Source organism: Dasypus novemcinctus, chromosome 3 (genome assembly GCF_030445035.2).
Source record: "Dasypus novemcinctus isolate mDasNov1 chromosome 3, mDasNov1.1.hap2, whole genome shotgun sequence".
Taxonomy (NCBI): domain Eukaryota; kingdom Metazoa; phylum Chordata; class Mammalia; order Cingulata; family Dasypodidae; genus Dasypus; species Dasypus novemcinctus.
Window position 1 is genome coordinate 41235084 of NC_080675.1, and position 143842 is coordinate 41378925.

Below are 143842 nucleotides of genomic sequence, written 5' to 3' on the forward strand. Positions count from 1 at the left end.
AGAGGCTATCGGTCATATGCTGTTATTGCTCCCAATTTACAGAGGAGAAAACTGACACAGATAGTAGGCGTAAAGCTGGCATGTGAATCTCCTTCCTCTCTCTCACCGCACCTGGTCGTACATGGAGCCTTCCCTGAATTCTCACTCCATGCCAAGATTTGTGCTAAGCCCCCTACTAATATTTTCTCACGCATGCTCCCAGGAACCTCGTGGGATAGGTATTGCTGTAATTCCCATTTTCAGTTGGGCGGATGGTCCCGACACAGTTAACACTCCCCAGGTCCCACAGCTGCTGGATGGGGAAGCTAGGATTCCATCTCAGGCAGTGCCTTGTACCTCGGAGACTCTCAATAAACATTTACTTGATCAGCTCCTGCGGTCCCCATCCAGGAAAAGTCCCTGGCCCCCGTTTCATCTTCCTCGGGAGCCTCCATGTAGAGTGTCAGATGGCGTGAAGCCCCTTCAACTGTTCGGATGCTGGGTTCCAAAGCTGGCCAGGCCCCAAATAGGGCGCTGAGTCCAGACTGTACCCAAACCCTTCCATGCTCCCTGCCCAAGGGCAAGACAAAAGTGGTTGCTGCTTTAGAGCAAAAAAAAAACCCCTTCTCTGGAGGGTGGGAAGTGGCCGGTTCCTCCCTGCGCCTGCCGGAAGCCACTCCTTCCGGTCATTCTCTCTCGGGTGGATACATTGTAGGAAGCAGCCACTGAGGCTGCGAGGAAGAAAAATACCCGCTTCCCATGCTCCCGATACAGGCAGTGGAAAGCGCCAGGCTTGAGTTTCCCGAGCCCTCTCCTGGGCCCCCTAAGAAACAGACTTTCTCGTGGGGTGACGCAGCCTCCGTGGCCCACAGGCCCAGAGGGTTTGAACCCAGAGAGCATTTGCGCTGAGGCTGGGAAGGCAGCAAGAGAGCGCCTGGCTTTGGGTACTGGCCAGGCCTGGGTTTGAATCTCGTCTCAGCCTCTTACAGGCTGGGTGATCAGTCAAGGCATTTAACATCTCTGAGCCTCAGTTTTCCCATTCGTAAAATGGGGGAGAATCTCTCCCTTATGGAATCTCACGGAATTGTGGTAAAATCGAAGAGAAGGTGTATAAAGCTGTTAAGACATAAGTGGCGGAAGGAATGGAATCAATGTTAAACGAATGGACGCCGACGGCCACGGTGCGCCAGGCACTGTGCTGGGCGAGGAAGATTCCAATGTGGGTGGCCAGGGGTCCTGAATTCCAGGACTCTCTGTACAGAGAAGCTGAGAAACAAATCGAGAGGGACAGGGATGGCGGTGAAGTGCTGGTGCAGACCACGTGTTGGGGAAAACAGGGAGGCTTCCAACGGGCCCTGCCCAGCCCCTTGCTGCAGGACCATTTCTGCATCCCGTGGGGGGGATGCAGCTATGACCACAGTCCAGCCCCTTCTCTCACAGAAACAAAACTCACAGGCATAAAAAGGTAAATAATAATACCTCGACAAGATAATCAACAATCACACGAGCAATAACACCAATAAGACAAGGTACGCAAAATAATAGTGAGGAGCGGGCCGCTTGACCACTTGAGAGGGACAGACAGACAGGGAAGACTCGTTCTTCCGACTTGCTGGTGAGGGCCTTCCCGGAAGGCCTGAGCTCCTCTGTCTTGTTTCAGGGAGATGGCAGCAAGGGGAAGGAACCAGCGCTGGAGTTTGCCTTCCGCGGCCCTAGAGATGCTCCAACCCAGTAATTTATGCCCCATCCCGGCTGCAATGGCCATGCCTCTGCCTCCTCTGCTTGGGCCTAGGGCTAAGCACCACCAGACCTGTCTCCATGGGACACTGAAGCCAAGGCGGGGCCCTACCTTGCCGGAGCACCCCATATCACACTTGTTAGGGGTGCTGGGGACACACGCAGAGGAGTATAGATACCCAGAAAATCAAGCCATCACTAAATAAATTTGAATAGGACCTGGCCTTGTGTCCCATATAGATCTCATATAGAGCCCTGGGGCTCCTCTTACCTGCCTCAGCCTCAATTGAGTCAGGTTCATCTTCTTGAGTTAAAAAACAAAAACTAAAACAAAACGGTTTCCGGAAGAGTTCGGGAGTAGTATGAAGCTGGCAAATCAGAAAATGGAGCCCTCTCCAAATTCCCTAGAGTAAGGCCCCAGCGGGCTCCCTGCTTTCCTGGAGGTGGGGGGCATTTTCCCGTGGTGCCCGTCACCTTCCCTTTGTGAAGGGAGTTTCTGTTACCAGCACGTTGTCTGCTGTGCGTGCAGAGCCCAGCCGAGTCCCCAAGCAGCGTGGTGTGTTGGCATTTGGGGGATGCAGCCTTTTGGCAGGTGTGCACACCCTTGGGCATGGGGGAGAAGCAGTCAGAGGGGGCAGTTCCTCAATCTTCCCCACGGCAGCTTCATTTTCCTTTGCAGCCTGGCCAGGATCTTGACATTGAACCCCACTGCTATGAGTTGAATTGTGCACAACCCCCCTCCACGATATGTTTCAGCCCTAACCCCCAGTACCTCAGAATAGATGGACTTAGTTAAGATGAGGCCAGACAAGATTAGGGTGGGCCCCAAGCCCACTTGACTGGTATCCTTATAAGAAGAGGGAAATTTGGATACGCACACAGAGGGGACAACACCAAGTGACAATGGAGGCAGAGATTGAAGTGCTGCAGCTGCAGGTCAAGGAATGCCGAGGATTGCTGGCAAACAACGAGAAGCTAGAAAGCGGCAAGGAAGGAGCCTTCCCTACAGACTGCAGACGGAGCATAGCTCTGTCGCCACTGTGGTTCAGACTTCCAGCCTCCAGAACTGTGTGACAAGAAATTCCTGTGATTTTAAACCTCCACGTTTGTGGGACTTTGTTAGAGGAACCCTAAGCAGCGAAGCCACAGCTGTCCCCTGAGAACCTGCAGTATCTCACAGAGTTCTCACTCTCCTCTCTGTTCCACTCCCTTCCTGACACTGCCCCCCTCCAAAGGTGGAATTTGCTGGTTCCAAAGAGCTTCTAGTCTGGGAAGTTGTTGGGAAAATCTGCAGCCAGAAGATTTAGCGCAGGACCCACTCAGACACATACGCTGTGTGCTCCTGAGAAAACTCCCCAAGCTTCCCCGAGCCTCAGTTTTATCCTTACCTCTGTCTCTTGGTTGCTGAAGACCAAGTGAGAGCACTTCATGCTGCACCTTGCTTTCGGGAAGCAATGTGCTTCTCCTGGGCCAGGGTGGCTCTCGCCCCTGCCCCTGCGGCTCTTCAGAGCATTAGCATCTCTCAAACTAGCCTCATCGACCATCTTTTGCCTTCCTCTCCAAGCTAGAGTTCTTTGGGACTCTGAGCCATTATGTTTTAACAACAGTGTCAGCAGGCATCTCTCCCCCATCCAATAAAAATTAACCCATAATAAGCAACAAAGAACCTCAGCATGATTATGTATCACGCGATATCCCACGCTCACATGACATTAAAAAGGATCTGTTTCTAAAGGTAGGGGTGTAAAGTTCAGATGAAATGCGGAGTCCACCTAGTAGCGTGGAGTGAGAAGCTCCCAGCAGGGCCTCGTTCTCTGTACTCACCACATTGACATCTGTGTCTACAGGGGCATCATTACCTGACCCCGCAGAGCCTGTCCTCAAACAGGTGTGTGTCTTTCCCCACAGGCACGTTTTTGTGTTACAGATCCCATCCCTCTTGGAGAAAGGGACCCTTTTGAAAGAAATCGGCGGAACTCCTTCAGTGGGCTGGAAGGGAGGCAGTAGAGGGAGGTGATTACAAGTGTGGACTCAGAAGTCAGAACACCTGGTGTTGGATCATTGCTTGTGGCAGGGGTGAGGGGGTGAGGGGAGTCTGGAGCAGGAAGTCCAAGGGGGGCTTCTGGGCCACCTCTTGCTAGGCCTCTGGGTAAAATCAGCAAACCCCCAAGCCTCAGGTTTGCTCATGCGTTCTTGACCCGTATTATAGCATTGCCCTGAGTTAGGGGAGGATCAGCCGAGATCTCTGCACACTGGGCAGGACTTACAGAGCAGGGGGAGTCTCAATAAACATTGGCCATTATGGTGGTGGTGGCAGGCTCTGGGGAGGGATGGGAAGGAAGACCATCCCCTTCACCCACGTGGCTCATTCTGTGTTTCTCTAAGGAGCCCTGGTCCTGGGGTGGTGAGCAGCGCCTGAGGCCAGGCAGGTCATCCGCAACCTCTGATCTATCCCTCCCAGCAGCCCCCTCACTGTCCCTTTGCATGTGTCGGCTCAGTCATCAGTGGCACTGGGTGGGTCCCCGCCCACCTGTCCTGGCAGAACCACCTTCTGTATCCAGCCCCTGCGGTTTAATTCCTGGCTCTGGGACTTTGGGGTCACCTCCTTCATATTTTCATTCCTAATCATCCTCCCTGCTTGGAATATGTGGGATTTCCTGTTCTCTAGCAGAACCCCAAACACCTCCCATCCCCTTGTTGGGATGGTGTTGATCATGTGTCCATGAATCACAGAAACCAGAGGCTGGTGTGGGGTGTCTGGCTAGGATTGTCTGCTCAGTCCTTTTCCAAAAAGTCCCTCTTATCTACTTCTCAGCTCTTAGCAACATGGGTGGGCTGCGAGTGCCCATCTTCAGGCCATGAAAGGTGACTCTACTAAGGCTGGTGAGCAGCTCTTCTCTATCTCCTGGGGACAAGCAGGGAGCGCGGGCTATAGTGTGTGGTGGAGTTTAAGAGAGGGTTATTTGGGCTGTAGTGGGGTAGATGTTCATCTTCCTGGGATGTTTTAAGGCAGAAAGGCCTACCCTGTCCTCTCTGCTTGAATGAAGCTCATCCTCCATGTGGGACTGGGCCCTACCTCTGAACTCCATTGAACGAATGGTTGGTCTTTACTATTCATCTTTTCCTTGGCCTTGACTGCTTTGGCCAGTCTTTCTCCAGGTACATGTTCTAGTTCTTTAACTCCCTTGAAGACAAGGACCATGTCCTTTTGGACAGCCACACATCACCTACCACTGTGCTGGGTACTTCTTAAGCGTCTACTGAGGGCTTCTAGGAAGGGTGCCCCTAAGAGAAAGCAGAACTTGAGAAGATGGATCACAGAACGGGTAGGTTTTGAAGAGGCTGTTAAGTTTGGGGTGTTGTCTAAGGAAGGTGGGTTCCACAGAGGGGCCAGGGGCAGTGGGGCTCAGTGCTACGATCAGCCAGGAAATTCTGGCAGCCTGGGCAGGAAGGGTTGGGGCCCAAAGAAGAAGTGTTGAAACAATGAAGACAATTTATTTACTTTAGAGTTTTGCTGAGAACAGGCTCCAGAATCCTCTGGATGACCTCGCTCTTCATACCAGTGTAGGGTTCAGGCTAGGTAGACCTTTGCTGACCTTCAGCTGGAGGGAAGGTGTGCCATGGAAGGGTGAATGGACTATGTCTTCAGAAGAGATGAGGACTGGGGTGGACAGAACCAAAGGATGAGCCACTGGCCAGAAGGGGCAGGGAAGACTGAGATGACAGTGGTCAAGGCGCTCAAAATGCCACTGACCACAGGGCTTCCTGGCAGCCTGGACATGTGACCAGGTCTTGGGTCCTTAAGGAGAAATTGAGCACAGCGGTTGACACATGGCAGGGGCCAGAGTCACTAGGGACTCTTATGGAATTATGATCAGGTGAGAACTTGGGCTGACCTCTTGGAGAGAGGACAAGAACAACAAGAGCAATAGAAATACTTGACATTTGTGTGGTGTTTCACAGTGTACCAAGGGCTTTCACATCTATCAGCTCATGAACCTTCCTGACCTTCTTGTCTCTCTCCTCCCATTCCTGGATAGAGAATTTGTCCTGGGATCTGCTGCCGGGTGCAGCTTTGGAGCAGAGTGAGAAGGAGGGATGAGGCTCCGAAAGGGTGTTCCTCCCTGCAGACCCGTCTCTTCTCCCATGACCGTGCCCCCTGCCTCCTTCCCAAAAGGTCCATGCCCGGCTTACCACCCTCCTCTTCCTCCTTAGGCAAGGGTGCTGCGCCCGCCTGCCATGTGAGGCAAAGGTCAGGGCACATCCTCCAGGCTGTCCTGGCTCTCAGGCGCCTTCTTGCCAAATGATGACACAGATGGCCTGAAAAATGTTCCACTATTTCCCCGAAGGCACACCAATCTTTCTAACCTAGAGATTCTGAATTTGGAAACTCTAACCAGGAAACTAAGAGAGTCAGAGGAAAGGTATACAGAAGCCCAGAAGACAAATGTTTTTGACAAGACAACAGGAGTAGGTATTGAGGAATGAGAATGTTTGACCACAGGGGAAGACGGCGCCTCGTGCAGAGACAGGACAAGGTGGGCCAGCATGAAACACGCTGAAGTTCGAGTGTAAGACGAGGAGAAGAAAAGTCAGCTGGACGCAGACGTGCTGATAAGATCTGGCAACATGGTAAGCCCATATAAATTTGATATCTATAATTTTGGACTAACAAGATTGACAGATGAGGCCATGGGATACATTAATATTTTCTTTAACCAGGTGACTCACCTAGAAATTTTAGGACATATGACTGTAGGTTAGATGATTCTTCCTATTAACAAAATGTGAGATTACGACACAGATCTATAAGATGCTGTCCTTTAGGAGTCATGCAAAGAAGATGATGGGAGCTGTGAATGTAACGATCAAGTATAATCAAAAAGTCTTAAGGGGGAGGCCTGGCGGTATAAAGGAAGAGTGGTGGTGAAAGTCACTTGTAGTCCACAATGATTCAATGCCATCTATTGAGTCAGTCAATTCCCATTTTCCCCATGAAAGTCAGTGGGGAAATGGGAAAAACTGTGGAACCAACTTCAACAGGACACGGATAGTGTATAAAGACTGAGTCCGGGTATGCGTGGTTAAGTTGCAGTGATAAGCAACCACAAAATCTTGGAGGCTTACAATAAACAAAGGTTTATTTTTCATTTATACTACATGTCCATTGCAACTTGGCTGCAGCTGCACTTAGTCATTTTCACTCCCAGGCTGATAGAGAGACATTGGGACTCTTTATTTGGGACATTGATGAAAAAGAGTCTGACACTGATCTTAAAATTTGTCTGGAACTGACACCTGTCACTTCTACTTACACTTCACCGGTCAACACAAGTCAAATGGCCCAGTCTAAAGACAATGGGGACAGGAAGTATATTTCTCCTTTAATGAAAAATAATAAAATCTACCACACAAAGAGTCCTTGAAGTCACTTCTGCTTTAGGGCCATATTGGGTCAAACCTCACTAATTCTTGTGAGATGCAGAGACCTCCGACGCCAGCTGGAGGACGACTGTCTTGGGATGGGATTATAAATGAATCACTAGAATACAAGCTCCACGAGGGAAGAGTCTTTACCTGTTTTGTTCACTGATGTATCCCAAGGGTCTAGAACAGCTGTTCCACATATACCTGTTGCTGAATGAATTATACATGAATTTAAGATGCAATATGACCCCTTCTGCCTCAGCCAAGGAGTATCCTCATTCCGCTCCTTCCATGACTTTGGGTCTGGAGAGGGACACACTCTCAAAGAACATGTATTTCAGGAGAGCTGGGGCCTCTTTTTCTGCTTTGGGATTCTCTATTTTGGATCCCTGTTTTAGTTTATCTCTGGGCTCAGCAAACTCTTCCCGTCAAGGGCAGGTAGTTAAATATTTTAGGCTTTTTAGGCCATGTGGTCTCTGTCAAAATTACTTAACTCTGTTATTGTAGTACAAAAGCAGCCATAAAAAAAATAGGTATACAAATGAACATGGCTGTGTCCCAATAAAACTTTATTGGCAGAAACAGTAAATGGGCCAGATTTGGCCTGTGGCCCATAGTGTGCTGACCTATAGGCTAGCCACGAAACTGGCTTCTCGGTCTCTTACTTTTCCCCATGGCCTTTGCAGGACCATTTTAGTGCCATACTTTTCACACTCTCATGTCCATAAAATGAAGCATCACAATATTGAAGTTTCCCGATCTCCCGGCATCTGCTTTAAGTGTGTGTGGCTTTGGCTTCTCTTAGTCCTCGGGAGCATGCCTATCCCCAAACATCCCCTGACCTCAGGAGGTTTTGAATCTTGCTGTGTGGGCCTGAATCCCAGGGACTCCACCCTACCAGGACCTTTATCTGCCATGTTTGTTGGACATGGTCCACATTCCCTGCTTGACATTCTCCAAGGATCCCCTGGAATATTCCAAGAGAAGAGAAGGGCGTGTGGCTGGCTGGGAGTGGGAGGAAAACCTTGCCTCTTCCTTCTACCTTCACAGTTCAGTTGGCCTGAGAAGTATGGAAACCTATTTTGCTAAAGATGTGGTTCAGGTATTTTCATTCCAGGGAACCTGATGCCTCAGACTCACAGCTTTTTTCTTCCGGCTGGAGTGCCTCTGGTAAAATGTGACAGTCTGGAGAGTATTAGCCGACCGCCCCCTCTTTCTGGGTCAGTACCAGGCTTATGTAATCAGAGGTCCAAAGAAGAGAGTCAGACAGTCGGCTCAGCCAGGCCAGCGACCTTCCCACGCAAGCTTCTATCTGGTTGTCCCAGTACTTTAGAGCAGGAAGACAGAAACCTTGTACCTCATGAACTTTCGCCCGTCTTGTTCCAAGTGGATGTTTGAACATCACGAGGACCCAAGCACGACCCTCTTGTACTAGCTATCAAAGCCAGAGCCTAGTACTCCATGGGCACACCACACGCTTCAACTAACTCACAGACGGCTGTCTACCACCGTCCCACCTCCGCCAAGATGAACACATCTGAGCCCCCATTCTGAGAGACGCAGGGAGTGCGGGGGGGGGGGCGGGGGAAAGGAGCAGGGAGCCTCCCCAAGCGGACAGTAATAGACTCGGCCTTGACTGGGGTTGTTAAGATAGCTACCGCCTCCCTTCTCCAGCTGGCGGGAGCAGTGACCCCTGGAGCTGGATCCGCTGGGGGAGGAAATGCTGGCCAGGGAGAACAGCTAAGAGGGAGGACCCTGGCCAGCTCCCACCTCCCAGCTGCCTCCCAGCCCAGAGGCTGCCCTGGAGAAAGATCTCTGTGAGATAGCAGAAAAGGTCCCTTGCTTTCCTGTGGCCTTGTTTCCTCAAGCTTAGGCTCTTCCAGGCTGCTTCTCGGGGGTAAGAGGTGTACAAGTGATGTGGGTGCAGGGCAGCTTGGAGTTCCTGGACTGAGGCTTACTTCCAGCTGGGTGGCGTGCAGAGCTCCCTCCTTCGCACCCTCCCCCCGACTTCCTGCAAGATGGGGAAGAGGCTTGCGCTGAAATGCAAGGCATTCCACACTTGGAGTGGGGGCCTTTTCACCAAAAGCAATGGGCACGGTAATGCTGCCTCTCACCTGGCCTCCTGGGTCTCTAGACACCTGGATAAGAATGTCCAGTCACAGCTGAGACTTAAGGGATCATGCCGGAGCTAATTCAAGGATTCCTGCCCTCCTTCTTCTGTACTGCATCCCTCAGCCACTGTGAAAGAAACTGGGTCTAAACTGCTTCTGAGAACACGGAAACTATCGGGAAGCAATTGCTGGGTGTGAGGTGCTCTGCTAGGACACGGGGAGAGTAGTGGACAAAATAGACACAGTCGATGCCCTCACGGAGATAAAAAGCAATTACGCGATTGCATGAGTCACTGGCCAAGGCCCCATACGTAACAGTAGCATAAGGCAGGGACCTAACGTTTCTGGTGGTTGGGAAAGACGTAATGAAGGGGTGACCTCTAAATAGAGATCTGAGGATAAGTAGGATGGCCTAGACAATACTGAGAGGCACACAGAGAAAAACCGACCCAGGAAATACTGCAGATGAAAGCAATGATAAAGCAAAAGACAGTGGGGTGTTTGGAGATAAAGAAAGTGGTGGTGCGTAGTGTGACTCCAGAGGGAGAGAGGCAGTAGCAAAACATGAGGCTGCAGGTGCAGGCAGGGGCTGGATTATGGAAGGGGGACAGGGAGGGAGGAAGAGAAAGGGACTGATGGCGGGCTGGGACATGGGAGCTGGGGGATTCTCTGTAAAGGGACGGCCCTTTACAGAGAAATGGGAACCACAGCCATTCTGAGATCTTAACTGGTGACTCCTGGAGAGCCATCTGCTTGCCAGCCTCCCAGGCTTTCTCAGTGTCAGTGGTCAGCGAATGCCTGTGGAAGGCAACTGGCTGGTCCCTCAGCCCAGCCTTGGTTGGTTTGAGATGACCCCAGAGTGGAGGAGTTGTCCTGGGAGGTCAGCATTGGGACCCAGGTTCAGGGCTGAGCTGCAGCTCTCCCAGGTAGGGCCTGATTAATTTGATGTTCTCTGCATCCATCCCCATCCCCTGCTTGCCCTCTGCAGGGTGGTGGTGAGAAGAATGCAGGGCAACCTGCTTCTGACCAACTCAACCCTTCCACGTGCATCTCCCAAGACCCTCCAGCAAGTTGTCCACTTACTTTAGTTCTTTCTTCATCCCATTCCATTCGACAGTTATTGAGCACTGACTGATTCTCTGGAGCTAGCACACAGTAGGTAACTTCACTGGGTCAGTCTCTGTACCCTGGTCCTGGAAGTCCCAGAGCTGGGGATAGTAAATTTGGTGCCAGCTCCAACATCAGACTGCTGGGGTTCAAATTCTTGGTTTACCTCCAATGAACTCAAGTGACCAGGGGCAAATGATTCCATCTCTTTGGAAACCTTAGTTTCCTCATCTGTAAAGTAGGCACGATAATAGAAGTACCTATGGCATAAGCTGTTGGTGGATTAAATGAGAGCACTCCAGTATAAAGCTTTGGCCGAGTAAGTGGTGGAGGAATATTAATTGCTATTGTTCATACACAACAACTGTTCACCTTGGGAAAAGGAAATTGTTAGTAAGGGATCTTTTGTGTGTGGTTTTTACTGAGAAGCTAATGTAATCATATTAAAGATACCAAATAGTAATCATATTAAAGATACCAAATAGCAACTATTTGAATTTTTAAAATATTCTCTTCCAGTATTTACTGTGAGATCATAAAACAACCTAGAAGTATAAGAAACTTTATGCTTTCTTATCTTTTGATCTACTCCAGCAAACCCACTACATAAAGATTCAGGAAATGGCCATGGGTGCAAACGCCCCCGCCCCCCCAATGCCCAAGCTGAGGGGTGAGAACCCCAAATCTGGATTCCTGTTCCATCCCTTAGGTCTTGTGTGATTGCGGGGATGTTTCTTAGCATCTCGGAACCTGTTTCTCCTCATTTGTTAAATGTGAATAATAACGTCCAAGGGAGAGGAGAAGAAGCAATGACGTGGCTAAGGGCTCAGCGCATAATAGAGGATTAGTGAATGCTAGTTCCCTGCCTGTCCTTCGGATTTAACAAGGGGTTCAGGGTTGTTGGTACCCAGGGTTGTTGCCACCAGGTTCACCCAAGTCCACCTCTAGCCTTCTCCCAGGAAGCCCGCTTACCCACCCATGAGGACCGGGTGATCTGCTCTGCCTTAAGATCAGGCATCTGCCCACCTCTGTTCGCTTTGCTGAACAGAGAGACCGGGAGCTTTCTCAGGGTTGCACGGCTGGCCTGGCCGGCCGTGGAGGGGAGCTGAGGGAGGGAGAAGGAGAGGAGATCCCTTTCCTGGGAGCCCTTGGAGGCGCCATCCTCCCATGGTCAGGGAGGGCTGACATCTGCTGGGGAGAGGGACTGTGGGCTGTGTGGGTGGGTGAGCCGGAGAGTGTGGAGTTCAGAAAGAGCTGATGGAAGGGCCAAGTGCAGTGAGGGAGAAGCTGTGATGAATCAGGGAGAAGCTCATTAAGACAGGCTGGTGAGAGCCACCTGGCTGAGTTACCTAAAGCCCCCTCCACTGCCCCTTCCTACCAAAAGGTCTTTCTCAAATACCAGGAGAGTGTTATGTTAATAACAAATAAATGCTTATATCTGTAGAACATTTTACAAACCACAGTGTTCTATTACTTCCATTTTCTTTCTTTTTTTAAAATTTATTCCTCCCCCCGCCCCATCCCCCATTTTCTGCTCTCTGTGTCCATTCGCTGTGTGTTCTTCTGTGTCTGCTTGTATTCTTGTCGGTGGCACCAGGAATCTGAGTCTCTTTTTGTTGTGTCATCTTACCATGTCAGCTCTCTATGTGTGTGGTGCCACTCCTGGGCGGGCTGTGCTTTTTTTGCATGAAGCAGTTCTTCTTGTGGGGCGCGCTACTTGCATGTGGTGCACCTCTACCCCGGGGACACCCCTGCGTGGCACAGCACTCCTTGAGTGCATCAGCACTACATGTGGGCCAGCTCATCACACAGGTCAGGAGGCCCTGGGTTTGAACCCTGGACCTCCTGTATGGTAGACAGATGCTCTATCAGTTGAGCCAAATCTGCTTCCCTATATCCGTTTTCTAATCTCAACTTTTCAAATAAGCAGAAGGGGAGGTAGGATTCCCATTTGACAGGTGAGGAAACTCAGGCCTAAAGGGGCTAAGAAACTTGACCAAGAACACACAGCTATTAACCTGGGACATCAAACCAGCCAAGTCTTCTGGTACCAAGATGTCCACAACAGGGGTTGTCCAGGCAACTAGTCGTTTGGCCAGTAGAGCAATTTAGAACTTCCCCTTTAAAATTTTAAAAAAATACGAGTACTATCTGGCCCTTAACCCTTTTCAGATTCATGAGCTTCCCTTCTGACTTGGGAATGAATCCCTATGTGGGGAAGCTCTCCTGGGTGACAATGCCCCTTGGAGGAAGAACAGAGATGTACACAGTACCCTGCAGCTGGAGGGATTTAGGATAGCCCTGCAGAGGATTTCCAGAGCCTCTTGTTAATAGTTGACTAAGTGAGGTTGCAAAATCATACTGTCTGAATATCAGCTGTCACCAATTGGATTAGAAGCTTCCTGTCCAGCTCGTCTATATGAAACCAACCAACAGTATGAACGTGGGGCCTTGGGAAGGCCACTTGACCTCTCTGGGCCTCAGTTTCCTCATCTGTAAATGAATGGAACTTGTCCTTCAGCAACTCCCACCCTCTACGCCAATGACCTTAATTTGACTTTCCCTGTGCAAACATTGGTGGTGGAGCAAACGTTTCCCAAATTCCTGGAAACCATTCCAACACTCCCATTATTAAATGCTCACCCAGGCCCTGTCCCTCAACTCCTGTGGTTTGTTCCTCATCTCTAAAATGCAGGGGTGGGTCTTTGGGGTCCTTCTAGTTCTAACATTCTCTCCAGAAGCCAGCACTAGGGCTGAGCTAGGACTAGTAAGAAAGGGCAGCTTAGAGACTTGCCTGAGTGGGATGGGTCCACACAAGTTCTGAACAAGGTGACCAGGTGGGTGAGCTGAGGGTCGTAGAAGCCAGTAGAGGGGAAGGGGTCGAGGGACAGGGCCTGGTGGGACAGGTTTAGGAGTTCGGGGATGGTCTAGCCTCTGAAGCCTTCCCTATCCTACAGGGCCATCTCAAAAGAGGTTCCTGGAGAGCAGGTGTAGCTCAGTGGTTGAGCATCTGCTTCCCATGTACGAGGTCCTGGGTTCAATCCCTGGTGCCTCCTAAAAATCAAATAGAAAACAAATAAATGAAAGAACCAACTCTCATTGGGGAGCAGGTGTAGCTCAGTGGTTGAGCACCTGCTTCCCATGTACGAGGTCCTGGGTTCAATCCCTGGTACCTCCTTAAAAAAAATGAGGGTCCTAAGGCCCCAGATTCAGACTGGAATCAGCCATGTGACCCCTACTTAGTGACAACGGACTCCTGGCCTTGTAGGCTGGCCCAGCAAGCTCTCTGCTAAGGCAGGCAGGGAGGCGAGAAAGGCTCCAGTGGGCCTTGCAGAGAAAGCCAGCACAACCGGCCCAGCACGGGGTTAACACTGAGCTCTCTAGGCAAACAGTATCTTTGCTATCTGGTGTTTGGACCTAGCAAGGGGGAAAGGCAGAGCCCATAGGCGGTCCATCAGTTGTATCCAGAGCAGTGGTTGCTCCGTTATCTCAGAGCAGGCCAATTAGTGGGGTGGTGGTGGGGGTGGTGGGGGTGGTGGGAGGAGGCAGGCAGGCCTGCAGACAATGGCCAAACTGCATCTACTCCAGGCTGCTTGGACTCTTTCCTATCAGGGCCACTGACTCTCTTTAATCAAGCTCCAAGGAGTCAGTTCCAATCCCACTGCTTTGGGAGACCTAGAAGCTCATTCCTTCTCTCTTGGACCAGGGTGAGGAGGGGAGGGGTCTTGTGGCTATGGCCTCCTGGCAGATGGTGGGGCCTGCGTTTCGGTTCTCACGACTCATTTCTGCCAAGCCCCTTCTCCCCTCTGTGACTCAGTGTCTGCATCTTTAAAAAAAGGGTCCTTTTGGTTGCCCCTCTCCCTCTGCCTCATGAGGGTATCACAGAGACACATGAGGTCATGTCTGTCACAGAGCTGTGGGTCCTTGGGGAGGCCCTAGGAAAAATACCAGCTGTTGTTAGTTAGTTATGGAGGTTTAGGCACAAGAGGAGCCTGCTGTGCTATTACTTATTAGGTCTGGACTGCCCTGCTGATCCTAGGTGGGCGGTGGTCACCCAGGTCCAGACAGAGCAAGGACCCATACATACTGTCCCTACCCCCCCCCTTTTCTCTTCTTTAGTACAACCTCAGAAACCTGGGATTCTCTGCCCCCTTGCAGTCAGCTGATGCCCCTTGCCCTGCAGCCAGGGTGGAGGTGAGGACATAGGTTTTTGTATCTCGGCCCCTGAATCTTCTTGGGAAATGACAAATGGTTGTCACCAGCCCCATAGGCTCTCACCTGCAAAAAAATGTTAGTGTGGGGCTGTTGGTCCTGAGAGTTGAGTACCCTCTGTGCGGCGAGAGTAAGAGGTGGGAGAGCTGGTGACAGGTCTTTCCTGTCAGCTGAAGACCAGTATCCTAAACTTGGAGTCCAAAGGCAGATTGCAGTACTGCTCCATGTCAGCCATGTTGACCTTTGGCAGGCATGAAAGCTCTCTGTGCCTCAGTTTCCACATCTGTAGCACAATAACGATGCCTTCTCTACAGCGTTGTTGTGAGAGTGGAACAATATCTGGAAGGTTAATGGTCTTGGGATATTTGACACACAGAAGATACTCAGGAAATGCTAAAGAAGGGAGGGAAGATAGAATGTGGGGTCCAGACAAGGGGACAGATTATCCCAGATGACTTTTTCTGACTTCAGGTGACCATGAACTGAAAACAGCTTGGGATGGAGGTCCAGCATAGACCAAATGACACAGCTGGCAGCACTGGTCCAGGGGCGGCTGGCCCAGCACAGCATTCTTTGGATAAACTTGTTTGGATTTAGGAAATAGAGCTTTTAGATTATGAGCAGTTTCCCAGAGGGAGTCTGCCTCAAAGCCTGGAAACAGTTCTCAGCTCTTTAATGCTTCAAACCCCAAAGGCCTTCTAAGTCGGGCGTGGGGAGAGAGGACGGGATCTGCAGTAGAACCCAAGGCTGGGCACGGAGACTTCACTGTTCCTGGGAGCTGCCTGTTACATCACCTGGACCACATTTCTTAAGCCTCATCCCTGGGCAAAGGGTGAGGCTGCAGATAGTAGGGCCAGGATCTTGCGTTGCCTGAGCCGCGCGACCTTGGGCATGTCATTGACCTCTCTGCACTTGCTCGTCTTTGCGTTGGGATAATCATTAAACCTCCTTTGGGGAGTGGGTGTGAGAATGCAATGAGGTGATGGCTGAGCTCACCATGTCCATTGTACAGGCCTGGGGGGAGGAAGGGGTAGTTGTCAGGCATCGAGGGCCAGGTAGGGCTACCAGCTTGGAGGGCGAGGCTAACCTGGGAGGAAGGTTCTCTGCTGAGCTCTCCTAATGACTCTTTGGTGCCACCTTAAGAGAAATTGCTTTGGAGCCTCAGCTGATCTGTAAACTGGATAAGTCATAACCCCCTAGAGTGAGAATTAATTAGTAAACGTGGCTGTCAAACATGCGTGATGTCATTATTAACTTAATGTGTTTGCTTTAAAGGGGAGGCAGGCTTGCTCCAGTCGACCACGTGTGAGCTGACAGCCAGCCAGCCAGGTTTGAGGGGAAATCCTGTAGATTGTTTCCACATGGGAGTTTACAACACAAATAATTGGTTGCAGTGATGGAAGGCCTTGGAGGCCGGGGAGGATGGGTGCTGCTGATGGATTTTGCAGTCCTTGGTGTAAAACGCACAGGCGTTCCTTAAGGGGAGGAGCTCTGGTTCCAGGGAGATGATGCTCCAGGGGCTTGGTCTTAGGTCCGCAGCTGGCAGGTAGGCCAACCCAGCTGCCCTTTGCGCTGTCCAGGGGGCTGCACGGCTAGAGGTGGGTGGGGTAGAAGTGGGGAGCGCTGTGCATGGGCCACAGGGCCTAGATAGGGGCCTCAGGCCATGTGCATGCGCTCAGCACGCACGTGCCTGAGAGCCCTTATCCACACTCTTCCATGCTGCTTTGGAAGATAGAAGACGTTCAGCTGACTTACTGCCCGCACCCAGGTACACTGATGTGCTGCTTGGACATCCTCAGCTGGGGTGGGTGGGGTAGAAGGCTGGTGCTGGAAGACTGGCGTGTTATGTACAACCCGAATTGATAAGCAATGTCTCTGCCCTGAATGCCCCTTTAGTGGGCTCTGTGGCTTCGGCCCCAACCACTGCTCATGGTTTCCATATGCTGGGTTCCCACGCTTCCTAATCCTTTCCTGCCAGGCAGTGGAGTGGCTAAGAATATGGGCTCTGGAACTAGGCTACTTGGATTTAAATATTGGCTCTACCACACATTAGCTGTGTGACTTTGGGTGATTTACTCAACCTCTCTTTGTCTCAGTTTCCTCATCTGTAACACGGGGATGATGATACCTTATAGGCTTAGTGTGTGGGTTGAATGAGTGAACACTTGTAAAGCTTTTAGACCGATGCCGAGCACATGGTAAATGCCAGACAGATGTGAGTTAAACAAACAAATCCTGTTGCCCTGAGCCAGTGGCAGAGAGTGGGCTGCTTTAGATGGCCCATATCTCCATGTGCTAGCCTTTCAGCACCCCTTCTAAGAGCAGAACAGTGGGCTTGTTATGCACTTGACATTCCATTTCGTGACTCCCCCTGACCTTCTGTAGCCCCACACAGAAACTGCTCTGCCCTGAGGCCACTATGGCTCTGTGAACCAATTTTCCTCACCTGGGTTCTCAAATCCCATTGGCTGCGTGTTCTTTGTTCATCAAGGAAGGTGAGCCCAGCCCCTACCTGCATAATCCTTGTATGTATCTGCTGCAAATGTTGTCTGTTGCCTTAAATCAAGGGGAGCACTGCTCTTGTGGTGTGAGGGACAGGTATGCAGCGGGGTGCTGCTGGGCTCCTCCTGAGTTCTGGTGAGTACCTTCAGATGCTTGTGGTTATCTGCTGCCCTGATTTTGTCTGGGGTTAGGCCAGCGTCCTTTGTACATCAATAAAGGACATTTATTGACCATCTGCTCATTACTATATGGTGACCCAACTCAATATTTTTCAGAAATAAAGGTAGAATGCTGTTGAAAGAGAGCCAGCTGGGAAATGGATTGTGGGTCAAGCAGTTGGGCTCCCATCTCCCATATAGGAGGTCTGGGGTTCGATGCCCAGGGCTTCCTGGTGAGGCAAGCTGGCCTGCATAACAAGCTGGCCCATGTGGAGTGCCGGTCCATGTGGAAGTGCCACCCCGTGCAAGAGTGCCTGCCAATGTGGAGAGCTGGCACAGCAAGATGACACAACAAGAGGTACAGAGGACAGACAATAAGAGATGTAGTAGAATGGGAGCTCAGGTGATGCAAGAGAATGATCGCCTCTCTCCCACTCCAGAAGGTCCCAGGATTGGTTCCTGGAGCTGCTTAATGAGAATACAAGCAGACACAGAAGAATACACAATGAATGGACACAGAGAGCAGACAATGGGGGGGTCGGCTGGGGGAGGGAAATAAATAAATCTTTAAAAAAAATAAAAGAGAGAGCTGGCAGATAAAAGCTGGTATAACCCGGAAGACAGATAAGTAACGGCAACTGCCTTCTCCCTGACACCTGAGTGGACCATGTACTTCGGTGTATGTGTGTGCTAATCAGGGGTCTGTAAAAGTGTCACACCTTTGAGTTCATAATATCACTTCTGGGACATGCTCCTAAGGAAACATTATAAAATTTGTTAAGTTCTTTCTGCACAAAGATGTTTGTTACACCATTATTTATAAAATAAAAAATTGGAAATAACTGAATTGCCTAGCATTTGGGAAAAGGTTATGTAAAACTATGATTTGACTAGATTTCAGTGGTTTTCAGACTTGCTTGTGTTTATGAATTGCTTGAGAAGCCTATTAAAATGAGGATTCCCAGCCTCCGCTAGTGGAGAGTCTGATTTACTGGGTCTGGGATGAGATCCAGAAATCTGCATTTTTAACATACCCAATATAATTCTGATGCAGATGGTCTGCAGTTCCCATTTGAGAAAATGGATCTATTTGATGGGATATTTTGCAGTAATTTATAATGATGTTTACAGAGAGATTAAAAGAACATGAAGGAATGCTTTATAAATTAAAAAATATGCAAAATTGTGCATATAATTCTGTATCCAATTATGAAATACAACTATGTAAAACAAAGCCAAAATATATTGAAAAATGTACACAGAGGCAGTCTGGGGTAGTAGGGTTATGGTGATTTTCTTTTTTCTACATTTCTGTATTTTCCGAAATTTCTCAAAGTGAGCATTATTTTTATAATAAAAATCTATAAACTCATACTTTTGAAACAGAAGTTGTCCTCAATAGAGCAAGTTAAAGGGTTTCCTACTGGGTATCCTCTTTCCTGGGATTCATATGCTGAGAGGTTTCATTTTATTTTCAAGCAGACTGAAGGGCCCGGAATCAAAGTGACGCTGGTTTCTTACCATCAGTCGGGCCAAATGTATGCCTTGAAAAGCCCTCCACCACCCTGCTTCTCCTGTAGGACATTCGCTAAACCTCTAGAGTCAGGGAAGGTGCATTCTGCCCCTCAGCCATTGGTAAGAGATGCCTAATTCATAGCCTGGACTGGCCCGGCTGATTGCTTTGTGTACCTGGTCCAGCTTAATGTGACTATCTTAAGGATTGTTTTAGACGATAGTGTAATTGGTAGAGGACAGTGAGGTTTTCTTTCAAGAAGCTGGACGTGGGGCACAGATGTAGCTCAGTGGCTGAGGACCATGTACCACTTGCCATGTACGAGGTCCTGGGTTCAATCCCCAGGACCTCCTAAAAAAAAAGCCAGAAGTAAGGAAAACAAAGTTGGTTTCTGAGAGATACATTACAAGGCAACAGAAGGAAGAATTTGGAGTTGTGCAAAGACACTTAGTCTTTAATGTTTTCAGTGGGCCCCTGACACGTAAGACTTAGCTCTTGGAACATATCAGACCTGCAGGAAAATAAACAAGTCAGAGGCAATGGGGGCTGTTTCCATTGAACTCTGATCTGGGACAGCCGCCGGTTCTGGCCCAGAGTTGCCATCTGTCTGGCCTACGGACAGATATGTCTCCTGGTAGCATAGACGGAAAACGCCAAGTTAGTGCTTCTAAGCAGATCCACTGTGGATTCCCTGACTTGCAGTCATGGGGCCCAGGGCAAGCTCAGTAACCCCTCCAAGCCTCCCCTGTGCAAAGGGGAATAAAATTCGAGGCCTGCCCATCTTGCATGCTGTTGTGAGATGAGGTGATGAAGGTATTTTGTAAATTGCCAAGGTTTTACTGTCCCGGTGAAGAGAGAACACTGCACATCCCTTCTCACTTCGTGGCAGGAGCTCCTGAGGCTATCTCTGAAGGCTGCAGCTTAAATCATCCTCCAAGAGCCTAGCACGATGGCACAGGATTATGTGGAACTTGAGACACCATTGGAGGAGCAAGGTGCCAGGGACCCTGGTTGGACACATGTTTGTTGATCAAATACTTTCCATAAGGCCCATTGCCAGAGTGGTTGAGGCCTCCGCATACTCTTAAGAGAGAAAACACTTTGCTATGAAAGTGACATATATTCCTTAGGGAAAGATTTATTTATTTGCTATAGAAAAACAAATAAAAGCCCTCCATTCTCTACCCCTCCATCTCCTTCCCATCACCCAAAGCCCCTCCCTCAAGTGAAGTATCTATTTCTGATGTTTTCTATGTATATCAAATATATATATATTTTTAAAAAAACAATTTGATTCGTACTGTTGGAAAACTTGTTTTTTTCTAACTTAATGTACTATCATGGACTTCTTTCTGTGTCAGTCCATATAGATTAATTTCAATATATTTTTTTGAAGCAATATACCATAAAACAGATATATTCTATGTTTTAAAACTATTTTCACATTAATGGACATGTAGATTATTTCCAGTTTTTAAAATATGAAAAGCAAGGGAAGTGGATTTGGCTCAACAGATACAGCATCGCCTACCACATGGGAAGTCCAGGGTTCAAACCCAGGGCCTTCTGATGCATGTGATGAGCTGGCCCATGAGCATTGCTGATGCACGCAAGGAGTGCTGTGCCATGCAGGGGTGTCCCCTGCAAAGGGGAGCCCCATGTGCAAGGAATGCACCCCGTAAGGAGAGCCACCCAGCACGAAAAAAGTGCAGCCTGCCCAGGAGTGGTGCCACACACACGGAGAGTTGACGCAGCAAGATGATGCAACAAAAAGAGACACAGATTCCTGGTGTCGCTGACAAGAATACAAGCAGACACAGAAGAACACATAGCAAATGACACAGAGAGCAGACAACTGGGAGGGGAGGGATTGGGGAAGGGGAGAGAAATAAAAAATAAATCTTAAAAAAGAAAGATAAACAAGATGCAGTGAATATCCTTGTTCATATATTTCTGAGCATTTGTGTGAATAGATACCTGTAGGATAAATTTCTAGACCAAAGGGGATAGCTATGCATTGAAATTTTTGATAGGTTTTGTCAGTTTTTCTCAAAGAAAAACAGATTGCCTCAATTTACATCCCCTCCAACAATTTATGAAAGTTCCCATTTCCCCACATCCTTGCCAGAATGAAGTATTTTGCCTTTTTTTTTTTTTTTTTTGCCATGCATTCTTTAAGACTTGGAGGAAAATATTGTTTTGAGACTGTGCTCCATCAATGTCTTCCCAGAGATATTTAAAAGCATGATTGTAAGGCCTTTTGGAGTGCCACATCTGGGTCCAAGACAGTCCAACTACAGGAAATTGTCAACAGATTTCCCAAGGAAGCCTCTGAGTGCCGGAAGTTTATTCAGAGGGGACCAGAGTTTTCTGCCTTACCCTGTACATTGCACCAACTCACCAGGAAACTGCATGTCTACCTTTCTTTTCCTGTGATGGGGTAAAAGAATGTTTGGGCATTCAACGAAACACAGTGTCTCGAAATAATTCTCTGGTTTTCTCTCTAGTTATCTCGTGGGTCACATCAATTTTTTTTTGTTCTCAAAATTCCCTGTAAATAGTACTTATAAGGGGCACTCCTGTGAAATGCTTAGAGTCAATCAACTCCCAATTGGGGGCCAGCTGGCTTTGGACATACCTGGCCTTGCCTAATATCCTTCAGCTCTCATCTCCATGAGCCACGGCCCATGCTCGTTGCTGCCTGAGCCAACAGGTCAACCGAGGGCCTCTTTAGGGCACCAGCAAGGCAGGGGTCCCGAAGCAAGGAGAGACATGCGCTTCAATAAAGTTATCCAGAATCTTGTGTTCTGAAACATCTAGAAAGAAGCAATTTTAATTTCAGCATGCATGCAAGTTTGGGGTTTTATTGTTTTGTATTGTTTTATTTTAAATTCTATTGCAGAGGGTCCCACAATCATTGTGTTCAGGATGCCTAAAGGTGTGACGTGGCTCCTCCAGTATCTTCCCCGCCCCCCAAAAAAGTGCTCAGAGGCTCTGGGATCTTCCAGTCCTCCGCTGCAGCCTCACCTGCTGGGATTCTAAAGGGGGCCTCATTTCAGTGACATTTTCAGAATACCCACCTGCAGGGTAGTGGTGGTGATTTTATTGGAATGCACTCAGCATAGTGTTGGTGCTCAAGCAATGTTAATTTCTTCCTCTCATTAGAACCTTCTAAAGTGAAGGATAAGCTGTTGTGTCTGGCCCCTCTAACGACCAAAGAAGAGGCACAATGCTTAGTTGGTCTCTTTGGATTTTGGAGACAACACATTCCACATTTGAGTGTGCTACTCTGGCCCATTTACCAGGTGACCAGAAAAGCTGCTCCTTGTGACTGGGGACCAGAACAAGAAGAGGCTCTGCATCAGGCCCAGGCTGCTGTGCAAGCTGCATTTCCACTGGAGCCATATGATCCAGCAGATCCAATGGTGCTGGAAGTGTCAGTGGGAAAGAGAGATGCTGTCTGGAGCCTTTGGCAGGCCCCTATAGGAGAATCACAATGCAGACCCTTAGGACTTTGGAGCAAAGCCCTGCCATCCTCTGCAGACAACTACTCCCCTTATGAGAAACAGCTTTTGGCCTGCTGCTGGGCCTTAGTGGAGACTGAATGCTTATTGGACCACTTCCACCATGGAAGCAGGAGTGATTTGTTTTACCTAGAATAGGCACATACTCTGGATATGGGTTTGCATTTCCTGCACTCAATGCTTCTTCCAAAACTACCATTCGTGGACTTACCGAATGTCTTATCTACTGCCACGGCATTCCACACAGCATTGCTTTTGATAAGCAAATGATGTGCGGGAACGGGCACATGCCCATGGAATTCACTGGTCTTACCATGTTCCCCCTCACCCTGAAGCAGCTGGATTGATAGAATGGTGGAATGACCTTTTGAAGACTCAATTACAGTGCTAACTAGGTGGCAATACCTTGCAGGGCTGGGGCAATGTTCTCCAGGAGGCTGTGTTTGCATTAAACCAGCATTCACTCTATGGTGCTGTTTCTCCCATAACCAGGATCCATGGGTCCAGGAATCAAGGGGTAGAAATGGGAGTGGCTCCACTCACTATTACCCCTAGTGGCCCACTAGGAAAAGCTTTGCTTCCTGTCCCTGCAACCCCAAACTCTGCTGGTCTACAGGTTTTAGTTCCAAAAGGAGGAATGCTGTCACCAGGGAACACAACAATGATTCCATTGAACTGGAACTTAAAACTGCCACCTGGCCATTTTGGGCTCCTCTTACCTCTGAAGTCAACAGTAAAAGCAGGGGATTACTATACTGGGTGGGATGATTGACCCTGATTATCAAGGTGAAATAGGACTGCATCTACATAATGGGGGTAAAGAAGTTTGCCTGGAATACAGGAGATCCTCTAGGGCATCTCCTAGTACTGCCATTTCCTATGATTAAAGTCAATGGAAAATTGCAACAACCCAGTCCAGGCAGGACTAACAATGGCCCAGAATCTTCAGGAATGAAAGTTTGGGTCACCCCATCAGGCAAAGAATCACGGCCAGCTGAAATGCTTGCTGAGGGTAATGGAAACATGGAATGGATAGTGGAAGAAGGTAGTGATAAATATGAACTTTGACCACGTGACCAGTTACAGAAATGAGGACTATAATGGTCATGAATCTTTCTTCCTTGTTTCATTATGATGATGATTGTGTGTGTACACAGAATGAAATTTGTCTTCTTCCCCAAACTTTTCCCTTATCATATAACAAGTTGTATCAGTTTCATGTCATAATATTTGAGGATGTCAAGTTTGAGAGTGAATATTACCCAAGAACTTGCACTCTATTCTGTATGGAATTAATGAGTTTCAGGTTGTATGCAGGAGAGTTGACCATTGTTAGGCGGAAATATATATATATGCATGTCTGTTATTGTTTTTACTTAGAGACTAAGTATTATTTAAGGTATTGTATAAGGTTGCTGAATTGACAAGGGGTGGACTGTGATGGTTAGGGTATTGTGTCAACTTGGCCAGGTAATTGTGCCCAGTTTGGTCAAGCAAGCACTGGGCTAACTGTAATACAAGGACATTTATGGACTTTAGTCACCATTGACTTTACTGCAGTGGTAAATCATAGATAGCTGATTACAATTACATCAATTAGGGAGATTGCCATCAGCAATGAGTGACACTTAACCCAATCAGTTGAATGCCTTAAAAGGGGAAGTGATTCCAGCATTGAGAGAGAATTTCCCAGCTTGTCTTTGGACAGCCAACATCTCCTAGAACTCATCAAGAACCTTCACTGGACTTTCAGTGGAGCCCATAGTTGCAGCCTGCCTGTGGAACCTGGACTTGTGCATCCCCACGGCTGCATGAGAGACTCTAATAAAATTGCATACTATTGACAGATATCTCTTATTGATTCTGTTTCCCTAGAGAACCCTAATACATATGGAATAATAGGGCAGCACTTGAAAGGCTTTACGAAGTCCTTTATTGCTTTAAATACATAGCACTAGAGAAATCAAAAGAAAGAAGTGTTACATTGGGATTTTGACATCTTTTCCTTAGGCTGGAGCATATAACCCTGCCCATCTTCTACAGATGCTCAGTGAGTCCATTTGAATTCAGTCAAATCATGCTTGTAATTTTTCCCTTTCTGGGTCAAATATGTATAATTCATGATAGGGTAAAACTTTACTCCTTCCTGGAGCTACTTAATTTCTACCATTTTCATTACCTATTGAAAAATTCTTTTCTCTCTTGGAGAGAATGTTCTAAGCATGGTGCCTCATTTTACCTTCCCAACCACACTAGGAATATTATTATTATTTAGCTGAAGAACGAGAGAGGTTCAACAGGTTCTTCCAAGGTCACACTGGCAACAAGTAGCAGAGTCACAATTTGAACCCAGGTCTGCCTGACTCCAAGCCTTGCTCTTGTTTCACTCACTGCCCCCAAGGCATCAGGCCTGCCAGAGTAAGCCCATTGCAGGATGCCAGCTCATTACTGAGTTTCAGATCCGAGGATAAACAGAAATGCCTGATACTGCACCCAAGAGGCTTACTGGAGCTTTGCTCGGCTACAAAATATCAGGTGGCCCTGATGCACCAATCCCTGCTACAGAGACCTGTGTCATCCAGGCCACAGAAGCTGGGCACAGAGAGACAAAGGGGCCTTTGTGGCAGTCATGGGTGATGCGAGTTTTGTAGCCTCCTCCAGGGCCCTGCTCTGCAATGTGTACTGATCGCCAGATCCTCCTACCGTGCATTTCTTAGGAGAAGGTCACACCCTAAATTAAATCCCACATAGCTCATTCAGCCATTCCAGATCCCATTCATTCATATGTTTGTTCATTCTCCCAATGACTGTTTATTGAGATTCCCCTTCCCCACCACCCAATTCTGGATGTTAGTGACAGAGTGGTAAAGAAAGAAGGCGCTGTCCTTGCTTTCCAGAAGCTTACAGGGTAGCAGGCAGGTAGATATCAAGTTAATAGCCAGAGCGCTGATGCATTAGTCACAGTTCTCTAAGTGTGACAAAGGAGAAGGTGCTGCAGAAATCTATAAGCAACACGTACACTTAGGTCTAAGGGGTGAATTGCAGTTGGCCAGGTAAAGAGATGGGGAAGAGCTTTTAATTTAATAAACACTTGGATGCCACTTTCCAGACACTACTTTAGTGCTTTACAAATGTAGAGGTTTTGTCCCCCTAGCATCCTTGTGGGCCGGATACTCTTATCATCCTCATTTTATAGATGAGGAAACTTAGCACAGAGAGGTTAGATAACTTGTTCAAGGTCACCGAGCTAGGAAACGGTGGGGCCAGGATCCCAACTCATCAGCCAGGGGGATGGGGCCACCAGGGGATGAGTGTTGTCAGGGGAGGGGGGGTGGTCCCAGCTTTGTACCCTGGGGCGCTCCCATGATCATGGTGCTCTGACAAGTAAACCGAAAACTGTAGTCAGGAGGGTAGCAGAGAGTCAGAGAGGAGTGCTGGGAGGTGAAAGGTGTTTCTAGAAGGAGGGAGTGATCTGCTGGTCGACTGCAATTGATAGGCTGGGAGGCTGAAGACTGAGAACTGACAAACGGATGTCATTGTGACCCTTGAAACAGAAGCAGGTACAGTGGCATGGTAGGGACAAAAGCCCAGGGGTAAAGAGTTCGAGAGAAAATGGGGGGAGAGGAGGTAGAGACTATGACAATAAATGACTATTTTGAGGAATTTTACTCCAAAAGGGAGTAGAAGAACTGGGTGGGATCTGAGGTGATATGGTGTATTAGTCAGCCAAAAGGGGTGATGGTGTAAAGTACCAGAAATCTGTTGGCTTTTATTAAGGGTATTTATTTGGGGTAGAAGCTTACACTTATTTGGAGTAGAAGCCTAAAGAGTCCAACTTAAGGTACCATAAGAGGTACTTTCTCACCCAGAGTCTGTTGCCATGTGTTAATGCAAGATGGCGGGCAATGTCTGCGAGGGTTTAGCCTTCCTCTTTCTTCTTAAGGTTCCATGGGCCCAGCTTCTTCTGATCTCAGCTGTAGGCTGTTATAAGGCTTGTCTCTCTTCCTCTGGGGCTTGTTTCTTTCCAGGCTTAGCTGCTCTAGTCTCTTCACAAAGTCAGCGGGAAACTATCAGTCTTATCTCTCTTTCCAGGGCCATGGGATCCTCTTGTGTATCTTCTCTGTGTATCTATTTTTCTGTTCTTGACTGAGCATCTGTTTATATAACCCACCAAGGTGGTGGGGATTCAACACTGCATGCTCTAATGATGTGGTCAAATCGAAGACCTAATCTTTTTTAAAGATTAATTTTATTAAATTTATCCTCTTCCCCCTTGTTGTTTGCGCTTGCTGTCTGCTCTCTGTATCTGCTTGTCTTCTTTTTAGGAGGCACTGGGAACCAAACCCGGGATCTCCCATGTGGGAGGGAGATGCCCAATTGCTTGAACTACCTCTGCTCCCTGCTTGTTCTATCTCTCATTGTGTTTCCTAGTTGTATCTCTTCATTGAGTTATCTCATTGAGTCATCTTGTGTCAGCTCGCCACCCATACCAACGCATCGCATCAGCTCACAGTCTTGCTCATCTTCTTTAGGAGGCCCCAGGAACTGAACCTGGGACCTCCCATGTGGTACACAGGCACCCAACTGCTTGAGCCACATCCACTTACCCAAAGCCTTAATCTTAACATAATTTAATCAAAGGCATCTCAGCCGAACTGAATACAATCAAAGGGTATCATGCTCAGAGGAACAGACCAGTTTACAAACATAATCAATACCTCTTTTTGGAATTATAAATAATATCACACTGCCACATGTGGGTAAAATTTAAGATGGGAGATGGTGAGCCATGTTTGTGCACTAAGGTGCATGTTTCAGTAGAGAAGGAGAAACTGATCAGACAGAGAGAGGAGCCAGGGCAGAGGGAAGCCCTCTAGGGGTTGGAACCCAGGTAGAGAGGGCACCCTGAGCGCAGCCTTCCCGAGCCTTCTAATGGCAGGTCCCTGCATGGTGTCTCCTCCAGAGCCGGAGAGTTTGATTTCCCCCTTGCTGTTTTCTGAGCTCTTACCAGAGCCACTAACGGAGGGAGGCAACATTCTTCTTGGGCCAGTGCAAGGCCTGAAGGGTACCTCTGGGCATTCTGTCACCCTGGGAGTCAACAGCCTTTTACTGACTGTGGTGAGAGGAGAGTTTTTGGCAATGGCGGTCAGTCCAGATGTGTTCCTTGGGGCTGTGAGCTCAGGAGGGGAGAGGAGGGTTAGCTCTGACACCTTTCATCTTAGGGGGGGTGTATCTCAAAGGCTTGTTTGGCCCTTGCTTTTCACTCACCTTGGGGACTTGAAGACATGGACCAAGGAAATCCTGCTGGCATGTAAGGGAAGCGTACTATCAGCTTATTTGACAAATTAGGTGATTGTTAACAGAGTCCCAGCAAGTTTCTTAAACTTGCCTTGCAGAATTTCTAAGGCACAAAATAGATCGAGATCTCAAGGTGAACCTGAGAAATGCGACGCCCATGGTAGGCACGCCTATTCAATCCCAGCACGCCAAAGTGCCGCTTCTCAGCCTCGCCTGTTTGATGGATAAATACTCAAACAAAAAGAGGAGAGGAACTAAATTTGGAGAGCTTTGCATGCAAAATCAGGGGATTCCCCTTAGGGAAAAATTCCTCTGGGTAAGATGACCAGCACCCCACAGGCGTGGTTACTTCTTTAACCACTTTCTCATTTAAAAAAAAAAAGCAACACAAAAGGTTAAATATATATATTTATATATATATATATATATATATGTATATATTGACCACCCTCCACTTCAAGAGATTTTCTGTCAATTTCTTTTTTTCCCCCAGTTTATGGCAGGTTTTATTGCAAATTGTTTTCCTACAGAGTAATAAAATGTAAGTGTCAGTTTTAAGGATGCTAACATTTCTGGCTGGTTGAGGGGCCTGCAAGGAGGCTGTGAGAACTGAGTGGGAGGGGAGGCTGGGAAGGGAAAACAAATTCCCCGTTATACCAATTTGAGGAAACTGGAATTTGAAAAATTGTATGATTTGATGTGAGCCGAAGACCATCAGGGGACATCCGAAGGGACTCTATACCTTAACCATCCAGAGGCAAGTCAGCTTAAAAAGCGCCACGAGCAGAGAGCAGCCCCTTAGGGAAGTTTCTCCAGCTACAAAGAAGAGGAGGATGGTGGGCTTCACCTGGAAGGCAGGGACACAGTTCTCTGTCTCGGAGAGACTGAGCTGGAATCCTACTGAAGACCCCCTGAAGAAAGGGGACCTGGAGCCGGTCAAAGTGAAAGCTTGCGGTTCCCGGTGGAGCATTTTGGTCCAGGACCCTCTAGGTTTTGGGAGTGGGAAACCCAGTTGTCCCAGCAGATTGCTGGGAGGACTTCCATGACTTTACTTTCTTCAGACCTAGTTGATAATGGAAATCCGGGGTAAGAGAGGATTCCCTATATAGAAACTTCTTTTTTTTTAAAAGATTTATTGTGGCCCCCCCACCCCCATCGACCATACTCTGTGCCCATTCACTGTGTTCTTCTGTGTCTGTCTGTCTTCTCTTTAGGCAGCACTGGGAACCAATCCTGGGGCCTTCTGGATTGGGAGAGGTGCTCAATCTCTTGCGCCATCTCAGCTCCCTGCTCTGCTGCATCTCTTATTGTCTCTCCTGTGTCTCTTTTTGTGGCATCATCTTGCTGTGCTAGCTTTCTGTGCAGGCCAGCTCTCTGCTCAGGCCAGCTAGCCTTCACCAGGAAGCACCTGACCTCCCATATGGTAGGTGGGAGCCCAAACGCTTGAGCCATGTCTGTTTCCCCAGAAACTTCTTAAAGGCAAATTGGTGTTGTAAAATAGGGAGTGCCTGAAGCTTTGGGGTGGGGATTAATCTGGACAGGCTTCACAAAAGCATGTGTCTTGGACTTTGTATCTCTGAGTAGATCCAACGTTCACAACCCTTTGAAGGAAGTCTGAAACTGGAGTTAGATGCTATAATAGGTAGGACTTTCAGATTTCATGGATAGAGGTACGGAGGGAAGGCAAGGGTGAAGTGGGAGAGAGGCTGGCTGTCCATGATTAGCCACTGAGAGTTTAATTAAATAGCCGGGACCTTCCGCGAGCTTCTGGGAAGGTGATTTGATCCGAAGACGGCTTAAGTAGAAAGGTGGGAGTGAAGGAGTGTCCAGGGAGGGACCCCCCTCTGCCTTCAGCTGAGTGAAGAAGCTTTAAAACAGTTTTAGAATGGTGTTTGCAGAAAGGCTTGTGAGATGAGAAAGGATGGTGGAACTGCATGAAGGAGGAGTTATTAGGTGGGGGAGTTAAATGGGGGAAGGAGGGAGACAGCACCTCGCAAAACCTGGAGGCATCAAAGCAGTGTGAGAAGCCCAAGGTGGGCATCTTTAATCGCCGAGGTGGACAGGGGCTTCTAAGTGCCACCAGCCAGTGGCCTTGGCCTCGCTGTCAAGCCCAGAATCCAGCACATAGTTGACACTCATGAATTATTTGTGAATGAGTAGAGCTAAAAGGTATTGAGCACTTATGGTGTGTTAAAATCTTTCCAGGGAAGCGGACTTGGCCCAATGGATAGGGCGTCCATCTACCACATGGGAGGTCAGTGGTTCAAACCCCGGGCCTCCTTGACCTGTGTGGAGCTGGCCCATGTGCAGTGCTGATGCATGCAAGGAGTGCCCTGCCACACGGTGTCCCCTGCATAGGGGAGCCCCACGCACAAGGAGTGTGCCCCATAAGGAGAGCCACCCAGTGTGAAGGAAAGTGCTGCCTGCCCAGGAATGGTGCCACACACATGGAGAGCTGACACAACAAGATGATGCAACAAAAAGAAACACAGATTTCAGGGGCTGCAGATAAGGATAGAAGCGGTCACAGAAGAACATGCAACGAATGGACAGAGAGAGCTGACAACTGGGGGGGGGGGTGGGGGGGAGAGGGAAGAGAAATAAACAAACAAACAAAAAATCTTTCCAAAGCCCCCATACACTTTAATTCACTTAATCCTCATAAAGAGTCAACTTAGCTACATGGGACTATACAACAGACATTAATATGAAACCATCTCAAACTGTGTAACACCAACCCCCTAGGGTCTGCTGGATAAAAGGGAGGAGTGGGGCAAGATCGTAGGGAAGGCTTCTAGAGCCGTGGCTTCCTAGGAAGGAGTCATTGAGCACTTGCTATGACAGAAAGATCCAAGTACTTAAATAGCAAAAATACGAATGCAGACTCACAACTTGTTAATTGCAAGTCTGAAATCCAAAGATCTCAGAAAAACAAGTGTTCTGTTTTTGTTTTTGTTTTTTTGGTAAAAATTCATTTGGCAGCAAAACCTGACTTGCACCAGAGAGGCCATCTCCAGCCCTTAGTAAAGCCCCCTGCGGGAATGTTGACATGCTTGCTGCAGAGTCATGAGTATGTCTGATTCTGGGGTGCTGTCCAGAGCCCTTTAGGGGAGGTGCCTTAGAAATGGTCTATGCACTCTTTTAACCCCTAAGGTAGGAAAATCTCTGATTTCTGGCCCCAAGGGTTTTGGATAAAGGATTGTTAACCTGCATTCATCACATGATTTGCCATGTGAACTGGGCATTTTGCCAAGTGCTTTACCTACATCACCCCATTTATTCCTCACAGCAACCCTATGAGGCAGGTCCTCTTACTTATCACCATTTTATAGGTGATGAGGTTGAGACCAGAGAAGGTAAATAGCTTGCCTGATCTCAGCAAGTGGTGAGGCCGGGTTTGACTCTAAGGCAGGGGTTCTTAAAAAGGGGTCCGAGGGCTGAAATGAAATAAAATTTTTTTAAAAAGCAGCATTATTCTTGCGGGGACGTGTTGGTGTGGGTATATTTATTAAATAATGCAGGAGTGAACATCATCATCCCAGAATCCTCAGGATTGGGGAACAAACTATGGACTAGAGTAGACGTACCGGTATTCTTCTATAGAGTTACTGTTTTTCATTTTTTAAAGATTTATTTATTTATTCATTTATTTATTTCTCTCCCTTTCCCCTCCCACCCTGGTTGTCTGTTATCTGTGTCTATTTGCTGCATCTTCTTTTGTCCGCTTTTTTTTTTGTCCTGTTGTTGTCAGTGGCACGGGAATCTGTGTTTCTTTTTGTTGCGTCATCTTGTTGTGTCAGTTCTCCGTGTGTGCGGAACCATTCCTGGGCAGGCTGCACTTTCTTTCACGCTGGCCGGCTCTCCTTATGGGGCGCACTCCTTGCACGTGGGGCTCTCCTACGCGGGGACACCCCTGCATGGCAGGGCACTCCTTGCGCGCATCAGCACTGTGCATGGGCCAGCTCCACACAGGACAAGGAGGCCCGGGGTTTGAACCGTGGACCTCCCATGTGGTAGGCGGACGCCCTAACCTAACCATGTGGTAGCCAGGTCTGCCGCCTATAGAGTTATTGTGATGCTAGCAATAGAAGAAATTATATCATTGATGTGGAGGCCGTGGCTGCTGGAGGTTCTGCAGGCAGGGAGAGGGAAAAACAGGTGTAATACGGGGGCATTTTTGGGACTTAGGAATTGCCCAACATTGAATGACATTGCAACGATAGATCTAGTCCATTATATATCTTGCCATAACCTACAGAATTGGGTGGGAGAGAGTGTAAACTACAATGTAAACTTTGATCCACGGTTAGTGGCAATGCTCCAAAATGTGTTCATCAATTGTAATGAATGTACCATACTAATGAGGGATGTTGTTAATGTGGGAAAGTGTGGGAGATGTGGTGAGTGGGGCATATGGGAACCCCCTATATTTTTTATGTAACATTATGTCATCTAAGTATCTTTCAAAAAATAAAAATAAAAAAAAATATGCAGTATAGTATGGACTTAGTAAGGGGTCCGTGGTTTTCACCTGACTGGCAAAGGGGTCCATGGAACAAAAAAGATTAAGAACCCCTGCTCTAAAATCTATCTGTTTGGGCAACAACATCTGTGTTGACCTTGGAGCAGTTTTAGAGTCAAGGTGAAGGTGGAAATCTGAAGGTGGAGGTCCAAGGAGGAAGGAGCTGGAGAGAGAGTGGGACCCCAGGGGTGGTTTACCCATCGGGTATTGACAGAGAGTGGAGGGTGGGTGAGGGCTTGAAGTAACATTTCAGATCAGGTGGGTCCCAATTGGCAGCCAGGGTTGGTGGCTGCAGAGGAGATGGGCCTCTTAGGGGAGCCTGTGATGGGGGGAGCACAGAGTACCTGGGTGCCCAACTTGGCCTGTAACTTTTTATCTACTCCCAGATGTAAATGGCCATGCTCAGGCTGGAGTCATTCCCCTGTTCTATTGAAAGAGGAAGCCACCCAGGAAGGTCCCATGTACTCATTCTCTGTGGTCTGAGGAAGAGGAACCTGGATCTGATTTGGAGTTTTTGAAGAAATCTTGCTTTGATGTGGTCCAATCCAACTTCTCCATTTACTGGTCTTACTGGGACCTGGGTGGCTGTGCTTCAGAGGGGACCAACCCAGGGGTTTCTCTCAGCCAGGGATTCTTGAGGGCAGAGTTTTCCCGGCCCTGGCTGGCTGACGCCTCAGGGTATCTTCAGTTATCTCTTGGTCTACTGTGACATTTTCCAGGCAACATTTAAATATTGAAATAAACTTACTGCAAAAATAAGCCTTCACAAAAGAAAAAAAAAGTATGTTAGCCAGTGCATTTATGGAGATAGGAAAGGAAAAGAGAGCTGTAATTTTTTAAAAAGATGCCAGTTTTTAAAAAATGAGCAATTAGGCAGTATATTGGAGAAGTCCTGGATTTGAGTCTTTTTTTTTTTTTAAGATTTTAAAAAAAAATTTCTCTCCCCTTTCCCCCCCCACCCCCCCGCCCAGTTGTCTGCTCTCTGTGGCCATTTCCTGTGTGTTCTTATGTGACCACTTCTATCCTTATCAGTGGCACCGGGAATCTGTGTTTCTTTTTGTTGTGTCATCTTGTTGTGTCAGCTCTCCGTGTGTGCGGCACCATTCCTGGGCAGGCTGCACTTTCTTTCACGCTGGGCAGCTCTCCTTATGGGGCGCACTCCTTGCACGTGGGGCTCCACTATGCGGAGGACCCTCCTGCGTGGTTGGGCACTCCTTGCGTGCATCAGCACTGAACATGGGCCAGCTCCACACGGGTCAAAGAGGCCCAGGGTTTGAACCTTGGACCTCCCATGTGGTAGGCGGATGTCCTATCCATTGGGCCAAATCTGCTTCCCATGGATTTGAGTCTTGATGCCCTCATTTCCTTACTTTGAGACATGATTTTGGACATGTCTCTTAAAGTCCTAATAAAATGGGGCTAAAACAGGCCTGCCAAGGTTGGTGGGAGGATTAAGTAAGATGGGGTCTATAAACATGTTTTATAAATGATAAAGCACTGAACAACCACAGGAGCATGGATGCTGTCTGATCATCACCCCAGAGCAGAAAATCCTACCATCTTACCTGTTTTGATCTACTTTCCTGGTAGAAGTGAGTATACATAGATATGCATCAATCTGTGTCCTGTCCTAGGAAATACTTACCCTCTCTAGGCATCCATTTCCATATTAGTCAGGCTAGGCTAGGTCATGCTGCAGTAAAAAATAAATCCTCAATTTCAGTGGCTTACACAATCAAGGTTTATTTCTTGCTCTGATGAGGATGGAGAGAACCTCCTCTGTCTTGAAGTCATGCCAACCGGAATGTGGGGCCCACAAGATTCCAGGGCAGGGGATGAGAGGGATGGAAGAGGTACATCATCTCTTAACTGATCAGTCCTGGAAATGACACATGTTGCTTATAGTCCATTGGGCAGAGTTAATCATATGATCCCTACCTAATGTCAAGGAAGACTGGGAAATGCAGTCTTCAATGAGTATGAACTGTCTCTGCCACAGTTTTTTGATCCCTAAAATACAAGGGTTGGACTAGATGACCTTTGAGCAGGCACCACCAAGCTCTGGCCTTCTATAATTATGTAACCAGAAACCTGAGTCTTCAGGGAAGGTGGTAGTGCCCTGAATTATGGCACACAGCTCCTACAAGAAAAACTGTATCCCAAAACAGAACAAAAAAAAGATCAATTTTACTTTCCTCACTCTTTCCCAGACCCATCTCTGAGCTATTTTCCTCTACTACCCCTTCATGACCTCCCAAGTCCCAAATATTTCAGGACTGTGAGGTAAAGGGGCTTCCAAGTGACTCTAGATGAGTGAAAATATTCTGCTTTCTGAAAGAAATGGGGCCTGCCTTGAAGCCAGGTTGCTGGGACATTGGGACCTCCTGGATCCTATCTCCCTTCTAGCATGTCTTGAGAACTCAGTAACAATTCTAAAGGTCTCCTTCCTTTGCTTTCTCCTATTTCCCTCCTGATCTATGTACTTCCTACCCTCTTTCACAGCCTGGTGAGATCCACATTGATCACTGGTGAAATTTCAGCAGAGATAATTAAAGATGGTCTATGAGCATTTAAAAGGCAAAGATGATCACTACAAGCTGACATGGGTTCACCAGGAACAAGCCAAGGCCCCTATCTTTTTTAAATTCAATGTCGGAATCCTTAGACCAGAAATATACTCTAGATGTAGTATTTCTCAATTTCAGCAAGGATATTTAACAAACCCCCATCAGATTTCAGGAGGAGAGATTTAAGGTGCTCCAGCTAAGCCTGTGTGATAGCATCCTGCCACATGCTGCCAGTTGACCACAGACATGCTCTGGTTGTGATAACTGGATGCCTGCCTTTTTCAGGGCACTCACTATCCATGGTGAATCTTTTAGAGAATTCTTATCTTGGTAGCTTGGCCAAGATAAGGACTCCAGTCTCTCTTCTGGAATGTCAGAGGCCTCTCAATATTGCTTGCTCATTGATGTTTTATCACCACTGAGTAGCCTGCCAGCTAGAATATGCGTCCTCTAACTTGGTGGTGGATGCCCAACTCTAAGTGCTTTGGCACCTGGATGGAGACTTCCAATACTGCTGTAGTTCTAAAATTCTTTGATATTCCTTCCATTGAGAGGTAGGATCCCTGTCCCTCCCCTTGAATCTGGGCAGGTGTGTGACTGCTTTGATCAGTAGTGGCAAAAGTGATGCTATGTGACTTCTGAGGCGAGGTCATAAAAGACCAGGCAGCTTCTGCCTGGTCCTCTTGGAATACTCTCTCTGGGAACCCAGCTGCCATGCTATGAGAAGCCCAAACCACATGGCGAGGTCACATGTAGGTGTCCAGGTCAACAGGTCCAGCTGAGGCCAGTCTTTGAATCATCCCAATCCAAATACTAGACATGTGAGTGAAGAAACCTCCAGATGATTCCAGCCCCAACTGTTCAATTCACCCATAGTCATCTACTTTTCCCAGCTGAAACTGTAGAAATAGTGGAGCAGAGAAAAGCCATTCCTGCTATACTCTGTTCAAATTCCCAACTCATAGGAACTGTGAGCATGATAAAATGGTTGGCATTTTATATCACTAAATTTGAGATGGTTTGTTACATAACAATAGGTAGCTAACCAGAAAACACCTGCCCCCTGCCACTGGCATGAAGGTGATGAATCAACGTCAACTTCTTGGAGGGAAGTCTCCAGTAAATTGAGGTAGATAGGCAGGACACAGAGTGATGGATCCTGAAATCTTAACTGGCTAAGATCACCCTCAGTATTATACTTAGGTTTTAAAATTCAAGTATAAACTCAACCACAAAAAGAGAAATGGGGGGCAAAGAGTGAGAAACAACCTGATTTAAAAATGGGCAAAGGATTGTATATCTCCAAAGCAGATATACAAATGGCCAATAAGCACTTGAAAAGATCCATAGCATCTTTAGCCATTAAGAAATCACAACGAGATACCCCTTCACAACCATGAGGATGGCTATTATTAAAAAATGGAAAATAATAAGTGTTGGTGCCAAGGAATAGGAATCTCCTAACATTGTTGGCAGAAATCTAAAATGGTGCAGCTGTCATGGAAAATGGTTTGGCAAAGTCCCTTAAAAAGTTAAACATAGAACTACCATATGACCTGGCAGTCCCATTTCTAGGTATATATCCCAAAGAACTGAAAGCAGGGACTTGAACAGATATTTATACACTGATATTTGTAGCAACATTATTTGCAATAGACAACCCAAATGCCCAGCAACAGATGAAGTGGATAAACAACAACAACAACAACAAAAAGGTATATAATACAATAACATATTATTCAGCTGTAAAAAGGAATGATGTTCTGATACATGTGACGACATGTACGAACCTTGAGAATATGTTAAGTGAAATAGCCCAGACACAAAAGGACAGATTTCATATGATTCCACTTACATGAAATAAGTAGACTATGCAAATTCATTGAGACAGAAAGTAGATACACATTACCGGGGGTGGGGTGGAATGGGGAATTAATACATAATGGGTGTAAGGTTTCTGTTTGGGATGATGGGATAGTTCTGGTAATGGATGGTGGTGAGAATAGCCCAACATTGTGAATGTGATTAAATCCCAGTGAATGGTAAACTTGGGAGTAGTCAAAATGGGAAATTTTATGTTGTATATATGCTACCAAAATTAGAGAGGGAGGAAGAGATAGAGAAAGAGAGAGGAAAGAGACAATGACAAATTAAAGAGACAATTAAATAGAATCATTATTATATGATTCTAGACTGGATATAATAGTGGAGGAGATAATTCCCAAAGGACATTATTGGGACAATTGAAAAAATTGGAGTATAGACTGAAGTTTTATATCAATGTTAAATTTCTTGAATTTGATAAATGTTGTTAGTGTTGTTATATAAGTGAGTACCCTTGTTCTTAGGAAATGGGCATGGAAGTACTAAGTGTTCAAGGGGCATCATGTACACAACCTACTCTCAAATGTTCAGAAAATGTAGATAGATTAGATAGACAGACAGGTATTAATAGAATAATATAACAAATATGGCAAAATGTTAAAAGTTGGTAAATCTGGGTATCCAGGTAGGGAGTACATTTGCTTTTTTTTGGCAAATTTCCTGTAAATTTGAAATTATTTCAAAATAAAACGTTAACAAAATTCAAGTGTGGAAGTAAGGGTTAGGCAGGTGGAGAGAGGGGTTCACTCTGCCAGGGTGAGGGAACATGTGGATGAGGTAGAGGAGCATGGGAACACCCGAGGAGGGGCTCATGTGGGTGGAACACGGGAGCAGAAAGGGAGTGGGACTTAAGATGAGGTGGGCCAGTGGACAGCGTCGTATCAAACAGGGCTCACAGGGAGGTTGCTAAAAGGCTCTGGGTCCCAGGGTCAGTTTACTCTGCTTCCCTGCCCTCAAGAGTTCAGGACTTGAAAGGCTGTGGCCGTTCAGCCCCTTGAGTCAGCAATCTTCCTTGAAGACCCTAAGATGGGGCAGAACTGTTAAGCCGATTCAACTTGGAAGCATACAGCCCAGAACAAAGGACAAAACGGGCTAGTTTTCCCAGGAATTCCTTCGGTTCAGGTCCTTTGGGGCCTCTCCACCATCCAGTCCACCTGCAACCCTGAAGAGGTGAATTCCTGGGGCCCCTGCCTGCGCCTGGCGGGAGATGGCACTGTGGGCACCTCTCTTGGTGGTGCGTCGGGGCTGGGGTGCAGGGCCTTCGGGCGGCTCCGGGACCCAGGGGTCTTGGATGTCAGTGCACCTGACCTTCTCCCCCCACTCAGAGTTGGTCAGGAGGCGAAGCCATAGCCAGCCTGGGTCGTCCTCCAGACCTTGGCCAGAGGCTTCACAGAAAACCAGGAATTCCCCAGCCAAGTGGGCAGTGGCTGAGTGTGGAAAGAGAGCTCCCCTCTGAAACTGCCAGACTGGCGTCCTGTGATTTGTTTTCCCAGGGCTGGGAGGTGAAGGTGCTTTTAGAAACACAACGGAAGGGCGGGAGGACCTGTTCTGTCCTCTGGAATTTAGGAAGAGAAGACGGCACTGAGGCGGCGACTTCCGCCCCCACCGGCTGCCCTTCAGCTGCGGCTGCCACCAGCGGGGGGCCCTTCCAAGCGGCCTGTGCACGGGCTGCCCAAAGCCAGGGAGCTGCTCGTTAAGGGAGATGATCGTGATCATTCTCAGAGCATCTGCCAAAGCCAGACACCGGACGGCGCCTTTAAATAGCATCACCTTGATTTAATCCACACCGTAATCTCCTGCGATAGAGATTATTCCCATTTTGTAGGTAAGGAAACTGAGACAATGGGGGCTAATCAGCTCTGCGGCTTGTTAGGAGCAGAGGCAGGACACAAACCCATGTCCGCTGGACCCGAGCCCAGTGCTCATAAGCGCCGTGTAGCCGCCTCTCAAGGATGTATCTGAAGGGTGGCCTCAGAGCAGCAGAGGGAGGCCACCTGGGAGCCTGAAGCAGCCTGGGTGTCGGTGGCAGGGGTTGTGGGCCTGCAAGGAGAAGGGGCAGGGATGAGCCAGGACCATGGTGCCCGCCCTGCCCTTCCCACCTCCCACCCCTGCCCTGCAGAGCAGCGCGTACGTGGGACAGGCTTTCGGGGCCTGCCCTGAAGGCACTGGGGTTAGTGGAGCTTGAGGGCAGGAACGCCGAAGCACCTCAGTCCTGGGAGGTTTGGGCATTGCAAGGGGACCTGGGAGGTCTTGGACAGAAACCTGAGGAAGGCAGAGCGGGTGAGGGAAAACTGGGTGCTGTATCAGGCTTCGGAACTTTCCCTGCCGTCCAGAGCCCAGCAGTGAGCGGCAGCTCCTGCGGGCGCGGCCGTGGAGCAGGCTCTCTGGCAAGGAAGGGGTGCCCGTTTCTCTGAAATCCCGTGAGGCTGATGAGCCTCTCCCTTTGCAGTGTTAATTTCTTCTCTGTCAAACAGACTGTTAGAAGTTCCTCAGGGACCTTGTTGGATTTGGTGCCTGAATAGGAAATTTTCTGGGATGATAGCAGGGTTTAAGGAGTCTTGAGGCTGGGTGGTAGGTTTGGAAATAGCTCTGTGTTTTGCTGAAAGGATTAGATGGGGATTCAGGGATTGAGAAAACATGTGGAAGCTGCCTGGGAAGAAACTTTGAGGTATTCCAGTCAGGAATGTCTTGGGATTCTAACCCCCCCCAGCTCCCCATCTCTGTGTGTGCTGGAGGATCTCCCTAACTCCTGGTCATTGCTGGCCATCTCCTATTCCGTGCCCACTCCATTTTTGCTAACATTACCGCTGCTTCCTTTACCTGACTTGTTTTTTCTTTCTACTTTAGCCCAATTCCAGCCTGCCTTGCTTAAAACAAAAGCTTTCAAGGCCTAACATCTCCTCTCTGAGGTTTTGCCTGAGTAGATGTAAACACCAATGGCAATAAGTCCTCTTTGTCGCAACCATTTCAAGGGCCAGGACATACACCCTGCACAGGTACAGCTCTCCTGGCGAAGATGAGGCCGATCCTGGCTTCGGCACCCTGCCCCAGTGTTCAGCAGTGTTCCTTTCATTCATTCTTTAGTTGTCTTCAGGGCTTTCTTGAGTCTCCCTCCTCTCCCTGCTGCTCCTTGAACCCGTCATTCTGTGTTCAGTAGACAGGTGGGCGTCCCTCCGCCATCGTCCAACAAATGATCAGGCCCTTGCCAACTTTAAGGTCCTTCAGTTACGTCTTGGTTTTTTCCTCTCCAGACTAAAAAAAGACCCCCAAGGCAAAAATCCTATTCCCATAAGTAATTTTACAACCCAGTCATCGTTATCTCTTTTGAAACCATGCCAAGCATCCCTCTTAACTTTTAGTGTCTCCGTTTTATAACGAGAGGCTAAGTTGTTAGGACGTGGAAACCCACGGAATGATTGCTGCTTGGTTTCTTTGCTTTGCCTCCCAGCTTTGATTCCTGATTAGTAATCATTCAAATCTCTGGTATTTCATTGTTCCTTTCCGTTCATGAAGTCTCACACCCCTTATCTCTATCCATCAAACTTTCGTGATATTATTTCCACTGATTCAGGTGTAGCTTGGCCCACTGTGATCTTTAATTAGACTGTTTTTATTTTACCTGTGGGTAGACCTTGTAAGTGTACCATGGCACAGGTTTATTTGTGGGTTTCCTTTTAAAAGATCAGCGTGAAACAGGAAATGTGACTAAGAAAAAAACCTTCTTCCTCCATGCAGCCTCGCTTCATTAACTGGAAAAAAGCTCCCATCTCCTCTCCCCCAGCACTTACTCATGGCCCCAGCGGACATGTTTCAAGACAGCACATATTTCCCAAAACTTTGAAACATGCCCACTAAGTCTCATGTGATGAGTGAGTGGGTATTCATCAGTGCTTCTCTGTCTGGGGGCCCATCCCCATGCCACCGTGTGCTGCTGTCGCCATTCTTCATAGACGCTGAGAAATGGCAGGGGCCTGAGAGCTCTGGCAAGGCCGCGTGGGTGACCGAGGAGGGGAGTGGCGCGCGGGAACTGGACGCCCTTGGTGATGTTCATGTGGATAAGGCCAGAGCCAGACGGGAATTCAGGTTTCCAGATGCCTAAGCCACATTCTGTCCAATGTAACCACACGTCTACCTCCTTAAGTCTCTGGAGCGGACCCCCGCATCTTTCTTCTTGTGAGACATAAGCCAGGTGATGTTGCAGTCTAGACATGGGGAGTTAATCTAGGGTTTGTGACAGCCGAGTTTCCTGTGGAAGGCAGTAGTTATTGCACTCTGGAGCCTGGTGTCTTGGTGTGCAGGCTTCTTTTCATTTCTCATCCATAAAATAGAAAAATAATAGTACTTAATTTCTGGGGTCATCATAAGAGGAAAATAAATTAATATACATAAAACATTTCAAGGTCTTGGGGTGTGATCACTTCATAAATACTAGTTATTATTGTTCTGGTGGGTTAGTCCTCCTTTTTATTCAAGAAGAATTTGGCATCAACCATGGAATTCCCTGGGACTGTGAAAACGGCCACATTGAAGTGCGATCAAGCCCTGGCCAGTCTTCCAAATGCCATCAGTTTGTCTTAAGTAGGACTGAAAGAAATAATATAGATGATCCAAGGCCAAGTCGACATTTTTGAGGGCGAAGGCCTGGCTCAGCGCTGCACATGGTACCATTCTTCAAAGATTTTGAAAGCGTGGTGTGGGGGACTCAGTGTAGGTTCCAGCTTAATAACCAATGCTGTTATTGAGAGTGTGGATGGAGGGTCAGGAGCTCAGGGCTCCAAGGACACGGACCAAGTGCAGAGCGTAAGCAGAGCTTGAGGGCGCTGAGTGAGTGCCAGCTTGACACATTCTTCTATTGTGGCTCTGATGCTCCAGTGTTCTTGTCTGTATGCTGGGAAATTCCTGGGGGAGAGGTTAAAACCCCAACCCTAAAAAAGCACGTAGATACTGTTCCTCAGTTTTGAATTGCCTCACTCTTCCCAACAGCTTCCTGAAAACGTAGTCTTGCCACACTGAAGGAAGACTGGACCTTCCTCAGGGCGGGACCCCTCATCAGCACGACCCGCTACGGGGTGAGCCAGAGCTGGGTGTGTGAAGAACTTAATAGGGTTTAGAACACTGTTACTCCTCTTGCACATTTCCATACATTACCCGCCAATCTGCATTCTTCCAATGTCGACATGAGCCCTTTGGCTCTGTGTCAGCCAGTCGTTCTGTTCCCCAACTGCCCACATGCCAGGGTCAGGGACCCTCTCCAGGCAGTGAGACAGGACCATCTAAGTGAGAGACACACTTTGCAGACTATCCACAGCCTCTGACACCAGTTAGACCTGAAGGCTTGTGTTCACTTGCGCTGCTGTTGTACACGGGGTGCAGCAGGAGCATTTTCTTTTCTCAAGTATTTTTGACGGGTAGACAAGCAGTTGGTACTTGAATGCATCTGGGTGGGCATTCACCCCAGTTGTTGGCTTGCTGCAAGTGGAGGGTTTGATGATTTCTTAGAAATTTGCTCTTTTCCTTAATTAGATCAAAATAACCCTCAGAGTATTTTTCTATAGATCCCTACCTGGAATCCATCCTATCTAAAAACAAAATGGCAGCAGACCAAGCTTTTCAGTGATGTTTAAGTGATTTGCCAGGAAATGAGATTCCTGAGTTAAAAAAAAATAAGGTTTTGTTTTGTAAGCACTTGAGTGGGATTGCTAGGTGTTCCCCATATATTAAACTACTTACTATTTAAAAGCTTCATGTTTCGATTTTCCTTTTCTTACTTTTTTTGGATTCCCTCACTTTCTTTCCAGAGTTCCTTATGAAGATCTTGGAAGAAACAGCAGGGGGAGAAAGGCAGGAATTATTTTAGGAGTTTGAAATGGGAAAAAGTAGGCATCCCAGCTCCCAGCATCCCTATATCCTACATATCATATAAGCCCCAGAAAATGGCTCTCCCCTGGCTACAAGCAGCTGCTCTGCAGTCTTGAAGCAGGGCTGCTTTCACACAAGGCGTGGGGCTGCAGTTCCAGCCTTAGGAGTGTCCACCCGGCTCCCAGTGCCCTGGGCGTGGGTGGTGTGAAGATGTGTGCAGTGAGGGGTAGGAACCACACGCGCTAATGGGACCTGAGCTAGCCACTCCGTTAGTCTCTCCCAATTAGTTCCCCAAAGGGAACAAAGCCCTATTTCTTTCCACTGTTGGTTCCCAGGCACTGGCTGGGGAGAAACAATCCCTGGCAGCTCAGGGGTTAAAAAGAAAACACAGCGAGGGGGAAAACAAACCAGGCAGCTGCAGCCGCTCCTCAGAGCCCACTCCAGGCTAAACAGAGAGGCCCCAGCAACTCCTTGGAGACTTGAACCCTGTGTGATGGAATTTTCCCTTGCATGGAGGCTATTGTCCTCTGGAAAGGGCCAGAGCCAGAGGAGAACTGGGGAGCCCTTGGCCAGGGAGCTCCTGAGAGCCTAAGGGTTCCATCCCACCCAACTCGGGTTGGGTGAAAAGGCAGCCAGGGTGCAGCCAACCCCACCCTCTCTGAGAAAAAGGGGGGTCTATGGGGGCTTCCAAAGGTCTGGGCACCAGTTATTGCCCCACTCCTCAGCGCCAACCGGCCTGTCCTGGGGATGGAATAAAAGGCTTGGTTCCCTTGGCAACTGCGGGGTCTAAGGTCTTTCACAGAGTACAAGATGGGATTGGGGGAGAGGAGAGTGCTTGGGGTGGGGGTGGAGAGCAGGGAGATTGTGTTTACCACGGCTGTTTGAGGCTCCAGGGAAGCTTCTGTAGGTTCTGGCCTGAGAAATACAGGATACCCTTCGGGTTGGGGGGACCGTAACTGCTTCCCAGTTTTCCAGCACAGCTGGCCGTCCACAGTGGGCCTCAGGCTGACCTTGGGAACAGCTCAGGAAAGTGAAGCAGAGCCTACCTTTCTAGGTAGCTAGGCCCGGCCCTGCTTTATAACTGGAGACCCCGGGAAGTGTTGCTAGATGCTTGAGCCCATAGAGAGCTATTTGTGAAGCAGAGATTAGAATAGCAGGCGCCTGTCTCCGGGTCTGATCGCAATGGACTAGACAAAGCTATTTTTAATATCAAGCAGGAGAGTTGCTGAAATATGGACAAAGTGCAGAATCTAGGCTGACTTGGTCTCAAGTACTAGGCTTTGCGAGAGGAGTTTTAAAATCCGTCCTTACACCAAACAGATGCATTTAGCCGCAGTGAAAACAAATGATAAGGAACAGGGGACCTTGACCCAGGACTTTGGGACGAGAGGTCCCAGCATGTTGTCACTAGCATGGAGGTATGGGGACCTCTTGGTGTAGCCCTCTCTGAGGTTTTAGACGGCTTTTTATGATGTGCTTGAAAGTGCGGCATCTGCCAAATGCAACAAACGAGGCAGGGGCAATCCGTTGATAGGGAAGCTTAAGAAGAGAGGTGAGCAGTATCGCACTCTGTTCAGGAGCCTTAAAATGATTTTTTGAAAAGGAAAACAAACAAACCCTCTCCGGGAAGTTCTTGGGGACATTGAGGACTGGTCGTAGGCTGTTACCTGAGGATCTGGGAGTGAGACGGGTGGGAGTGGAGGGAGATCACAGGGTTTTCCTGAAAGGGCAGCAAGAGCCATCATTGGCGAAGCCCTTCCTCCTGCCAACCAGGGTCAGTTCCTTCAAAGCTCGGCGCAGCGGGTGGGTCTCATCTGCTGTCCCTCTGGAAATAATCCTGAGCCCCCACTGCAGCTGCTTTACAAAAATGACCTATGGGGAAGCAGATGTGTCTCCACCGATTGGGCTCCTATCTACCTTGTGAAGGCAAACTGGCCCGCGCTGCAGAGAGCTGATGGCTCACACCCACGGAAAGCTGATGGCCCACGGAGAGCTGGTGCAGCAAGATAATGCAACAAAGGGAGACAAGCAGACAGAAGAATGTGCAATGAATGGACATAGAGAGCAGACAGCAAGCAAGCAGCAAGAGGGATGCGGATAAATAAATAAATCTTTGAAAAAAAAATGACCTATGACCAAACAAATGCCATCTACTTTAATAATCATAATTAAATAATAAGAAAAAGATCAAGGAGTCACTTATCACACAGTTAACTCACTGATTGCAGAGAAGCAAGTCTGGGCAATGCAGAATAACAATCCACATGGAAAAAACGCAGAGAATGAATACCCAGAGAAGAAACACTAACCTGAGCTCACCTTCACTGACTACCAGGCCTTCTCTCATAGATATATATTTTCATTTAAATTTTAACAACAATTCAATGGAGTCAGTGTAATTATTATTCCCATTTTATAAATTAGAAAATTGAGGCCTGGGCAGGTTAGCTAACTTGAGCAAGATCACACACTGAAGTTGGGTAGAATTGGATTTTGAGTTCCATCTGATTCTCTTAGCTCTTCTATTTAAAAGTCTACAGTCCACAAAAACACTTTTGGATATGAAATCTCACTTGATTCTCAAAACCACTACTTAAGGCAAAAGATTATTCCCATTTCATTACAGGCATAGAATTTAAATGATTTGTCCAAATGACAAGACAAGTAAATCTACGACAACCCTGGGGCTTTTTCCCCATGCTACTTGGTCTCAACTACCGAAGAAGATTTTAATGTCTGTTGTCTATTTATTCATTCACTAATAGTTACTAATTATCTACCCTGAACAAGGCATCAAGGGGAATAGAAAACAAACGAGATTGTTTAAAAAGTCTCTGGGGGTAAAAAGAGTTTTATAATCTCGCTGTCTTGTATCTGCTCTCACGATGGTCAGTGGAAATTTTCTGGAATCAATGTGCTAATTGATGTGTTTTATTCAATCAGCTGATATGTTTACAATTGGGGAACTAAAACATTAAGAACTACTGAAGCACAAACATTCCTGGGACACCTCACTCCTTAAAATGGATGGAGTAACTCAGCAAGCTCTGGCTGATCTTAAAGTGACACCTGAGTGGACGCCTTCCATACGGGAGGCAGAGGGGAAACAGTTGGGGCCAAGCCTCCCTTTGACTGCTTACATTTGCACAGCCCCTCAAGCTAGCCAACATTCCTATATCCCACGCCCCCCCGCCCCCGCTGGTCCCTGAAGATGCCATTGGGGGGGTCCCCTCCCATGGACAAACTTCCTCCCCATATCTGATTTCATGGCCTAGCTACTTCCTAGACAGGACCTAACTCTTATTGGTTGCCTAAATTCTTATCGGCCAAGGGCAGGGTGAGTTCTGGTCACAAACAGCAGGGCCTATTCTCCCCTCACCCATCTGTGCAGGATTACTTATTAAAGGCGATTTCTCCCACGAAGCTACCATGGGTGAAACCTCAGCCCCAGAGTGATGGAAGTCACCGCAGTATGTCTAGGGAGAAGAGAAGTACTGAAAGACCAGTGGGACGTGGGTTGCCCTTGAAGAGCTTGTAGGGTCAGGCAGGGTGATGACTAAATTTTCCTTTTCTGTTCCTATGTCCTGGCATTAAATTAAGTGGGTTAAGATGCAATTATTCAGTACAGGGCAGTGCAGAGCAGAGGGAAGCGAAGGAAAATGGAGATCATAAAGGAGTGGTGGGGACAGGCTTTTGGAGGGAATGAGCTGATTCACACATTCACTCCATGAATATATGTTGAATGCTTTCTCAGTGACCTGGTCCTGCGCTTGGCCGTGTGGTGCCTGGTGCTCAGTATGGACTGAGGATGGGACTAGGTTGCACAGGCTCTTTCAAAAATGGGGGATGACCTCTGTTATGGATTGGATTGGGTCCCCCTGAAAGAGATGTCAAGTCCTACTTCCAGTACCTCAGAATGTGAGTTTATTTGGAAATAGGGCCGTTAGCTGCAGATGGAATGAGGCAAATGAAAACGAGGGCTTACTGGACTGGGTGGGCCCTTACTGCAATACGACTGGTGTCCTCCTGAGAAGAGGAAATTTGGGCACAGAAAGAGACACTGAGGAGAGAACGCCACATGATGGGCAAGCCAGAGGCCACCATGGATTACCAGCAAGCTGCTCTGGAAGCCTGGAGAGAGGAGTGGGATGGCGTCTTCTCTACTGACCTAGAGGGCCTTCCAGCCCGCAGATCTGTGGGACGGCCCACTGCTGTGGTTTGAAGTCACTCAGTTTGTGGTGCTTTGTCCAGCAGCCCTGGGAAACTAGGGCAGCCTCTGAAAGGCGGAGGGCAGATGGGAAGGCCCAGGAAGAGCCGGGGAGCCTTCGTGCTGGAGTCGACCCACCGCACACAAAAGACTCGCCAGGAGACACCTGGTAGGTGCCTCAGTGTTAGGAAACAATTTAAATTTGAGGAAGGCTTGATTAGGAAACCTTTTACATTCTTGTTTATAAATTAGACCAAAAAAAATTTTTTTTTAACTTTTCACAATTGACTATCACTTTATCACTCACAGTTTCTACCTTTTTTTTTTTTACTTCTCCCCACCACAATAGGGTTACCAGATTTAGCAAATAAAAATACAAGAGTGCCCAGGCAAATTTTAATTTCTGGTAAACAGCATATCCTTTTTCAAATGTAAGTACCTCCCATGCATTCTACGGACATACTTATATTAAAAACTATTTGTTTTTTATCTGAAATTGAAGTTTAATTGGATGTCCTGTATTTTATCGGGCAACCCTACCCCTAAGCTCTTTGCACCCAAACTTCTTTGCATTTATTTTCATTTTCTGCTCGTAGGCAGTACCTCTGAGGGCAGCATTTCAAGGTTTATTATCTTCTGTATGAAACAGTATCATCGCTGGTCTGCACCTCTGTATTTCAGGAAATAGTGTGTTTCTGCTGGGCTCATTTTCTCTTCGGTCCTATGGGGTCCATGCTCAGCATTCGGCTTTCAGACGGAAAAGCGCTGGGCACCTCAGATGATTTGTAAGTGGCTGACTTAGACATCCTTTGCCTCTTTTTGGTTGCTTTTCCCCAGGTCTTCTGATAGAGATTCCTGGAATGAACACATCCAGTACTACCTCGATTCCAGATGCGAAGACCCCAGCTAATTAAATATGGACAGTGTGAGACTCTGAGGTTTTCCCAGTTCCCTTCCTGATAATGTCCAAATTAGTCAAGAATCAAGTGTTTACTGAGCACATAATTCACCAGGTTCATGAGGACCATAAGGTAGCGTAGGTTCGTTTGATAGAATGCTTGATGTCTCTGTATTTTTTCATTTTGTTTTGTGCTTTTGATAGCCTGATAAATCAGTAAAACAATTGAGAGAATGAAGGAGGAAGAGCAGGTGAGAAAGAGCATAATGTGGACTTGATGGTGTTTTTGTTGCAAAAGGACACACATGGAGATAGCAGTTATGGGGAGGGTGGAGTTCTGATGGATATTCTTTGGTCTTTTCTGCTTTCCGAACTTTATGTATTGTAGTCCTCCAACTTAAAAATAAAACAGAAAATTTGGGCCTGCTTAAATTTTTTTTTTTTTTACACAAGTTTTTGCTATTAAAATACCTGCCACTGACTATGGCAGTGGCATTATAACGCTATCATGTCACATAAATACTTAATACATTTTATATTCTATTTTCTGAGTAACTTTCCCATGGTCACATGGCTAGATGGTGGAATAGCTGGCCCTGGAATTTAAGTCTCTTTGGCTTAAAAACTCAGGCCTATAGAGCATGTATAGCTCAGTGGTTGAACATGTACTTCACATGTACAAGGTCCTAGGTTCAATCCCCGGTACCTCCTAAAGCAAACAAACAACAGGAAAACTCAGGCCTTTCCCATTATATCGTAGTAGAAACTTTCCAGTAGGACTGTGCTGGAAAATATCTTTTCAGCACTTCCTACTAAATTATTACTCTATGTGCTGAAATCTAGCATCGCCTACCTATACAATAATTGATTTTCATAACATGAATTCTTCTGCACAAATTCCCTAGAGGCTATGAATGAATCAACAATGAAAAGTCAATTATGATGCTAGCTACTATTTCCTGGATACTGTGTGCCAGGCATGGCAGTGAGGTTTTAACTTGATTTAACTAATTTAATCTTCACAGCAGTTTTATAGATATCAAAATAGAGAGTCAGAGATATTAAGATAACATAGCTAGCAAGTCTGGAGGCTAGGACTCAGACTCAATGGGTCTTGTCAGGTGTCATATGTTTCTTTGCATGCCCATCCTTTAAAAAAATCTCTAATTCCTGCTGAGGGCAGTAACTCTATATATTAGAAAATGAGTGCTAAATTTGAGCTCAACCTCTCTAAACAGGGAACAAACAGTGCCTACTTATCTTTATAAGACCTTTAAAAGAATGAAAAGGAACACTTGTATAGAATTGTCCTCAGAGTTGACTTAGTCCTTTAGATGCCAGCAATTAAACTGTGAGGCAAAGACGAGCAACAAATTCCAGCTTTCTTATGCACCCTGTTAACAGGCCCCTGCTCTTGGAGTCTTTGTGGAAAGCAGACTTTATTGTGATGGTTACAGAAGGAAAACTGCTTCTTCATTTCTTCCCAGGTCTTGGGAGGGTCATTTTCTATATTAGAGGGTCCTACACTGCTGAGCACACCTATCCAACAGACTTGTTTGGACAACCAGGAGGAAAGGGTTAAATGATAACTCTAGAATGGGTTAGGATGGAGTAAATCCTGACCCAGGAGGATCAAGAAAAGCCCTTTCCAAAACCACCGTTTCTGGTTCCCTCTCAAGCTGGGCTTCTCAGAGGGCAGAGCGCATCAAAGGGGAGACACCTGGCTCACTGGCATGGCGGCTTTTGTCACGCTGATGGTGACCACCTAAGGGCCATGCTCCTGGTCAAAGGTTTCTGTATGTGTTTCATTGGATAGGTTGCGCATTTATCGACCATTATTTCCTTTGGTGTTGTAGTTAGAATTCTTTCACTGTCTCAAATTTTGACGCATGATTGTTTTTTATTGTATACTTTGGTTTCAAAATCATGCAATTTCCCCATAGTGTGATCTCTGGGACTGTTAAAAGGAGTTGAGGAGAGGGGTTTCTCCTGGGATTTTTACTCAGAAAACCTTCTTTCCAGAAACCCACTTTGCATTATTTTGGCAGCACTATTTTGAGCATAAGTTATAGATTTCCTTCAAAAAATTAAAAACTACTTATATCTTGGAGGCAGGCCTTACTCCCTTTTTAAGAGATGATGGTAGATATTGCCTAAAACTCAGTGATTGACACCTGCCCACCACTAGAATAGTACTTTTAGCCTTGTGACAGGAATATCTGTACAGATTTATTTGGTAATGATTCTATTCAAAGGTCCAGGTACTGATTAACGCTCTTGGCCACACTGAACAATGGGCGTAACCCGGGCTTGATAAACCAAATAAGACCTTTGTCTTGTTTTGCTGGCTGCTCAAAATTGCCTCTGTCATAAAATCATTCAAGCCTGCAAAGAGAGGCCAGGACCCTTCTTGTAAAGACCTGGTTTTTATTTCCTGCTTATTTAATACAAGAGGCGATGCTGATAGGAAAGGCCTTGAGGATGTGTGTGTTTGTGTGTCTATGTACACACTTGTATCCATGCTCACAAGTTTACTCCTCTGCACTGGGATTTGAGTTGGGGGGGATGGGATGGTGAAGCAGTAGTTTGCTGGCATATCGGGTAAGGTTTGAACATGGATTGTTTGCACCCAGTTCTTGCCCTGAAATCTCCACGGCCTCTATCTCATCTGCACTGGGCTGGGCCTCTTTGCCCAGGTGGATAAAGTACAGGACTAAGGCAGCGCTGGTTGATTTCCTGAAAGAGCACCTCTGCTACCCTCACAGGCACCTGGAAAATACTTAAAGTGGGTTAGGGTCTGCAACTGGGTTAGCACGAACCCACCCCCTCTCCTGGGAAAACTGCTTGGGCTCATTCCAGATTGGGGTTGTCAGTGTCACTTGTATTGCCTAAAAATACCCAAACTTACTAAAAACTTAAAAAAAAATAATACATGCTTTCCGTCCTTCTTCCGCTGAGAGAACTCACAAAGGTGTCGCAGAAGCACTGTCTATAACTTTGGGCAATTCAGGAGAGTCTAGGTACTGTCTCAATCCCTGACGTGGGTCTGGTTTTCAAGAGGAGGGAAAGAGACACTAGAAATACTCCAGACGAATGAATTTGACTAAGTTTTATAATGGATGATTATATATTTGGCAGAATTTGGAATGCTTAGCCTGGGGAAAAAAGACTCAAAGGAAACTGGGCTTACAGGCTTAAAATACTCAAAGGGCTTTCACGGAGAAGAGGAAACAGACTTATTCAAACTACGACTGAAGGGTGGAAGTTTCTGGGAGATGTATTTTGGTTCAACATAAGAACAACTGTCTAGGAATCATTCTTCGGTAAATGGAAAGCTTCCTCAGAGGTACTAAGAAGAGGTCCAGTCTCAGGATTGTTCAAGCAGAGGATGGCAGGGATGTTTTAAACTGAATTCCAGAAGTAGATGCAAGGTTCAACTGATGACCTCCAAGGTTCCTTCCAGCTCTAAGATTATATGATTCCATATCTGTAATTTTCCATTTCCCTATTAAGAAACTTTCCACATTCAAAAATCATTTTATATCTGATAATGTTGTGGGATGCTTTTTGCTCTGTTTATTTTAACATAGGGCTTACTCCTTTGCCCCAGTGGCTTAACAAAACATAAACACTTCAGTATTATATTGGGCAGAGGAGACAGGAGTTTACTGCTGATTGGAAGGTCCTGTTGACAGGGGACCTGCCATGGAGGTGTCGGTAACTATCTTGCTTCACGTCCAGTGTCTGAAATTCCTCTACTCTCTTCCAAAAGACCTGGGACATCTTACCCCAGTCCTGGATAGTGGACACAGCAGAGGAGTTACAGAGCTGACTGTTTTCACCAGTTGCCTTTGTCGTTCTCTTAGCAGCCTCTCAACTCCTTACTACCCCCTATCCTCCATATTTTACTGTCAGAGAGCCCCATATGATAAGAATATACCAAGGGATCTTCTGAAATTCTTAGATCTCATAATACCTCTTGAGAACAGAGTGAGATTTCTTTCAAAATAACTGTCCCTTATTCAAATGCTCCATTATAAAGAATATAAATCTTCTATTTAAAAACAAAGAACAACCTTAACTTAAGCATCCTTTAAATACTAGATTATAACTTCATCTGACTTTAGTGTATAAATGGAAATTTCTTTTGTTTAAGCATAGCCAAATATAATCAAGCATAGCCTTGAGGTTTGACTAGGTGATTTTTTTCCCCTTGAGGTTATTTGGGTTAAGGATACCATGCAAGAAGAGTTCTAGAGTTGTAAGTAAAATACTGATGACATGAAAATTAATAAATAAATAAAACTCGTACCAACTGAATTCATATTAACAGTGTTCATTTCAACTAATAGCAATAGAGAAAGTTAATTATTGACTACCAGGTCCCTTCAGTTAAATTTCAGACTGAAGGGAATAAACACATGCTTAACGTGATTAGTTGCCAGGGAGTGGGTATAGCTCAGAGATTGAGTGCTTGCTTCACAAGTATGATGTCCCAGGTTCAATCCCTGGTACCTCCTAAAAAACAACAACAGCAACAAACAAACAAACAAACAACAAACCATGATTAATTGCCAGAGAAATGCAAATTTCCCTATAATGAGATACCATTACACAGTCATCAGAATAGTTAAAACTTAAAAGACTGACTATATCAAGAGTTGGCAGGATGTGGAACAACATAAAACTCTTATGCACTGCTAGTGGGAGTGTAAATTGGTACAACCACTTTGAAAAACTTGTTGGCAGCATCTACCAAAGCTAAAGCTACTCCATGGTACAATTGTTCCATCTGAGGTATGTATCTAAGAGACATGAGTTCACATTTCTCCAAAAGAAATGTACAAGAATGTTCCTTGTAGTTTTATTCATAATGACCTCAAATGGAAACCAACACAGTATCTATTCATAGGAGAATGGTTAAATAGATGGAATCATATTCATATAATTGAATACTACTTAGAAATTAAAAAAAGAACAAACCCCTGGAATAACTGATAATGCAACGTATTTTGAGTGAAAGGAGTCAGACACAAAAGAATATATACTCAAGGATTCCATTGATATGAAGTTCAAGAACAAGAAAAGTAACCTATAAAGATGTGGAACAGTGATTACCCCGGGTAGAAGGGGGTTAGTGAGTTGGAAGTAGTATTAGGGAACTTTCTGGGTGCTGGAAATGGTGCTGTCACTCCATCCCAGTTGTGGTTTCATGGGTGTATACACATGTAAAAATCCATCAAACTGTTAATTTAAGATTAGTGCATTTCAAAACCAAAATGAGATATGACTTTGAAACCAATAGGATGACTAAAAAATAAAAATAAATAAATAACAAATGTTTCTGAGGATGAGAAGTTGGAGCCCTCATACATGGCTGTGGAAAACAGTTTGGTAGTTCCTTAAACTATTAAACAGAGTTGCCATATGATACAGCAAGTCCAGATATATATCCAAGAGAAATAAAAACATATACTCACACAAAAACCTGTACACAAATGTCCATTGCAGCATTGTTCATGGTAGAAAAAAAGTGGAAAAAATCCAAATGCCCATTAAGTGATGAATGGATAAATAAAACATGATATTCCATACAATGGAATATTGATCAACATAAAAAGGAATGTAGTATTGATACATGCAACGACATGGATGAAACTTGAAAATGTGCTAAACAAAAGAAGCCAATCACTAAGGGCCATGCATTGTATGATTCCATTTCTATGAAATGTCCAGAGTAGGCAAATCCCTAGAGACAGAAAGTAGATTAGTGTAAGGGGCTGAGGGGAGGGGGCAGGACTGATAATGGTTATGGAGTTTCTTTTCAGGGTGATGAAAATATTCTAAAATTAGATAGTGGTGATAGTTACAAAAACTCTGAATATAGTAAAAACCACTGAATTATACACTTTAAAAGGGTGAATTTTATAGTATGTGAATTATATCTAAATAAAGCTATTATTAAACAAGATTAGTATACTTTATTGTATGTATTTTACATCTCAAAAGAGAGAGCGTGAACAATGAAGGTGAATTCTCCAACTGAAAAACAAAACAAAAAACAAAAACCATGGAAGAAGGAGTGGTTTGGGAAGAGCATCTTCTCAAAGGGCCAATAATTTATGTATGTTATTTCATTTCATTGTCACAAGACTCCTGATACATATGCATTCCCAATTTAAGGCGAGGAAACTGTCTTCCTCAGTAATTACCAAGGTTTCCAGCCAGGACTTGGGCTCCAGTGCTGGTGCTTCTCCACCGTGCCACTGGACCCCTCACATGCATTCCCACCCATGGTTAGAGTTGGCCTTGGAGCTGATCTTACCTGGAGTACTCATTTGGAAGAAGAGGACCCTGAGACCCAGACACATGATGTGACTTGTAAAAGTCCCACAGCCGGCTATGGAGCGTTGGGCTAAACCCTGATGTCCCACTCTAGAATTCTTTTGTTAATAGCTGATGAAGTTAACAGCACTAAACCAAACCACCATATTAAGTACATCTGTTTGGTCTAGCCATTTCAGAGAGCAGTCTGTCAGGGCTCAGTGTGAGTTAAGGATACATTCCCCGGGGTCCCCCTCAGAGCAATTCTTGCTTATGTCATCAGGATATTCACGGCAGCCTTCTCTGTGGCAACCAAGCTGTCCATCTCCAAATGAACGGATAAGTTAAATGTGGTGGGCACACACTATGGAATGTTGGAAGCTGTTGGACACATGGAACTAGATGCACATTCCACAACAGGAGCTGGGGATAAAAAAGCAGGAAACCAAATACGATTGGGAGCACACCATTTATACGTTAACCCTCCCCCAATAATACCATATATTTTACAAGTATGTATACATATCTAAGAATATAAACACATTAGTACACTGATTAATTCAGAAGGGAATTCAGTGGGGATGGTGAAATCATGAATCGAATACTATGATTAACTCAACCCTTTACTCCTGGGGCCCAGAAAAAAAAGTTAATTAAAAAATAACACTGTCAGATATTTTACAGGGATGGAAATTTGCCTCCTTTGTCTAACTGACAAAGAATTAAGTAGACCTGAAAGTTCCTTAAGAAGGAAGGAAGGAGAGAGAGAGAGAGAGAGGGAGAGAAAAGGAAGGAAGGAAGGAAGGAAGGAAAGAAGGAAGGAAGGAAGGAAGGAAGGAGGGAGGGAGGGAGGGAGGGAGGAAGGAAGGAAGGTTAGAAGGAAGAAAGGTTAGAAGGAAGGAAGGATCTACTTATAATGAATAAGGAAGCAAAGAGAGAATTCCAAAAGGAGGAAACTTCTGCAGATGCAGCTGGCTTTTCCAGGATAGTTCACAGGGGCTCTTTACTGCTTCTTAGTCTATCCTTGATGTTCATTACACACAAGTCTACCTTAAAGCATAGAACCATGCTGCCTTCTTCAGAAAACCCCTGCTGGCTGGAAATGGGTGAGAAAAATCAAGGCATGATGGGAAAGTGACCTAGCCTAGGCCGGTATGGGAGAGCTGGGATTTAGGCTCACAAGTTTAATTCAGTTCTTTGGTCTTGGGTTCTCCAATTACTGGAGTTACCTAGTAGGTCTCATCTTGGTGAGCGAAGCCCCTGTCACGTTTCCTATTCAAGACACCGCCAACTCTTGAGGGTTGGGAGAACCGAGTAAGGGGAATCTCTGGAAAAGACAAGAAGAATTCTATGAGACCTCCCAATACAGTCCCAACTTCAGGGCAGCAGTTAGGAAGGTGATGAGCAGTCAGCTGACTGACAGGGCTCCCAACATTTATCAGACCCCAGGCGAGAGGAGTCCCCATGTCTCAGGAGAGGCATTCACCTGGAAGCACCTCTCAATTGCCAGTAATTCTTTTTACAAGTGCCACAGACCTGAGTAAATACGTACTTCTCCCTGTGGGCTTTTCTAAAGACTGCTCACTTGAACAAGGCCCATTGTCGTATTTGAGAGCACGACTTCCTTCTGACATCAGAACAGCGATTATTGTTCCTGTATCAAAGAGCTGATGAAGGTCAACAAAGCTCAGGAATGGAGAGCTGGGGAATGCATGCAGTACTGTACACACTAGCAAACTATCCCAAACAGGGTGTGGAGGAAAAAAGGCTACTTCCTATAATTAGTAGTAATATTTTGATGATATTCTTTCATAATTTGTAACAAATGTTTCATAACAATTCAAGGTGTTGGTGGTGAGGTGATGTATGGGAGCCCTGGGTGATGCTATACGTGTTTGGTCAGTTCACAATTTTTAGTATATACTTTTAACTTATGCTCATGTGTGAATGATACACTTCAATAAAAATTTTTTAAAGTGAAAAAAACAAAAAGTCTCCTTCCTATATGCTTGAATTTTGGTGATGCTGAGGCTAAGAAGTGTTCAATGGTTTTATGTAATTCACACTGCTCACGTTCTGGCTTGTCACCAATCTTCTGGGAACCAAGGAGTTTCACTGGTAAAGTTGAGCCAAGATTATGCATGTGTACTGGGGGAAGACCAGGGATTTGGGGTGTATGGGGATGGAGGTAAACATGAAAACTAGGAAAAAGGTATAGTCTGAGTACAATTGGCTCTTCAATGAAATGAAAGGTTTGAGAACCTATTGAAACTTGGGCCCTTTCTCAACCAACACTGACTCCTGAGACCCTTGTTTGGATAAGGCTTTTCTACTGCTCACAGGGAACACCTTTCCATGCTATTACCCTGTTGGTCTCCATCGTGGGCTTAGCAGTTCATGGTCAGCCAAGCCAAATCCCATAGGATTGAGGACAGTCTGGACTTATCTGGACCAAATTTACTTCATTGCTTAGCTGGTCCAGCTGAAGTCCCCGTTGAAGATGGTGCCACAGTGTATCCTGATTTGCCTACTCCCAAGCCATGTTCAAGGAATCATGATGTAGCTGGAACTCAGCAGATGGACCTGGGTTCAAATTCTACGTCTACCACTTACATAGTATGAGACCTTGATGAGCTACTTAATGCTTAATCCTCAATTTTCCCAGCCATAAAATGGGAGAAGAGTTTTGATTCCAAAGAGCTGTTCAGAGGAATAAAGAAATAAAGGGCACATGGTAGGCAGTCAAAAATACTAGTTTTCCTTTCTTCCCCCTGAATATTAGCTGGACAGTTTGGGCCATTCATTCAAACATTTATTGGACAAATATTGATTGAGTGCCTGCTCAGTGCTGGTGAATGGTGCCCTCTGCAGTTGTGCAACATGATGGCTCATATGGAACTTACAGTCAGGTAGATTAGAAACAATGTGGACTCAGTTGTCAGGAAAGTTGTGGCATCATATTTCCTTAGCCTTGTTTGCTGATGTCTCCTTCTCATTTGGCCATGAGGCCAGACATGAACATGATGCTTGAGGGGAATTCTCTTAACTGAACCTTGACTACATGACAATAGTGACTCACAACAGGTTGGTTTCCATCAGCAGCAGATAAAGAACTAGGGAAGAGCTGAGGGAATCAGGCAGCTGTCACAACAATCATCATCATCTTTTTATGTGGGACTCGTCTCCCTTTGCAGACTAAGTGCTTTGTGGACATTATGCAGTGAATTCTCACAGCTTCCTTATGGCACAGGGAGGAGGCAAAGATTATTAGAGATGAGGAAACAGGCACAGCAAAAGATAACTGCCTTGCCTGGGGTCACATAGCCAGCAGAAGCTCTCGACCCAGAAATGGGTTACCTAACTTGGAGCCCATTGGTTCATACTCTGACCAGCAGGGCAATGAGGTCAGGACACTGTGTGTGACTGTGGGAAGCAGGGCTTACTCATGGTAGGAAGGCCTTACAGCTTTTTCTGAATACGTATTCTAATTCTACACTCAATTCTACTTCGCTGTCCTTAAGTATTACTTTTAGGGATAGTCCAGTGTCAGTCCCTTCTCTGTCCTTCAGTGTGGACCTTAGGATGTTAATGTGATGTCCCCTAAGAAGTAATCCAACCCGATCCCCTTGGGTTACAAATGAGGAAATGGAGTTCTAGAGGGATGAAACGACTCATACAAGGTCATACAGATAGGAAGTGTGGCTGAGCAAGGTCTAGAACTCAGCTTTCTCAGCCACTAGCTCAGGATTCTTTCTCCTGCTCCAGGAAGGTTCCTAACAATGGCTCTGTTTTCTCTCCTGACCCTTGCAGTTCCTCTCAGTACCTGCAGGACCTTCCGATGTCCAAGGAGTTCCACGCCGCTGATTCTCCCAATGGTGCACTTTGTTTATAGCCAGCTTTCTGGGCCACCTCTTTGGAATTTCTCTGGAGCCCTGCCTACCTTGGGGGCTGCCAGGAAATGCTAGCTACAAGAGTACCTGGATTCTTGAGGTATGGGAGCCACTCTCTGCTATAGGGGCCATAAGCTGCGCCCATACTTGCTCTCATCTCCAATATAAGCCTTCTAAATGGCCGCTCTTGCTGGAGTGCTCAAGGCACTTAGCATATGTGGGAATATTTTCTGATGACAGGAACTTCTCCACCACAGATTAACATCTGTGTGAGTAAACTCTTTTACTTACCAAGCTCGCCACTTCTTCGACCACATTGTCACACTGCCTCTGAGGCCTCCAGGGCTTCAGTCAAGTGACCAGGTCTTGGTAAGCCATGGACACTGCTCCCTGCCTGACAGCTAACCTCACCTCCCATCATTTCCCTTCTCGAGCCTCATGGACCAGTCAGACAAATCTTGATTTTCTCCTCCCTCCATGGTTCCTGCATTTGAAGTTCCTGATGTGCCTGTGGGTAGATGACCCGAGGTGGGGTTTAGTTAGTTGCTAATGTTTATATCTTGATGTTGAGTTTGTGTTTGTCAGTCTTTTTTTTTTTTAATTGATTTTGTAAAAATATTACTATTAAAAAAAAATATGAGGTCCCATTCAACCCCACCACCCCCACCCCACCACTCCTCGCCCCAGCAACCCTCACTCCCATCTTCATGACACATCCATTGCACCTGGTAAGTACATCTCTGGGCATCTCTGCACCCCATGGTCAACGGTCCACATCAAGTCCCACACTCTCCCCCATTATTTCTCTGTTCCGTGTCTGGGGAGCAGGGAATTTTAATTAAACTCTGTGCTGCTGACAACTTCTGGAAAATGCACCACCCCTTTCTCTGTATTTCTTCCAGTGACCGATCACCACCATCACTAGGAGCTTTCTGTGTAGGCAGCATAGCTCTGATTCACGGAAAGGTTAGGAAGCAGGCAGATCCTAATGCAAGAAATTGCCAATTCTGTTGAAGAAATTATTCCCGGATGGCCAGAGGGTGACACTGCCTAGCAGACCCTTCTCAGTCTCCTCCGTGATGTGCTTGCAGACTGACAGGGACCAACTGTAAATCCACTTTGGGTGCCTGCTTTGGGCACTACCTGCATTGAGTTACCTAGCATCTGCCTTCCCTGATGCCCCAAGCACTTAACCTTTTTCTCACTCATCTGCACACTCTGAGAAGTGAGGAAGAGACAGGTATTATTATCGCTACTGTCCAGATAGAGAAACTGGGCGCAGGGTTGGGTGGGGGGAGCTAGGCTGAGAACACAGCAGCGATCTTGGTTTGCATGATATGCAGTGGCCTGTGGTGTCCACATTCTCACCTAGACCCAAACAGCAGGAAAAAATACGGCTTCAGAAGAAAAATAGGGATGACAAACCCAATATATGTTGACTGTCAAAACTTCAGCTAGTCACCAAATTTGGGATATGGATTACTCTGAAGGCAAGGAAGGGGTGGGTGCAAAGAGATTGGGCTAACTTGGGGGCTTCAAGTGTAATAGTGCTTTGTTGTTGAGTGGTGAGTACATGGGTGTTAAAGTTTTCTTGATTCCCTTTCTGTATATCTTAAATATTGCACACTATAAATTAAAACCATTCAGATAATATAAAAAAAAGCATAATGTTATTGTTCAAAATGAAGGAATTTTAGCAATTATTTCTGTGACACTGGCTGTCAAGGATGGAAAGAATTCATTAAGACAACATCTGGTAAAAAAAAAAACCAATCATGAAATTACTTATTATGATGTTAAAAATTAAACTTGGCATTCAGCAAATATTTAATGAGGACCTACTATCTGCCAAGCTGTGGGCAGTTGTTCTAGGCACTGAAAAATGTAAGAGTCCTGCACTCGTATGGAGCTTTCATCCTAATGAGAGAAAGGTAAATGTAGGTGAATGGTCAAAAAACATCATTGTACAAACTGGGCTTAAGGCAATAGGATGGGGTTTCAATAGACATAGAACGGGAAGAGGAGTCTCCTGGGAGGAGGGGATCCCCAACAGACTCATCTCTTGGTCCCCAAAGGCTTCCTTCTCTGTCTTCTCCCACCGCACAGTTTGGGAAGCCTCCCCTCACACTGGATAATGAGGTGGGGTTTGAGATGAGCACGAGGGAGGCCTGAACGCCTGAGGGCTTGACCAGTCCAGATGCTGGATCCACCCTGGGTGTGCCCAGGGCCTGAGCCTACACTCTAGTGAGGGGTTGGGCCAATGGTGGAGTGTTTGTTCTTTTTTTTTTTTTAATAAGGTGCTATTTTGCATAGATAAATACTATGATTGTGATGTGGGAACCATATGGCAAATCATTATGCAAAAAGTGCTGGCAAAGGTGAGATTATGAAACCAGTTCTGCTTCAAGTCTGCTGCCTGAGCGTGGGAATGAGGAGGTGTTTGATTGTCTGAGTCTCAACCTGGGCCAACTGGATTGAGGCTGCCCTCTCCAGCTCATCTCGTGACAACTGGGCTGGGGCAGCCAACTCTCCTCTTCACCTTGTCCCTAGGATTCAGAGTTCTAGGAAGGGGGAGAGAAAGGGAGAATGCAGGAGCCCCTCCCTCCCTGCTTTCCACACCTGAATGGAGCTGCATCTGCTCTTGGCAGGACCTGATTGTTGTCCAACAAGAGCTGGGGCTTTAGGGGCCATGGAAGATGGGGTCTGGGCCATGGAAGACAGGGTCCAGGCCATCCCACGTGACTTCCCAAGAAGTCTTATGCCTGGGTGGGGGCAGAAACAGGGAGAGGAAGAAGATCTTTGGTTCTGGGTTTACAAACAGAGCTCCACTGGGATGGCTGGGAGGAATTGTCTTGAAGAGAGTTGTTGCTCGGGAAACAGCCCCGGCAGGCTAGCAGGAGATGGAGAAGGCAGCTGAGAAAGAAGAGCCAGGGCTCAGATTTCCAGGCAGAGGACACTCCTATAATCCCTCACTAAGGTGAGACTCTGCGCCTAGAGTGGTCAACCAACCAATGAACTCACTGCACATGGGTCGTGCAGATGTCTGTCCTTCCTCAGGTCTGGGCAATCTGTTGAGAGTGAAGACTGTTGACAGTTTACAAGAGATCACATACAGGAGATAAACAAAGCCAAGGTCGTATTGGCCAGGTGAGACACAGGTGCCTATATCCCAGGAGGTGGCTGCTGCTAAGGTAGTAGTGACAGTGCCCCCTACAGAACACATCAGGGAGAGGCAGCCTGAGCTGCCTGGAACCTGAGGGGTCCTGTGAGGCCAGGCCGAGACCATCCATTCATTTAATCAATCAACAACCATCTGGTGAGCACTGCTATGGTGTGAATATGACAAAGATCCTGCGAAATGAAAGCAAAATCAGAATAACCTCCTTAAAGTATGCGTCTGGAAAGCAGCCAGATGGTTCTTCCTGTTTTCCCCTGGTTTGTCAGGGCACTGCCACAGCATCACCTCTTAACAAGAAGTGAGGCTTGGCTAATGGTCTTCATTACCTCCAGACCTCCACTTGCCACTGGCAGAGCAGGGAGAGAGAGAGCAGGATGGGAACTGGGGAGGTTGGCTCCACCCTTCCCAAGGTCTGAGGATTCAGTGAAACGCCTCTGAATGTCTCACAGGCAGACGTGCTGGGTGGTATGGCAAGGAGCATTGGTGCTGCAACTCAATAATTTGGGCTGTTAATGACCTAAGTGCTGTATCTTTATTATGCATCAAATACTGGAACCATTAAATACTGACAGTGTCTCAGGCCTTCCCAAGACATACTACATTAAAATCAGGATTCTTTCTTGTAAGAAGCTCATAACCCCTATTCATCCAGCTTCTTCAATAACCCAATCTTTAATTGATTTGAACACCCAAATGTGACCCCTTTTCCTAGAACTCTGTGAGAGTGACTGAAAGAAGGATTATGATATTTATGTTTCATGTCACCCAAGAATGGCTTTGGTCCTTCTATACCATATTCTCACCATAGGTAGCCACCACACCACTAATCCAGTCCTGGAAATGAGTTTCAAGGAATTTTTTCAACAATGATCAAAAACTGTATGTTTGTAGCTGTCCACTGCTACCAAAAGTTAGAAACGACTTAGCACATAGAAGATTAAAATATTAGAGGACTGGTTGCACAAAGTATGGCAAATCTGTACATGGTATATTATGTGACCACAATGGCAATATCTTTGCAGAATGATGGAAAAAGTTTCTTACATGGTAGTAAATGGAAAAGAATATAAATAAGCACCTCCATTTTGGCACTCAGTAACCTATGTGCGCATTTTGAAGATTGCAAAAAATAATTGTGTTAGAATTGTGGGATATAGGTCATTTTTTTTTTTTTTTTTGAGGTACTGGGGCTGGAGATTAAACCCAGGACCTTGTATGAGGGAAGCCAGTGCTCAACTACTGAGCCACAGTGGCTTTCCTGAGTTGGTTTTTTCATTTGTTTGCTTGTTGTTTGCTTTTTTGCTCCTAGGAGGCACCGAGGACAGAACCTGGAACCTCCCATGAGGGAAGCAGGTACTCAACGGCTTGAACCACATCTGCTCCCCTACAGGTGATTTTATTGTTTTAAAAAATTAGCGGGCTAAGGTGTGGATCACAGGCCATGGGGTGCAGCGATGCCCAGAGATGTACTCACCAGATGCAATGGATGTGTCATGATGATGGGGGAGAGTGTTACTGTGGGACCTGGGGATCGAACCCTGTGGGGTGGGGGCGGTGGGGGTGAATGGGGACCTCATATTTTTTGAATGTAATATTTTAAAAAAAATGAATAAATTGAGTAGAATTTGAAAAAAAATTACATTTTATAACAAACTGTAAAAAAAATTAGCATTAATGTTAGATATACTTTTTATTTATTATTTTTTATTTTTTAGATTTATTTTATTTCTCTCCCCTTCCCCCTCCCCCCATTGTCTGGGCTCTGTGTCAACTCGCTGGGTGTTCTTCTGTGCCCGCTTGAACCCTCGGTGGCACCAGGAAACTGCGTCTCTTTTTTGTTACATCATCTGGCTGCGTCAGCTCTCCCTGTGTGCGGCGCCACTCCTAGGCGGGCTGCTTTTTTTCATTCAGGGTGGCTCTCCTTGCAGGGCACGCTCCTTGCCCGTGGCAGCACTGCGCACGGGCCAGCTCACCACACGGGTCAAGAGGACCTGGGGATCGAACCCTGGACCCTGCCATATTGTAGGCGGACGCTCTATCAGCTGAGCCGCGTCTGCTCTAAAAAAAGGAAAGAAAAATCCTGCCTTAGAATGTCACAGTAATTCTTCATGACTGGTCGTTTTGCCTTTTACCCCAAAACCAATTCTTAAAGTTAGGTGGAGCGTGCACAGGCCCCTGCGGCAGTATTCAACATGCTGATTTCTGTGTCCTGCCCCCACCGAGAACCAGAATGGCCCAGGGTTGTAATTAAAAAAGTAGCAGTTCAGCCAAGCAAGGATTCTAATACACATCCCTGTTTGAGAACCGCTGTTCTAGAAGAACTCTGAATCCAGCTGTAAACATATGACAACAACAACAATGGAAAAATTGATTTTCTCTCATGAGGAACAGAACGATTCTCTGAAACTCAATACTCAGGAATCAATTCACTAATTCTTTGCATTTACTAATTCTGTCAATTTATCAAAGTCTTGTTTTAAATGGTAATCTCCTGGAATATGTTCAATGGATGTACTCTTCATGAACTTCTGATTGCATTGTGCCCAAATACGTTGGTATCTGTGCACTAAGAATATATGCTTATTCAATTCAATATATTCTTCCTGAATAGATACATTTTTGCAAATATACTAAAAGGAAACTGAAATATTTTCATAGAAAGAATGTTTTGAAAAGAAAAATATATTCATAAGAAGAATATATATGTAAGAAAAATCATTCTATGCCCCTGAGATTTTGACAGTATTCCTTAATTGTCGCTAAGAAAACATATTCATTGAAAATATTCAAGAAATTTTTATGAAATTAGTGAATTGAGTGAATTCAAAGAATTGGCCGTTTAGGCAAATTGCTCCTTTGAGTTGACCTAGAGTCCCCTCAAAAATCTCGAGGTACTCCCTGCTGAGGTCCAGAAGCAATGGAGAGGCCTGGGAGGCCGAGGACGCAGGCCGGCGGTGGGAGTCCCTGGGTGAGCGCCTCGCTCTTCCGTGAGGCCCTGAAGCTCTCCCCCGGAGCCCTAAGGAGCTAGTGGTAGATTTTTCCTTCTTTCCACACCCAGGTGGGTCTGGAGCCTCCCAGTTGTTTCATCTCATGGGCAGAACAGCTCTTAGCAGTCTTCTAAAGACACGGGACCAATTCCTTTGGGGGCTTGGACAAGGAGAGCAATGATTTGCAATTTAATTAGAGAAATGGGGGCAGACTGTGTTCTCAGAGGAAGCTGCTGTACATCTTGTTCCACCTCACCTAGAGGTGGGGCTTTCCCACAGAGAACCTCCTTTCTCCCTGGCTGCTTCTGTCATAACTATGTTGCTTGTGCAAATTCACACATCACCACCATTTGGGCTTGACCCTTAGCAGCTAATGAAAGAGTCCTAGAAAGGAGCCTGTGCTGATTCCAGCAGCCACTGACGTCTTGGATAATCACTGTTCATGCCAACTCACGTCTACTGAGCACTTTCCACGTAAAAGTCATCCTTCTGACCACTTTACATGCATTGTCTCATTTAACTCTCCCAGCAGCCCTTTAAAGTAGGTACTAGTATTAGCCCCAATTTACAGAAGGGGAAAGGGAGATCTAGAGAGGTTAAATCGCTTGCTTGAGGCCTCACAGCCAGTAAGTAGTTTTGCCTTCCTTGGTTAGCAAGAAACATTCATGGTTTTATTGTTAAAATCTGTCTGCCATCAGTTCATTCTTGAGGTTGAGGATAGACAAATGTTTAAGGAGAAAATAAGGTAGAAAAGGAAGAGATGTCCTCACAGATGGCCTGGTAGGAGGTTGTTAACAGAGCTCAGGCTGGATCCCTGGCATTTAAATGTGCTCTGGGTTTGGAGGCCAACAGCTGATGGAAGCTGAAAAACATCTGCTGAATGAAAAAGGAATCAATCAGTAATACAGGTACTGAGGAACACTTCTGGGTGTCAGTCCCTGAGGGCGATGGAGACTATCAGACAAGAGCCTACGCTTTCCTTGTAGGAGGACCAGGTAAAATATAGGTCTCCCAATTAAATTTGATTTTCAGATAAACAATGAGTAAATTTAAAAATATGTTCCAAATAGTACACAGGGCATACTTATACCAAAAAGGTATTTGCTGTTTTCTCTGAAATTCAAATTTAACTGGGTGTGCTGTGTTTTTATTTGCTTAAATCTGACAACCGAACCTCTTTGGGGAAATAGCTCACAACCCTGGCAGTGTGATAGTAAGGACAGAATGAGAAGTACAGAAAACCAGGCCTTTGGAGAAGGGAGAAAGTTCTGGATTAACCCCAAGAAGACAACACGTCCTCTTGGATAATGCAGACTTAGTGGAAGGGGCCTAGTGATGCTCAAGCAGAGGTGTTCCCCACACATAGATGGGAAGGGTCTAGAAGGGTAGAGAGGGAGGAAGGCTCAAAGCACATGTGGGGAAAGGAAGCATACAAGGAAATGTCTCAAAGAGGCTTCAGGGCAGGGGGGACCGGAGCTGGAAGATCAGTCTGTAGAGGGACTGGAATTTCCTGCTAGGGATTTTGGACAATGTCTTCTGAAAAGGATGGGAGGCCAATTGAAGCAGTGTTTTAGGAAGGTTAATCTGGCAGTGGCATGTGCTATGGGTTGAATTATACCCCCTGCAAGACATGTTCAAGTTCTCACCCCGTGTCCCATGAATGTGGCCTGCTTGGGAAGTAGGGTCTCTGAAGATGTGATTAGTTAAGATGATGCCAAACTGGATTAGGGTGGGCCCTAATACAACATGGCCCCTGTCTTTATAAGAACAGGGAAAATTGGACACACGACCAGACGGGCACAGGAAAGAACAACGACAGAAGCGGAGATTGAAGTGCTGCTGCTGTGAGCCAAGGAACACCAATGGTTGCTGGCAAACCTCCAGAAGCCAGGAAGAGGCCAGGCAGATTCTCCTCTTCAGGGAGCACCCCTCAGAGGGAGCACAGCCCTGCTGATTCTTTGATTGCTGATTTCGAGCCTCCAGAACTGTGAGACGATGCGTTGCTGTTACTGTAAGCCACCTAGTTTATGGTCACTGGACACAGCAGTCCCCACCTGTGGACGGGGCAAGAGAGGTGTGTGTGTGTTTGGGGATGGGGAGTTGAGCATGAGGTGGTGAGGGTGTGTGGCCATGAGAAAGGAGGGGTGACCTGGAAGACACTGCAAAGGAAAGGCCTCGCCTTTCAGGTAGGGTGTGCAGGGGCCCATCAAGAGGAGAGTGGCATCAAGTGGCTGCTCCTCTCAAGTGACAGGCATGAGCCCTGCTGGATAGGAAGGAGAAGGCAGCTGTGGGCACAGAATCTCAGAGAGAAGCTTTTCACGTTGGGAGCACTCTCAGAGGCTGTCACCATGGGAAGACAGATGAGGAAGGGGCAGTGCCACAGCTTGTTCTATTCCAGGCCCCTCCGTGTGATGCTCAGATGCACACACACACATCCACGGCAACTACTTATTAGGTTTATATTGATTTCCATAGACAGTGAACTCCTGTCTTAACATTAATTTCCATCTCTGGCTTCTGTTGTTTTGCCTTCCTAGGAGCCAGTGCTTTAAGGCATCCATACCCTTGCCAGACCTCTCACTGGCTTGGCATGGGAGCCTAAGCAAAGCATCTTCTTCTCTGGGGAACTCTGGGTCCCTCGGCAGCTGGGCCAATTCTTATTGCTTGTAGAAGGCTTTGAGGGCCTCTAAAGGAACATACATCAGTGGCATGTGAGATTAGTGCAGAATGGCCAGCTCATCCCTGATAGTGGCCCTGGCATCAGGCCAATCCTGAAAAGCCCGCTCAGCTGTTCTAGGTTTTCCCAGCAGAACCACCTGAGCAAGAAAGGAGAGGCCCAGACACGTTGGAAATGCAAACTGTTCCAGCCCTTTCCTGGGACTGGGTAGGACGGGACAGACCCACAGGGGTGGGGTTGGAGAGAGGGAGGCTGAGCCCTGGGTACCCCTATTCCATCTGATCTTCTCCCTACCCTGGGGTGATGCAGGGCTGGGCTTCCAGAATGGCCTGGAGGAGAGGTGTGGCCCCAGTGTCCAGGGCATTGTGAAAAGGGAACAGCCCCCCAGAGGGCTGAACCCCCCAGCCGGCTGATCAGGACTCGCGGTGAACGCGCAGGTGTTCAGACCTGATTTCAAACTCACTATTGAGGGCCTCCTGCCCACCAGGTCTTGAGCGAGGTGACTGTGTCCCTTTTCTCCCCCCGTGCAGGGTGACGGGATCTTAGTGTCTTATTAACCTGTGGAGCTGACCAAGTCCAAGGTGTGCTTGGGCTCAGTTCTTTTGGGGGAACAATGGCTAGCTCACTCACTCCAGGACTGGCTGACCTTGGTGTCACGCTGACCTTGGTGTCACGGTGACCTGAACTTCATTGGTGGGGAGAATTGAGGGGAGGGGAGGCCCTGTGCAAACTGCCCATTCGTCCTCCTTGCTACCAGCCAGCCACTTTCCCTTAGGAACACTTGACAATGGCCACAGACCACCCCTGCACAGACCAGCCCACCTGGACTCCCCACTGCCCAAAGGCGTAACTCTGCTGCCCACCAGAGCTCGTACGCCAGCCCTGCGGCCTACTGGCCCTTCTCTGTCCTTTGGGTGCCCTTTGCCTTTGCATGGACGGTGTGTGCCCTTTTCCTGGAATGTTCTTCCTCCGTTGGCTTGGCTGCCCTGCAGACTCTTCCACATCTGACAAGACTGCTCCACAATCACCTCCCCTGTGAAGCCTTCCAGTTTCCTCCCTTGCCACCTTCTTCTTAGGGCTCTTTCTGTCCCTTTGCTGGAGACCAAGCACTTATCCTCTTGTACCAGAAGCTTTGTGGCCCCAGACCCACATGAGGCTCTGAACTTGGCTCTGTCACCTCCCTGATTCCAGCCCAGGTCCACCGAACACTTGGGGTCTAGCCTGGGCCTGGACTTTTCAGGGGCTGCTGGGAGGCAGGGCCAACTGCTGGGGCTCTGGGCTCCCTTTCAGCTCCCAGCAGCCTCCTCAGAGGTGGGCTGCTGACCAAGCAGAAGGTTCCCAGGCCAGCGCCCACACACAGCCACCTGCTGACCTTGCCTCGGGCCTCCCTTCTACCTTCTCTGGCTCCTTGCTGAGGCTGGATTCCTCCTCTATCCCCCAGCCTCCTCCACTGACCACTCCCTGGCCCAGCCCTGGCCTTTCCTGCCGACTCAGCCTGTCTGCTCTAATTACCTCCAGCTGGGTCAGGCTGCCCTCCCGAGCGGCGGCAGGGGGCTGCCTGGGCTGGGGGGCCCCATCTGGGTGGGTTCGCTGTTGGGGGATTGGTGCTGCTTCCTCCCAATGAATGCTGGAGGAGATGTCCCCGCCAGGCCCGGGGATGGGGGGCGGGGCGAGGGAGGCCCAGGAAAATACAGGGAGATGGGGGACAGAGCCTGGGGCCACTCTACTGCCCGCAGTCTTGCTTTAGAGCAGTGGCTCTTGACGGTGGCCTATTTGCCCCCACAGTGGACGTTTGACGACATCTGGAGACATTTTCGGTGGTGACAACTTGCAGGTGGGGGGGTGGGCGGTGCCACTGACCTCTAGTGGGCAGAGGCCAGGGGTGCTGCCGAACAGCCTACGCTGCGTAGGATGCCCCTGTGACAAAAACTTTCCAGCCCCTAATGGCAATGGTGCTGAAGTTGAGAAGGAAGAAGCTGGGGCCATTTGGGGGAGGATGGGCCCCCTGTATTTGAGAGGTGGGCTCAGTGTGCTCTACGTGTCTGATGTGTCTCAGGACACGGCTGTGGCCTTCTCTGGCCCTTCATGGTCCGCATGTGAAACTGCAGTTCTTCTCCGCCTACCCTGCTCCTTGCCCACCCCACCCCTCACCCACAACGGGGCGGGGGGACAATTTCTGTCGCTAGTGGATATTAGATGCTGAGGAAACATTTTACTTTATTTTTTTCCACGTCAGTCTTCATTTTCAGGTGTCAAGGGGGCTTGTTACCCTTTTATAAGAAATTCTATATTTAAGGAAAGGATTTTTCTTTCAATTCGATTACAATGATATTAGTCACCGGCATATGTTAATGCTCATTCTGAACCAGGAGCTTTCACATAAATTAGAGGATTTAGTTGTCACAACAACCCACAAAATAGGTGTTGTTAATAATCTTTGAAGAAAACCAAAAACCTGAGTTTGCCCAAATCATAGAGCTGAATTTAGAAGCAAGTCTTTGACCCCCAAATCTGTAATGATCAGGCCCCTGTAGAGTTTTCCTTAGAGGAACGGGCAGCGGTTGAAGTGAAAAGGGTCACAGGGGCTCTTGGGTCTGCCTGAACTGTGTGGGTTTGCGCCCAGAGCTCTGGGGCAGGAGCTGAGGGGAGTGAGGCTTCGGGCAGGTGAACACGGGGTGCGGGGCCCCTAGGAACGAAGAGGCTAGTAGAGGGCACAGGCTGATGCTTGTGAGGGGTGACTAATACTACGGTGAAGCACCCTCCTCTCCAAGGCCAAAGTCCCCACCCAGGGAAGTCCCGGCCAGTGCCCCCCGCTCTGAAGTTGAGCAGGCTGCCTGCAGGGCAGGACCACGATGTGCCTTCCAGAGAGCGGTATCCCTCTCTCCCAGGGTGTTAGAAGCGGGCTGGCCCCTTGTTGTCCATGCATCCATCCGGGGAGCTCTTGCTGGGCCGGGCTGCTGCTGAGCTCAAAGGCTGCAGGAGGCAGGCAGTAAACAGGAAATGGTTAAGTAAGAGCAGGTGGAGCATGCCGGGTGCTGCAGCAAGGCAGGAAATAGCTGAGCCGCTGAATGAACTCAAAAGAATGCTTCTGCCCTCCTCCCTGAGGCTCTGGCAAAGGCTCTGGCAAAGGCGCTGTCCACCCACTCCTCCCCAGCCCTGCACAGCAGAGAGGAGCTCAGCTCGGCTGGGGGGTGGGGGTGGGGGAGACGGGGCTGGGGGGACGTGCTGGAAGGACAGGGGCCCAAGGAACCAGGAAGTCACGGACCAGTGGGGCAGGGAGGGAGTGCCTCTCCTTCCAGGGCTGAGTCAGGCTCTACTCCAGGGGCCCAGGGTGTGAAGCGCTGGGGGAGGCAAGCTCTCCAAGAACCAGACAGTGTTTTCCTCTTCCTGGTTTTTTGTTCCCTAGAGAGCCCTTTGTACTGACTGGGACTACAGGAATTTTACGTCCCACCCTGAGTAGAGCTCACAGCCAGGTGTGCGGGCTGCCGTCCTGGAAGGAGGCTGGGTGGACCCAGTGCCCTCCCTGCTCTCCCTTTCCTCCTCCCAGCAGCAGGCACCCTGTCAGGGAGGTGGCACTGTCCTCTAAGGAGAGACGAAGCTCAGGGAAGTCCAGTAACCTACCACAGTCACAGTGACCGGAGAGCTGGGGTGGAACCCCTGGCTTTGGCCTCCACGCCCCTGCCCTGCCCTTCTCTCTGTACCTCCAGGTCCCTCGTGTCCAGATAGTTCTTTTGCCTGAAGCCCTCCACCTTCTCCCCTTCTACTCCAAAATAAAATCAGCAGTGCTCTTGGTACTGTCCACCTCAGGAGGACCTGATCTCAGGGACAAAGCCAGCTCTGCTTCCCAGCACTGAGGAGCACCCAGCCCCTTGCAAGTGGGCTTCCTCCTTGTGGGTCAGATGGTCTGGTCGCTCTGGCCTTGAAGTGCCCACTCTGCATTGCTGCCCAAGGACCCCCCGGGCATCCAGATACGAACTCCCAGCCCAGGCCCCACATGGCAGGGCTTCCCGCCGTGCCTGGTACCTAGGGACATGGAGGCTGAGAAGCCCCTTCCCAGTGCCGCCTGCTGCTTCTGCAGACATGCTGCAGCAGGGGGCTGTGGCCACAGCGCGGCCTCCAGCTGCTCTGATGGCCTTGACTCTTGCCTGAGTGGGGGTAGGGGGGTGACAAGAGGGAGAGGAAGCTGTGCTCACACATCTTGACAGCTGTGGGCTTCAAGGGTGTATCAGTCTCCAATGGTGATAGCCAAAACGTATTGGGTATTTATTATATTTATTTATAGTAAGTATGTATCTAAGTAAGAATGTACATGTATTCATTTATTCATGTATTGACACCTTTAATCCCTACAACAACCTAAACAAGAAATACTTCCTTTATTTGCATTATATAGATGAGGAAACCGAGGCACAGAGATAGGAAGTGACTTGCCCAGGTCACACGGCTAGTAGGTTCAGGCACCGGGATTCCCACCTAGGCTGTCTGGATCCAGGGTCCACACTGTGGCCCAGTGCAACATTGTTTACCTGGAGGGTCTTTGGGGGAGGCCACACGACATCCCCTGGATGTCTCTGGTGAGATCCCTATTCTTAGGAGCTGCTTGGGAGCTGGAATTTCTTCTTCTTTTTAAAATTGTCACTCCTGGTCCTAAAACCATTCCTCCAGGCAGCCCTCCTGGATGCCATGCTAATCTGGTATCAGCCTTCCAGTGGCCCTAGTGGAGATAGACTAGAATTTCCCAGGTACCCTTTCTCTGCCGGCTGAAGCTTGAGGCTCCTGAGGTCTCTGACTTAGCAACCAGAGAAGAAGGGGAAAAAATGGCCAGAACACTCAGGACCTCTCCAGGCTGGACTATGAGCCTGGAGTCTTCCCCCTTCCACCATCACGGGTCCTGAGGAGAGCCGGCCTCTGGTTCTGTTCATTCAAGAGCCGGGTGTTGGCATCACCTTTGCGCCAGGCCCCGGGGGGAGCCGGCTAAAGCAGACACAGTGTGTGAGCCCTGGGGCGCTGACCTGAGGAAGAGCTAGCCGTTCCTGTGCCAGGGCTTGAATGAGGTGCCTGCCTGGAGAGAGGAAAGCCCAGGGGTGAGGAATCCGGGAGCAGGCCGTTGGGGCCCTGGGAAGTCAGGGCAGGCCCTCTGGGGGTGAGCGCACTTTAGCTGGGTCTTAAGTCAGCCAGAAGGAGAGGGGGTGGAGGTGGGGCCAGAGATGGGCCTTCCGGGCAGAGGCACAGTCGAGGGCTTGGAGGCCTAACATTGCTGCATGAAAGCAGAGAACTATCATCGGGTCAGATATAATAGGAGTTAGCTAGAGAGCTTCCCAGCCCAGCACAGAGGCCTGGGGGGCCCTTTTAGGGCCTTGTGTTTTGAAAGGCCTCGGGGAAGAGGAGGGCCTGTAGAAGAGGTCTTTAAAAACAGTGCAAACCTGAGGACCCCTACTACCTAATTTCAAGACTTAGTATAAAGCTGGAGTAATCTAGACAGGGGAATTGGTGAAAGGATAGGCATATATACCGATGGAACAGAGTAGAGAGTGCAGAAATACTCCCACCCATATGTAGTCAATTGATTTTGACAAAGTACGGAGGCAACTCAACGGAGAAAGCCTAGTCTTTTCAAAAAGACTTGGCCCATAACTCAAAATGGGTCATAGAAAAATGTGAAAGTATAAAAGGCAAAACTATAAGAAAAATTATAAAAGAAAATCCTAACAGTATGAAAGAAGAAAACAGGAGAAAATCTTTGTAGCATTGGGTTTGGCACAGATTTCTGAGAAGTGACTCCCAAAGCATAATCCATGGAAGAAAAAGTTGGCAAATTGGACTTCATCAAAATTAACTACTTCTGTTTTTTCGAAAGACAATTGTTAAGAAAATGGAAAGATAAGCCACGGACTGGGAGAAATTAGTTGGGTCCAAAATATATAAAAATCTCTCAAAACTTAATAATAAGAAAATAAACAACCCAATTAAAAAGGGGGCAAAATATTTGATATGCACTTCACTAAAGAAGAAATAGAGATGGCACATAAACAAATGAAAAGATGTTTAATGTTGTTAGATATTAACTAATGAAAGAAGCCAGACTCTAAAGGCAATGTACTGTGTGATTCCATTTATATAACATTTTGGAAGAGGCAAAATTATAGGGACAAAAAAACAAACAAAACCTACCAGGGACTGGGGCTGGGGGAAGGAGGGGGCTTCAAAGGGGCAGGAGGGAATTTTGGGGGTGAGGGAAGTGTTCTGTATCGATGGGGGTGGCAGTGACATGACTGTATGCATTTGTCAAACCTGTGGAACTATGTATTAAAAACGGATTCATCTTACTGTATGCAAATTGCATCTAAAACAACTGACTTAAAAACCACAGTGCATTGAGGTTCTAGGTCATGGTACCGAGAGTTGGGGGAGACCCACCTTGGGCCTAGCTCCTATTGCTACCCTGCCTCTTCCCCCCCGCGGGCCTCGGCAAGCTCCTACAGAACTTGTTCCCTTTGGTTCCCTGTGGGCCAGAGAGTGAACCATTAATGAGCGCCTCGTTTGGGGTGTCAAGGACCTTCTTTTATTAAATGTGAGGCCCCTGGGAGGCCCAATGGCCTCAGTTGAGAGGCCCAGTGGGGAGGGGTGGGGTTGGGGGACCAAAGAGAAGCCTTTGGTTGGGTGAGCAGGGCAGGGTGTCAAGAGCACCTGCGAGGGTAGGAGGAGAGCGCCCCCCAATCCTTGCCTTTGTCTCAGTCTGCAAAGTCCTCCCTCCCCACCTGGCAGACCCTGCTTCCCCACCCAGGTACGTTCCCCAGCACTTTCCTCTTCGGTCTCCTAATTATCCAATTCCAAGTACAAACTGCCGAGACAGGTTTGGGGATATATATATTTTTTAACAAATCAATTTCATCGATACATATTAATAAAGCATTCAATCCATCCAAAGTATGCAATCAATGGTCATTGATATAATCACATAGCTGTGTATTCATCACTTTGATCATTATTAGAGCATTTTCATTTTTTCAATAATAATAATAAACAAAAAACAGACAAAAAAATTCATTACCTCTCAATCTCTTTGTGCTTCCCCTGCTGTACACAGCTGCTATTTCTGGCTATTCTTGCACATTTATTTTTTTAAAGTTCTTTTATTGAGATACATTCACATACCATACAATCTATCCATAGTGTATAATCAATGGCTTTTAGTATAATCACAAAAAAATTTTTAGAACTATTTCATTACTCCAGAAAGAAAATCTCCACACCCCTTAGCAGTCCCCTCTCAATCCCTCTATCCTCCCCCAGCCCTACATAAACACTAATCTAATTTCATTTCTATAAATTGATTTATGTTTAAATTTATATAGACGAAATCATACAATATGTAGTACTTTGTGCCTGGTTTCTTTCACTTAGCATAATGGTTTTTTTGGTCTGATATTAGCGTCTTGTCACATTAACATAGGTTTGTTCAGTTTCAAAGAAAAACGGTCTTATTTATGCAATACTACCCATATTCATATTTCACATGAGGTTTTCCTATGCTATCCAGCCCCATGTTACCTTTTTTAGCTTTCCTTCTAGTAATATACATGACCTTAGACTTTCCTTTCAACCACTGTAATTTTTTATGGTAACTAAACACAAAAGGCCCCAGGATCTTCTCTGTGCATTCGTGTATTTCTTTTTTTATTATTTTTTATTTTTAAAGATTTATTTTTATTTATTTCTCTCCCTGCCCCCCTCCCCCAGCTGTCTGCTGTCTGTGTCCATTCACTGCGTGTTCTTCTGTGACCGCTTCTATCCTTATCAGCAGCACTCGGAATGTGTTTTTTTTGTTGCGTCATCTTGTTGTGTCAGCTCTCCGTGTGTGTGGCGCCATTCTTGGGCAGGCTGCACTTTCTTTCACACTGGGCGGCTCTCCTTACGGGGTGCACTCCTTGCTCGTGGGGCTCCCCTACGCAGGGGACACCCCTGTGTGGCCACGGCACTCCTTGCGCGCATCAGCACTGCGTGTGGGCCAGCTCTACACGGGTCAAGGAGGCCCGGGGTTTGAACCGGGGACCTCCCATGTGGTAGGTGGACGCCCTATCCATTGGGCCAAGTCCACTTCCCATGTGCATTAGTGTATTTCTGCTCCCACAGGCCCTTCAAGATTCAGATCCTTTTAACAATTCTGTCCTCTTGGAAGTTTTCTGGCAAGGATTGAGCAAAAGGCTCTGAGGAGGTATCAAGGGTCCAAGCCTCTGTGCTGTTGTGATGCAAATTATAGAGCAGGAGACATCTCCTCCTTTGCCTCTGTAGCTTATAATTGATTTTTCCCTACAGTATTTCCTTCAAAGGGGAAATGCAGTTTCCCACCACAGGGCCTTTGCACAGGCTGTTCTTTGGGGCTCCTCACATTCTGAAATCCTGTTCAACCACCATTGCCTGTTTAACCACCATTGTTTGGGTACTGAGGATGCAGAGATAAGTAAGACAGGCCTCCTTAAAGACTTTGTGATGGTTGTTAGCCTCGAGAGAATGGGTTGGGAAAGTGGTATTAACAACCACAAGCAACAGCAGCAACAGTGACTGCAGGACCAGTTAGGGGCACTCATTCTGTGCCAGGCATTTACATCTACAATGTCACTCAAAACTCTCAACAGTCCTGCAGAGTGGTCACTGTATTGTTCCCATTTTATAAACGAGGAAGCTGAGGCTCAGAGAAACTAAGGTTAAGTCACTAGCGGACCTGGTACCTGGCAGGGTCAGGCCTTGAGTCCAGACCTCTGAGACTCCCTGGTGGCCACAGCATTATCCCACTACCCCAGAAGAGTCCTACTCTGTCCCATGTGAAGGAATGCAACCGTCCAAATCCCAACTCCAACTTGGCAGGTCCTCAATTTCTGCCATAGAAGGAATGGAAAGCAAAACTAGCATGGGTCCATCCCACAGGCTGCAGGCTGCAGGTACAAGGGCTGGCCTCAGGAGGACCGGGTGGGGTGCTGCTCGCTCCCTGGCCACCCAGCCCTACCTTTCCTAAGGACCCTCCCCATTCATTGCATTCACAGGGACATTTTCCCAAATGTAACGTGCAGGGCTGACTACTCAGGGCATCACGGGCCTCATCCCCCCCAGCGTGGCCAAGAGAACCTACTCCCTGGGGAGGCTTCCTTTTCTTCTTGGTGTCTTCCTTCCTTCACACCTTAGCCCTGACTTTGCGCAGAGTAAGCAAATGCTCAAGATGTGCCACCAAGGAGAAAAAACACAAAGGAGGGGGTGAGGAAGATGGTGCGAGGAAGACCCTGGAGCAGTGCCCAGGGCAGAAGGTGCCAGAAGCCAAGTGGAGAGGCCAAGATCTTGAGGGCCAATGAAAAACAGCGCAGGTCCGAGTGGGAGGCGCCAGGCCATCCACAGTCAATGGTCTTGACATGGTTAGGATGGATGCAGCTTGCTTTATGCAAACCCAAGATCGATGAAAATTATCCAAATTGTATAAAAATTCTGTACCAAGATTGACTGCTAGCTGACAATTACAAGTCCCCCTGAGAATCAAAATTATTGCTCGAATTGCACCATATTCATCTCCAGACGTTTTGGGGGAACATATCTGTTGCACGAAGACTCTCTTAGGGTATGAAATGTGCTGACGGCAGGTTATCTAAGTCCTAGACGAGGTGCACCATAAAATATGAAGGTTCAGGTACCATCAGCTCCCTGCTCTGCCTTTTGGTTTGTCGCCCGTTTCCTTCTGTGGCTTCACCAGTCCTAATGCCCAGCAGAATTTGTTCTGCAGAGACCCTGGACTCCTAGATAACATAGGCTGAAGAAATGGGAGTCGTGCAGGACATGGCTTGCCAAGGCTGGATCCGGTGCTGGGAAGTTTACCACATTCCATCAGGGAGGCTGAAATCCTGCCAGGGTGGACTTCCCTGCTTCGGGGCATCACAAAGTGTAGGCACCAAAAAGGACTTAATCCGCCCCCTCCCAGAGTTCCTTCTAACCCCAAAGGCAGCTTTGTGACTGATGTGGGGTGTGAATAGCATTGCTGTCTGGCTGTGATGTTTGCATTTTCAACTCAAGGCTGCCCCCACGCCCTCCTACCCTCTTGTCTGCTTATATTAGCAGGCCCTGAATAGGCTGCCTTACACTTTTCCTGTCTCTCTTACCAATCTCCAGGGAGAGAGAAGTCTCCACTCATGTGTTCCACCGATCTCCTCAGCCATCCAAGAGGATCGAGAGATGAGTGCTTTCTGCTGCAAGGTCTCTGCAGAAAAGCCTGCCTGGCTCCGTGATTCTCAGTGCAAAGAAGTGGACCTGGAGGGTTAGCAGGGGGCTGTGGGCTAAAATCCAGCATTTGACACACTTTTCTTCCTGCTAACTCCCCAGCCCCCCATCATCATTCCCGGCCTTCTTCTGTACCCCTTTTTTTTTTCCCTTTATTATTGGGGCCAGGGATTGAACCCGGCACCTTGTATGTGGGAAGCCAGTGCTCAACCACCGAGCCACAACAGCTCCCCTTCTGTACCCTCTTTGCATGTGATGTTCTCTGAAGCTCAATCCTAACTTCCAGATTCCTTGGCATGGCAGGTGCAACCTCGTCCCCTCTGCTCAGGCTCACCTCCCAACACCTCCCCCCACCTTCTCGTGGGCCAGAAACACTTACCTGCCTAACACCGGCTCATGAGGTGGCCTTGGGCAGCCATGCCTTTGCACCTGCTTTTCCCATTGCCTGGAATAAGTTTGTTTCCCTGGTAGGTTCCTGCTCATCTTTCAAGCTCAAGCTCAAATAAGATTCCTCTGTCTGGAGCCTTCTCTGGATCCCCACCGAGAGAGTTAGGCAATGTCAGCACGCGTTGCCAGCCTCTTTTTGGGAGAGAAGGCTTATCTCATTGCACTGTAATTGATCTTTGGCCATATTGTCTAATTCCCCTACTCCAGAGTGAACCCTTCATCTTTTCATCACACCCTCACCAGTACCAAGTGCTGGGTCTCTGTGGCAACGCAGTGGGCACACAATAAATGGTCATGTGAATGAATAAATAAATGAACAAGCGAGCGAGCATCAAGGGTGAGAAAGGGCAACGGACATGTGTCCTTTAAGGGGAAACCCATGTGCACGCAGTGTCTCTCAGGTGATTATTCAGGGGATCGGCTTTGTGGCACTGGTGCCCCTCAGTGCTAAGAAGTTCCTCAAGAGTACCCGGCCATCTGTCCTGTCTCTTCCGAGATTTCTTCGCTGGCTTCTCGCTCACAGCTCTCCTGATCAGTGTACGGCAGGACTTGCCAGAGAAAGCCTGGGAATCAGTCTGAGGTACCTCAGAGGAAGAGCCTCACACCTTCAGTGAAATAAGAGTCTGCCCCGGGGGCAGCAAGGACAGATGCTTCCCGGAGAGGAAGGAGGGGTTCCCGGGTTTGGGGAAACGATCCCCTTGGGGAATAACAGGACTACCAGGAATGTGGAGGCTGGGCGGGAGAGGGCCTGGGGACCCCCGGCAGGCCTGGGGGGAGAGGGAAGGAATGTTTGTGTATGGGGTGGGTTTGGGAAGGAAGGGCGTGGGTGAGGTGTCCCTTTGAGGGCAGGAGGGAGAGCTGGAGTACGCCGTGACTCAGCCTGGCCCAGCTCTACAGCAGCTGAACGTTAAGTGCTTGCAAAGGCTTTGCATGGAGAGTACGAGAAAGGAAGTGAACGAGGGACGCTCAGGGGCCGGGACTGTAAGGGAGGGTCAGAGCTGCTAGGGCAGGTTGCAGCCTTGGCTGGGAGGTTGCTCAGCCACAGATTCTGCCCCTGAAAGCCGCCGAGGAAACAGGAAACAGCCAAGGGGCTGGCCGGGAGGTGATGCATGGAAACGCTTCCCAGGAGTAGCTCTGTGCGTTTACTGCCCGGCCCCACCCCCATTCCTCACAACAACAGCTGGGAGAACACAGACCTTCTGGGGACTGAAGCAGGTCCCCGGGTCCCTGGAAAGTCTGAGCCCCTGGCTGCGGAGGAGTGCCCGCCGGCTGGGTCCCCACCTCCCCACTGAGCAGTTTATACACCAAGAGTCCACAGCACCCCAGGAGGGGGTGAGCGGGGAGCCGTTTGTTTTTCCAGAATTTGACCTCTGAGTAAAGCTCGCCCCCAAAACGTGCAGGGGTGGGAGGAGGATGGGGGATGGGGTTAAGTGAAAGCGATAAATCAGTCCCTTTGAAATGCAGAAGCAGCTTGGGGAAGCCCCTTTGATATGCAGCTTGGAAACCCGGCACTTAAAACCTGGGTTAATTCTCCGGCTTTATTGGAGACAGAGAAAGGGAAGAAGAGGAAACTGAGGGTCGGTCATTAAGTCTGGGGGACTTGAAAAGCCTGGGGCCGGGGCCGGGCAGCCGCAAAGGGATCACGGAGGCAAAGTGGCCCTGGGAAAAGCATCCCAGGCCCCGATGAACTTTAATCCCAGTTCCCACCCAGACAGATGAGACGGGGAGAGGGCTGGAGAGGAGGGGGCGGGAAGGACCCAAGAGCGGCTCAGGAGGATGGGGAGGCGGTTGCTATGGAAACGGCGCCGGGAAGGAGAAAGCCAAGGGCTAACTTGGCAATTTCCTGAAAGGAGCGGAGAATTCAAGAGAGTGTGTGTTCCATTCACTGCACAGCTTGTGCTTTCATTGGCCTGGGGGCTGCGGCCCCTTCCTGGGAGCCAGGGCTGTAAGGCTTGCCCATTACCTCCGGGGCCCTGGGCTGGGCTCTTCATTAGAAACATCTGCTTCTCTCCGCACTCCTCATCGCTGGGGGTGGGTAGGATGGGGAAGTGGGGGGCTGAGGGCGCAGAGGAATAATGCTCAAGGGCTCCACGTGATTTTCAGATGGGGGGGTAGAGGTGAGGGGGTGTGGGCTGGGACTCTGAAGATGAAGGCTTTCTCCCCATTCCATTCCCGAAGGGAGGAAAATCTGGGGCTGGGGACATAGGTGGCACATCCTGGGTTTTCCCAGGTGGCTCCCCTGTGAGATATTCTGGCCCACCGTTAACCCCTTGGTCTTGGTCTTGTCAGACAGGATGTTCGAATTTGGTGTCTGGGACAAGACAACCGCAGTAACTGGTGGGAATCCTTGGAGGGGCTGGAGGCAGCTCCTGCAGCTGACGTATGCAGCTACAGCCTCCTCTGTGGGCTGTGGGCAGGTGTGAGGGGGAAGACAGTTTGGTTGCTCCTTGTCTATCCCTGCTCAGTCTCTCTCTCTCTCTTTTTCTTTTTTTTTTAAACGGGGGTTGGGGAGGAGGAGGGTTTGAGAAAGTAAAAATTTGATCCTCTAGAGCTTGGTCCTCCCCATTTCAGACAGGCCAGAGGAGAGGATGGCCAGCTCTTGCCAGCTCCTGCAACCTTCTGACCTTCGGGTGCTGTATTCTGGGCTTGCCTTTTGCCCCACATAGGCCCTGGACAACGTGGGCTCAGTGTGCTCAAGTTTTTTCACACGTGAAATGCACAGATAAGCTTAGCATCCATGACAGAGGCCTGGCTGAGGTCCCTGACGTGCCCTCCCACGCCACCCCTCATCAGTGGGAATCAGAAGCCCAAGTCCATTTGGAGGAGGTTCACTTCCACTTGTGACTCCCAAGTCAGATACCAGCCTACCTTTGCCCAAGCAGGCCTCAGGGGTCTACCAGGACCTCCTGATCCCTTTTCCTGTAGCAGAACAACAAGCTAGCAATTGCTTTCCTTAGCAGGTCTCAGGCCAGGCCTCAAACTAAACAAGTCACAGATATAACTTGCTTAAAATTCCTTCAACTCGGGGCAAATTGAGAGCAAGCCTCCCTGGAAGTCAGGGGCAAAGCAGTTTTCTATCACCCCCTACCTCCCTGGGGGCTGTGCAAGAGGAGGGGCAAAGTCCCTCCAGCAGGGCCCAGCTGCACCCAGAGCTGCTGCCCACCCCACAGGTGGCTCCTGGCCCCTTTGTCCCTTTCCTGCCCTCTGGGCCTGCTTCCTCACACGTCTCTCACCTTCAGTCTTTGATGACTCCCCGGGCATTTCACCAGAGCTCAAGTAGCAGAACCGGGGCAACACGGGCCTCCGCCATGGCCTTTCTAGAAGCCCTGAGCAGAGGCGCCATTTTGTCTCTCCCTCCCTGACTGCAGGGGAGGTGGGGCTTGGGAAAGGGGAGGGCGAGCCAGGCTCACAAAATGCCTGCCTGACAGCAGAAACAAGGGGGATTAAGAGGGGCAGGCAGCCAAACGGAGATGCAGTCAACCAAAGGTTCCAGAGAGGAAGGTAATAGTGGCAGAAAAGGAGGGATAGGTGGGGAGTCTGGAGGGAGAAGGCAGGCCACAGTGGCCAGGGGACTGCCAGGACCCGTCCCGGGTCAAAGCAAGCCAAGGCCAAATTTATATTGCCCGAGGTGCTGGGAAAAGGTCTGAGGAGGCGGGGTGTGTGCGCGCACACGTGAGAACAGGAGCCCACGTGCACACCCACACGCACACTCACACACACGCCGGGGGAGCCCCAAGGTAGGCCTGTGCTGGGACGGCCACACTCCTCCCAACCCCGAAGCCAGCCCTCTGTCCACAATGCTTTCTCATTATTCCCAGGCACATTTTCCTCCCACCACACTCAGCTCTTGTTTCTGTACGCTTGCTGCAGCCTCTTTCTTCCCAACACTCTAAAGCAACTGTAAAAACACCTGCATTTTATTAATGCCGCAAGGACCTGGGCTGGGCTGAGCCCCCCTGCTCTCCCTGCCCCCCTCTCCTCCCTGCGAGGCTCAGTGAGGCAAAGCGGGAGGGTTAACCCTGTGAGGCTGGGTTTCCGTCCTGGAGATCTGGAGAAGTGCAGAAGAGGTGGAGGGGTCGGTCCCCTGGCCAGCTGGACAGGCATCCTGAGAGCTGCCCGGGCACCATGCTCCTTTTGTCCCAATTTGTTGGCCCAGTCGCCTTACCACTGTCCCTCAGTTTCCTCTTCGGAATAGGAGGACACCATTCTGTCTTGAAAGGAATCCTTGGGACATTCTAAGAGAAACTCATAAGGAGGCTGGCCCTTTAAGTGTCTACTCCATCCCTCTGCCTTTAGGAACCACTGGGATTAAACCATTCCAGAAAAATAGCTGCTTTCCTCTTTAAAATATTTTAAATAAGGAGAGTATAAAAATATATATAAATGGTCCATAATCCCATTACCCTGAGAGCCCTGTTAACATTTTTTTCCCAAGGCAATCCATGCACACGGCTAAAAAATGTGTAGGAAGGTATAACGTGAAACTTAAGTTCCCCTCTCCTCAAGTCACAGTTGCTCCTTCCAAAGGTAATGTTAACAGTTTCTTGTGTATTCTTCAGGGAAGGAGTTTGGGCAGATGCTGGCATCTTCTTTTTTTAATGAAAAATAAGTCGAATTCTTGCCCTGTCAGCACATACAGACTCACTCCATTCCCTCTAGCGGCTGCCTCTTAATCTCTGTGTGGCTGTACTGTCGTGCCTGAGACTTCCTGGTGATGGGCACATAGCGTGCCCCAGTTTGTGACTCTTAGAGACGGCAATGAGTCTCTTTGGACACACACCTTGGGTGGACATGTGTGAGCAGATCTGCAGGGAAATTCCTAATAGCACAATTGCTGGGTCAAAGGATATGTGCATTTAACATTTCACCTGCTCCTTACTGAAAAGGGCTGTCCCTTTTCCTTGCATACCTTCTCCCTCTTTTCTACAAGGTGAACTCCATTTCAAGTTTCATCTCCTCTGAGAAGCCGGCTCTGATTGCTCCAGGAACCCCACCGGCTCCCTCTGCCATGCTCCCTTAGCCCCTCCTGCACAGCCTGATTGTAGCTCAGTTTTCTTCAGGGGTCTGTGAGTACACTGACATCCTTTCTCCTCAGGCATGACACTTTCGTCTTTTAAAAAATTATTTGTGTGAAAACATATCATCTCCTAGACTCAAAGTTGCGGGTAAACCATCTCCTTACCTCAGGCAGTGCTGACCCAGCCCAGATTGGTCAAGACTTATCCTATTTTCAGATGTTTCCAGGGAAGGGAGCCCATTACATTATTAGGCAATCTTTTCCAGTGTCTCAAAACCCCAGACATTCTTGGTAACAGACCCTTCCTGCTGCACCTGAAGTTGATTTTCCCTTGGTCAGTAAGTGCTTTGTCAGACCACTAACTCTTCATACGCTTGGAGGCTCTTGCTCTATCGTCCCTCAGCATCAGATCTGATGGCACTGAGTAATCGTCTGGTGAATGGACTCTGGGGGCCCCACGAGACTGGCTCTCATGCTCGTTTCTCATCAGCAAGGATGAAAACACATGTCTGGGCTTTGATTCCCAAGCAGAGCCTGGAGCACACAACCCTGGGGCCCTGGCCGGGGAAGGATCTCTTACCCCACCTCTCACCTCATTTGGAATGGGATTTGTCAGACACTGGAGTTTTGCCCTCTCGGGTCCGTGCCTGCGGCCTTCTGCTGAAGGCTTCTTTCTGGCAAGGTAGAGTTCACCAAAGGCGTAGGTGCAGAGCTAGTGGGCCAGTTCAGCTAGCCCCTTAGACTTTCTCCTTTGCCCAGAAGCCCTGTGACATATTAATCAGCTGCTCGAAGGGTGTATCTGGCAGGCATGCTCCCCCCAGCTGGGAAGATGCTGACCTCGTCAGCTTTGAAACATCAAAGAGTTAAGGGAGAAAAACAATGGGCTGAGAAAGACCTAGTCACCTGGGTGCTCGTCAACCGCAGGCTTGTGAGGCCTAACACATCTGAGATGAGTTGTCTGGAGCTCACAGGAAGTGGAGCCTTCTCTGCTGGGACGACCTTTCCCCAGCCCCGGCTTCTGGGGCACAGGAAGGGGAGGGGGCCAGCCTCATGGTGGCCCCTGTGCTCTGTGACTCAGATGTCACTGCTACCACAAAGGGAAATCCATGTGTGTGTGTGTGGGGGGGGGCATTATGCCCCTCCAGAGAACTTACTCGCCTGTGATTTGGGACATAATACCACCACTCGCGTGCCCAGGTCAGCCCGGAACATTAGTCAATGGGCCGGTGTTGACATTTCTGACTTTAACTCATGGCTCCTATAAAGGACTTGATCTCAAGAAGGGGCTGAGCCCTAAGACAACAGGCCTCAGGTCCTGCACACAATTACAGTAGCCCAGTAATGGGTGTCATGTGAGCTCGGTGATGTGGGGCATTATAAGATGATCTTGGTCCTTCTCATCTCCCAAAGAGCTGCAATGTCTAACAGAATAAATTCCAGGTGCCCTTGTGGAATTTTCATTATGCCAAGGGGACTGTCCTCTATCTGTAAGCGTTTTGGAAGTACTAGTGTTAGCATAGATATTTGGGATCTCTGTGTTTGTTTTTGTTGTATTTGTTCCTAACTCTCCCACCTCTACCCCTTTGCACCTGGCTCATCTGCCCAAAGAGCTGGCTTCAGGTAACTCAAGAAAATACATGCTGCAGAAGGTATGGGAGAAGTTGCCCAGGTCTCACTAGATTGTAAGCCACTGTTTACCGTTGAATTCCCAGCATGTCACACAGTGCAATTGTATAGAGGCTGTCATGAACAGTTGATAAATCTTGAAGAGAAGAAAGACTAGAGAGAATACACTTTAGTTGTCTGAGATTCCATAGCAAATCAGCAATGAGGCCAGAAGGAGGCTCCTGCACTTCCAACTCCCTGGCGAATGTTCCCTGGAGGAAACCACACTGATCTCTTTTTAAGTAGCCTTTGGATGGGTTTAGGTGTCAATGAGCTCTCAGGGGGAAGCAGGGGGCAGGGCAGGCACAGTCTTGAAACTCAGGACTAGTTTTGGGACTGTGCCTCAGACAGGATGGGCAAGACTCAAAGGCATCCAAAAGCTGGTGACATTGGGCTTCCCACAGCAATTGGGAGGGGCCTGGCTGGGTCCTTGGGGCAGTGGAAGGAGTTCCCTTGGTCCAGAATTGCCAAACAGCCAAATGTTAGGATTCGTATCTCTGGAGGCTTTCTTGGAAAGGGGCCTTCTTTCGGCTGCCCCTGTGGAGCTGAGGTAGGTCTAGACCCTATTCCCAGGAGTGACTCCAGAGAGCCTGGCAGCAAAAGGGACATGCATCTCCCTTGTTCCCACTTTGTTCTCTTTCCTTGGAGAAGGATTACTCCTATTTTTTGTCAAATGGGCACAGAGAGCCCCCTTACCCCATGGATAACTCTGCATCAGAATGTTAGAAGGAGGGAAACTGGCTTTCCAAGAAGAGTTCTCCCTTGACTGTCCTTCCCTGGTGTCCATGAGACTGTGGGCATGGAATGAGGGCAGAAACTGAACTGGGCTTTGGAACACCTTTGCTTGCTATACTTTTGTTTCCTCACCAGGATCCTTGCATCCAGGGGTTTTGGAAAGCCAATCTGGGAAACACCTAAGGCAGCTCTGACCAACCAGTCTTTCCATGGACCCCATGTTTCAGACTTCTGTAGAGTCAGAAGTCCTCCCATGCTTCTTGTTCAGATGGAGGCCTAAGCCGCATGGGGCATGGCAGGGCCTGAGACATCAGAAAGGCCTTTGAAGGCTGCTTGGCATCGGCTGGAAGTCCGTGGTCCCCACTGGACACATGGATGTGGTGTGGGCTGTCATGGTTCCTTATGGTACAGTCAACTGGTCCACTCAATGTCCACAACAGGACTAGTTTAATACTCTGGCCTTCTTTCTGTTAATTTTGTCCTTTCCCCTTGGGGCTGCCTTCCTCCCACTCTCTCTACAGCCCCTCCTCTTCTAAGCTCTTGGCACCACATGAGTCCAAGGACTCTGAGACCTGGGACACTCACAGACCCGGCTTTCTTCAAGTCGTGCTCAATCGCTGAGAAGAGTCTGAAGACTTTTTAAAGAAGATAAGTTGGGGAGAGGGTTTTAAAAAAGCTCTGAGAAGTTACGCCTGTTTCTTTTTATTTTCCTTTCCCCCTCTGGGACTGAGAGACCAGATTATTTTCTTTTTTACAGTACATTTTGGCAGGCCCCATTTTTTTCTGACAGAAAAAAATAACAGGCATATTTTGGGCGATTACTCAACTGGGGTCCTTTGTGACAGGATATGCAGCTGCGTGACTAATGGAGTTGGCTTTCTCCTGGCTTCCTTCCCCTTTCAGAGCTCTTGTTTACTGCCCTATACCAAAAAAAAAAAAAAAAAAAGGCTACAGATTTTTATTAAAAAAAAAAAAACCTTGTAAGATTCTCAAAGGCAATAAATCCTTGGGATAGTCCATTTCCAGGGCTGCAAACTGCCCCCCTCCCCTCTTCTTCTTTTCAAATGTTCAAGCTCTTGACTCACGACATGTGAATCTTCTTCTCCCACCCCCACATCCCTGCTTTCTTCTGAACATATGTCCAGCAGATCGTGTGTGCACACGCGCGCATGTGCGCCTGTGTGTGTGTGTGGACGTGTGTTTGGGGTGGGGGCAGGGAGCAGGATGGGAATCATATTTATGGTGCTTAACTCAGCAATTGCTAAAGGAAGGAATAATGACTTCCAGGGGTTCAAGGCCTTTTTTCCAAGGCCTTTGTGTTTCCATGATCTAGGACAATTTTGTGGTATAAGCAAAAATTATTACAAAACATGGAACTAGCTTAATGAGGAAGGATACGTTCTAAATGCGGACGGACTGTCTCTTTATAGATGAAATCCAAATTTGGCTGGCTTTGGAATTCCGACTCCTTGGGCTTCCCAGGGAGCTTGTGTGGCATTCGACAACTGGAGCTGGCCTTTCAGTTTTCCTAGAGATCAAACAGCTTTTTATTTCAAAGGTTTCTGGCCCATGGATGGGAAAAACTGACTTGCTAGTTAGGTTTAAAAGAGATGGATTGGTGTGGATAAGGCACAGGATTTGTGGCCAGGAGATGGGTTTGAGATCCAGTGGTGTGACCTGGAGCAAGTCATTTAACATCTCTACGTCTTAGCTGCTCCAATGTTAAAATTGGGGTGGCACCCTCCCCCTCTCTGGGTTGCTTGCAAGAAAAACCGAGGTGATAGATGTCAGAGGCAGGGCAGCCCCTGTAAAGCGGTAGGCCGTTTCTTCCAAATAGTGGGCTCATGCTCTCAGCAGAGGACAGAGGCTTGTTATATGAGACCACGATGCCTCCTGATGAACAGGAAAGCAGTTATTTATTGAGTGACCCAGCACACGCCCTTCCACGACTGCTGGAATTGTCTCCAAATTTGCCCACACTCTACTCATCTTTTGTGCAGGTCTCAGAATCATATTCCAGAATCATAAATTGGCTCACATCCCTTCTCCATTCAGGAAACTCTCTCATCAAGTCCAGGCAAAAGTCACCACTAACGCCATCTCAGCTGCATTTTCTATTGTAATTTGTCTTCTGCACCCATGCTACATCTTGGAGATCTGAACACAGGACACAACTTAGACTAGTCCCTTACCTAACATTTTCACTAGACATTTCTTGGAGGCCCTCTCTCCTCTTTCATCTTCCTTCTTTTCCTCTTCCTCTCCAACAGATCTGGCTCGACTGTCATTTCTTGGGATTCCACCTATACTTAACTCCTCCCAGAGTCTCCACTGATAAGAATACCTCAAGTGGACACTCCAAACCCTACAGCAAACCCTAGCAACTGTCTTCTTTTGCTCTCTCTGGTTCAAGTCTAATGGAGGAGGCAGGCCCTGTGTAAGAGCCGTTGTGTTGTTTGCCAGAGGGTAAATGGAGGCATCAGGCAGGGCACTAACTGGACAGCGATTACACAGCAAGTGGGTGACACAGACAGGAATAGAAACCCCACATCCTGATCCCAGCTTGCCTGCAGTTTAGAGAGGCGCCTTCCCTTGGATATCCCAGAATAGCTTCTCCCAGCTGACCAGCTGTGAAGTGATGCATTGCAAGGGTTATTTTTTACCTTGGCTTAACTCTTAAAAAAACACCCCAAACTCCTAAAATCAGCCTAAGAAAATCCATTCCTCACAATGTCATCTGCTTGCCAAGTTTAAACCTGGTATATGACATCATGAACGCCTTCAGGCCTTACTTTCCGTACACAACGATGCGCAGGTATCTGAATTCAGTTCAGAAATCACAGTTTATTGAAGGAAACAGATCATTAAGTCACTCCACTGGACTGAAGCTGTTGACATTGCTCATTTGGAGAAGCTGAGCATTGAATAATATTCTCTTGAGTCATGTGGACCAGGACTAGCTAAGGCTATTTAACAAAGGGTGTGGCCATCAGATGGCTGGAGGCCCAGTGGGGCTGGTGTGCTGGAGCTGGCTGACACCAGCTTGTGAGAACTGATTGTTAAATTTTCAGGAATTTTGTGAGCCAGTTGTTAAAATATAGCCATTATTAAAAATTAAGTTATTTAAATTTATAATTAAATAAATTGTATTTAAAAAATGGTCATAACTACTAAAAACTGCTCACCTACTAATTATTTCACTACAGTTCACTGTTATCTATGCCCTTAAGGTATTTGTTTCTATTATTTCCATATGGTAGGACCTCTATAGAGTGATAAGCTGCTGTGCATCCCTTCTCAGTTCTACCTTCAGTAATGTCACATTGGTTTTTTGAAATTGGCCATGATGGGAATGTTTATACCTTGGAAACGGGCAAACCCCACAACTCAGGGTTTGATTTATTGTTTTATTAATTATCTACACTTCAGAAAGAGATGGTGGGAGCAGATGGGCTCAAGTGGTTGAGTGCCTGCTTCCCACATGGGAGGTCCCAGTTTTGGCTGGGACAAATGAAATAAACAACAAGCAAACAAATGAAAAAAACCAACTCAGGGAGCCGATGTAGCTCAGTGGTTGAGTGCTGGCTTCCACATTGGAAGTCTGGGGTTCAATTCCTGGCCCCGGTACCAAGAAACAACAACAACAACAATAAAGTGATGGAGAAAATGTTGATGTAGATTAAATGCAAAAGCGTGCGATGTCTATAGCAATACCATTGTGAATAACAATGTATAAAATCAAGGTAACATTTTTCCAGTATTCAAAAACTATTATCTGATTCAGCAAAGATGTCACTTACATCATGGACAAATGAATGAAGTTCTGAAATACATCTTTGTTTTCTCAGTTTTGTCTTATTTGTTATTATAAGTGAAATCATCAACCAAAGTTCATGTCGGATCTACACTTGGAAAGCCAGTTGTTAAACATTTACCAGCACACTACTGGAAAGGAGTGTGTATGGATTTAAGGGAGGCTTGGAGTCCCAGAAGGAAGGAAATCTTAGAATACCTACAACTCAACAGTTGGGATCATGCCTAGGGGACAGCTGTGGAAAAGGAGAGACTAATTGCTGGGAAGAGAGCAGTTCAGATGATATAATTTAGAGCCAGCAGCCAGAGACCCACCAGAACGAGAAGGTGAAAAATAAACCAGATAGACTAAACTGAAATGTACCACTGGGTACCGACAAGGTTAGGTGGCAGAAAAGCCATCACACTTGTAAATTCAAGGGGGAAGGTTAATACCACATAGTCACACAGTGCCTTGACATTCTAAAGGCCTTTCCTATAAATGAGGCCATGTGGTCCCCACAACAGAACGGAGGTAGACAGATAAGCTGGCTATCAGCGTCATACCCATTTTACAGAGTGAGGTATTGGGAGATCAAGTAGTTGGCCCAAGGTTACTCTTCCTTTTTTTTTTTTTTTTAACATCAACCATTTTCTTAACATACATTCATTCATTTATTTATTTTCTCCCCCTCCCCTGCCCTTCTGTTTTTGTTGTCTGTGTCCATTTGCTGTGTGATCTTCTGTACCTACTTCTCTTTTAGTCTTCTCTTCTCATCTTTCTCCTCTAGGATTCACAGGATTTGATCCTGGGGAGAGAAGTTCCCTGTCAATTGTGCCACCTCAGTTCCTGGTCTCTGCTGCACTTTACCTTGACTCTCCCCTTTGTCTCTCTTTTGTTATGTCATCATCTTGCTGTGTGACTCACTTGTGTGGACACTGGCTCACTGCGTGCGCACTTGGCTTGCCGTGGGGCACTTGGCCACACATGGGAACTGGCTCACTGTGTGGGCGCTGGCTCACTGCGTGGGTCCTGGCTCACTGCGTGGGCGCTGGCTCACTGCGTGGGCGCTGGCTCACTGCGTGGGCGCTGGCTCACCATGCGGACACTCACATGGGCACCGGGCTCACCATGCGGGCGCTCACGCAGGCACCTGGCTCAGCACACAGGCACTTGGCACTCGGCTTGCCGCACAGGCACTGGCTTGCTGCACAGACATGCTTTCTCTTCTTTTTCACCAGGAGGTCCCAGGGATTGAACTCTGGTCCTCCCATATGGTAGGTGGAGGCCTTATCACTTGAGCCACATCCACTTCTCTCCTCTTCCTATATAACTGACTAGGCTGGGATGTGATGGAGAAATGGAAATAGCATGGACCTGAGATAAGACAGACCTGGGTTAGAAGCCCAACCTAGCAATTTATGTAATTTTGGATGAATTGCCTTACATTTTTGAAACTTGATTCATTTGTTGTTTTTTATTTCAGAATGGGGACAATAATGCTCAGGTCACAGATTTGTAGTGAGAATTGGTTTAAATGAGATTATAGATGTAAAGGCCATCAACAAATGTTTATTTCTTTCTCCTTCCCACTATGATGTTTTAAAATTACTTGCGTTTGATTTCTTTTTGTTTATTTATTTCTCCCCCATCCTGTCATATGCACTCACTGTCTGCTCTCTGTGTCTGTTCGTTGTGTGCTCATCTTCTTTTTAGGAGGCACCAGGAACCGAACCCAGGACCTCCCATATGGGAAGGCGGTACCCAATCACTTGAGCCACCTCCACTCCCTGTTTGTTGTGTCTCTCATTGCGTTTCCATGCAGTGTCTGTTGTGTCATCTCATTGTGCCATCTTATTGCGTCAGCTCACCACACCAGCCTGTCACATCAGCTGACTGTCTTGCTTGTCTTCTTTAGGAGGCACCAGGAATCAAATCCGGGACCTCCCATGTGGTAGGTGGGTGCCCAACTGCTTGAGCCACAGCCACTTCCCATAAAAAATTACTTGCATTTGATTTTGAAATGCATTATAAAACCCTTTTGCCTAACATATTTAATTTTCTAATTAGTATTTTTTAGGTTTGAGTAAAATTATTCTGCATGACTTTAGGCCGAAGCAGTTTGAGAGGGTGGGGGCAGGCAGAGGCAGGAGGGAGGAGGTGGGTCGGAAGAGGATTCAACTAGCCTAGGATTCAACTCACGTAGACGGCCTCTTCACCCACCGGTAATCAGAGAGAACCCAACGCACCATCCACGTTGACCAAGGCCATCCCTGTGACTGGAGCTGACTTCCTAGGCTGCGGTCTCCAGGTCCCCACTGCAGAAGGGAGTCCTCTTTTCCTTGCCAACCCCTCACTCTGTGTCCCCTAAGACACCACTACCCTGTCTGGACACCACAGAACCCACCTGCCCAGGAAACTGAGGCCTCTGGCCAATCCTCATCTCCATGGACAGGGCCCGAGGCTGCCCTCCACTCCCACCAGCACTCCCCTTCCACCTTTTTCTTAGCACTTCCCACCAACCGGCGTGCACTGTAATTTACTACTATAAGCTCCATGGGGTCAGGGCTTTTGGTTTGCTTCACTTGGGACCTAAAACAGCACTAGGGACACAAAAGAATCTCAATAAATTGTTGTACAAAGGTGAGAATAAAATGGATCATCCCGTTGTATTTTCCTATTTCAAATAACAATCCCTTCTTTGATGAAGTTCAACACACTCTGATTTGGCTCAGGCCTCACAAGCCTGAACCAAGCCTGTGGAATTTTTTGCCCGAGGCCCGAGGCAGAGCTCAGTTCCAGCAACAGACCCCCGAGGACTGTCCCCAGACAGGCCATGAGGAGAGCAGAACGAGGTGCTGTCACTTGGTGGTAAAGAACACGGAGCTCAAATGCAGGCCCTGCCACTTATTAGCTATGGAACCCTGGGCAAATCACTTTCTCTCTCTGAGTCTTGTTTTCCTTATCTGTAAAATGTGGGTAAAAATATCCACCTGTTAAGGTTGTAGTGTGGATTAATGAGATAAACCCTGGTGAGCGCTTAGCACAGAATCTGCTAAGAGGAAAGGGAGATGGCACTCATTCTGTCATGGAGGTGGTAGAGGTAGAGGTGGTGGTAGAGGTGGAGGAGGTGGTAGAGGTGGAGGAGGTGGTAGAGGTGGAGAGGGAGGTAGAGGTGGAGGAGGTGGTAGAGGTGGTGGTAGAGGTGGAGGTGGTAGAGGTGGAGAAGGTAGAGGTGGAGGAGGCGGTAGAGGTAGAGGAAGTAGAGGTGGAGGAGGTAGTAGAGGTAGAGGCAGTAGAGGCAGAGGAGGTAGTAGAGGTGGAGGAGGTGGTAGAGATGGAGGTGGTAGAGATGGAGGCGGTAGAGGCAGTAGAGGTGGATGCAGTAGAGGTGGAGGAGGTGGTAGAGATGGAGGTGGTAGAGGTGGAGGCGGTAGAGGTGGAGGCGGTAGAGGTGGAGGCGGTAGAGGTGTAGGAGGTGGTAGAGGTGTAGGAGGTAGTTGAGGTGGAGGAGGTGGTAGAGGTAGAGGAGGTGGTAGAGGTGGAAGTGGTAGAGGTGGAGGAGGTGGTAGAGATGGAGGCAGTAGAGGTGGAGGCAGTAGAGGTGGAGGAGGTGGTAGAGGTGGAGGTGGTAGAGGTAGAGGAGGAGGAGGTAGTAGAGGTGGAGGAGGTGGTAGAGGTGGAGGTGGTAGAGGTGGAGGAGGTGATAGAGGTGGAGGAGGTGGTAGAGGGAGAGTTGGTAGAGGTGGAGGCTGTAGAGGTGGAGGAGGTGGAGGTGGAGGAGGTGGTAGAGGTGGAGGAGGTAGAGGTGGAGGTATAGAGGTGGAGGAAGTGGTAGAGGTGGAGGCGGTAAGATGGAGGAGGTGGTAGAGGTGGAGGAGGTAGAGGTGGAGGAGGAGGTAGAGGTGGAGGAGGTGGTAGAAATGGAGGTGTAGAGGTGGAGAAGGTGGTAGAGGTGGAGAAGGTGGGGATTTGGGTGGAAGAGCACAGCTGGGGAGCTGGGGAAAAGGCATGCCTGCGGAAGATCTCCACTTCTGTGGACGAGACACGCCAACTAGTCTGGCATGGGGCGCCGCAAAGGGGCTTTGGAGCAATGTCGTGGATCCAGGAAGACCTGGCTGAGCCTTGGGGGGCGGGGGGTGCGCATCACAGTCTAGCCAGATGTAGGGGCCGTTGCAATGACTGGGAGGAGTTCCTGTGTACATGGTGTCGAACACAACTTTCTCCCCTTGGGCAGGATAACTGCAAATGTACCATAGCCGGTACAGAACCCTTTGAGGGGTCAGACACCCGGGCTGAAGCCATGTCCAAGAGCAAAGGGCACAGGGAATCACATTGAGTTGAGGACCACAGGGTTTAGAAGGAGGGAGGGCAAATGGGAAGGGCAGCATAATTTTCCTTCCAGGAGGACAGATGTGGCTTCGTTAAAGGACGTGGGTTTTCTAGAGGCATTGAAGTGGGAGGGGCCTGGTGAAGGGGCAGGGGAGGCGGCGTCAAGGACAGGAAACGACACGTTTAGAAGTCTAGTACGAAGTAGACTGGGAGGGGGTGCAGCACAATTGGAGGGAGCACAAGGGAGATACAAATCTATACAATAATCCATTCTTTGATCCAGTTCAACAGATGCAGATTTGGCACTTAGGAGGCCATCTATAAGTGTTTATTTCCTCCTCCTTCCCGCTATGATGCCTTCAACTGACTTGCATTTGGTTTTGAAATGCATGATCCAGGGATCATTTGGCAAACAATAGTCTGCCCCAGATACTGAGAGGGTCCCCTGGACTGGATCTCCAGGGCAAGCCTGGTTTAGGCCCCAGATATCTCCGTTCTTTGTGGTCTTTTAAATGAGCGGGGCACTGAAGGCAGTGTGGTACATGAGAAGATAAGCCTGGAACAGGGGCTGGGAGATTTGGTTGGAGGGTCCAGAAATGTCCTGTTCTGGCTTTGACCTTGAGCTTCAGGTTCCTTATCTGTAAAACACACAGGGAGGAGCGTGCTCAGTTAGCTGTGAGTTTTTCATATATGCCCTTTATCTTGTTGAGGAAGTTTCCTTCTGTTCTTAGTCTTCTAAGTCTTTTCACCAAGAAGGGGTGCTGGGTTTTGTCAAATGCCTTTTCTGCACCAAATGAGATGACCCATGGTTTTTCCCTTTGTTCTGTTAATGTGGCACCGCTCCACTGGGTGCTGTCAAGGCTGAAGGAGATAAAGCATTGGAAGGAAATCGTCGAGCTCGCAAAGCAGACTGATAAGACCGGCCAGCGGCCTCTGGCTCTGGGGTCCACACCTGGTGCTCCTACGGACAACTCACTTTACTAAACAGCCCACCCGGCTAGTCAGTGTGGCCCAGGCAAGAAGAGTAGCACGTCCCTGGTGAATTCTGCCCTTCCCTGCATGCAGAGACACAGTCCCTGGGAGCTGGGAGGAGAGGCTCGTCAGCGAGTCCACGCAGCTGAGGCGCTGAGCACTGGGCTCCTTGCTTGAAAGCCCCAAAGCCAGACAAAGGGTGGCTTCCTGCGGCATTCCTCAGCAGGGGGCTCTCGGTGCTGCCTTGCCCCACAAGTGCCTGTGCAGGTGTAGACATGTGCCCCTTCCTGAAATACTGGCTCTACCTGGAGAGTGTACAACACAGATGCAAATTCCACTCTCCTGCAGCTACTTCTGCAACTGCAGGTGAGTCACGTAGCCCTAATCTCTCTGGGACCCAGTTTCCAGAGCTCTGAAGAGAAGCTACAGATGCTCTAAACTCCCTGCCTGCTGGGGCATTTTCTGAAAGCTATCATGGATTGTTTTAGATTCTCTGGGACCTGCTTTCCTCTGCTCCTCAGGGTCTCAGAGATCCTTGAGTCAAAAAGTCAGCGATTGAGGCAGATGGAAACAGAGCAGACCCGAGTTGCACTTTGGAAAGGTGAACAGAGCTGAATGGCCTCAGGGCCCTGCCTGCACCTGGTTCAGTCCCCAGCCACAGCCTACTGTCCTAATCTACACAGCTGCCAGGGGCGTGGGTTCTGGCTTCCACTTCCTAGCTCTGCTTCCCAAACTTCTCTGTGCCTACACTTTTTGATGTCAAAAATGGGATAATAGTGGCGTTTAGCTCTTAGATTGTTACATACACAGTTTTAACTCATATATTTGAGTTAATACGGCATCTGTAAAGTGCTTAGAACAGTGCCTGGCACATAGTAAGAATAATGATAGATAAATACATACTTAAATAAAAATTAGTATTATTAACCATTCTCTTCCCCCAGTAATCATTTTGGAGCCATTTTTCTGACTCTCTCATTGCCTCATGGCCTGGTGCTATCTCTGGCCTAGGTTTGCTTCTACTACAAAACAGTCCAAGATTCATGGAAGCAGAGGGTGAAGGAGAGCTTGTGTGAGGCAGGTCAGGATGGAGGAGTGAGAAGCAGATGAGGTTGGACTCAAGGGCAGAGGAAAAGGTAAAGCCAGGATGAGAGAATGAGGGCAGGGCCTCCCCCTCAGCAGCCGGATGGCCCAGTGCAGCAGTGGAGAGTCTGTGGAATTGTCCACATAACTGGGTTTTCCCAGAACCTACCTTAGTCGCATGGGCACAGCACTGTTGTAGAACTTACTGTATCCTGCAGAGTCTGAGTTCTCTGATGGTGGTGGTGGTGGGGTGTTCATCTTCATATTTCTGGTGTCAGGTGGGAGCTCAATAAATGGTTCTAGAATTGAACTGTATTCAAAAGTTATTGTATTAACCACATGCCTTCTCCCTAGACTTAGAATGGAAGGTTGAGAATAAGTCTGGTTTCTTTGTCCCAGCCCCAGGCCTTTTCTCAGCACTTCCACCAGCCCCTGAGGGAATCAGGAATCCCCTAGACAACCAAGCAGGCAGGGAGAATAGGGATGCCATCTCCTGCCCATATGACTGGACACCCAGCCACTTCCCTCTGTCATTTCTAATCTGCCACAAAGCACCAGATAAATCGGAGTGACCTGAGATTCTCTCAAACCGTATCTCAGAAAAGCTGAGCCCAAACCCAGATGCTTTTACATCCCTCAGATGCTCCCTGGATGTTCCTAACGCTCCAGTCCTCAGGGGATGATGCCACGGGGAGGGAGGAAGGAAAAGCTCCTCTCATCTAACTGTTGTCTTCTTCCTCTCTCTTCTCTGCTTCCCCTCCTGGCACAAAAGGTCCACTTTCCACATTCCCTTCCCATCTGGTGGGAACTGTCCTTAGGTCAAATACTATCTTCTTTGCACTCTGACCTGCAGTAAAATCTCCTTATCAGATGTCCAGATGCTTTTGATATATTAAGGGAAGATTTTTAAAATTTAGCAATCTTCTTTTCACATAGCCCAGCAAGCCAAGAGAAGCTGCTTTGGCCCTCCAGGCTGAGCAGTGACCCATGGTAACCCATTGTCCTGGGTGGGGTCTCCCAGATGCAAGAGGAAGGGAGCACCATGGGCCCATGGCTGGGCAGCCACAGCACGAGATAACTTACAAAGAAAGGAAAACACAGTGGTTTAAGATTTTTAACAGTATTACCCCTGGAGTACTTATAAAATGGAACATGTGTTACAATGTTATTTCTAGATGATTTTACATATCATTTTATATATTGAGTATATATGTATATTTAGAGTAAAACGGAAATGAATGTAAGTGGTCTTTTCTGAATGGTAGGAATTTACGTGATTTTCACCTTTTCTTTTGGCTCATACTTGATTTCTGATTTTCTGTGATTAATATATGTTATCTTAGAATAGAAATAAAAAAACATTAAAATTGATGATGTCTTGCATCTCTTGGTATAAAATTAACTATGTTATATATAATATGTAATAGAATAGAATATTTTAAATTAAAAAGAATTTTATATACCTAATCATTTGTATAATATAATGCTTTAGTCTGCTGGGCTGCTGAAAGCAACATACCAGAAATGGGTTGGCTTTTACAATGGGGATTTATCACCTCACAAGCTTACAGTTCTGAGGCTGTGAAAATGTCCAGATCAAGGCATCATTAGGTGATGCTTCCTCCCTGAAGCCCGGCTACTGGGGATCCGGGACTCCTCTGTCACACGGCAAGGCACATGGTGGCATCTGCTGGCCTCTCCCTTCTCTTCTGGGTTTCGGTGTCTTCAGCTCTGACTTCGGTGGCTTTCTCTCTCTGTCTTTTCATTCTTTTATAAAGGACTCCAGTAAGAGCATTAAGACTCACCCTGGGCCACGCCTTACTGAAGTGACCTAATCAAATGTCCCACTTATGATAGTTTTATATTCGTAGGAATGAATGATCTTTAAGAGAATGGTTTTCTGGGATCCATATATTAGCTTCACACCATCACATAACATATAATACACAATATATATTACATATGGTGTAATACATAATATCTATTATGCATTATTATATAGATTTATTTATGGAAAATACTGGAAGGAAGTATACCAAAATATTATCAGTAGTATTACAGGTATGTATTTTCCAAATTTTTGCATTGAACATTTATTATTTTCATAAATTGGAAGAAAAGCTGTGTATGTGTGTTTCACTCTATGTGCTTCCTTTGGTGAAAACATAAAATTTCAAGTTATTTTCAGATCATTCTTTTTGTTTGTTTTCTTGCTACAGATTTTCTTAGTCTAAAATTGGTACAACTTTCCCCCCTGTATTGATAACTTCTAAAAGCTGGACTTAAACCCTAAAATTATGGGATTTGATGCTGTATTTAAGTTTGGCCAGGTTTGACTGGTAGATAGAGCTTATCTCACGATTGGGCAAGCTTTGTGTTAGTATCTAAATTTGTTTGCCAACAGCAAAAACAAAAACAAAAATAAAACACTGTAGAGAATGTTCTGGACCTAAATTCTTTGCATGAATTGCTATGTTTTGAGATTCTACCTTTTTGGGGGGATGCATGGGAAATTAACTCTGTCCATGGTCGGAAGCAGAAAAAGGTAGTGAGTGAAACACCCTCAGAAAGGGGTTGTAAAGCTGCATCCTGGCTGTGCAGGCCCCCCCAGGGAGAAGGACACAGTGATCTCATGGTTCTTTCCCATCCCTTATGATCTATGGGACTTCCCTGATGCTCGTGTGGCTGTTTGTGTAATTTGTTCTTTGGCTAGCACTTTCTAGAGTGCCCTAAGGGAAAACACTGATTTCTCCATTTTATTTTGGAACGTATAAATAGTAACGTTTTGGATTCACACCCCTGTTTATGGATTTGCCTCAGAAAATATTATGCAATATAAAAAAAATGGCCTTAAGAAAAAAAGGAAGTTCTTAAATAGGTGGACCTGGACTCTTCGGACCCCCTGGGCAAAGACCTGTCCATCTGTAAATGAGGACTCACCGTTCCTCTTCCCAGTTCCATGGCCCACAGGGTTCTCTGAGGGTAGAAAGGCCTTCCTCTTTGCTTAAAATTCTGAAATTTTTCTGATGGAAGTTTCAGTGCAATGGCAAACGTCATTTTGAGGCCTTGAATGTTACCCATTTTTCAGAAATCGCCCTTCCACAAAGCAGTTTTTAAATCCTTCCCCAGTATGAGTAAGGCTTGAGAAACAGTGGAAGTTTCATGCCTTTGTCCAAACTGTAGGGAAAGTTCAAGGGCTCCAGGAGGGAAGGGTGTGGGAGGAGAACAAAAACAGAGCCTCAGGGTCTCAGGACAACCAGTTGAAAACCCCAGCCTCTGGGACTCACTACTTCAAACAGTTCACTGAGTCTCTAAATACAATCCTCATCCCAATCACCTGGAGTACTAAAACAGCTTCTCCGGCTTTGCATTGTTAGGATTGTTTGATTGCAGGACTCTGGCCGCCCATCTACTACCTTCCATGGACCTCTGTAGGAGTCTAGGATTGGCAGGGAACTGCCTAGAAAGGAAAATCCATTATACCACTGACCCCAAGAAGGGACACAGGGTGCCACATTCAGGTTCACTTAAATAGCTATAGTTCTTAGTTACGGGTCTTTTTGATCTCTTACAATCCCTTTTTAGATAATCAATCAAATCCATAAGTATTGCCTGAACTCTTACAGTGTTTAGAGCATGGAGCAGGTCCCCTTGGGTCATGTAGAGAATTCTGGGACAAGGCTGGGGGACAATAGACTCATTAGGGAGACAAAGGTCAACATACCAGGAACACAGAACACATATTATTACAATCCTCTTCCATAAAGAAGTAAATTGGTGGCATAGACAGAAAGTGTAGTGAGTGGAGAAGGAGAGACAAAGCGGGCTCCAGGCTTCTCAGCGGTTTGGCTGGCAGTGAATGGGACAGGGCTGAAACTTGACCTCAAAAGACAGGAAAAATCTAGATGGATATTGTCAGCAAAGGGAATAGAATAGGCAAGGACAAAGACCCAGGATAGAACACGCTATGGAGTGGGTTTGCAGGCCTGACTGAAGAGGAGAATTCATGAGCAGGAAGTCATGGTAGAGCAGGCTGGGGAGGTAGGATAGGGCTAGATTATGAATGGCTTTCCAAGCTTCTTTTTCCATCAGTTCCCGTGTGCTCTCAGTTCTAGATAAAGACATGCTGCCAGCAATGACATATTTAAAAATCTGACATTTGCCCTGGACCTCTTCCTCTTGCTTCTTTCCTTACACTGGTCCACTAATAAGACCTAAGCGCATTGGCCAGCCCAGGCTAGGTGGCTTGGATAGTCGAGGATGGCTTCCCCTTGGCAAGGAGTTCCATTTTGCCAACAGATCTGGACTAGGAAGAGGCTGGCTCGAGGGGTGGAGTTGTGTCTCCACAGGTTGCTATCCCCAGGAGGGCCAGAGGAGACGCCAGGAGCTGGCTGACATCAGGGTGCAATCTGGTAGCCACAGAAGAGACTCATGTCCTTGGAGTTTCCATGAGCCCACAGACACCTGTTCAGTTTGACTTGGCTTGGCTTGCCTTCTTGGCTGGTGTCATTTCTGGCAGAGAGGAGTAGGAAATGGATGGGTGGTTGAGAGCTGGCAGGAGTAGGAAAGAAAGGGTCTTCAGTGCTGAAATGAGATACTCTGGGAGCCACTATCTACAAACTGACAGGCTCTGGTCTTACACAACCTTACTGGCAAAACTGCATCAAGTTTTTCCGTTTTTGCCTGAAATGCTCCCATAGAAGACAAGGGTTGAATGGACCTGCCAGTGCCACTCATCAATTGAAAGGGAGAATTAGAAGGAGTAAGTGGCCAAGGGTTCAAGGATGGACTCTGTAGGGAGACAGAGGTATGTGAGGCAAAAAACCCACTGCTGGGGATTTCTGGGGGCTTGGGACTCTCAGAGACGGGAACTGTGGCAGCAGCTCCTGGGCTCTCTCCAGGCCCATGTTCCTGGCCTCCTGCCCTCTACATGGACTCATGAGACCAAGAAGCAAATGTAAGGGAAGACAGGCTTTTTAGCAGAAAATGGCCCCTAAAGAAAGACTGACTGCCATCAGCAGAGCAGCAGCAGGGGGACCATTGCCCCTCCTCCCTGCCTCATAACCATGACTTTCTCACTCAAAGACTGTCCATCTGTCCAGCTGTTCAGCCAAGCCCTGGAGCCCCATGCTGATTTCTTTTGGAAGAGCCCCAGCTCCCGGGGCGACCTCAGCAACAGCAGGGCCCATGGAGGGGGCGGGGGCGGCTCCGATCCCAAACCTTCCCTTCCAAGTAAGGGTCGGCCTGGTCCGTGGAAGTTAAAATAACACAGTGGCTGTTTATGAGCAAGAGCCTTCAATAAAGTCATTGGGATGGTTCTCCAGGCAGCGTGTCTAATCTTTCCTGGCCGCCTTTCTGGGTCCTTGGCTCCTGATCTATTTTTGTCTCTTTCTTGACTCATTCTGGGACTTCTGTGCCATAAATCTGAGCACCCCCAGTGCCTGGTCTCACCAGCAGGCAGACAATTCAGAATTAGCTGTGGTCATGGTTGTCCAAACTGGCAGGCAGGGAAACTGAGGCACAGCAGGCTGCAAGACCTTGCCCTGCCTCCCACAGTGACTTGGAGGCACAGCTGCCAGCAAGGCCCAGGGTTCTGGCTGGAACTCTGGAGCTCTCAGGGATGGCCAGGGACCATGTGAACTGTTACAAAAGTCTTACTAGGCCACACTTGGCTACAAACCCTGGCACTATGTGGCAAATGGGATTATGGTGATGGTGGGAAGTGTGCGGTGTGCATGCATGTGAGTGTGTGCACATGCATGTGTGAGTGAGCATGCATATGTGTGCACACGTACATGTGTGTATGAGGTAGTGACAGGTTGGATGGTAGTGGTCGAAATCCTCCCCGCGTCTGAAATTTGACTTGCTTACGAAAGCACCAGGAAACCCAAAATCATGGAGGTGAGAGGACGAAGAACCTTCCCAAAGCCACGGTTCAAGCTGCGGGCAACACGTCTTCCTGTTTCTCATCCAAAGCCCCTGCCCCAGTCCCAAGGGGCTGGCTGGGCTGGTTTGGCCAGCTGAACGCCTGACTTCACGTCCCCCTCCTGCCCCAGGCCTCTCTGGGTGCAGGCTTGGCCCTCCTGCTCTGGGGAGGGAAAGGGTGGAGGTAGGGAGGCAGTTAGGGTATCACACACTTTCTAGGTGCCTCAGGGGACTTACATATTTCCTATGTAAAGTTCAGTCTGTTTGCAATTAAGCCTCTCTTCTCTGCTTATTTCCGGAGAGATTAAAAATAGCGAAATCAGCTTAATCTGGGACTCTCTGAGATCAACAAGGCCACTGTTTCCAACAGTATGAAAATACCAAGCAGTTGCACCCGTATTCATGGGTCACACAGCACAGCAGGCCTGGTAGGCTTTCTGTAATGAAAGAACTTGAAGTTGCATGATTCTCAACAGTTAAGACACTGCTTTTGGCCTCCAGCAAGGATAGATTCTTTTCCACATCAACTAGAATGGAAGGCATCCAGCACTGTTCAGTGCCTGATATCCTCTCTTTCTTTCCTTCTACAGGAGCTCAAAGCTGTAAAAGCCTTTTCAGGAAATCCCACCTTGGAGCAATTACTTCACCAATTCTAGCTTCTCCTAAGGATCTTGGGCACAGGGTGGCTCCTGTGCAGCTTCAGATACAAGAGTGCAGCCCTTGACCTGTCGTCATCAGAACAGCATGTGTCTGAGGTCATGGTGTCAGAGGTCAGGAGAGATGTCACGGGTCACCATCACGCCTGGGGGAGGAACAGCCTTCATTTGTGAGATGATGGCTGATTGGGCTGAGGGGGACAGGTGTGTCCATGGACCAGAAGAATAATCCTTTTTATGCTCCACATCAGTCAGAATGGGAAAGGCTATGCTACAATAACAAATCAGCCCTTCACATCTCAGTAGCTAAGCCATCTGAAGCAGGTGACTTTAAGAATACTGTAGTTGGGGAAGAGAGAGCTGGAGGGTTGCCTGAGATGCTTTTAAGGGACATTCTGTAAGGGCCTGACTTACTTCTGTCCATATCCCTTTGTCCAGTGTCCAGTCACATGGCCTCAACCTGACTATACAGGAGGCTGGGAATGTAAAGGAGCCTGTAGATTTTTGATGAGTAGTCCTTGTCAGAGGCCTTGACCCAGAGTCAGGAGAACCAACCAGAAACACCAAAGCCTGAAGAACATAGCAAAACTGTGGCCCGACAGAGCCCAGTGATCTGTCCACCTGCCATTCCGTCCTGGCGTAGATGTGCACAGAAATGTGGCTGCTTCAGGGAGAAAGCCTGGAGAGTAATCCTGAGCTCAAGGCCAAAACGGAGCCTATAGCAGGAAGAGGATAAAAGTGAGCACCTGGGGTTGGAGACATTTTCCCCCAGCCAAGGCAGGGTGAGTCCCTTTGGTTGACAGCACAGAGAGTGGTAATCACTTGTTCTTGTTGGGGCCACAACTCAGGTTCCCTTGGAGACCCAGGCCAGTGAAATGTCTTTTTCCTGTCTGCTTTAGACAAGGATCTTGCTCACAGGGGCATCCACGGCTGCCTGACATTGTCAAGGCTCAGCGTAGGGCCAGGGGGCCTGGGGCAAACGCTAACTCCTCCTGGAGGTGCCTGGCCCCACAACCTGGGGCTGGTCTGCCTTTAAATGGAGCAAGCAGATACATTCTCAGCCTTTGAGGGCTTGGAGTGGGGGTAGAACTGAAGTGATTTTCTGAGATGGCGGCTGGAAGGAAATTCTGCAAACTGTGAAGAAGAGAAAAAAAGCAAACATGTGAACTTTAATAAAGAAGAGCAGATTTTCGTACTTAAACATCAACAGAAATAATAAAGCTTTCTTTGTTGCCATCATCATGGATTTTCTTCCTAGCTGAAAGGGGGCTATCAGCTTTCTCAAGGGGGCATTATTTATAGTGACCACGTTGGGAATTGGTCTAAGAATGCAGACCTGAACCCTCACAAATATATGGGAGGAGCAGGTCTGAATATTGGATTAAACCACAGGAAGAGCAGATTAAATTAGAGAAAGTCATTTTCATTTCATGATTAATAGACATTTTTATTAATTCATAGGGAAGGGGAGTAAATTATAGGGAAGTATAAGTTGTGATGGTATAAATAAGGGAGTATCACTCTGGTAATAATAGTTAATATTACATTAAATGCATAATTGAGATGTAACAAAGACTAACCTCAACAGAAATGTTCTGGTCTTTTAGTAACCTCAATTCTAAAAAGGTGATGTTTGCTAGTTGAACTTCCTGTCGGGGTTTTCCCTCGTCCTGTCTGATTACCCCACCTCCTGGTGCAGCTCTCCTCACATTAAGGTGCATGATTGGCCTCAATCTGTGCACCTGAGAAGCAGAGCATGTTTGCAAATTTTAGACCTACTGCTGGCCCTGCCACTTTTCCCCTTGTTCCACTTAAACTATATGGGTACTTTTTAACAACTGTTAAAAGGGCTCTTTGGTTGCCAGGGACAGAAGATCTGCTTCAAACTGCTTTAGCAGGGAAATTTAGTGGCCCATGCAACTGAAAGATCCAGGATTAAGGCTAGCTTTGGATACAGCTGTAGTCAAGGCTAAAACATACGTTTTCAGGTCTTGGTTACTTTCCATCTCTCAACTCTGCTTCCTGCTTTGTTGGCTTCAGATTCAGGTTTCATGTGGCAGCAAAATGGCCGCAGCTCCAGACCCTATACTTCTCACATTTGAGGTACAAGGGTAATGAGTCTCTCAGAGGTCCTAGGAAAAACGTCAAGGTATCTCATTGGCTCTGAGTGATCTGATATCTGTTCCTGAGCCCATGACTCTGCCCAGTAAATGCCATGCACTGTCTGGTTTAGGCCTGGATCGCAGGCTTCACCTTGAGCTGGGGATGAACTGGCTGCACTGGAATCTCATGGATGGAGGGCAGTGGGTGGAGTCAGTGTGCGTTTCTCCAAGAAGAAACTGGAACATGGATTCCAGAAGGGAGGAGATGACTGCTGAATAGTGCAAACAACATTCATAATTTATTCATTTATGGAAAATCACCCTCTGGAGCAGTACCAATTTGAAGTCGGTTCAACTTTTTTTTGACTGCCCCAGTATCCCTTTCCATATGTGCTTTGTACAAGTGCCACTTCCAGGGTGGTACAGGTTCTATTAATTAAGTATTCTTCCCTTGAGTCCCTCTCCCAACACCCAGTGCTATAACCATTGTCTTCCATCCAGAACTTGATTATAGACACAGTTGGGGATGGGATAAGGGAAGTGTACTTCTGCTGATCCCTGACAAAGCAACGTTTCCGTTTCACACATATGACTAATAAGGAACTTGGCCAGGAGCAGCTCTTTATGCAGTTTTAGAAACACTTGTTGAGGCCATAACGCATGGAATGGGGCTCTGTTCCCATACTTTAACTTAAAATTCAGTTTCTATCTCTCCAATATCCTGCCTGAGGAACAGTGTAATAGAAGAGCTGACATTGAGTATCTGATGGTGTCATCCCAATGGGATAGCCTCCAGGCCTGTAGGGAGGTCACCTTCCCATGGCATTGCCCTCAGTAGCAATTGGGGGTCAGTAGAAACTCTGAGCTTGGCCCCTTACACCCTTGTCCTTGCTATCTTGCCAATGTAAGCCTTAAAAGTCATGGAAACATCTCTGGTTTTCTAACTCCAGGGATTCCAGTAAGGGAGGTCAGAGAGTGGAGGGTCAAGTAGGAGTATGTGGAAGGGCAGATATGTCTGGGTAGGGAAATGCTTGCCCTTAGTGCAACCCATGTGCTTATATGAAGAAAAGGGGCTAAAAGGACAGAGGGAGTGCTAGGGGCTTGGGGCTTGTAAGAGAGAAAAACTAGGAGTGAGGGACATTGGCAGAAAAGTCTGGGAAAAAGAAGTTTGTGTAAGTTGAGCACGTAGGACACTTTGCTATGCATTTTCATTAAGATAGACATTCAGAAAACTGCCAAGCTTCTAACACAGGAGGTAGAGGATAATACGGCGTGAGACAGCCCAGAGGACCAGAAGATGAGCGGACAACACTTGTAGTTCACTAGTAAAGGCTGGGGTTGGGGTACCAAATAAGTAGACCAACCCAACATGATCAAATGTAAGGAAGACAGAGTAGGTGGAAGATTCATTGACAGCAAGTGAGATATCCTGGGTTGAAGAAGGAAGGAATTGTTTTCTCTTGTCCACCATGGATATCCATATTCTACCAACTTGGCAGAATTCTCCACTTTCACAGGGGCCAGATCTTTGGGGAACAGCTAAAAATAGTTGGCGGGATGTGGCCGACCAGAGAACCTTTGACCTCTTTTGGATTTAGATTTTGGACAAAGTTAAGAGACTCTTTTCTGAGTCTTATTTTGGTAAGAACTTCATTTGGGAGGAGGATGGGGTGCCGAAAAGATCTGAATAGTCACATTTCTTCAGCTTAAACATGTATGAAGTATATTCTGTAATTGGAAGACTTTAAGATTGTGTTGAAAAGGGGATAGGAAAAGGGTGTCAGGTAGAATGTAAAAAACAGTCTTCTAGAATGTTCTTTGCTTAAAAATTTCTCTTGAAAATAATGGACTTGACTGTGTCTCTAGCTACTAAAATGACACCACTGCCACTAATAATAATTTTCTTTTCCTCATGTAGTGTGTGGGCAGATCACCTGATGCACTTGACCACAAATCCTATGCAATTTATGACTCTACTGTTCTCACTTAACACCTATACTGCCCCCCACACCTGAATGCCATTAGGTATAAGTGTTCAGGGGATGTGATTCGAAATATGAGTGCATCATTCATTAAAGAGAGAGGGAGGGAAAGAAAGTGAAAGAGAGAGAGAGAGAAAGAGAGAGAGAATAAAAAAGATACTGGACTGGATCAATAATGGAGGAGAAAAGTCCTAAAAGGATATTATTGGGACTTACGAAAAATGAGAATATAGACTGTAAGCATTATATCAATATTAAATTTCTTGAACTTGATAACTCTACTTAAGTAAATATCTCTGTTTTTAGGAAATGTACATGGAAGGATTGAGTGTTTAAGGATCATGATATATACAGCCTGCTTTCAAATGTTTATAAGTTGGTTAGCTAGCTAGTTAGCTAGAAGATGAAAGAAAGAAAAAGAAAGGAAGGAAGAAAGAAAGAAAGAAAGGGAAAGAAAGAAAAAATGTGGCAAAATGTTAAAAAGTTGGTGGATCTGGGTAACCATGTTGGGGGGGGGTTGGATTTCTCTGTATTGTATTATTTTTGCCACTGCCCTGTAAGTTTGAAATTATTTCAACATAAGGAGTTAAAATAATATATGAATGTATTAGTCAGGGTCCTAGCAGGAGAGAGATAGCACACTCAGATGGGTGATTCAGGAGAATTAGGCACAGGGCTATTTGTAAGTTTTGGGTGAGATTAAAGGAAACTAGCAAGGCATGGTGAAGCCCCCCAGGGCCAGAAGGAGTGGAAAGTCTGAAGGGTTAGGGGAGGGAAGCAGGACGAAGAATATCTATGGGAGAAGGCCACCAACAAAAGCTGTGTCCCTAGGCAGAGGGACAATAGAGAAACACAGCCAAGTGTGGAACCAGGGGAACCCATCTCCTGTTGGAGTCTCCCATTGACTGAACCCACCTGAAGTCAGGGGCAAGGATCCCCAGTAACGTAGTCTAAAAGATCATCAATTTGGGACACAGAGCAGAGGGAGAAGGATGGAGAGTGGGTCTGGAGAAGCAAATGGATATGCCCAGCATAATGAATGACTAAGTCCACCTGTCTAAGGGCAGCTTCTGCTTTGGGATTTGAGGCCAATAATTTTTATATACAGGCAAAGGAATGACTTCTGAAAACTTAGGAAAGAAAATGGTGATTGTTAGTAATCAGCATGAATTCACGAAGAAAGAAGATGGTCTATCAGTTGTACTTTCTTTGGGAGGAGTTGGGATTCTTAAGCTGGTGGCTTATGGCAAAGCAGTAGGCAGCAGAGCAGAAGATACTTCACAATGCTCTTGAAGACAATAAGGGCTGGAAGACAGCATCACTGGAGCAGCAGGGAATGTGCTTAGTGACTGATCCTAAAGCTCCTGATAAATGGACCAATATTAGCTTGGATGGATGGTACCAATCAGTCCCAACCAGATCCCAGGGCTTGCCCATGGCCTTTCCTCTTCAAAAGTCCAGAACTTTCAGAGGCCAGGCTGGGTAATCACCTGCTGCTAGAAGGAGTAGTTCATACCTGGGATAAAAGAATTAGAATCCTCCAAAATCTCAACAGTTTGACTTAATGATGACTGAATGTAAGAAAATAAAATTTAATAGGGTTAAACAAACATTTAGCTCTTTATTTTAATTTTTGTTTTTAAAGAAGCTTTAGATTACATAAGTGTTACATTGAAAATATAAGGGATTCCCATATACCCATCCTCTCCACCTCCCACACTTTTCACCATTGACAACATCTTTCATTAATGTGGTGAATTTGTTACAAATCATGAACACATATTGAAGCATTGTTACTAACCATGGTCCAGAGTTCACGTTATGGTTTATACTTTGCACTGCACAATTTTATAGGTTTTGATAAAATGTATAATGGCCTGTATCCATCATTGCAATGTCAGTCAAGACAATTACAATGTCCCCCAAATGCCCCATGTTACACCTATTCTTCTCTCTCCCTCCCTTCAGAACCTTTGGTGACTACTGTTTTTATATCAACAAGTTCATTCATTACTAGAATAATAAGTCTACCTTAGTCCATAATTCATTCTCCCCTTATGTTTGTTCATTCCTCAATCATGAGGATTTGAGGATATACATCCAGCTCTGGGGGCCAAATTGTTTGGGCTATCTTTGCCTAGGATGGGGGAGATTTGAAAAGACTTGGAGGTTTATGCTGATGGTAAACTCGACATGAGTAAACATGCAAGAGTACCAAAACAGTTGGTGTAATCTTAAGTGATGTTAATTAAAGAATAAGCTTAGGTGACATTAATTGAAGAAGAAGGTTGAGGACAAGGGAAGTATTTCTCCTGCTGGACTCTTTACTGGTCAGTCTCAACTAGACTACTATGGTATTGTCTTTATTAAAGGAGAGGCGAAAGAAACTGGATCTGCGTTTTGGGGAGAGAGATGGGAATACATTAGGGAGCCTGAATGCTGGTTACATGGGGAACATGTGAAGGAAAAGCAACAGAGACAACCCAGGGAAAATAAAAGAGGCTTTTGAATACCTGAGAGATGCTCATGTCAAAGAGCCTCACTATGTGGCATGGAAAGGAAGCACAAAGAAGAATGGGCAAGGCTAATGGGAGAGCCATTGAAGTTCAACCTGCTGACAGCCAGAGGGGGATGAGAACAAGGTGGTGAGTCTGCTCTTCGTAGTGGTGTTCAGTGAAGGGATGCTGGAGAGGAGATTGAGGCTTTAAGTGAAACGTAGGGCCATTTTGTCTCAAAGGATTTCTGTTGAAGACAAATGCATGATGATATGAGTAACGACTGCAAACTTGGGCTTCCTTCACACTAACAATTCATCAGCTGCGATGACTGATGACAGGGCACACCCAACAACTGTTCTTCAACACTTGGGTCACTGGGCACTCAGAGCAGGGGATTCCCCTTCAAGTGACCGTTGGTAACCTTTGGAACTGCAGTTTGCCCCGGCATAGCGGGAAGAGGACCTGGAACTTCCTTTCAGCTGCTTCTAGCTATGGGACCTCAGACAAGTCACTTGGCGTTTGGCATCTATCAGCTAGCAGGCGCAGATCTATGCTAGCTCCAGGGATTTGGTAGCAGTGAGCAAGCTCTGTTCCTCTTCTCAGGAGCTCACTTCCTTGAATCTATTTCCTCTTCTGCAAAATGGGAATGATTTTCTCTGCCCTGCAGTGTGTTGTGAGGAGTATGTGGAGGAATAGGTGGGAAACTTGGGGTCAACTCAGAGTCAGTTCCCTTTCCATTCTATTCATTTCAAGACACTCAAAGCTGTGGCCATTCCAGGTAACTAAGGGTGACCAGAAACTCTTGAGGGTCCTTGTATGAAATCTGTTACTCTCATGTCTTTTTTAAAATTTAATTTAATTTTTTAAAAAGTTACTTAGATTACATAAATGTTACATAAAACTCTCTTTCCTTTTAAAATGTTGTTGATTATCAGTCTCACCCATAAGTGCCTTCCTAAACAACTGTCCTTCCTCCATGGTTTGCAACTTGGCTCATGTGACTGATTGACTAACTTTTCTGTGGAGAATTTCTAGTTTCAGAATTTGTTATCAGCCTGCAACAAGGGGGCCTTCCTACCTTCTTTTCAAGGTTCAACCCATGTACCACCTCCCCTGGGAAGCATTCCCTAGCTTCTCCCCTTGCCTCAAATATTCTGTGCCATATATATATATATATGTAAATATTAAGAGATTTATTGTAGGAATTAGCTTTCATTTGACCAAGGGGAATGGCAAGTCCAAATTCTGCAGGGCAGGGTACAAGTTGGACACTCTGGTGAAGGTGATGTTGAATTCCCCAGGAGAAGCTGGCTGGCTGAAGTAGAGACAGAAATTCATCTTTCTGGCTGCTGAAATCTTCAGTTCTAACTTTAAGGCCTCCAACTGATTGGATGAGGAGAGTTCTTACATTGCTGAAGGCAATCTCCTTTGTTGATTGTGGCTGTAATCAGCCATAGATGCAATCAAGGGCCATAATGATTTAAATCCATCTATGACCTACTCTCACAGCAACAATCAGGCTAGTGCTTTCTTGACCAAACAACTGACACCATAACCTAGCCAAGTTGATGTATGAAATTAACCATTACACCTGGCACTATCAAGGGTTGTTCTCTAAACATTTCCTGCATCAGTCTCTGTCCCGCAAATCAAAGTATAAATCCTCAAGGGCTGGGACCAGGTCTGTTAAGCTCTGAATCCATCAAAATCTTCAGTTCCATTTTGGATAGACAGTAGGTACCCAATAAAAGCTTGCTGTCTGATTTTTTTTCAGTCCTTCTCTTACAAATCCCTTTGTTAAATGGAAAGCAGGAAGACTAAACACCAAGTTAGCATTCATTCATTCAGCCAAAGTTTTCTAAATGTCTCAAACCCATGATTTATAAACTAAAACCGGTCACAGGCATGCCTCTTGCAGATTTTTTTTTTTTTTTTTAGAAATGATTGCAAATGTTTTTAAAAAAAGAAACAGGAGATTTTATATAAAAATCTGGATTTGGGAGCTTCCTTAAAAAAACAGTTAAAACTGAGCGGTGGCTGCTCCCTTTAGTTGGCCTTTCCTTTTCCAATTTACTGCAGTCCTTACCCATCCCAACTCCTAGGGGTTATTGCCAGCCCATAGGCATTTGAGTTTACAATCATAGCTTATTAGGGTAAAAGATCCCAACACTATAGGAATCCCATAAAACATTGGACTTGGAGATATCTGACTTGTGGGTTTATTCCTTGACCCACTGTAAGACAACCACCTCCAACCCCGTCAGTCCGAGACTCCTGCCCAGATGTCAGCACATCCTGATTCCCAGTGTGGCTGGGGCCTCTCCCATTGGTCTTGCTGACAGCTCTGCTGGCAGCAGCTGGGTGTCCTGCCCCAGGACCCTGCCCGGACTGCAGAGAGAGGTAAGGTGGACAGGTGTGTGCCCCCACAGGGCATAGCTCCCAGTCGAGCCCAGAGATCCTCTGCAGCTGCTCTCCATGTGTTGGTTCCCAAGCAAAGGGAGGCTGTTGGGGGGAGACCACACACCCAAAGGCTGGGCCACTTCTCTAGAGCCTCCTTTCAAAGACACCCCAGGAAGTGACCTGTTGCTCGGCCTGCTGTAGTGACCCGCAGTTGCCCAGGCTCTCAGGACAGGAGGGACCCTGCCGAGGTCCCGTTTCCTGCCCTCTGCAGGCCCAGATTTCAAAGCTGTCCATTCATGCTCCCTTCTCCTCCTGCCTGCCTCCCGCCCTCCTCTCCTCCCCAACATTCTTTGCTTCTTGTTTATATTGCAGAAAACATCTGTGAGAGTAAATGACTGAGATGAAAGATCTTGGCAGAGGACTATTTTTCTTTGCTTGGCTTGCAGGGGAAAAATGAAGACTTCAGCCTCACCCTCGCCTTCCCCAGCATAACTCCCTCCCCCACCTTCCAGAGAGGAGAGAAATGGGATCTGAATGAAGACAGACCAGAAGGTGGCCCAGCCAGCCCCAAGTCCCCAGGCAGGGGAGATTGTTTTTCCAGTGGAATAGGCTTGCCTGGAGGAAAAGGCTACCCGGATGGTGGAGGGAAAGGAGCGCCTCATGTTTCTGCGGCTGGTTCTGCCACCATGTTTTTCTGCCGGCTCTGCAGAGCCGCTCTCCCACAGCTCTTCCCTGCCTGCCCTTGCTCCAGGCAGCACAACCACCAGCGCCAACAGCGGGCTTTTTGTTCTGGGCTCCACTGCCTGTTGCAGAGGGGAAAATGCCCCACCCTCCCTTCAGCCTTTCCTCCCTTTGACAGCCGGGGCTCTACATTCTCTCTCCTGTCTCCAAGGGGCTGTGTGGTTTTGGACAAGTTCCTAACTTCTCTGATCCTCAATTTTCCTGTCTGTAAAATAGGGATAATGATACCCACCTGGCACAGCTGTAGTGACCTGGCACTTAAATCCTTAATAAATGGTGGTGATGATGACAATGTTGAGCTGATGGGGTGTGGGGTGGGAAGAAATGAGAAAGCTAATTCTGAGTCTCTGGGTGACTTGTCTCTCCCATCTTCCTTTCTGAACCTCCACCTTAGCCTTTGTAGATGGAGTTAATTTCTTCTTTCTCTCCTCTTTGTAGAAGGATTATGAAGAAACTTTGAGCAATAAAGCTGGTGCTCCTGAGATGAAGAGGAAATGGGGAAACCCTTGTGACAGCAGGCTGCAGTAAAGCATATAAAGGGGTGGGCAGTCAGTGTCCCTTGTCATTTGTACAAGCACCATGAGGACTGGCCTGTCAGGGCTGGCTGGGGCTGAGTGTCACGGGCTGGGTTCCTGGGTCCCCAGATTCTTGGTCTGGGCAGCCCCCACTGATAAGCTGTGGTAGCACTGGAGGGTTTTTAGGGAAGCTGGCTCGAGCCCCTGCAGTACAAGGCGGAGGACCTGCTGCACTGGGACAGCAGTGTGGGTAGCTCTGCCCCCCATCTCACCTGCTGAGCTGGCCCAGAACCTTCCCCCTTTCCACATCATCCGACACTCCTACCACTGGAGGCCAGCGATGGCCATGGGCTTCTTGGAAAAGGCAGGGCTCTTTGTAGGAGGACAGCCGCACCTGGGACTACGTCAAGGCAGTTGTCACTTGGGACGATGACGTAAAGAGCAGATTCTTACCAGGATGGGACATGAAACCGATAAGTTTTGTTTTTTTTTTTTAAAGGAATGGAGGTTTTTTTTTTATTATTTAAAGATTTATTTATTTATTTATTTCTCTCCCACCCCCCGACCCCCTCCCCAGTTGTCTGTTCTCTGTGTCTATTTGCTGCATGTTCTTTGTCTGCTTCTGTTGTCAGCGGCACGGGAATCTGTGTGTCTTTTTGTTGCGTCATCTTGTTGCATCAGCTCTCCGTGTGTGCGGCGCCATTCCTGGGCAGGCTGCACTTTCTTTCGCGCTGGGCGGCTCTCCTTACTGGGCGCACTCCTTGCGCATGGGGCTCCCCTGCGCGGGGACACCCCTGCGTGGCATGGCACTCCTTGCGCGCATCAGCACTGCGCATGGGCCAGCTCCACACGGGTCAAGGAGGCCCGGGGTTTGAATCACGGACCTCCCATGTGGTAGATGGATGCCCTAACCACTGGGCCAAGTCCGTTTCCCGAAACCGATAAGTTTTGTCTCAGGTATAGAAAAGAAAAGTTGGCACATGGGCACAGCTTAGGAGGGAAGCAGCTGGCAGTCGAGGACGAGGAGGGGAAACTTCTTCCTACTCACATCATCATTCCGCCTGGGCCCACCAGGCTTACCAGCTGAATCCAGAAACATTTGCTCAAGGAGGATCAAGCTCCAGCTTGATGACTTCGCCTGAGCTTCCAGACCTGCCAGGCAAATCTCCTAGGCATGGAGGAGAGGCACCTTTAATTGTGCGCAGACTTCCCTGGTTGGAGAAGTACAGGCTGAGGAAGAGAAAGGCCGGTCTGTTTCCTCCTCCTCAGCTCAGACACCTGAAGCTGCCAGACTTATCTTTGCAGGAAGAGGTGAAGGGGATGCTCCTGTGGACTGTGGATGGGACATCTGGAGCTTGGAACCAGACTACACAGAAGCCAGGCCCCTACTCAGTGCATTATTATTACTTAGCCGTCTACTTACTGAGGGGAAAACTAGGTTCTAAGAGGTTAAGCAGCGGACCCCAGCCTCGCAGTTGTAAGTGCAAGCTACAGAGATGAGATCTGAACCTGAGTCTGTGTGGCTTCAAAGCCTTGTGCTCCCTCCACCAGGCCTGCTCTGTCGAATACGGATTCCACTAGCCACATGTGGCTATTTAAACTTAGAGTGAAATAAAATTAAACATCAGTTCCTCGGTTGCACTGCTGTATTTCAGTGCCCAATCATCCCATGTGGCTAGTGGTTACCATAATAGACATCATAGAAAGATGAACATCTCCGTCTTCACAGAATGTTCTGTTGGACAACATTGCTACAAGACCATACTGACTCTCTATCCCCTTGAAGCCATGCTGTTTAAACCATTGATTCAGCTATAAGCTTGTCTATTCTACATCTTGCACTCTATTCTGTCCTCAACCCCAGAGACAAGATGATAATTATTCACCCTGGTTTGTGAATGGGAGCACTGGAGAGCAGAAAGCACCAACGATCTATGGAGGCATGGAGCCAAGGACTCTTCCCTGTACTCCAGGCCACCGGGCACTTTCCTCACTGCGTCTGTGTCTACACAGGTCCTGGCTGGCTCCATCAGGGCTGGGGGGCCTTAGGGCTCGCTCACTCAGTGAGACAGGCCCAAAGGCCCTGCTGCCGGCCTGCAGTCACCCTTTCTATCACCCAGCCCTCTGAATGGGACCCTGTGAGCCGGCTTTGTGCGAAGGTGCAGGAGAAAGGGGCTCTGTCTGGGAGCCCAGGAGCTGCTCTGAAGTCAGCACACAGAGGCTGGCACTGTACACTCCCCACCCCCAGAGAGGTTGGGGCTGGGGCAGCGAGTGCCTGTGACAAGTCAGGGGGGTCCCTGATCTGACGCTGACTTGTATGGGACGGACCTCAATCCTCTGTTACCCCATCAGGAGAATGGGAGAGGAAAATCAGAATTAGACAACAGCCTTTTAGACTTTGCCAAGGGTTTTCATGCAGCCTTACTTGAGCCTCCCAGCTGCCCTGGGAGGTGGGTAGGACACCTACAGTCGTCCCCTTTGGTGAATGCAGAGGACCATGGCCCACGGAGAAACGTGTCTAGTCACCCCACTAATGGTGGTGGAGGGGGAGCCAGGACAGCGGGTCTCTCAAAGGAACTGAAATGCTCAGATCTGGTTTTGCTCTGTCTGTGGTCCCTTCACACCATTCCTCCACTAAACCGGGTGTCCTGTTCCTTGCTGAAAGCCAGTACCTGGGTGACACCAGCAGGGCCCCAGCAGATGGTAGAGGATGGCTGGATGGGTGGATAGATAGCTGGGGTTGAACGGGAGCAGAACGCAGGGGACGGCAGGGTCATGTGGCTTCCGTCTGTGTGAGCTGGTTACCTGCCTCAGAGAAAAAGGGATGCAGAGACGGGGGAGTGTCGGTTCCAATCCTCCTCCAGCCTTCAGGAACTGAGAGAGGAGACACCCCTGGTTTGGAAGCCTAGGGAACATTCGGTGCTCCCCTGACAGCTCAGACCTGAGGGACAGTCCTGCTCCCTGGCCTGGGTTCTTGGGAGCCCAGGCTTGCTCCAGGGCAGTTCCGGGCAGGCTTGAGTGCCCTTTGGCATCCCCCGCAGGCCCAGGGCCAAGCGAAGATGGTGTAACCGGAGTGAGAGCGGCGTGTCAGAGGGGACAGGGCTGCACACGAAGACCTCAGCCAGGATGAAATAAATCTGCCCACGTCCCCCCCACTCGCCTGCCCTCTCCCCCGACCTGCACAGGTTTGCAATTCACCCACCGTCCTCAGATGCTGTTCCTGCTATCAGATGATGAAAATGGAGATTCGTCTTGAAGAGTGAAAGAAGGCGCGGGCTTACCCCTTCCCGGTCTATTTGAGCTCCCGCCCTCCCCCATCACCATGTGTTCCTGTAACCTGGGGCGGTTCCAAGCCCTAAATGTGCTGGAAAGTATATCCCTGAGCAGCTGTGAACCTGCTCAGGCTGCACTGGCCCCGGGTGAATCAGAAACCGAGAGATAGCCAGGCTAACAATGCAGCCCCTTGTTCCCGTGTTGAGAGAGAGATCACCATCAGCGCAGGGCCCCTGGGAGTGAGGGGCAGGCAGCTCGCACACACACACACTCACACACCCCATTTGCCTCCTGGCGCCGTCCACTGGCCTTGCCCACCCAGAATAAAAGCTGGAGAGAGGTGTTGGGTAGCAGGCCCGGGTGTTAACTGGGAAGGCAGGGAGAGGAGCGGGTGGGGAGGGCTTGTATGAAGCCCAAAGGAGTGGCATGGGCTCAAGGCTTCCTGTTGAGCTGGGGTCCATGAAGGATGGTGGGATGCATGGCCAAAGGAATTTCTTGGAGCCTGAGAAAGTTTGGGGAAGCTGGTTTGCAGGAACCAGACACTGAAGGAAAAAAAAAAAGGCCTCGCAGGCAAGTCTCAGAGCAGGCCTGGTCACAGAGCTGGCAGCCGCTCAAGGCCGCTGTGGAGTCGGGGGCCTTCCCGTCAGGCTGGGTTACAAGCGCTCATGAGCCTCGCCAACTGCAGGCGGCCAGGGCCAAGTGTCCACGGGGGTCTGAGCCACCCACAGAAATGGTTCTTTTCAAACTCACCACCTCCTGGTGAGGTGGAGGCATTCTCTTCCGATTATGGATGGACAAACTGAGGGACGGAGTCACGTGACCACCAGGTGCTGGCAGTGACACAACTAGAAGCTCAGTTTCCTTGACGCACCTCCCAGCCCTGCGGTTTTTTCCACCAGGTGCCTCCCATGAGCCTGATTTAAAGGATAGCGATAGGAGGGGCAAGCTTGGGGGCGCTTAGTCTAAAGGCTCCCTCCTAAGGGTTGAATTGTGCTCCTCAAAAAGATAGGTTCATGCCTAAGCCCCGGTCTCATGCATGTGACCTTTTCAGAGTCTTTGAAAGTGTGATTAGTTATGGTGAAGCCACACTGGTTCAGGATGGGCCTCAATGACTGGCATCCTTATAAGAAGGAGAGAGGAGGCATAGACAGGGAGGAGAAGGCCACATGAAGGTGGAGAGCAGAGGTGGGAGGGCTGTAGCCCCCAGCAGCTAGGGAGAAGCCAGGCAGGATTCTGCCCTCCAGGTTTCAGAGGGCGCCTGACCCTGCTGACACCTTGATTTCAAACTTCCAGCCACCAGAGCTATGAGACAGTATGCTTTTTTTATTTTTAAAGATTTTATTTTATTTATTTATTTCTCCCCAACTCCTCGTTGTTTTGTACTTGCTGTGTCTGTTCATCTGCCTTGTTTCTTTGGGAGGCACCAGGAACTGAACCTGGGACCTCCGATGTGGGAGGGAGGTGCCTAATGGCTTGAGCCACTTCTATTCTCTGCATTGTTGTCTCTTACCGTGTTTTTCTTCTTGGGCTTCTTGTTGCGAGATCTTGCTGCGTCAGCTAGCCGCACCTGCCCTTAGCACCAACTCGCTGTCTTCTTTCGGGAGGCAATGGGAACTGAACCAGGGACCTCCCGTGTGATAGGCAGGAGTCTGTTGCTTGAGCCACATCCACTTACTGACGCTTCTTTTGTTTAAAGTAACCTCATCTGTGGTTTGCTGTTACGGCAGCCGTAGGAAATAAACATACCTCCCAAAATAAATTATCCCCAAAGCTCATGGCACCGGCCTAATCTTCTCACTTACAATGTGGGCACAGCCCAGGCTCCAGAATGTTTCCAAGATAGACAAGGCCTCAAAAACAAGGCTTTTCCAGAAGGACTCTGTCAATTCTGAAGCATGGGGTCATCTTCAACTCCACGCTCTGTCTTGGTCCCCACATCTCATAAGTCTGAGTCCTGCCTGTTTTGTCTCAAAAAGAGCTCTTGGGTTCTTCCCCCTTTGTTTCTTTCCTAAGGACCATTGCCCTAATTCAAGCCCATATCAGCTCTGCCTTGAGTTACCATGATGCTTCTTCCCCACACCAAATCACCATCCAAAAACATAACTGCTCATGATGCTTTCCAGCTTTTAAGCTCCTCTGTCTTCCTGTACCCTCAGGAAAAGTGCACTAGTCTTTGTCACACAAGGCCCTTTATAAACCAGGCCAGCCGGAATCCAGCTCATCTTCTGCTGTTTGTCCCATGCACTCTTCACGTTAGGCCCTTTGAACTGTTCTGTGGTGCCTCTGTGCCTTTGCACATGCTGTTCCCTCTGCTAGAATGTCCTCTCTCCAACACAGTCTCTGCCTGGAAAGCCTGCATCCCTCCCTCAGAACACAGCTCAGAACACAGCTTGACGCCTCCCGACTCCATCCCAGCAGGCACACACAGTCGCGCTCGCACCTCTGTTGAGGGTTTCTTTGAACTGTAGCAGTTGTTTACATATTTGTCTATCTCACTAGGCCAGTGGTTCTCAACCCAGATGATTTTGCTCCCCAGGGAACATTTGGCAATATCTGTAGACATCTTTGGTTGTCACAACTTGGACAGGGAGTGCTCCTGGCATCTAGTAGGTAGAGCCTGGGGGTGCTGTGAAAAACCCTGCACGGCCCCCCACGACAAAGATTTATTTGGCTCAACATGTCAATAATGCTGAGGTTAAGACATGCCTGCACTAGACTGTACATCTCTTGAGGCAAATTCTTATTCGTAACTCCGTCTCCAGTGCCTGGCCTAAAGAAGTGTTCAATAACTGTTTTTTGTTTGTTTTTTTTAAATCAAAGAACAGACTGACTTAATACCTATATACTCTACCTGTAGGATGTGGGTCACTTGGAGACTGCCAAGGTAGAACTTAAGAAAGTTGACGCATACTGAGCGAGCATATTGGAAAGGAGAGAATAAATTATGTTCATAAATCAAAATTTGCTATTTTACGGCAGAAAAGGACCAAGGCCTAGCCAGCACCATTATTTTCACCATTGTTATTGTCTCAGGAGAGCGGCCCTCAAGGTAAGCAAGGACTCACATCCCCATGTGACCGGGGCCTGTGATTCAGAAGCACGGGGCGAGTTCTTCCAACACACTAATGCAGCCGCAGTCAGACTCTTGTCCGGGCAGAGCAGTCAAGGCCGGGCTCCAGGCTCCACAGCCTCCTTGGGATGTGGCTGACGTGGAGCTGGTAGAGGGAGAAGCAGTGGGAATAACTGAAGAGCAAGACCTAATGAAAAAAAGTAAAAGAAAGCGATGTTATTCATTTAACCTCAAGGAAGTGATGGCTGAGATGTGTCCTAACAGCTATTTCCCATCGCACGGAGGTTGCTCAGTGGAGGGAGTGCCCAGCTGCTCTTTGGTGCCCATTCAAGAGGGAGGAACAGATGAGGAGGGATGTCAGTTCGGTGGCTTCTGGGTAAGCAAGTGAGGGGATAGGCCAGAAGTCACGGAAGCTGCCCAGCGTCCCAGGGGACTAGGTCTCTTGCCCCTTTCCAGCCCACATCCCTACCTGTTGCTAGTCTTGTTGGAGGGCCGGGGAGGGGCCTGTCCAGGCTTCAGGCCCTGTCCCGGGACTTTCCTTTGAACCTGGAGGGAAGGAAAGACAGAGTTCTGAGCGCGAGGTAGGTCTATCTGGGAGAGAAAAAAAAAAAAAAAAAGGCGAGAAAGAAGGAAAAGGAAAGCGAAGAGCAAAGAGGCAGCTGAGCAGACATCAGGAAAATGTTGAGGCTGGCTGGCGAGCCCTCAGCATCTGGAAAACAGACCGGGGGCTATATTTAGCCTGCCATGACTTGCAATAATTTGTGCGAGGGGGGAAAAAGGAAAACGTGAAGTTGGCATCGTTTTGGGGAGGGAATGAGTTATAAGAAAGGAACTGCTTGATAGGGGAAAGCAGCACGAGGCCTCAGCCCTCAGCAGTTAGTTACGCACATCGGAACAGCACAGGCCGTCAAGAGTGAGGGACAGTGTGTCCACGGAGCTTAATGCAGCTCACACTCTAACCCAGACGTGCCCTGGGCTCCCCACTCAGACTGCGGGTGCCTCCCCGGGCACGCCAGGCAGCCCATCTACCACTGCACCCCGGCGACTCCGTGAGGCTCCCGAAGCTTTCTGGAGACGCGAGGGCAGAGGCAGGGGTTGTGGGTGGGGACTCAAGGCGACGTGAGCCACACTCTGTAAATTCTAGGAATTTGTATACATTGCTGAGACCGTTCTCCGGCTGGATTATAAATAGAGGATTAGTTTGAAGGAAGGCAGCCTTTTAAAGAGACAGTGCCAAATGAAGACTGCAAACCAAATACAGTAAAACCTCCGTAAACCCCTGCTGGTTTATTCCAGATAGGATCTAAGTCAAAGCAACAGCATTTTCCTAGCTAACAAGGTGACCTAATGCCCTTTAGGAAAAAGTCCAGAGGACTCCAAAGGAGTGATAATAAACCTATTATCATTCTGGATAACTGTGCTTTCCAGTTAGCGAATCGTTAGCCCCAAAATACAGGCAGACCCAGAAAAGAACACACAGCGAATGGACACAGAGAGCAGACAACAGGGTGGTGGTGGGGGAGAAATAAATAAATGAAACAAACCTTTAAAAACTATATATATATATTATTTTGGATGGAAGTCTTTCTAAAAAAAAAGTCACATGGTTTCTGGGTTTTAAAATAGACTATACAGATCTAATTTAACATTTTTGTTCTGCTTAGGGTCAAGTAACTTCAGTTATCATGATTGAATTTGGGTAGTACCAAAACCTTTTGAGATACGTGTGGCTATTTGTCCCAATTTCAAATCGCTTCATTTTGCTGTCTTGTGAGGGTCTTTTCTCTCTTTTCTGTTGCGGCCAGTAGTCACTTCTCGTTCTTGTCAGGAAAGTGCCACTTTACCTGTAGCAACCTCATAACCCCCCTCTCTTTTAGTCTGATTTGCTTTAGTCTGTTCCAGTTTGGGAAACCAGATATGCAAACTTGTCTTGTTCTCCCTCCCTCTCCTAAATTTCTGTTTTCATGTAAAGAACAAATAAATTACTCTTCTCCCTAAAAAAAAAAAACAACCAAAAAACCCTGTGCAAACAAAAAGTAAGTATGAGTGAGGAACCCAGTCTTTCCTATTCCTGTAACAGTCACCCAGTCTTTCTTAAAGGGTAATAGGCCATCCAGCCCTCTGGAGAACGCAGTTGCTTTGAATTATATGCTACTTTAAATAAACCAATATGCACCTATGCAGATAAGTTTGGCGGCTGAGATGTCTCTTAGCTCATCACCAGGCTCTGGCCTGATTCTTGATAGTGTTTTGGGTAGATAAAGACTAATTCTAATTTGAAATCTATGTTCTAAGGCCCTTGTATTTGAACTAACTGTATATGTATATGTGTGTGTATTGCCTGCCTACATTTGAGGCTGGTGGTGTGATTAATCCCAGCACAGGGGAAAAACCGTAAACAATTACCCTACATACTTGTTCACTAATATCTCATTTTCTAGGTCCTAGAAGGTGACGGGAATTTCTGGGCAGGATGCTGAGCACAAGAGTAACACATAGCTTCAAAGAATGGGAGGACAATGACTCAAAGATATTGGGTTGTGAGTTGGTGCAGGAAAGCAGGTAGAAACTGAATATTTAGAATGGATGACCATCCATTCCTATATTTCCTTGGGTTGCTTTTGGCATCTGGCACCTTCTGGTTAGCAGTGAAACTCTCTGTGATTTATCATATTTGGTGCTTTGTAAAGTCCTCAAACAGGTAATCTCCTACCAGCAAATAAAAGACATTGCTTACTGAAGGGGAAATGAGGCTAGAACTGGGTAAATGACTTTATATTCTCATTGAACAATAGGCCAGGAAGTGACTCTTCAGCAGGTCTCGAGGCCAAGGGAGTCCAACATGATTTTGAAGGGTGTCCTGAGAAGTGCTATCACAATTTACTCCTATACAAGAGCTCAGGGTCAGGCTTTTTCTGTTCTCATATTTAGATCAGATTGAGACAGCTGGTCTCTGCTGAAGAGGTCCGTCACCGCCGGTCTACCCACATGCTCTTCAGAGGAAATCTGCCTGTGCTAAATAGCCATGTTCCGGAACACATAGCCCATTGCTGCTCTTCACATATGACCAGACCAGGGGTGGGCATCTGACCCAAGGGTGACCCATCTATTGGCTACCCATTGATGGCCAGTGATTGGTGTGGCCAGGCTCAAAAAGCAGAGCTAGGGTGAATAAATCCTTGAAGGGGAATCTGGAATTGACAGTGGAAAAGACTGGGCTAACTGGCAGAAGGACAGGTGGGGTATGGGGCTGAGATGGTGGGGCCCATCTGTAAGCTGACCTTCCTGTGGAGTGGAAACTGGGCAAGAAAAGGAGAGTGGAGAATGGAGCAGGTATTCAGAGAGAGGGAGAGAGAATACTGCAAGGGAAAGACCACAAAGCTCCCGGCTTGTCAGTTCCTCTGAGGTCTGCTTACATGTGCTCCTGGCTGTAGATTTCAACGGTAGGCTTCAGTAGGTCTTTGCTCCTTGCCACAGAAAGAGCTTCACCTAAGACTGCCACATTCTCTTTACGAGAGTTTCTCAAACACTGGGAGCGTGAAGCTAGATTCATCTTAATATGTCCTTCGCTCGCTGAAGGAATTCCATTTCTTTAACCTTTCCTCTGAGGACCCATTTTCCAAGACTTTAATCCTTATGTTTTCTTTCTCTGATCCCTCCTAAAAATTTCCAAATCCTTCATGTTCCGTGGCTCTGACCGGTGCCAGGGTTGCCCCTGGGGACAGCCAGGATTGATTTTAGTGCACTCTTGGCCATCAATCCTAGGGCAGTGCTGTGCTTGATTTTCTAATAACAGAACTGCCCCGCTGACTGACAGGAAGATCTGCTTCTCCCATAACCTGCTCTTCCCGCAGGGCCATCACCATCACAAGATGTCAGTGCAGGAAGGGGCTTGGCGATCCTCTTACCCAGCCCTGTCATTTTAGACACGAAGAACCTGAATCCCAAAGAGGCTGCATAACTTGCCTAAGGTCAGGCAAAGTTGAAGAACTTGTTTTTCCCTCTTCCTGTGTGTGTGCATTGCCATTCTTGAGCCTTATTCCCCCCACCCTCCCCCAGTTTTAAAATTCTTCTTCAAGCTTCAGAGGGCATTTTGAATTGTTCATATTCAAATTCCCATACATTATTTGTGATCCTACGTGACTCTGGAAAAAACAGGCGTGCAGATGTTCCACAGAACTCTGTATGTTCCAGGGATAGAATGAATCCACAAATAGCTACTCACTCTCTTCTTTTATATGACTGTCTCCAAAATAGGTTGCATGCACCATGATTTATTAGGATAATGGAAAAAATTAGAATACCTATTTTTATCTCATCCTTTTTAAATGTTACGTTTCTGTGTTTTATAATGTATGTAATATAAGAAATATGGATATACTTTATAAACAAAAATGTATATATACACATACAAATATGTAGAAAATACATGCATATATTTGGGGCTGCTCAATTACTTTTATGAATATAAGTATGCAGTCAAGGCTTTAACACTTAATTCAAGGTCAGAGTTGCTGTTCGCAAAAGTTCCATTCATTATAAAATGGTGTGTGGATTGTGCGCTCACCTTAATTCTACCTCATGCAGTCCCACTAAGCTAGTAATGTTTGTACTTCAAAAGGGAAATTTCAGAAAGAAAAAATTACAAAAACCTTAGTGGAATTTAATTAAACTAATCAAGTACTTCTGATGTCTTCTTTTTTAAAACCTCTTAGAAAAATAAGAAAAGGCCATTACTTTCTTTTTTTAAAGATATTTTTTTTATTATTTATTTATTTCTCTCCCCTCCCCCCCCAGTTGTCTGCTCTCTATGTCCATTCTGTGTGTGTTCTTCTGTGACTGCTTCTATTCTTATCAGCGGCACAGGAATCTGTGTTTCTTTTTGTTGCGTCATCTTGTTGTGTCAGCTCTCCGTGTGTGCGGCGCCATTCCTGGGCAGGCTGCACTTTCTTTTGTGCTGGGCTGCTCTCCTTATGGGGCTCACTCCTTGTGCGTGGGGCTCCCCTATGTGGGGACACCCCTGCGTGGCACGGAACGCCTTGCGCGCATCAGCACTGCGCATGGGCCAGCTGCACATGGGTGAAGGAGGCTCGGGGTTTGAACCATGGACCTCCCGTGTGGTAGACAGACACCCTAACCACTGGGCCAAGTCCACTTCCCACCATTACTTTCTTACCATGAAAATTCATTCTCTTAAATCAAAAGCTAAGGCTTTCTCATTAAAAGTAGATAACATAAGGATTTCAACTATTACTTTTACTATATAATTTTAATATATAATAGTAATTTTGAAGTATTCCAGTGCAATCATGCATATTACTTCAATCAGAGGTGAAATTCCCAGAAAGATGATTAAAATTAAGTTAAAAAAATTAAGTTTAGTAAAATAAATAAGACAAATACATAAAAAACCAAGAGGTGAAGCAAATTATGTCAATATCCTCCAATGACCATAAATAATAATAATAGAAGCTACTAGACATTTAGAATTTTAATGCTGGGAGAAATCTTAAATATGTACCTGGCCCACAGAAGAGCCTCAAAAAATAACTTGTTGAATATGTGAGTGAGTTTACAAAATAACCTCATTTTGTAGGTAATATAACTGGGCCCAGAGAAATTAAATCACATAGATAAGGTTACTTTTAAGGAAAATTGATATAAGATTAAAAAGGTACCACAAATCATTGAGAAGGGAATGATTTATTCAGCAAAAGGAGTGAGATAAATGATAGCTGCAGAAAAAAAGTTAATTTAGACACTCATTGTGTGCCATTTTCAAATAAATAACATATGGTATAAAGAGTGAAATGTAAAGGAAGGAAGGAAGGAAGGGAGGGAGGGAGGGAGGAAGGGAGGGAGGGAGGGAGGGAGGATAAATGACATATGGTATAAAGAGTGAAATGTGAAGGAAGGAAGGAAGGAAGGGAGGGAGGGAGGGAGGAAGGAAGGGAGGGAGGGAGGGAGGGAGGAAGGGAAAGAAAGAGGGAGGGAGGGAGAGGGAAGGAGGGGAGAAGAAAAGGAGGGAGGGAGGAAGGAAAGGAGGGAGGGAGGGAGAGAAGGAAAGAGAGATAAATAGAGGAAGGAAGAAAGACCAGAGTAAAGTTTGTGACTCAGTGGATGGGCCTCAAAGTTTGAAATCCTGCCTACAATTCCCTCTGAAGCTCTCGCCAACTTCTGACTTCAAAGTTGACACTAAACTCTGCGATTCCCTCTTTACACAGGTACCCACCTCTACCCCAACACACACATTGCGTCTCTATTTGTTGCTGCTCCCTTGCTCCTGTTGCTCCTTAGTTCTGGAATATTCCAGCCCACCCCTTGACTTGGTGAATTCTTCCTCTCCACTAAGGGTAAGCCCTTACCTCCCCCACCAAACCAGGGCTCAGTCTCCCTCCTCTTTCACTGCATTTACCGTGCTGTATTTTACGGATCTTCTACTGTGTCTGTTGGTCCTACTAGAGTATAAGCTTCTCGCAGGCAGGAATTTTGGCTGGTGCATCTTTGAATCCCCAACACCTAGTAAGGTGTTTGGCCCTCAGTAAGTGCCCACTAAATGTTTGTGGCATGGATTACTCTGTACTGGCACTGAGCTAAGCAGGTGATAAAGCAGATTATTTTTAACTCTCAGAACAAGCTTGAAAAGTAGGCACCAACATTTCCATTTCCTTGGAGAGGTTAAATTCTTGGCTCAAAGTCAAGGTGGCTGTGCCTGGATTCAAACACAGAACTTTTGACTCCAAAGCTCCCAGTAAGTCCTGGAAAGGGGTCTCTTCTGGGGTCCTCTCGGGTGCCTGGAAGTGAAGCTAATGACCTATTGGGGGCCATGCATGCGTAGCTCAGGAACGTGCTTATGGAAAGCCTTGCTGGCTGCTCCTTCCCTGCAAAGCACTGGAAACCTGGCTTCTGCCCCACCTCTCTCCCACAGGCCTGTGGGGACCCGGGGGAGCCAAATTTCACAGCTCTTTCCCAATCCTCACCCTCCTTGAACTCTGCAGCACTGCTCTGTTCTCTCTCATTCCCCTCAAGCTGCCTCCGTTGCTTTCCTCCTCTGATTTTTCTTCCTCTTGATTCCTAAGTGTAGATGCGCTCCCCGCTTCCCTCCCTTTCATTTCTGCTGCCAACACGCCCGTTCAGATCCTCAGTCTCTTCGCCCTGTCCTTGCAGCAAAGGTGACCTCTTGGCTGCCACATTGTCAGATCCTCAGAGAGGCCTCCCCAGCCAGGGCTGACCTCTCCCGGCCCCCTGGCGACTCAGCAAGGCCATGTGACTGGATTCTGGCCAGAGGAGGGCCTGCCTCATAAAAACCTGCTAGGAGATCCTGCACTTTCTCCTGTGCCAGAGTAGAGCTTCCTCAGTAAGTATCCTTAACCGCTCTAAAGCAGAGCCCAATCCCTCAGCCCTGTGCCCAGTGGACTTTACGGAGGCCAGAAATGAAGGTCTATGGTCTGAGGTCCTCGAGCCCTGGGAGTGTTCCAGCAGCTAGCATGACCTTCACTAAGGCAGAACTCACTGGCCTTCACGTGCTCCGGCTCTCCCCACCCCAAGAAGAGCCCCACCCCACTCGACCCCGCTCATTGCCAAATCATGCTTCCTTCAAGCTCTCTTGGCCATGTGGCCACCTTTCCACCCGTGGCTCCCAGACACAAAGACAAGTTTCCTGAGAGGTGGGGAGACCTGGGGCTCCAGCCATCTCCCTCTCACTCTCCTTCACCTTCTTGTACTTCTGTCAAATCTGACTGCTTAGAGTTGCCCAAATGTACCCTGCCCACTCTTGCCTCTGCTCCTTACTGTTTTCTCTCTATCTCCATTACAATTCTTCCTGACCTTTGGGACCCCTTTCAAAAATCCTGCCTTCTTTAAGGTGGATTTTCTGGTACTCCACCCTTGGATGGCTCCTCCCTAGATGCTCCCAGCCCTCTGCTCCGTTCTGCTATGAGATCTGTCCATCGCATTGCACTACAAGGATGTGTAGACAGGCTCGGCCCTCATTTCCTCTGACAAGACAGTGTGCTCTTTGGGCACAAGTTTGGGTCTTACTTGTTCCCCACTGGGCTGGGCAGAGTATCAGGTACAAAGTGGACACCGGCTCCCCTGCCCCCATCATCCAGGTCTACGCAGCCGTTCTTCCTTGAGGCTAGGGCCAGGGGACTGTGGAGAGTTTTACAACCAGCTCATCTATCTCCCTTTTCCCAGCCCACTCAAATATATAAATATATATATTTTTTCTCCCTCTCCTTCTTCTTTTTCTTCTCTATAAACACAGGGTCCTGGAGCTTGCTCAGAGGCCTGGCCTGGCTGGGAAGAACTTGGCTGCTCAGTTATATTTAGGCTAGCAGAGACATCAATCTAAAGCTCTTTAAAAATAAAGTCCTGTTGTAGCTGGATCCCCAAACATGTCTCCACCCACTCCTAATGAGAAGCTCATTCGCCTCCTCCCAGCCCCCAGTCTCAATTACTAACCCTTCACATGGCCCACACATGTGTGAGTGTGTGAGTTAGGACGTCAGCTCTCTTTGGCCCAGTTCAAAGGAGTCTCTCTTCTTCTAGCCCTTTCTTTGCTGGTGTTTTACTCTCCTTTCTGTCTCAGGGGACCCTGAGACCTTTTTTTGAGGCCTCTTTCCTCCCCTTAGTAGCCTAGCTAGGAGCAAACCTTGTTCCTGGAGCAGATTCTGCCTCCTCCAAAGTCTCTGAGTCCTGCAGCCCCCTTTATCCCACAAGGCTGCCGTCACAGCCACGAAGAAGCGAACAAAAGACAGAGAGCAAAGCCTGAAGCAGAAAGCAGAGTTTGCAGTGTGCTAGGATGATGACGGAGGTCTTTGACTGCATGCTCGTATTGGGGGGTGGCCCTTCCATGTGTGTGTGGGGGGATGTTGGGCGGGGGCAGTGCTCTGAGGGTGTACGAGAGAAAACACACACTAAGGCTGGGGTTGGCCTTTCTTGCTCCTTGACTTGACTACCAGAGCCCTGGTTCTTTTCCATTTCCACTGATGAAACCCTCCTTTATGTCTTATTCACATCCTGTCTTGACTACCACAATTGTCTCCTCGCTGGGCCCACATGTCTCTCATCACCAATGGGATCCAAATGTTGCTGACAAAATAATCTCGCTGCCTTTGTGCTGCAATCACATTCCTCCACTTTTTCAAAATCTTCTCTGTCTCCCATTACAAGAGGAAGCAGAGACACAGAGCCCCATCTCCCTCCGCTTCTTCATACCCCCCTCACTCCACCACACCCATCTCTCCCTGCTGCTCCTCCTGCCGGGTTCTGATCCTCTTGCCATTCCTAAGATCCCAGATCTTTCAGGCCTGCCTAGTATTCCTGGCACAACCTCCTAGCAGCATTTCTTCAGTCAACATATGTCTATTAAGAGTGACAGGCATTCACCTAGGCACTGGGGATGCAGCAAGAAGCAGTTAAGGAACCCCTGTCCTCCTGAAGCTTACATTCTAAGGGGGAAGAGAGACAGCCAGCAAATGAAAATAGAGTCGTATGTCGAGTGAGTGTAAGCGCTATGAAGAAAAGCCAAGTAGAGAGGGGGGAGAGAGGGCAGCACGGGTGCCTCTCACACAGGGCGGTGGAGGGAGACCCCCCCCCCAAGGAGGCCTGGAACCCACTCGCCAGCTTTGCTTCCTGTGGGGCTCAGGGCTGGCATCTGTAACGGCCTCCTGCTTTGCCAGAGGACTCTCTCCCCTCCGCTATCTGCTTGTGTTATGTCTATCTTGATCTTAGGGCCAGGAGAGAGGCGCTGGGCATAGCTCTGCTTCAGCAGGAGGCTTGTTGCACTAACTCCTCAAAGACCCACCGTGGTCAGAAGAGAGCCAGCACTCATGCAAATTACAGAACACAAGCTCAGTTCTCTTCCTCTTCTGTTTCTTTATGCAGAAAACAAACTATCTGACTATGAGTGTCCTAATAATGTCTGAATTATGTCTCCCTTTTTCAGGAATCAGGGAGCCTCTGCTGGCATGGGTGATCCAAGTCTGACTCTGTCTACCCCAGCAAATCTCCCCTCTTCAGACAAAGGGCAGAGGAGCCCATTGCATGATGCCTGATGACTTTTAAACAGCCTACAGGAGAAAGCTTATCCGCTGAGAGGGCCTTCAACGAACAGTGTCATTAGCAGGTAAAATGACTAACATTAAGTTAGGAGCCATAAAAATTGCTACCACATAAAAAAAAAAATTGTTGTGTATGTATCTTTCCCGGCAGGGTAGGGAAGTTGAGGCTGGGAACAGGGCTGTGAATTGCCCACCTTCTCACAGTGGGGTTGGGGCTTTCTCTGGCAGCCTGCTCTGCTCATTGCAGTTTCCCCTGGCCCCAGGTTTCATAACTTGGTCTTTCCAGATCTGTCCATTGGATACGAGTCACTAGCTACAGGTGGCTAGTCAGCTCTTGAAATGTGAAGTACACACTGGAGTTTGAAGACATGACAGAAAAAGAATGTAAACTAGCTCACGAATAATTCTTATATTAATGTTGAAATGTTGAAATGCCATTTTGGAGTCAAGTAAAATATGTTTCTAACCTTAATTTCACCTATTTCTACCTTTTAAATATGGCTATTAGAAAACGTAAGTAGCTTGCATTAGGTATAGGATCAGACCTCTGCTTTTAAAACATATTTAAAAGGCAGTTGTGCTTTTTTCAGTAGAAATCTCACAGAGAACGCCACTCTATGAAGCAGGTAAATGTGGAGCTGCCCAGGTGCAAGAGGCGAATATTTGGAGGTCAAGGAGGTTAGGGGTGTGGGAGGGGGCTGCGAGTGTGGGAGGAGCCCCAGCCCCGCACAGCCTCCTCCCGCTCATCTATTATTGGATTGGATCGCCCATTCATTTGAAATTGCAGGGGAAAATGCTCGGAGCAGGCCCTCATTCAATCACCCTAAGTGGCATCTGATCGTTATCTTGGGATAAACATTCCAAATGGAAGGTGAGTGCTGGGAGATAAGGAGATAAGCGAACCATATGGCCGGGTCGCGGGAGGCGGAGGCGGGAGGCTCCCAGGGCCTAGTTCTCGAAAGGATTTTAAAGAATTCGAAGATCCTCGCGGTTCCTCACGAGAGGCTTTCTTGAGGCGGCTGAAGCCCCCGAGGCCCCCCGAGCCGAGAGGCGGAGAGGACCAGAACTCTGCGCGCCAGGGTTTGCCCCTCGCCTCTCCCTACCCCCTCCCTCACATCGAAGCCCAAAGGGCTGGTGGAAACGGGCTCCCGATTTCCAAGCCGCCCTCCGCAGCCCGGACTTGGGGAGTTTGGGGCTGCATCCCCCGCCCCCTCTCGATCTAGGGTAATCGCCAGACTCCACTTCTTACCCCCTCCCCCCCCCCCCCCCCCCCCCCCCCCCGCGGGCCTTCCCGGGCGGCCTTTTGAGGGTGGGTGCACACAGGGAGAGGCCTATTCTCGGCAGGGGTCAGTGGGCCTGCCCCGGACGAGGCGAGACCCGCCAGCCGCGGGGGAGGGCAGGTAATATGAGCCGGGGAGAAAGGCCTCCAGGGATCCGGGGCAGGGCAGGGGGAGGAGGAGGCGCCCGGGCTTTGGAGCACGTTCTCTGCTCCCTACGTCACGAGGCACCTCATCCTTCATTCCGCTGGCACTCACAGCCCTGCACAGCTGTTCCTTTTACCCACAACTGCAGATCGTCTAATGCCTTTCCGTGTAGGTGCAAAAGCCACACCAACCAGAGCAGCTTCAGGATGGTGTAATAGTACCCACTGATCATAACAGGAGCATACCGCATAGGTCCCTTTGTGCAGCGCTCTACCTGGATGATCTCGAGGAATCCACAGTCGTTCTGTGTGGTTGGTGCTATTTTATCAATGAGGAAACTGAAGCTCAGAGAGGCTAAGTAACTCGCCCAAGGCTGCACAGCTAGGAAGAGCCAGAGCCAGGAGACAAACCCAAGACCACAAGTTTTCGAACATCTTGATGCAGGCAGGCGCCCAGCACAGTATTATTCCTGTGAAACTTCGGCAGCTCTGGTCAGTGACAAGCAGTCAGAGGACAGTTGTCCAGACCCTCCTGGCCCCTTTTAATGTGGACAGTTGTGTGGGGCTGCCAAGCAAGGGCGCCTGAGCTGTGGGCTTTATACCCTGCTTGGTAGAACAGCCCAAGCCCACTGTTGTCCAACAGCCTGGCCAGGAGGAGGCCGCCCCCTAACTCCCACCCCTTAGCAGGGTCCCTTTAAGGGAGATGTGCGAACAACTGGACAATTGGACAGGGAGGTGAGGGCTGGGGGTGGACAGAGCTCCCCACCCCCACCCCCGAAGGCTTCCCGGCCTCAGGCCTGTCCTGGCTGATGGCCTCGGTTTGGGGTTTTTCTGTGCTCTGAGCACATCTAAACATTTGGAGAAAAACAAGAAAGCGAACAATAGGCGCTTGTGGGCTCCTGAGCGGGGCCGACTTCCCCCGGGGACTCGCGCACTGTTCATAAACTGCCCCAGCTGCACTCTCACGGTCGGGATGTCACTGGAGCCTCGCTGAATTACAGCCTTGTCCTCGCTGGGGGCTGGCCCCTGGCTCCTTTTATATATCATTGCGGGAATGCAAATGCTGGCAGGGGAAGCCGGGCTGCTCGAGGGAGGGCACGTTTGCCTGCCTGTCTTTCGGCAAAGCACACAAAAAAGGACGCGTCCGAGCCTGGCATTGTAGCGCTGCCAAGTCAACCCCTGACAGACATGTCGTGATTGCCCCGCAGGAAAAGAATCGGCTTTCTATCAAATGGGTCCTGGGCACAGCCCCAGAGAGCTCTAAGGGGCCCGAAGGACCTGGAGAATAAGTGGCATTAGCTTACACGGAGAGCAGTTTAGCCAGGAGGCGATGGCGCTGGTGCCCGCAAAGAAGGCCCCCGGGTGGGCATGTTGGATGGGGCAGGAGGTAGGTCAATGGTGGGCTTTTCAGAGGGGGCTCTCCATCGTCACAGCCTAGGGGCAGTAGGGGCAGGGTGTGTTAGGTTAAGAAAAAGGCAGTGAGTGGAGGGGTGCGTGCAAAGCTGAGCTCACACCCCATCTTGGTCACGGTGACACCAGCCAAGGTCCAGCTAAGTTCCCCCATCAGTGCTCCCCGCATCTACCTCCCGGCCTCCCCAAGAACTGCGAGGGGCTGAAACTGGAGCGTCCCCATCTGGATGACATCCCTGGAAAACGCTGAAGTGTCTCTAAAGAGGCTGTGCAGACATCACATCACAGTCCCAGACAGCCTGAGCGGTGCTTGCGCTCACTTGGCCACCCTCCCTGAGAAGTGCTTTGGACCAGGCAGCACTTCTGGGGTTGTTTTTGCCTGAGGAAAGTGGTAAGAAGTCGGCGAGGATCCCATGGTTGAAGGATAAGTCAGTGGGTTTACTTACTAAGACTATTAGTAAAGAACCATCCTGGGAATGTGATTTAGAGCGTGAGCCTAAAGACTCTAGTATGGGCAAGAAAGCCGCAGGTGAGGGGAGTTTAGGGGGCAAAGAGAGAGGAATTTAGAAAACAAATGGCTTGGCTTCTGGAGAATGAAGAGAGGGTTTTTTAAAGTGTCTAAGAAGTTCAAAATAGCTGAACTAGGACACACCCCCAAGCACTGCTCCAAAGGGAAAGAAAGATCAATAGTTGTGTTTTGAAGAGGTTTTCCTGCGTGTGTACCATTCCTTTCTTCCCTTGTTGACTTAGTAAACACTTATTGAGGGTGACCAAGCGTGGATACTGAAGATATAAAGGCGAATACGAGAGCTCCCTGCTCTCAAAGCTCTCCGAGGCAAGCCAGGGGTGGTTACCCAGTGTGGCAAGAGTGAGGATAGAGTTGGGCAGAGGGGGGCAGTGGGAGCATAGGAACGGGAGCCTCCCACAGGCAGCCATCTGAGCTGAGCCAAGAGTTAGCAGGCGCTGCCACCCCCCACCCTCACCCCCACCCCAGAGAGCTGGGACAATGGCTGTAAAAGGAGTTGGCACTCAAAGAGGAAAAGGCAAGCCCCATATTCTTTGCTTTTGACTCTTGGGATTTTCTATAAGCAGAGCACATGGGGGTATGAGGACCTCTCTTGAGTCAAGTTTTATCCCTTCCAGCACATTTTAAAAGCCTTGTCCATGGCTTTGGTGTTGCAGGGAACCTCAAGGAGAATGTGTCTGCAGGCCACCTCTTCCTTCCTATCTGATTCTTTCCAGAAAATCAGCTGCTCGACCATGCAAGAGGCAAGCGACCAACTTACATGTTATAGGGGAAGGTTCTGTTTCCAGGAAGCTAAACAATATTATCACAGTATTTTCTTGATTTCCAGTCCCATAGCATCTCCCCCCACCTCAACCCAGCCCTGAAAAACAATTGTTAAATCAATGCACCTTTAGATTTAAGGGAATACGGTAAACCCTTGATTATACTCTGCCATTAGACACATATTTTCATAGCATATTTTCAGAGTTTCACACATGCTCTTTAATTTTATTATTTGTTTCTTCTTCACAATTGAACACACAGTCAGCTGGCTTAAATCCAGTGAGCATTTGATTGAGGCTAAATATTCCCCACTTTTGGCGTGCCTAATGATTTCCATCTTCATCTCATTTATACTAGGTTCATGAGACCTACCCTTATCGCTAGCATCAGCATTTCATTTTTTCCATCTTCTACTCATTTTTATAAAATAAGGTCAGCATGCAATAAAATATTCAAATACTCACACAAACACTGCTGAGCTGTCAAAAGGTGACGCTGTTCAAACTTAACTGTTGGTTGCCAGGCAAGGTTATCATGTGGTGGCTTGAATTGCTAGTTCCTCAGTCAGTCTGGGAGAGCTTGAAATCAGCACTTGGTTCGAGGGGGTCAAGGGAAGGTGGTAGTGGTGGGGTGGTGTAGGTCAGTGAAGAATATATAAAGAAGAAGCGTGTGCCAAAGTCAAAGGTACGAGCTGAAGGCCATCTAGAATGATCCTATCCTTTGAGGCCTAGGGGGGTGGATAGTGTTAGGGGGTATAAATCCTGCCACCCCCTGCCCAGATGGGGAGTCACTGCCGGTAATGGGGTTGTTGGCAAGAGTTTTTCCCAAAGCAGTTATCATTGCTTGGTAGGCATATTCCAGGACACTTTCCAAGTCTCTGAGTCTCATCACAGAGGGAGGTCGAAGTTCTAGGTAACAGCTTCTCATTCAACTCAGTTCTAGGCTGATGTGCCTGGGGGGACAGCGAGGAGGAGAAGGGGTTGCTGCTATCATCTCCAGAGATAGGGGGATTACTGACCCACAGCATGGTGAAGGGACACTTAGTGTTGCTTGAAGAAATTTCTCAGAAGCCTGAAGAGCCCCTGGAAACAGACACCCAGGATTTCCCTGCCACTTAGCAACAGTAGCATGTGACTGGCGTCTCTAAGCGCGTAGCCTTGGAACGTGATTCTTGCCAACTCAGCAGTTCTAGGGCATGGACTAAGACTTCCAATCCTCAAAGCCACCTGAATCCCAAGAATCTTTCCCGAAAGCTTCTTCCTCTTGAGTCACAATCTCTTTTGTGGAAAGGATTTTGTGAGGAAGTGGCAGTGAAAACCTGCTACTGGCTGTTAGAGGGGAAAGAACCTGGTCAGGGGCATGGGAGACCTCCATTCCAGGTGTGCCTCTGCCATGTCTTTCTGAATAGCTCTGAACAAGGCCCCCCATTTGCAAGATAAGAGGCTTAGTTTATAGGGACACCCAGCTCCAACACTCAGGGATTGGTGAAATGAGACAGTACAGGAAATGTGAAAATTATAAAGTATAATTTTAAAATATCTTAGGTATTTACTGTCTTCTCAGCTGAAGAAGGTGACTAGGGCAGTGCAAATATGACCCTGAGATTTATTATAAACTAAGAGAGAGGGAGGACTTTGGGGCACCCAATCTGGCCTAGAACAACCACAAAAAGAACTTCACAGCCACTTGCTTCTGAATGAAACAGTCATAGACTAGTCCTCCTTTCTCACCTGCCTGCCCTGGGTGGAAGTGTCACAATTTCCCTTCAAGATTCTGAGGTGTATTGGGGCTTTGTTCACAAGCTGGGATATAAAAACCTCTTTTTGATTAAACTTAAGACCAGGCACACCTTTGAGTTTTAAGACCCACATTTTAAGGTTTGCTTTGAGTTTTCCAGATCTAGTCTGGAAGGCAGTATTTTTTCCTACCTTTAAAGAAGAAAATGGGAAAGAGAGATGGGTTTTGTGTTTCTAAATTTGAAAACTTCCCTCAAGACAGTGCAAGAACTTCTCCACTGCAACAGCAGGTAAATGCACACCTGAGTTGGAAGGAAAACTGTTCATGTCCGGCAGGCCAAGGGGAGTGGGGAGGGCAAACTCACCAGAGAGCTGAAAGCCCACTTTTGTTTAAGCCACAAGCCAATCTTTTCCAACCCTACCAGGGAAGGTGTGATTTTCTCTAGGGTCCCCTCCTAAAATGAAGCCGGGGCACCACAAGGCATGTGGCAGCTTGCAGAAGTCGGAAGCAATGCGCTTTCTGCAGTGCCTCTTGGGCCTCAAACTTGGAGCAAGAGCTGGTTTGAGCTGGAAAGCCACGCTTTTCAAAGAGTCTGAGTGATTGGCGCTTTCTAAATGTGTACAGCGAGGGACTTACAAGAAACCAAAAGGCGGGCCTCGCACGCAGAGTGGCTTCCTGCTTGCGGCCCTGGGGCAGCGTCCCTTGCGTGCCCGGCCCAGGCCTTACAGACCGGCTTGCGAACAGTTCTGTTGAGTCCTGGGCACCCTATTTGCCAGTTTTTTTTTTACTTCTGGGACTGGAAACAAAAAAGAAAACGAAGATAACACCCCCCCCCCACCACCACTAACTCGAGCAGGGCAGCAGCCCAGGTGACCCAAATGGCTGAGTGTACTTGGCGAAATGGGAGCGTCCCCAACCGGCCACCCCTAGCCCCCTGCACCCCACGCTAGGCCCCACAATGCGCCCTTGTACCGCGCCTGCAGCCAGGCCTGGGGATTTGGCGTAGGAATGAGGGGAATATTCGTCAGATAGTTAAAACAGAGCCGGGAGAACAAAGCGGGCCTTTGTGCACCAAGGCAGCTCGAGAGCCTGGAGCTGCCGGCGGCCCGCGCGGAGGGCGAGGCGAGGCGCATGCGCGCGGCCTGCAGCGCTCGGGTTACCCAGTTTTAGACCCCAGGTACCCGGGCGCTCTGTTAACCCCTTCCCGGCTCGCTCCTCTTGGCAGGCTGAGAGAAGCTGGCTTTCATCTGATGGTCCTTACAAGTTTAATTGAAAAAAGAAATAGTTTTCATGTTTCTATAGGAAGCACAGATCATTAAAATAAAATGATATACCAACTGGGAGCCCAGGTTTTAAACGGCGGGGATTAACAGGACACTTGGGCAATGTAAAAATCAAGGCATTTGGAAAAGACGCCCTCTTCAGACTCTGGAAGTGAAAGCTTTTCAAGGGAATAGGGCTTCTTCTGTCTTATATATGCTGCGCTATGTGGTGACTGGCTGTTTCATTTTCCTGTGTACTGTCACTTGGGACTTGGAAGATATATTGGTTATTTTTAAGGTCCTGGCTTTTGTTTTGGGTCATGGACTGGGGGCTGTTTATTTATCATTAAAAACATCTAAATAACTAAAAAGAAGTGGAGCATGCATGGTACAAAGATGAGCCTGTGTTCATGAACCAAGGAATGTGATTAATCTAATTGCATGCACTGGAGGAAGTACAATTCTGTGTACTTCCTACAGCAAGGAAGGAAAGAAGAAAGGAAGGGAGGAAAGAAAGAAAGAAGAGTAGTCACTAAATACATTTTATTGTTGTTGGAAGAAGAGATCAGAAGAGTCTCTCAAGTGAGGTAGCCTAGGAGTGAATGGGTGAGGGGTGGGATGTGTAAAATACCCCATGCAAATTCTGCTTCATCCTGGCAGTCATAGCCTTGGAATGTGTTAAGGGGGAATGACAGGCAGAGGCTGGGGTAAGCCAACTGCAGACTCCAGGTAAAGGGAGTTACTGTGCTTGAACTTTCCAGATGAATGGGAAGATCAGTCTCGATCCCTCAGATGATTGCACTGACTTCCGAACGAGGTGCCTGGGCCCGAGTCCAGAGACGTTAGCTGGACAGCCCCCTGTCAAACAAGTCAGGGGTTGTGGAAGGAATCAAAGAGAGGACTCAGTGGCTTGAGTGCTAAGGCTCTATATTATCCTCTGCTCTGCCTGTGCACACACATCCGAGGAGGTTATGGCCCCTTCTCTTTCCTTTGTAGCTCAATTACCAGGTGGTCACAAGAAAGCAGAGGGATTTTTCTGTGAGATCATCTTGGCAAGAAGCTCTCTTACCATCCTTGACCTCCAGGTCTCCAGGGCAACGGCTGCTGGGACGTCACTGGCACCAAATCATGTCCCTTAAAGGCCACGCTGCACCAAGGACAGATAAACAATTTTGCAGCAAGAGTCACGTAGCAAACTCATTCTCAAATGTGGGCGGGTTAGTTCAAATGATGTAAGTGTTTTTTTCCACTCTTGTTCATGTTCTGGCTTCAAAATTCTGGGCCTAGGACATAGTCTAAGAATGTATCTTGGGATGTGAGGCCAGAGAACAGCGGGGGGTGAGACTTGGAGGAGAAGTTCCTTCTAGAGTTAAGGACAAATTCTCTTTCCTCTTGGTTTCCCCAGCCTATAGCTTATTTCCTCTCTCTTTCAGCTCAATAAATGAATTTTATCTTTATATAAAGAAAGTTAGAGAAGATAGTCTTCAAGATGGCAGCCCTTCCCTCAGTTCCTTCCCTCCCTGTAAGTTTATGTTGCTTTTCACATCAAGAATCAAATAATTTCACATAGTAAATAAAGGGGATTCCTCTACCCACTGCCCATCTTCCCCTACCAATAACATCCTACATGACTATGGTACATTTGTTACAATTGATGAACAAATATCAAAGCATTGTTACTAACTATAGTCAATGGTTTACATTATGGTTTATATTTTGCACTGTTCAATTTTATAGGTTCTTACAAAATGTATAGTGGCCTGTATCCATCATTGTAAGATCATGCAGAACAATTCCACTGCCCCAAAGAGCCCTATTCTTCACCCCCACCCCTCAGAACCCATGGCAACCATTAAATTAACATTTTGAAGAATATTCATAGTTACAGGCATTAATTTATTAGGCACTGCCTATGTACTCGAGAGATTCTTGCCCCTGTATTTGAGAACGTAGCACCAGACGTTCTGAGGGGAGGGAGAGGGAAGAATAGGTGTAACATGGGGCATTTGGGGGACATTGGAATTGTTCTGTATGACATTGCAATGATGGATACAAGCTGTTATACATTTTGTCAAAGCCTATAAAATTGTGCGGTACGAAGTGTAAACCATAATGTAAACTCTAGACCATGGTTAGTAGCAATGCTTCAATACGTGCTCATCAATTCTAACAAATGTACCACACTAATGAAAGATTCTGCTAATAGGGAAAATTGTGGGAGGGGGAGAGGGTGGGGTATATGGGAGTCCCCTATATTTTCAATGTAACATTTTTGTAATCTAAAGCTTCTTTAAAAAGAAAGAAAGAAAGAAGAATCATATAATTTCCCACCCCCTTGAATCTGAGCTGGCTATAGAGACTTGCTTGACCAATAGAATATAGTGGGAGTGATATAGTGGAACTTTCAAGGCTTGGTTATAAGACGCCTTGTGATATCTGCCAGGGTCTCTTGGAATCCTCATTCTTGGAATACTCTCTGTAGAAGCCTGTTACCATCTTGTAAGAAGTCCAATTCCCCTAGAGAGGCCAGGGATAAGTGCTCCAGTCAAGAAACCCAGCTGAGCCAATAAGAGTCATCATCGGCCAGCCATGTGAATGAGTGAGGTCCATCTTGGATGTCCAGCGCAGGAGACTTCAGATGACTCAAGCCCAGGCACCATCTGACTGCATCCACAAGAGAGACTAGGTGAGAGCTGGCTATCTGAACCAGCCCATAGAGGCATGAGAGCTAATCATAAATTGCTTTAGGCCCCTAAGTTTTATGGTAGTTTGTAGCAATACTGGATGGGGAGTGGAAAGAGAGGAAATGAGCCCCTGCTATCTCAGCCCCTTTGAGGATCTCTGCCTATTTTTGTTTTTTCTGCCCCCCTCACTCCCCATCAATACCATCTTTTTCTCTCTGAGCTGTGCCTGGCACACAGCACCCCACAAACCTTGTACTGTTTAATGTCCGTTCATCTCCTTAAGGGAGGGTAGGGAATGTCTCCCACACCAGCGCTCACAGATTCATCAACCTGTTCTAGTGGATAAGTGGAGAACCACACCTGGAACAGTATCTTCAGGTGTTATCATGGCTTGGCTTCTGCTCTGTGATGTCTGAGGCCTGATATATCACCACTGACTGAGCCCACCCAAGAGCCAGCCACGCCCTGGGGACCTTCGAGGCCCATCAACACTGCGGCCACTCAGGGGAACAAGATCAGGGCCAAGAGGACAATTGCCAGTCTGCTTAGATTTGTCCCTTTGGGGCTTCAGAACCAGAAAGACGACACACACGACAGCCTGGAAACCCAAAGGGAGGTTAAGAATGGGTGGATGGGAGAAAACCCCACAAGGGTGTGAGCGCCCAGGACTGGTTTATGAGCTCACTGGACCAGTGGAGAGACCATCATATGAGAATGACACTCCCACTCATTTATGGCCTCTCCCACCTGCCCATCTATGGACATGTGTGTTTAAGTTATGCCAGGTCACAGTGGGGACACAGGTCAGATTGTGTGGAAGCTGGCGCTTGCTCAGGGGTCCTGCAGAGAGCATTTACAGTGTTCCAGGAGAGGGAGGAGAAAGGCAGGAGAAGAGCAGCTCACGGAGGAATTCTTTCATTCCTTCAACAAAACATTTACTTATGAGCCAGACATGGCATGCAATTGGCATGATAGACAAAGTGTGGCCCTCAGGGAATGCATGCATTTTCTGGGGGAGTGTCATCAATACATCACTCACCTAAATGGGCAGAGCTTAGCTGACAATGGGAGTGAGGGGCTGAGGTCTGCCATCATTATATTTCAGCCTTCCAACTTCTTTCAAGGTCTGGAACTCCTGGTGCTGTGAGGTTGTAATGAGTATGGGCGCAAGAGCCGGGTCACCTGGGTTTGAGCCCTGGCTCCACCACTTATTGGCTGTGTGACCTTGGGCAAGTTAGTTAACCTCTTTGAGCCTCTAGCTCCTCCTGGGCAAAACTGAGGATTGTAATAGTACTTCATCTCAGAGCTATATACGGATTTGACAAGACCCTGCTGGAGAAGTTAGCACTTAGCTCTGTGCCTGGCTCCTGTAGGAGCTCAGGAATTGTTGGCTATTGTCATAAGTGCTTCCCACAAGGCATGGAAATTATCACCAGGTTCTGACCTAGGTTGTAAAATAGGCTTTTCTTAGAAAAACCAAATAGGCAATTGGGGAAGAGCAGGGGCCTCATTTGGGGACCAAAGTCCCCGGGTCCTAGCTGCTCTGCTTCCTGAGATGACCCTGGTGCTCACATCTAACCTGCCACCAAGAACTGCTTGTGGATGCTCTGGATTTCATGTGGCCCTGGGAGCCGAGGCTCCTCTTCCTGAAACTTGGGCTAAGCCTCAGTCTCCCTTGGGCGAGACCAGCGGTTGCTCACAGGCAACTGCCTGGTCCAGGGCCGTTAGAGGACTTGGAGCAATGAGGGCAGGAAACTGAGGTTATGTTCCCCTGAGCCTAAGGCAACATTTCAGTTCCATTCCTTTACCACACTTCAAACCCTGGCCTATGGAAATGCCAGAAGCTTGATAAGAGCTATGAGTCACAGGTCCTGTTCCCTACCCATCAATCTCTTTCCCGTGCGAGGGCTGACCACATCCGTGACCACTTACCTGCACCTGTGAAAGGAACAAAATACTCGGCCTCTTTTGGTTGAGGGAGACTGGGCAGAAGGGCAGACAACAAAATGCTGAGGAAGCATTTCTAAAGGGTTCGGGTTGCCTTTGCCAAATAATCCCACAAGACAAAGCAATCAGCAAGGGGGCCCACCACCATTTCATCTGCATCCATCAAGCATTTGCTAGAATCACAGTCCTTTCTCCAAGCAACACATCCATGTTATACCTCCACTCAGAAGGCACCAAGAGCTCAGTCATTCTGTGTATGGAATGTGTTCTTTGGTGAATAACCTGGACCTCCATGGGCAGGGTAGTTTTCCCGAGAAAATGCCCACCTTGCGCCATCTTTCAGGGTCTGTCGTTGGTGGCAGCGGCCCAGTTCCTGACCAATGGGCTCAAGATAAGGGATGCTAGAGCACAGCATCCAGGAAAGATTCCCAAACCCCCAGTGTTTCCAACACAGAAGGGGTTATATTTATTGTAAGTCCTTATGTTTCTTAAAGTATTTAATCAGAAAGAAGACATTTGGTCCTTAGTATGTCTCATTAGTTTGATTTTCACTGTCATCTGAACTTAGGGAATGGAAAAGTAGTACATAAAGTCCTACTGGTCTTTCTGGTTTATCCATCACAGTCTATTGCTCTCTAAGTATGCCTTGTTAGCATATCTGATCACTGGAGAAACACCTGGTTAGAATATTTAAGTGGTGACAAGGGAAGGATTAGCTTAGTGTCCTCTCCACATGTAATTCTTTGGGCTCTCCACCCAGGGTCACTACTAGCCCATATGGTACGTATGGACATATTAGAAAAAGGCACCCCTTCTTCTGTGTGAGTATAGCCATGCCAGAGAGAACAGCTTGGCCAGCAGAGTCCACACTGGATTTCAACAACCACTTGCCAATCTTGGTGGGATGACCTTGTGCAGTGAATGCCCTGGACAACTGGTCCTGCCTCCATGTATTGGCACAAGTTGTCCTCTTGGAAAGGTACTTGTCATGGGACTGGGAGAGGAGGGAAGAAGATCCTTGTTGTTGTACATTAGAGACAGATTCTTGGAGGAACAAGAGCAACACCTGTGTGTAGGCATGTGTTGAGGCCTGGGAAAGATTCCAAGGCATCACAGCAAGGCCCACTTTCCCCTGGACAGAAAACCATGTCTTTGAATTGAAGAGAGTCCTGGGGGATGGAACAGCTGGTCAGTCTTCCCATAATCCTGCCCAAAAACGTGGCAGACAGCTCTGGATTTGCTCATTTGGATGCTTTAAGGGAATTTCCAAGAACACTTTACCCTTTCTGAGAAAGAGAAGGTAGGTCCATTGTGCTGTTTTCCTCTTGCCTCCTCTTGAGCTTTGGTCTGTGGTTAGGACATCTGGCTGAAGGGAGTTTTAACCCATCTCTGCTTTCAGATCTAAATCCAATCACCTGTCAAGGGACTTGGCTGCTCTGCTTTGATGAATCCATTTAAGGAGTTCTCCATGGTGTGGTCTGGGGGGTGGGCGGCGAGGCTGGAAGACTCCCTTTGGGATCTCAGGGGTATCATCTTTCCAGGCTGTGACCAAGCATACTCACTCCTAAAACAGAATGAACAGCACACAGCACGTCCATAACACAGAGAGGCCTTGTGAGGAATCATGATGTGAGGTTTAGTTAAGTTTTTGTGTATGGAGATGTGAATAGACCCAGCATCAAATCCTCTAACCATGGGCCATTAGGAAATATAGAGATGTTTGTTCATTCCCTCATCTACACAGTCATCAAACATTTGCTGAGTATATACCATGTGCCAGCCCTGTGCTGGGCTGTGGGTGAAGAGGTGAGTGAGAAAAATACACTCCTGACCTCAGCTTAAACATCACTTCCTTGGGAAAGTCCCTGACTGCCTTCTCCCAAGACTTTGGACACCCTTTGTATACTCCCTCTTGGCAAATGGCATCACACTTTAATTCTTGGTCCATTTCTGTCTTTCCTACTAGACTCACCTCCAAGAAGAGAGGGATCATGTACACAATAACCAAAATGAATCTGCCTCAACAAGTCTGCTCCTAGTTATATATCCAAAAGAATTGAAAACAGGGACTCAAACAGATAATTGTACACCAGTGTTCATAGCAGCATCATTTACAGTAGCGAAAAGGTGGAAACAAACCAAGTGTCCACCAGCAGATGAGTGGATCAACAAAATGTGGACTATACATATAATGGAATATTATTCAGGCATCAAAAAGAATGAAGTGCTAATACATGCTACAACATGGATGAATCTTGAAAACCTTATCTAGGTTAAATAAGCCAGACCCAAAAGGACAAATATGCTATGATTCCATTTGTATGAAACATCTACAATAAGCAAATTCATGGAGACAGACAGTAGCTTTGTATTAACAAGGGGTTGAAGGGAAGGAGAAATGGGGAGTTATTGCTTAATGGGTACAGAGTTTCAGTTTTGGTGAAAAGGTTTTGGTAATGGTTAGTGGTGATGGTAGCCTAACATGGTAAATGTAATTAATATTGCTGAATTGTACATTTCAACATGGTTAAATTGGCGAATTTATGTTCATATGTATGTTACCACGGTAAAAAAGAATCCTCACCAAGCATGGTGCAATGTGACCCCAAATAATATGGGTTGATGGAATCAATTTGTTCCCCGGTAGTGTATGAAAGTCAGAATGGCTCTCCGTCCTTGTCACTCCCATGTTTAAGGAATCCCAAATGGATCTAATCCCAATGAGGATTCATCTGGCACTGAGGGTCAGGACCAGATGATTGCCAAGATCCCTCCCACTGAAAGCCAGCCATCCCAGGACAGGCAGAGAGAGCTCTGGAAGGGTAAAGGGTCCCCAGGGCACAGGGAGGAGTTGGGAGGGGGGAGCTATTCAAATTAGAAACAAGCTTGTGAACCCTTCCAAGTGCCCAGGCTCCAGGTCTGCTTCTTCTTTGAGAAAGAAATGATGGTATGAAATGAGAGCACAGCTCTGAAAAGGACTGCTCGATGGACCTAATGTGGACCCAGCCCCTCTGGAAAGGGAAGGCTGACCACAGTGGATTTGCATGAAGCAGCCTGGGAAGGGAAGTGGTGCAGGGACTGCCCAGCGGGCCTGCTGTGCCTTGGAATCTGGGTCCAGCTACACTCATCATCACTGCTTAGAACCCATATCATCACTGGAAGGAGATCAGCTGGGCCCTGGCTGCAGATAGCCATGTTTTATTCGTGCCTGCTCACTGCATCCTGGCTCTGGTGTTCTGATTCCAATAGCAACAGGAAAAAGGCACTTTTCTTCTGTTTTTCCCTGTAGGATGGGCTGTAACCAGCCCAGGGCCCCAGTATGGAGGCCTAATGGCCTGGGGACTCCAGTGAGACCTTGATTCAGACCTAGGTGGCCAGTAAGGAAAAGGCCATGTTAGTGCCACCCCAAGAAAACTGGGGGTGACTGGAGTGACTGGGAGCCACGAGGGGAACTATCAGCTTGTTTAGGATTGGGTTCTGCTGCTCCTCTTTAGCTTTGAGTGGTAATGGAATATCCATCCTGGCTGCCTTGGGTAAGCTTAAGACATAGGAAGTAGAGAAAGACAATGGAGAGGAATAAAATGAGATGAAAAAAGAGAAAGAAGTTAAGAGTAAAAGAGGAAGGGATGGGAGAAAATGGGAAGAAGAGAAATGTATATGTGGAGATGTACAGTGACAGTATCAGCAGCCTTGGGCATCACTTGGGCTATGACCCTTGTGGGCCTGGATGATAAAATAGGTTTTATTTCTGGCAAGGGATTTTGTTTCCCATTGGAAGAAGCTGCCATCATGGGTGGGCGGATGAATGAATGAAAGAATAAATGACTAGGACAAAGTATGGTGGGATGGGGAAGAAAAGAATGGGTGAGAAGTGAGCGACTCCAATGAGGGGGTTGAAACGGAGTAACACCTGCAGTGTTGGTGCCAAGGGGTGGTTTGGGGGTGCCTTGCTCCCTGCCCCAAATCTCAATTGCTTCCCCAAAGGTATCCTAAATAAATA

At 47.7% G+C, this 143842-nt stretch overlaps 2 long non-coding RNA genes across 3 annotated transcripts; one reads left to right on the plus strand and one right to left on the minus strand.

Moving 5' to 3' along the window:
• Window positions 1-5717: 5717 nt before the first annotated feature.
• Window positions 5718-76846, plus strand: LOC131277914 (uncharacterized). Of its 2 annotated transcripts, none has more exons than XR_011648311.1 (5): window positions 5718-6348; window positions 57640-57819; window positions 62207-62287; window positions 65651-65895; window positions 76711-76846. It is a non-coding gene; the product is annotated as an uncharacterized lncRNA (long non-coding RNA). The 2 variants fall into 2 exon arrangements; XR_009184957.2 differs by having other exon boundaries at window positions 65651-65958; window positions 76711-76844.
• Window positions 76847-116272: 39426 nt separating this feature from the next.
• Window positions 116273-118572, minus strand: LOC131277915 (uncharacterized). The gene is made up of 2 exons (XR_009184958.2): window positions 118494-118572; window positions 116273-118211 (listed from the first exon to the last, which is right to left on the minus strand). It is a non-coding gene; the product is annotated as an uncharacterized lncRNA (long non-coding RNA).
• Between the last annotated feature and the right edge of the window lie 25270 nt (window positions 118573-143842).